The 144,179-nt window shown below is 44.6% G+C and overlaps 1 protein-coding gene across 1 annotated transcript; it reads right to left on the reverse strand.

The window, feature by feature from the left end:
• Nucleotides 1-44,676: 44,676 nt before the first annotated feature.
• LOC119462064 (relaxin receptor 1) lies at nucleotides 44,677-117,711 on the reverse strand. Its single transcript, XM_049672411.1, has 20 exons — nucleotides 117,609-117,711; nucleotides 91,551-91,700; nucleotides 82,819-82,902; nucleotides 72,435-72,537; nucleotides 64,422-64,493; nucleotides 62,183-62,254; nucleotides 61,722-61,793; nucleotides 61,046-61,117; nucleotides 60,414-60,485; nucleotides 59,580-59,651; nucleotides 59,425-59,496; nucleotides 57,238-57,306; nucleotides 56,018-56,089; nucleotides 54,595-54,666; nucleotides 54,006-54,204; nucleotides 52,300-52,711; nucleotides 50,251-50,478; nucleotides 49,296-49,537; nucleotides 48,152-48,322; nucleotides 44,677-45,625 (listed from the first exon to the last, which is right to left on the reverse strand). Exons 1-19 carry the CDS (start codon nucleotides 117,709-117,711, stop codon nucleotides 48,188-48,190), a joined length of 2,373 nt encoding a protein of 790 aa, XP_049528368.1. The 3' UTR covers nucleotides 44,677-45,625; nucleotides 48,152-48,187.
• Between the last annotated feature and the right edge of the window lie 26,468 nt (nucleotides 117,712-144,179).

Genomic DNA, 144,179 nt, shown 5'->3' on the forward strand with positions numbered 1-144,179 from the left:
TTGCGTCCGTATCGGCAACAGGAATGGAGACGATTGTGCACGTGGCCTGCGCTTCTGTGGTTATAACGTCGCGTGCGTCGAAGGCGCCGGCACTGCTAGAATGGAGACGGGTAGGGGAGAGAGGGAAAGAGTGTGGTGACAGCGCTGCAGCAATGGAGACGGGTAGGGGAGAGAGGCAAGAGTGTGGTGACAGCACTGCAGCAGTGGAGAGGGGTAGGGTAAGAGGTGGAAAGAGTGTGGTGATGGCACCTGTGCACGTGGCATGCGCTTTTGTCGTTATAGCGTCATGCACGTCGGAAGTGCTAGCGCGGCTACAGCTACAGTTGCGGCAGATGCATGGGGGATACGATGACCTCTGTGACGCTTGTGACGCCGAAGCGTAGTGCAGTATGAAAAAAATGTACGATTTCATAATGTATGCAGCCCATGTATGCAGCCTAAAACGCTTCGCTGTTAATCCGTACCCATATGAATGCTCCGGTCCCGCGAATTCTTTTATTGCAATAGCAATTATATGGACACTTTAACCGGATTTCTGCCGTTGGCGTCGTCGTCGCCGTGAGGTTCTGTATAAAATCCAAGGGCGATAAAATCGTCGCCGCGCGCCGTATGCGCGAGTGAATGAGCGCGGAGGACGCGCGCTATCACGGAGAGCGAACGCACGGCGGAAAGCAAACGCCGCGCGAAAGGCCGTGGGGGTGTGGGAGGGAGGGAGGCGGGGCGACGCTGTGCTGCTTAACCAAATGCTTATCTTGCAACCGGGCGCAAGGGGAACTGGCCACTCAATCTCCCACGCGAAAGCAAACAAGCGGTAAGGCAGCGTGGGAGGGAGTGGGAGGACAGCTTCTCTGCCAACAACTTCTCCTCTGCACAACTCGTCTGCACTTTGCCCGGCTGTGGCAGTCGCCCACACCGTCTCTTATCTCCACACGGCTCTGACCTTTGTATGCGCTCTGTATTCGCCGCTCAGTTTCCGTTGAAGCGATAGACCGCGCGAACCTTCGCCCGCTGCGCCGGCTGCGCTTGCTGACAGCGTTTTGACAGTCGTTGTCTGCGGTCATTCAGTGTGATGTATTCATGTTTGCTTGTGCGCGCTGACACCTCGCTTGTTAATTCAGTTAGTAAGCGAATGTGTCCAAGTTTATGCAGCCGATAAAGCTAGTATCCCTACTCCGAATAGCTCTCTACTAATTTTCTATCGCAATTGCTGCTTCGCCTTTTGGGCGAAGCTGCGACATTTTGGCACAAGGCCATGGGTTCGATTACCGGTCACGATGAGCGCATTTGGATAGGGGCAGAATGCTCATGTACTTGGATTTATGTGTACGTTATAGTTATTCCAGAACCCCAAGTGGTGAAAATTAGTCCGGGACTGTCCACCACGAGGTCCCTCATAATTCAGTGCACTGTTTCGAGATTCTAACCCCCCCCCCCTCACACCCTAAATTAATTGTTAAGTTAGTTTGACTTTCAATTCGATTACAAATTGTGAAAATAATACAAATAAAGCCTACTTTATTTCTGTAGCTCTGCAGAGGTTTACGTGTGTGTGCGGGTGAAAGAAACACAATATAGTGGGGTACTTTTAGTGACCGAACTTTTATACTTCCATCTGGTTTGTATTTCTCACTTTTTGTAATTTTCCTAAAATATTCCATTAATTTCTTTTTTTTCTCATTTTACCACAAAATATTATTACGTAGCTCCCTGCTTTATGAGAGTAACTTTCACCGACCTCCTGATTACAGCATTCGGGAGGTACGAAATACTGAAATGATGCGATGTGGTTCTCACAGAAGATAATGTCTTCCACATGTAACTGTGAATCGAGTAAATAAGGAAAAATATGATGAAAATTGTGAAAGACACCACAGTGTTAGGCGCGGTATAATGTGAGTGAGCAATTTATTGGGATGACATGGAAATGCTAGCCACTGTTGTGTCGCCGGTTTCTCGATAAACAGTAGAGCAAAACAATTATGCAAGTCTGTAACGCAAGTATATCGATACGACGCCAATATTATGAGCAGTCTTCTGTCTAGCGTTGACCCTTATCTGCAGTTTCTGATCTCTGCTGGTGCTGGCCGTGACAGGGGCTCTCTCATTGTATCAAGTTAGAAGTGGCGCATACCGGTAGCTATTTGTGTCGTATGCGTTGTTAAGCTATGTCTTGGTGTACGTGAGCCGATGTGATAGAGTACAACCTGTAGTTCATCTGATAACATCTGTGTAGTGCACTCAAAGGTTGGTTGTACAAGAAAAAATCCTCACACACTGCAAGAGCTACACAGAATGGTAATTTGGAAGCGCATAAAAACATGTACACGAGAAGAAACAAAGACGAGGACAAGCGCTTGTCTTTGTCTTTGTTTCTTCTCGTGTCCATGTTTTTATGCGCTTCCAAATTACCATTCCATGATGACAGACCTACAAGCCCGCATCGGCACTCTCGTCGCTACACAGACAGCCATTACCCGGAACATTGCACAGATAACTTCGGCAATCCTCCATCGAGTGTTTTACTACATGCAGCGTCGAGTGCATACATGTCTCGATCCAAGCCGGTGGTGCACATTTTCAGCATTTCCTGTAGTGATCAGACGCACTTTCTGTAAGCAAAACTTCACATTTTAGGACCACCACTTCTACTGCATGGTCGCTTCTCGGACACCCGGTATAAGTATCAGTAGCCAGGACATGCAAGGCGTTGTGAGCTAACTCTTGACGAGCCTTAAATATTCGCGCGTGTGCTGCAAGAATAAAACCAACTTAGCATCTCGTGAAGCATCGATCATTTATTTGCGACTCTTTTGAGGGCAGAAACGTCGCCAACGCAAGCGCCTAACCACGTTGTACTTTTACAGCGCAGCTGTTTAAGCTAGCCGTAAAAAGTGCGGTGTTTCACAGAAAGCCAGCCGCACCGTAGCCATGGCAACCAGCGACGCCGCAGCTGCTAGAACACCTGACGTAACCTACCGCCTGTGTACTGCGCATGCGCCGACAGCGAACGCGTTTCCCGCGTTCGCGCCGGGGAAACGAGGGCGGCGTCGGCACCAGCTCGGCCGCAGCTCGTAGACACTGCGCGCAACCGGTTTCCGCCGCCGCGCCGAGATCTGCGCATGCACCGTGATAACGACTGGATCTGCGCATGCGCTGACCCTGAGATAATAGCTATGTAAGCGTGTGCGCGGCGGCGCTCGATCAGTAGAAGCCATGCATGGGACGCCCAAAGATAGTTCGTACTCCAGAAGAAGAGGCCACGCTTCGCGATAAATTCCGGAAAATGCTGGGGATGACTTGGTAGTGCTTAGCCTAGCCCAAAAGCCAGGACTAGCTAGGTGCCCATCAGCTCCGCCATCTCTTTAGCATTAGGCCTCCAGTGCAAGCTGTGCAATTTTTTTTTCAAAGCTCCTGCGCTTTCTTTGAAGTGCGGAAGCATTACCACAGCAGCTGTGTTCACGGAAAGAAATTATTTTGGATATTTGTCAACAGGCTTTACATCTTCTCCATAGAAGATATTCCGTTTAAAGCAATACTTTAAACGTTGGCTACTTCTTGTTAATTGGTAATCCAAGCTCATAGTAAAAAAACCCTTTGAGTGGTTCAAGAGGAGAGTGAACGACATTAAGTTGGTGGCGTTCCCGTAGCGCAGCCATGGATATTTTAAGGCTTATTGGCATGAGTTAGCCGAACCACCTGAATAGATTACACGAGAAGCGACGAGACACACCCATTACCAGCTAGACATCCATTCATCAACTGTATCAGTACATGTCATATGGTCATCTCTGAGTGGCATGACTATCCGGTGAACAGCTCTACCTTTCTTTTTCAGGAATGAAGACGGATTGGCTGACGAATATGAAATTTGTCTGCCTCCATATTCTTGGGTGGTGAAGCTGCTCACAAATAAACGTTAGGTAGTCCAGGTTAGTACGGAAACAAACAGAACTTATTTTGGTCACAGTGTACATCACAAAAGTGTTTCCCTCTATAGGACCAAGTTACATTAAAGTAAAAAAAGAAAGTTTTCCGGCTTAATAAGAAAATTAGGGAAAGATTCTCTAGTTAACAGATCGTATTCTCAGAGTGAGGCCACCAAGTGGCGTTGCGTGATAAAAAGTCAAGTACTATACTATTGAGATAGAGGTTCTAAAGAATAGATAGAAGATCAAAGGATAGGCAAGATGTTAGATTGCTATAGATGTAGTAAAACCTGATTATCTTAAACAGGCTAGGTGACTCTTCTTCGCGACCCCGTTTCAAAGGGGATGCCAATAGAAATCATCATCCTTATCATCAACACCTTCTTTTATTAATCTTCGTACGTCAATCACCGTCGTCCACTTTTTAAACGTAGCTGCCCTCAAGCAGTCACACTTTGTCGTTGTTTACGTCCGACTTTTGCAGTACGTATAAGAACGAAGTATTACCGTAACTTCAGCTGGCTATTTTCTTTGACCTAAAACGTTTAAAGGTCATTATAAGGCCCGACAAAACTTAATTGAAACATGCTGTATGTGAGAAATGATAATATGTGATGTTTTACTTACCGAAGATGCACTTACCTTTTTCAATGTTTCCGACTGAAGAGCTCCGAGTCAAATTTCTGTTTTTAGTGCGTCACAGATCGTTCTTTATTGCACACTTTAATATACCTATATTGGCTTTAAATATTTAACATGTTACCGCCGCAGCCATTTATCCTTCCTACGACCGCCATTGTGAACAGTATAAAATAAAAGACGCTAATCCACGGCAGTGCGTTGCGAATTAAAAGCAATAGTAACTAGGAATTCTAATACACAATTTTTGAAGATGACAGCCGCACGCGTAATGCTCGAACGTGATATTAAAGAAGACGCGAAAAAAAAAAGAAAACAAGGTAACCGAAAGGAAGAGCACGCATAAAGCTTTATTTTTTAGTTTGAAATACCACTCATAGTATAACAAAAAGTTATTTCCAAACAATGAGCGACAAGCAATTCGTGCAGCCTGGTCATCAAATTTCTTCTATATTATAGGTCTTATGCACAACCAACGTACCTGATTAGTGGTTCTGATTATTACAGTTCACGATAAATGTAATGACTACTAAACACACTTGTTAACATGCATCATACACTTGGCAGATATTCTGGGGAGACGTCTAAGTCACGTAGAAATTAAATTCCCTCGATTACCGAGCGAACCGGGCGATTGCGACATCTGATGCACATGTAGGCATCGCGGACGTGGTTGTAATGAAGTCCTTTGTTAATTACTGTGTAGTCAGGTTGTTCGGTACTCTGGCTCTGGTTTCGGGCGTCCAGGTGCTGAGAACTTCTAATCTGAATTGCGCCAGCAGTATAAGCCGATTAGCCATCCGAATGAGAAAATAATAAAACGTTTTAGCGCCTAAATCATTGCAGCGGCTCTAAGCCGATTAGCTGGCCGAATTAGGGAAAGAGAATAAATTTACCGAACAGTGACGAAACTTTGTTCTGCAGGGGCGGGGCTGAAGCAGGTCAAATCATTTAAGTCTCGCATGCAAAGCTTCGTAGTGTGAGCAAACGATGTCTCTCTTTTTCCCGCATTTCTGGATAGCTCTAAACGTTATATGTGGCCACTTCTACTGGCCAGTGCTATTTTATTTCATTTTTTCCGACTTTTGCCTGTCTCTCACTGTTCCACATACCCGTATGATGTCGCACTGGCTGCACTAATGAAGCCGTCAACCAAATGATTAAAAAAAGACGGAAAGAAACAAAGAAACTTGGAGGGCGCCTAAACTTTGCCTTTAAGAGTGGAACGCGATAGCATTCACAGATCTCTGACTGCTTCTCAGGCTTCATGGCAACTGCAGCTTATGTAACCGTAATGTTTACCGAGAAACGCTTGCGCCGAACCCTGTGCACAAAGGCGAGCTTTCTGGTAGAAACGCGGCCTCTTGCGAGGCCCGATCCCGGAGGTATTCAGTCTGAGAAGATTTAACATAAAAGGCATGCGCTGTCGGTGTTATGTTTCATGACGTTTGTTTGCGGGCTTTCATTCTCAAAATTCTGAGGAATAACTTTGTCAAGAATATAAACCAAGGTATGGGCAACTTTAGCGATACAATGGTGTGCCCGAAAAAATTTGGGCCACTCGGTTCCCTTTCTTCTCGTTTATTACATAACGAGGGTGTCAAACCCGGCAACATTGATGCCGTCAGGTAGCATATGTGGATTTATTGACCAGTTGCTTTCACCCAAGAAGATCACGTACTCATGACGCATGCGGCAGAAAGGATTTTCCACATCCGCCGCGAAGGATTCCGAGAGGTGGCGCTGGCTAACACTCCCAGGGTTAGCTCTAGTAGTAAAACATAAATGCCCCAGCAAGTGAATGGTAAAATGGCGCCGCGATAAGTAAATGGTAAGAGCATCGCACGCGTAATGCGATGGCTTGGGATCGTTCGTCACCTGCGGCCACTTGTTTTTTAATTCATTTTCATTTGCATTGATTTATCATTTCTATATGTCAATTCGTACAAGTAATTTCCCCTATGTTGTCCTTGGTGTCTTCGTTTGTTGGCTTCTTCTAATTTGTCAAGAATGGAAGACAAGGTATGAACAACTTTAGTGAAATAATGGTGTGGCAATATAACCCGCATATACCTCATGCCATTATAGCAAGGTGTGGAATATGCATATACCTAAATATATATACGGAAATTTTCGCTCCAATATCACAGGTCATATATGCGTCGTTGACGTTTGATATGGTTATATGGAGTAATGTGTATACGAAACTCTCAAGGTCCTGGCATGTTTTTGGACGCTTGTATACTTATTTACGAAATATTGTTTGTTTCTCTGAATGTCCTTTCACTATCTTCTGTGCCTCCCTTTTCTCGCTTGTGAAACTTCGCAAATCCTCGTGATATTTGAATCTCCTCAGCGTTCTTCCTGCCTGCCTGTGCCTGCCTGTGCCTGCCTTGAACCAATGACCGAAGTAGCAAATTCACCATTCGTAAGATTGTGCGTCAGTGGCCAGCTGCTTTCTCAATTATGCTCGCTGTCGGAACCGTCCGGTGGGTATCGTTGACAACCGCTTAGAACCTTCGGACTTCTCCAGGAATTTCGAATGTTTAATTGTAATTGCCACTTGTCAGAATAAAGTGAAAATAATTGCAAACGTTTCGTGTTTTGACGAAGCGTTGACGATACTCTGGGTTTGATGATATATGGGATTTATTGACGCAAGGGCCAGGGATCGCCAAAGAGTGCCACTATGGGTTTGGACTACTTTACTTTAGAATGTTTTCGCATTGACTTGCAGCGTCGACGCGTCAAAATACTGCAGTCATACGTCCTCTAGCGCTAGTAGCGCTCCGACGGGAGTGCTTGGTGGAACATCGTGCCTATTGACGGGAGGCTTCACGCAAGAAACGTAAACGTTTTTAGCACATGTGCGGACGGGGGAAGCGAGCTGTTCCAGCTTTAATGTGCTTCCTTTTATCATGCCGTCGGATTTTGCCTTTCTCAAATTTTCAACATACTTTGTTTCGTGTTCCTACATAAGCGACGTGGTCTAATAGAAAATAAAAAAAGGGGTCAGTTCGCGCACCACCTTGTCTCTTGGTCACCTTGTCAGTAACTTGCCTCGTTTTTTTTTTTTTTTTGCTGTGAAGCAGGGTGTCTAGCCGTGATGGTACTCTGGCGGCCGAGAGATCTCGCTCAAACGAACACATTTCTTTCCTGTTTCTTCAGATGTTGTATAAACGCAGCCCTCAATGACTTCTTCATCGAAGTAATAGAGACAGATCTCGAAGGCGATGCTTTTTGCGGGTTGTATGCACCAGAAGGAATTGCACAGCCGGAAACACGTCACAGCAGCAGCCACGTTTTGGACACCGCTTATGGCTGTCTTTTCTTCGGCAATCTATTATAGGGGTGTCGTATTTTCCGAGGGGAAATTCGCAATCAAAAATTGAAATTCTCACAGTAGCATTTGCAATAGTATTACGCTCAATTACGAACAGAGATATATGGGAAGCCGCATGTTACGGCTCAAAATTGTTGTTATATGAGGTTTTGTTGAAAATGAAAGCAAAGTTGGCAAATGGCAGTCCTAATGGAAAGCATACAAAAAAAAAAAAAAAACAGCAGGCATGCCACGAGCGAAATCGCCTGCCTCAAACAGAATGCAAGTTCTATGGAGAAGTACCGCCAGCTTCACCATTGGTGCTGCAGTAAGGAGTCAGAATACGGAAGCAAGTAAACTTCAGTCATTCCACGCATTCTGACAACAGCAGCAATGTTGCGCCACGCTCAGGATTTGCGCTTCTGTTGAACCCAACACTTACGTCGTGGCACTTCATGAGAATTTCGGGTGGGCGGAATTCAGGCAGGCGTTGTGTTTCATCGGTCAGATAAAGGTGCCGCATGCAATTCGAGAACGAACAAAAGATTGAGCCCAAATCTTTTTTTCCTGCTCTGACGTAAATGCTTTTGTTGGACTGGGGACTACATTAGCCTTTAGACTATCAGCTCTTGGATGATATGCGATTCTTAGAGCTGAGGAAAGCAGTAATCTGAGGCTACAGAATTTTGCTAGTAGAACCACTAGAGTGGGGGTTTGTGGAAACGCAGTTATAAAAGTTGGCTTTCCCTTCGGTATGTAGTCGTGGGCGTCGAAGCAAGCGCATTAAATTCCATGGGAACGCAGATGAGCCGGTTTGATTTATTCTCCGTCTCATTCAGCTGGCACGCCATGGTAAAGGAACATCGTCTCCGGCGTGCCATTGGAGATCTGATGATCCACCCACACTGTGCTTTCTATGCCGTGTCTTCCCATTTGTAAAACGAAACTGTTCGCGCCCAAACTTTGACGAAGAAAAATTTCATGCAGGCGGTATTGTGTAAAACCCTACAGCATGGGGCAATTGTAATCCTCCCTAGACTGTTTAACCACAACCGGACTAAGGGCTGAGTGGTTCAGGACGAACTGCCGAACTAAGGTGTCCACCGGGATTCTATAATTACCCTGTCGCACATTAATGAATCCAACGCTACGCCTGCATAGGTAGATTTTCCCTTCGCATCATACTAAGCCCCCGTGATCCATAGTACAGTGCCCCGATCGAAAACCTGACAAGCTTTGAGGTAGTGAATTTTGTGTCTCATTCCACCACTGTGTTTGATCACTGATCATCTTTTACAATACGTTACTGGTGCAGTTTGTTAAGTTTGCGGGCCTGAATGAGTCTATTTTGCATATAATTTAAATGGAGTACCCGGAGGTGTACTGCTTTCAACCTCTCCAGTTAAACCTCATTTAAATCTACGTACTGAACCCCCGGGGTAGCTACAGTGGCTGTTGCATTGCGCTACTTAGCGGCTTGGATGGCAAGTTTGCGGGTTTGATCCAGGCCGCGACGGCCGCGTTTCAATGCTGGCAACATGTAAAAGCGTTCGCGTACTTGGATTTAGCTCCTCGTTAAAAGAACCCCGGGTGGTCAGAATTAATCCGGAGTCCTCCACGGAATACGGCGTGGTTCCTAATCAGATCGTGGATTCGGCACGTGAAACCGGAGAATTGAATGTTTGAGGTGAAAGCCTTATATGTCTCATCGTTCAGTCGACCTTCAAACTCCTTGAACAAAGTGCGTCGACTACACGAAAGGTACAAAAAAAGAATCGAACCTCCGACCTGCGATGACAGTCGATCCCACGACGTTTGGTGTTAAGGTGAAGTTAATTAAGCCACAGTTAATTAATATAGAGGTGATTAGGACACTCGAATCCACGACTTTGTTGTTAATTAGGGTGAAGGTAATTAAGATAGTAAATTCAGGCATTCGAACCCACGCACTTCGGTGGCAGTCAAACCCTCGACCTTTAGTGGGAGTCGCACCCTGAACTTTTGGCGTTAATTAGCGCGAAGTTAATTAGGGCACAGTTAATTAAGGTCGCGTCAATTAAGGCATATCTCGCGCACTTACAACGCGCCGGTTACAAAGATGGCTACAATAGCTACGATGGAATACTCGGTACATTTTAAATCGTAATTTGTTGGTACACGGTTGATTGTAAGTACGGCGCGTTATTTTTGCGTTGATGCATGCAATTCTCGTATGCTTTATGCTGCCATTGTGAGAGTTTTCCCGGACGTAGTCAAGCTGCCTCGAGCAGCTTTCCGGAAGTCCGGTTACATTTCACTGAAATAATAACGCTCGAACTTTGAGATGAACTAATGGTCGCTCCCAAGCCTGTGAGTGGAAAACAACCTCGGAAACTGAAACATTGACATCAAATCTGCGATATTCAGAAATGTGCTTTTCTTATCACCGTTATGATTTCCGCTAACTTACGCCAGCCCCACAGCGCCGATGCGAACACTGATATTGCGTAGCTGCCGGAGGAGAATTGCTTAAAAAAGTTGTCGCAGTTTCACCTGAAAGGCAAAGCATCAATTGCGATAGCAAATTTGTAGAGAGCTATACGGAGTAATGATATTAGCTTTATCAGCTGTATAAACTTGGACATGCAGCAGCACCGGCAACACGCAGAACTGTTGTCGACGCCGTCGGCGTTTTGCCCGCGTTCGCTCAAAATGCGTGCGGCGTTGGTGACTGTTGCCGGAGCCTCTGATATAAATAGGCACTTGGTGCCGCAGCTAAACATCGCCTCCCTTCCCTCCCCCCCTCCCCCACGGCCTCTCGCGCGTCGGAAGAAGGCGCGTTTGCTCTACATATATGGTGATTGTAGAGGAGGAAAGAGACGCCTACTTCTGCAGCCCTTAAGGGAGCACGGCGCAGAACGCGCGTTTGTTCTCCGCCGTGCGTTCACTCCCCGTGAAAGCGCGCGTCCCTCGCGCCCTTTCACTCGCACATACAGCGTTCGGCGGCGCGCGGCGATGATTTCATCTCCATTGACGTCATACGGAACCTCACGGCGACGGCGACGGCGACGGCAGAAATCTGATTTTGAGTGTCCATATAATTGCTATCGCAATAAAAAAATTTTGTTCTGATGGTGACGATGACGATCAGTCGAGGATGACACGTATACACACAATGGGGGGGGGGTTAACAAATGTGACATTTGTAAGAGCCTGAAAATGGTAACACTGGGTACAAAAGAATAGCGAGGGAGACCGAGAGAGAATGACAGATTCATATATAAGTATTGAATTCCTAGTGATTACAGCATCCACTCCTGATTGACGTCACTCACGTACCGAAGGGTAGGGGTCGGGCTACACATTCAGGTGACGCCCTGGGCTGCGATTTTGTAGCGATGCCTTATGACTTAGTCTTATCATCCACCGCTCACGGCCGGCTGATCCCGTTGATAACGAGAGTGGACCGTCACTCTGACCACTGACAAAGCGCGATAACCGCGAAAAGGCATTATTACCGGAAAGGCATCGCTACAAAATACCGGCCCTGGAGTCTGTCCCGTAGTCGATAAAGGCCAGTGTGATAGTGTCACGTAGTAGTGATGGTGAAGAAAACAGTCGCAAAACTGTGAATGACGAAATGGAATTTTTATTTGGCGAACCTGTGCCCACAAAAGCAAGTTGCACTCAGAGCACAATGATAGCAGCGAACACAGTCGGCAATCGTCGAAATCTAATCAGCGGCGAAACGCGTCGGCTTTTATACATGAGTCATCGAAGGTTCCAGATTATTCCCTGGTACCCGCGTGTCTTCCAGTAAGTTCTAGACAATTCGTGCCGCTGACACAATCAGATTAGATGAGCGTCGCTGACAGGAGACAACGAATAGAAGCATCGATAACGTTCGAGAAACTTGCGATACATGAAGGCACGTCCTATGCCTAGCGATAACGTTTAGCAGCCGTTGAAAAGTGGTCACCAATGAAAGCATAAACATGTATACGTGTCAATAGGACAGGCTCCGCTTCGTCCGGTGGTCGCTTGGCGTGGCAGAACTGGCTGTCAGGTCAAGGTCGCAAAGACATTGGGCCTCTTCGATTATCCGTTCCTGACAGTCCCGGACTGCCCGAGACGGTGCTTTCAGCCAATGAGCGTTGCGTATGCAGTCTTTCGGACAGTCCTGGACTGTCAGAGACGGATAATCGAAGACGCCCAGTGACTCGATGACCTTAGCTGAGTGGTGGCCGCACACTACAACACAATGTGATGGGTGCTTGCTGGTGCATGCATTTTACATTTCAGAGACCTGTCGCAGCCATTCCGAGTGTCTTGTACAGGGAAATGCAGCTTAAAGCTGGTGCGCAGGCCGTCCTGGTCCATCGCCGCCGCAGTAGGGCTGCTTGGCGGCGGCCGAGTCCTTTTGGGACAGGGTGTTCTTCAGTTGGAAGGTTTCCCAAGGCATATTTCTATTCTTGCGAATAGAAATTTTGCTGCTTTAGTGCGTTGTCTGTAACTCGGTACGTCCTACACGCGTCCCTTCTTGCGCAGAACTGAATGCGCTACTAGTCCGCCGTACCACTGTGGCCGTGTTGAAGAAGTTGTGCACCGCCTAATTCTCGAGTGCACACGACGAGAGCTTGGTGTGCGAACACTGAGAACAGAGTTAACGTTAGTAAAACCGGTGATCACTCAACCTAAAAAAAAAATCACTAGCCAACGGCTTTCTGGACTGGGAAAGCCGCCCACCTAGGGCGAAGAAAGAACACTTTCTCGCTGTTTATAACACTAACCGTTCATTCCTCCTCCTCCTCTTGGCCCATGGCCAACAGTGGGACTCCAGAAAAGGACACTTGCAGCCTAAACATCCCTTTGAGGATACAAGAATCTTAGATTCGTATTGATCCGTCGTCTCTGAGTACGCGATTACAATTATCCTAACAGGCCATATCTGTGACATAAAAAAAATGATGGGGTTTTACGTGCCAGAACCACAAACTGATTATGAGGCACCGCGTAGTGGGGGACTCCGGAAAATTTCGACCACCTGGGGTTCTTTAACGTGCACATAAACATAAGTACACGGGTGCTTTCGCATTTCGTCCCCATTGAAATGCAGCCGCCGTGGCCGGGATTTGAGTTACGTGTAAGTCATTGCAGTTGTGGTCGTGTTATGTAGTGATACTTGGTTACGTTAGGCGTCTAGACTGCTAGCAATCAACTTTCATGCTTGTTCTTGGGATTTTCGTGTACTGTCACTTATTATTGGAACAGCACATGTCTCTGAGTGTCCTTGCACACTCTTCTGTGCCTTCATTTACTGATGTGGGAAACTTCGCAAACGTTCATGCTCTTTAGGACTCCCCTTAGTGTTTGTCGTTACCTTTTGTGTTTTTATTATTCAATTGCCCCACCCCGAGGAGTATCCGGCGCTACTTAAGGTGTAAACCTTTACTTTATATTCATATCAATAATAAAATGACTTGTAATTGAGTAGTCCAACCTGAGGGCCGTCAATGTCAAAATCTTACCCAATAGAAACGACTACAAGAATAAAAAAGAAAACTGAAAGTGAAAAAAAAGTTAAAATACACTATCGGGGAGGAAACCAGTCCACAGAAAGCGCCCGTATAGATCGACAAGAGATGTCCGATGAGTGGCCGAAGTTTTCCTGCGTGCGGTAGTGTAACCCATTAAACATGCATTCATTTACTCCCTAATAGAGACGTCAGTCTCGCCAGACAAAAAGTACAGAAAGTGCACGAGCATGAATAGAATTCGCGCTGCCTCTGCCGCTGCATTTTCCATGTAATCAATCTCAATACTCGAAAATCCAGCAGTGCTATGGTATGACGGTTCGCATTGCTATTCTTCAGCATGAGTATTCATGCAAGCTATGCAATGAAAAATGTTGATCTTAGCAGTTTGACAAAGTAAACTAAAAACTATGCTCACTTTGAGCGGGCGTTGAAAGAGTCCCGCAGACATGCTATTTCAATCCATTTTCATACTACTCTTGGTATTGCGATAAAAAAGTAACGACAGTGCGGAAGCACGAATGGAATTCACCCTGCCGCTGCCGCTGCATTTTTCCTGTCATAAATCTCTATACTCGAGAATCCAGCAGTTGTATGATGGTTCACTGTACTATTTTCAAGCATGAGAATTTATGCTGGCCATCTATTGGAAAATGTTGACCTTGGCAGTCTAACAAAATTAACTAAAACGTATGCTCACTTTGAGCTGGCATTGAAAGAGTCTCGCAGATATACTATTTCGATCCACTTTCTTACTTCTCATGTTAATGCGAGAAATCATTAAATATATATATATATATATATATATATATATATATATTGTTAGAGATCTGTAATGCATTTATTTACAGTGAAAAAGGGTAAAGAAGACATGGGACAGTCCGAAACAGCCGATCACCAAAACCTCGCACCGCTTCTTCTTCCTCTTCTACGCTTCTTCGGTGGGGCGTTAAATTTTCCTCCGGGGCCGACGAAACTCACCGAGTGAGTTGAGTGCGCATTGATGGTAGCGCTTCAATCATGCGACGTACACAACTTGCGTCAATGGTGGTTATCAGCCGTCACTTTAGCGATGACATTGGTCACTTCACTCAAGCATTTGAGAATGACGAACGGACTCGAATACTTGGAAAGAAGCTTTTAGCGAAGTCTAGTTTTGCGAACCGGTGTCCACAGTCACACAAAGCCAACTGTGGCGAATCTGACGGGCAAACTTAGTGCGTCGTAGCGAGCCTTAGCATGATCATGCGGCGATAGTGTTCGGAAACGGGCTACTCGACAGGCTTCTTCGGCACGACACAATTTCTTCGCGACAGAAGCAACTTCGTTAGGCGAAAAAGGAACTAAGGTGTCGAGAAAGCTTTGAGGTTGGCGAGCGTAGAGGAGAAAGAAAGGTATGTATCCTGTGACTACATGTTTGACTGTGTTGAAGGCATACGGGATGAACGGTAATGCGGCATCCCAGTTCTTATGGTCCGCTGAGACATACAACATAAAAGAATGTTGATGAGGGTACGATTCGTGCGCTCGGTTAGGTCGTTGGTTTGTGGTTGGTAAGGCTTCTAATGGCGATATTGTCTCACAAAGGCGTAGTAACTCTTCCACAATGTCAGCGATGAACTGCCAGCCACGATCAGTTATCACCACACGAGGAACTCTGTGACGGAGGATAATTTAATGCAGAAGAAACCACGAAACATCAGACGATTTAGCCGAAACAAGTGTCATTTTCCGCATAACGTGTCAAATAGTCAATGCATATGACTTTCTCGAAAGGTGAAGTTGGCTGTCTAAATGGTTGCAGAGTTCTTGCAGGAGCCATGGTCGCTTATTTGTGGTGTTGGCAGACATCACAGCTGGTGACGTATTCCTTGGCTGTCTTCCACAATTGAGGCCAATAGAAACGTTGTTGGAGGCGGCGGAGTGCTCGTGCGAATCCAAGGTGCCCGAATGTAAGGTCGCCGTGCATCACCCGAATTACCGTAAAGCGCAGGCATTCTGTAACGACGAGGAGCAGTGCAGAGCACTGTTATAATAATTCTTGTGGTACAGCAGACCATCACCATATCACAATTGGCGTAGACCGTTCAGATATGTGGGTCACATCAATATTCTGCTTTAGTGAAAGGTCGCGCTGTTCGTTCTTGAAGGCGATGAAGCCACGAATGTCCGATGAGATTGCATTTAAATAGTCGTCGAAATCGCCATCCTCAGTGCCCTTTCTCTGAGAGGGAAGACGAGATAAGCCGTCGGCATCTGCGTGGCACCAACCGCTCTTGTATAAGCAACGGAAAAGTCGCATTCTTGAAGCCGCAAGGCCCACTGGGTGAACAGGCCAGCTGGGTCACGCAGTCAAACAAGCCAGCAGACATAATGATGGTCGGTAACAATCTTGCAATGGTGGCCGTACAAATATGGTCTGAACTTGTGGATGGAGAAAATAACAGTAAGACATTCCAGTTCCGTGACTGTATAATTGCTATCTGCTTTCGTCAGAATGCGACTTGCGCAGGCAACGACGTGTTGGCGTCCGTCGTGAAACTGGACGGGCCCAGAACCAACGCCCACACCACTTGCATCAGTATGCAATTCTGTGAACGCCTCCAGACCGAAATGGCGCAGAAGTGGTCCAGATGTGAGCAAGAACTTCAGCTGCCCGAAAGCAGTCGAGCACTGAGCGGATCATATGTAGGGAGTGTCCTTGCAAAGCATATCTGTCAGTGGATAAGCAAGCTGGGCGAAGTATTTAATAAACGTGCGAAAATAAGAACAAAGGCCCGGCATACTTCTGAGGTCTTTTACTATCTTCGGTTGCTTTAAGTTGCGAACAGCAACAATATTTTAGGGCGTGTGGTCATGTGCCGTCCATGTCGGCGAGGTATCTCTGCACAAGCGCTTTACACTCACCGAAATAAAACTTCTAAGGTTTTAAAATGAGGCCAGCCTATTGGATGCAGCTCAAAACGACACCGAGCTTCTGGTTACGCTTTGAGATTGCGGAGGATGGAGTCCATAAATCACTGGATAGTTGCTGGGGCATTAAATAAGCTAAGCTAAGCTCGTTAAACTAAAAAAAAATCGCCTCGCATAACAAAAGCGGTCTTTGTCAGACGGGTGCATCGGTATCTGCCAGTACCCGGATCGCAGGTCAACCGATCAAAAGAACGATGCGGAGTGAAGGCAGTCAATCGCTTCGCCAATGTGTGGTTTTCTTTGTGATGACATTCAGGTGGCGGTAGTCCACACAAGATCTCCATGGGTTTTCTTTCTTTTCACTAATATAACAGGAGCTGCCCAAGGACTGCGAGACTCCTGAATAACACCTTTATATGGCATGTCGTCGACCTGTTCGGCGATCACGTTTCTTTCCATGAGAGTTACGCCTTAAGGTTTCTCACGTATTGGAGTCGCTTGCCTTGTGCTGATGCGGCGGTGCACGTGGGGTTCGACAACATCCGAGAACGCTCGCTTTTAGCAAAATCAAAGACTGACGTGTAGCAGACAAGCACTTGTAGGAGTACATCTTGCTCGGAAGACGACAGCGACTTGTTTATCATACGTCGCAAGTCAGCCGAATAGTTGGGCTAGAGCACTGCATGGGCCGATTTTTACAGCTCGGGCCCGGCCCGTGCCCGTTTTTACTTTGGGCTGCCCGCCCGAGCCCGATCAAAACTTTTATGGTGAAACCCGGGCCCGGCCCGGGCCCGAAAATAATCTACGTTACCCGCCCGGCCCGGCCCGCCACCCTTTTACCTTAGGCCCGAGCCCGACCCGAGCCCGGCTCGAAACCGGCCCGAACCCGGCCGGAGACAAAAAAAAATTCATGTTTTTCATAGTTGAGACGCCCGAGAATATCTCGCTGCACGTTACATGCACACCACCAGAAAGCCCGAGCCCGGCCCGGGCCCTGCGTCAAAAACCCTGAGCCTGGCCCGGGCCCGAGTCAAAAAGCACACGCCGTGCCCGAGCCCGGCCCGAGCCCGTGAAAAAACTGTTCTACCCGGCCTGGCCCGGCCCACGGGCCAAGCCGGGCCCGGGCTTTCGGGTAAGCCCGAGCCCGTGCAGTGCTCTAAGTTGTTCAATTGTTGACTGATGTCTCAGACGCTGCAAATGTTCGCACATCGGCTGTGGCTTGCTCCTCATATGTTCCCAATTTAAGTGTTGCAGGCAGGACAACAGACTCCGTGGAAGCGTTGACTGTCCACAAGAAGGCACGCCCGTCGGCGGCTTGAACAACAGATCGAGGGATCCACTCATTCTTTGTAATCGTGCAATTATGGTCTGGCTCTACAAGAGCGCTGCATGATCGCATCCGGGCACGTGAAGAACACATGGTAACACACATGGTTGTCCGACCACGCAGAAACACATCGTGTGACAGCGAAAACACGTCGACTTGATCGGTCGGCAAATCATCAGGTAGGGCGATTGACAACGTGCTCTGTAGTAGAATCTCTCCAGTCCCACAGTCAAGAGTAGCACTGCATTCACGTAGGAAATCCGTGCCTAAAATAAGATCATGAGTTGTGTGAACCAGTACAGTGAACATGGCTCTAAAACACTGTCCAATCGCAACTATACAACCTAATAAACACCAACGGGGCCCAACGTTTGACCTCCAACTCCAACTTCTTTTCAATCCCACGCAAACATAATATTCTGTCCTAAGCGATCTTTGAAGCAAAGGCTCATAACCAAAATAGCGGCGCCAGTATCGACAAGAACAGTTGTATTTACGCCGCTTGTACACAAGAACACCTTGAGCCGTACACACGCACTACAAGATACGGGGGAATTCTCGAATCTGACCGTCCCGCGACCGCACCTCCATCGGCTGCACCAGCTATAGTTTCCCAGCTGCGGCGGTAAGGCGACCGACGACGACGCGGGGATGGCGAACGGCGGAGGCTGGTCGCTGGCGGTGTAAGGCTGCGCTCGGAGACAGGGGACTCGTGGCGCTGTTGGTACTACCTCTGTTGCCGCAGAGGGTTGACTCCAAGTGGCGCGTCTTCGTGCTCACGAGCTGTCTACACCGAAAAACGTGGTGCTCGCTGCGGGTGGAGACGAGAATAGCGCGCAATGTGTCCTCGGGAACCGCAGGCGTCACAGACAAGTAGGTCACGGTTGAGACTAGAGGTAGCAGGTACGCGTGGCTCCGAGTGTAATTCTGCAGGAGCATGTCGTGGCATTGGGTATTCCGCAGGAACACGTCGTGGTGTTAGTACTCTGTAGTATCACGTCGGACTGGTGAGGACTGACAGGCGACTGCGATTCATCGGGAGGGACGGAAAGCTCGTATTGTTTAAGTGTGGCTCTTCAGATGGCGGTCGGCGCTTGATGTAACGTTATCGCGACCAGGGGGCGGTGGTTAGGGAATGCACTCATGAAACGCGCCCTGATAACCAGAGTCTACTCCATGAATTCCTGCTAGCTCATCTTGAAACACTCGACGCACGATCGAGGCGATGTCATCGCATGCAGCGCCGTCCATACTTGCAACTGTGGTGACGTTCTCCAAGGGCCCGAACTTCGGTAAGATCCTGATCGGGTCTTTGGAGGCTCGAACGCGCAACATTATCGCCTGAATTCGGAAAGAGTGTTCAGGTTTCCGTTCGTTTTCAGAAAATTGTAGACGTCATCAGCGATGCCTTTTAGCGGATGTGCTACTTTGTCTTCACCACGCATATTCTCGTATACAAATCCGCAAAGTTTCAATATTTCTTCAATATACGTTGCACACGCTTCGTCAGGCAATTGGGCTCAGCGCGAGTGTGTGTGTCCCGCTGTCTTCTTTTTGGAATTCTAGTCTCTAAAGCAGGCTTTAAATTGCCTGGACAAAGTTTTACCATGTGGTCAGCACGCGTTCATGATTGTCTAATCAATGTAGAGTGGTACCATGCAGAGCGAATGCAACCTTCATAAGTTGCGCTGACGTACTCCACTCGTTATGGCGGCTTACTCTTTCGTAGTTCCTCAGCCAATCATCCACGTCCTCATATGTTTTGCCTGAGAATATGCGTGGTTCCGGCGTCCAGTTTCTATAGGTTGCCTTAGCCTCTGGAGGACTTGATCGATGCCCTCTTCGGCGGTGTACGTTGACCGGTCACGCTTGGGCATCCGCTATGCTCCTTGGTTCTGGTGGTTGTCCGGCCAGACGTCTACTTGTTCGAAGAGCTTGTAGTACTTTGTTGACCACGGCGTCCAGTACCCAGCACCTCCACCACAGTTGTTATGGATGTAGAATGAATTTATTTAGAGTGAAAAGGGTAGGGAAGACATGGGACGGTCCGAAACAGCCTCTCACCAAAACTTCGCGCCACTTCACGAGTGGCCGCTCGAGGCAATTAGCGTGTATTCGCGGGCTTCTTTCACGATATGAAAAACCCATTGAGCAACAGAAAGCTGTATCGGGAGTTTTTCATGTTGCACTACACTATCCTCATTGCCACTTTTCATTTAAATATATTTTAGAAGTTCATTAATAAATAATTAGGACTAATTGTGTAATTAGGCGGAATTAAAAAACCATCTGAGATTCTCCCAGCGATGGCAAACATTACCTTGGTTCTGTACAGCTACGTGGCATTTGCATATTTTAAAATCTTCGTGCATGATAGTTAGGAAAACCTGTATTTATACAGATTATTCCGCCAGCTTTAAACAAACTTGCGCACTTGCGTAAGCTCTCTTAGCGCTTGCATGTGCTTAGGAAATTAAATAAACGCTTCGATGAAAATAGGGAAAATATTCTTTATACATGGAACCAGTTTAACGGGTACTACAGCCAGTTCCATGCCACAATCTGCGGGTCATAATGCGCGACGATATAGGGCGGCGCGCGTATCGCGTTATTTCAGCTCCGCACAGTCCATTTACCGTAGCTCTATATACAAAGTCGTATGCTGCGTTCGATTTAGTAAGGCGGTATTGTACGGGCGTCTTCTCGGGTGCTGCAGCAATCACCGATGCTCTTGGGTGCCTGCGTTCTGGAGATACTGCAATTTTTGTGTCCACGAGCTTCCGTACATTTGTCTCTTCTTGGGCAGCGCGCGGTAATGCTCGTCGTGGCTTCTTTCATCATCCGCGGCCATAAAACTGCCTGCATCGCCGGTTGTGATTTATTATGCCGAAGGCCTCGGCCGGACTGCCTTCATTCGTCATAAGGAAGCCGTGTTTATGCTCTTTCCAAACATAGAAGTGAGCAGGCGGTCTTCTAGACACGTCCGACCGAGGAAGAGGGATGAATGCGTGAAGGCTTTCCTATGGCGCATGGAGCGAAGAAAAGTTGTCGATACCGCATGTGTCGCGAGAGAGATAACTCGTCTCGAATTCACGATGCAGTTGACACGACAGAGCAGTTGCCCGCTCCTAATTTCACGTACCACGCGACGCCTATGTAGCCGCGCCTGAAACGATGTTCCACATCCGCCGCCATGGCCCCGTATGGCGCTGGTTATCACTCCCAAAGCGAATTTTCTGTTCATTCGTAAACATTCAAGAAAATCGGACGGGTGAATAACGCCGCAGTAGTTTAAATCACAAAGCAGTACAGGCGTGATGCGGGAGATATGAGCCAGCGTCCAACCTCCGGCAAGTTGCCTTTTCAAGTTCTCTTTTTTAACTATACTGTTCTTAACGAGCACGTCCTATTCATTAGCACTTGTACTAACGCATGCACAAAACCACGGGAACACTGCCGCACTTATTTATTTATTTATTTATTTATTTATTTATTTATTTATTTATTTATTTATTTATTTATTTATTTATTTATTTATTTATTTTCAATACTGCTGCTTTCAATTGAGAGCATAGCACGTGAGCATAGAGTTATATGAAAGGCAAAAGTATGTCACAGGCTATGTAGCTTAGGCTCCCTTACCCCCCATTCCTCCGATTAATAAAGTTGTTACTCACTCACTCACTGTCTCAAAGAGGTGACATAAAGTAAAGGTAACTCTATTCCATGGCCGCCTGCAATGATGAAGTGTCCGCTCTCTTGGATGTTTGTACACACTAGGCCTTTTTCAATTGCTTATCTTTCTGTGCTTGTTGCTCTTGACTGAGTGTAGTGTGTTGCGTAGCCAACTGGGGATGGAACCTGGTTAGCCTCGTTGCCTTTGCTTCTTAGTTTGTCTCACTCTCTCCGTCTGAGCACAATGTACTCGAGGTTGTTTATTGGCAGAAAGAGTGATCATATGCATTAAAAAAATTGTTAGCTGCTTTTTACGACTGTGTAGAAACAGTGACCTCAAAGGGAAGGTATGTGTGTATCTCTGTACACAAATGATGCGTCGTACGCCATTAAATGCTTCCTTTTCATTGCGGCCTCCAGGCCGCTGACAGATAATCCGAAGGGACTGGATGAGCTGGTTGCGAAAACTGACTGCAAAAAAAAAAAAAAAAAAGAACTCGCAGTTTTACCCGAAAGACGAAGCATCGATTGCGATAGAAAACTAGGGGACAGCTATACGATGTAAGCGCAGTAGTTTTATCCGCTGTATAACCTTGTAAACATAGGCATACTAACTAAATTAACAAGCATGGTGTCACGCGCGCACAAGCAAACAGAAACACATCTCACTCGATGACCGCGGAAACTCGCTGTAAAAACGCTGGAGCGAGGAAGCATGGCAGCAGCAGCGAGCGAATTGACCTTCGTGCTGCGTCTGGCATCAACGCAAACTAAGCCGCACGGCGGACTGTGCTCCCGACGTGGATGGCTTTCAAGATACAGCGACCCGAGAGAGCGCGCCCGGCCCCGGCGCACGGCACCAGCGGCCGCGCGGGCCTGTGCGAACTCGAGAATGCTTCGGCGTGTCTTCTGACGTGGTGGCCAGGAGCTACCAATCGGAGCATCACGCGCTTCTCCCACGATGGTCGCGAGAGACTCCTGATACGTCGGCACTGCCTGGAACGAAGTGGTGTGATATTGTAGATACATTGAAGCTGGCTCCCAAAAAGAAGTTGAACAGCGCAATGTCTTGTGAAGAAGCCCCGCTCGCAGGTGGAGGCGCAGTGGAGGCTCTGTCGGAAAAGGGCCGGTCGGGAGGCCATTGCGTGCTCCTGACCTAAAGTGTTTATCGCATAGACTACCGCACGTTCCTTCAGCGACAAACAAAATATGAAGTATCTGCCGTGTTCATAAACGTGGGTGCGTTACTCTTTTTTTTTTTTTAATAGGCTTCAGCCTCCTAGGAAAACAAGTGGTCACGGAACATCGATGTACCGTTACTGATCCAGCTCTCTCTACTTTGTTGACACTGTCACTCCATAAAATAAATAATGTATAAACAGACGAAGTGGTGAAGCTTTGTTTTCCTCATGCACAGGGCCTTCTAGTTCACACCTTTTCATCCATGGTCTGACTTACGGGAAGCTCTAGCTGAGAAGCGCCTATCTAAATACATGGGAACTGAAATGTCATTTTTTTTCTTGTTTTTTGGGGAGAACCATTGCACTGAAATTAAAGTTTTCTGAAATGAATAGTTCAAATATAGTGAAAGTCAGCAGGGGATATTTTATTTAGGCCGTAAATATTTTAGCGAAAATCGTTGAAAATTGCACAACTGTCAAAACAGAAAGAAAGAAAGAAAGGGAACTCACTTACCAAGTTTCTAACTCTGTAACTCAGCAATAAATAGCGATATCATTATTCTCTGTACTGCGCCTCAGCATATATTTAAAGCGGACCAATTTGATGCCTTATACACCACTCTGAAATAAGCGATTAATTTGTGAGTAGAACTATTGCAAACCCCTTGAAAACAGTGTAACAGTTTTACGTAAACTGTGCATACATATATCAAATTCGTCCGCTTGAGGTGTTTTAACAGACGCAGTTTACACAACTGAAATATTTCTTTGGTGGAGATTTATATGTTTGTAAACATCGCGTTTCACTTGGCACCAGGTGGTTCACCAATTTAAAAAAAAAAGAATTTTTAAAACTTCGTCATAAATGAAAATTTGGTTTGTTACTGTTCTTAGAATTCGACTTTTTCTCTCGCTTGCTACAAATTTGTTAGAATTGGTCTAGCGTTTATCTCATAAAAGGAATTTTCCGTTTTGCATGTGTTTGAAAAGGGACATCGAAGTTGGTCCCAAGCTAAAGCTTCCTGTGAAGGCCACTTTCTTATAAATCTTCGGCTTCCATCTATGGCGGCAACATAAACTGCAGCTATAGCTGGGTAGAATACTCGTGCTTTTGATGACGAAACCCCTCTGCGAGTGGCTGGCGTGCATTATTTATGAGTGCGAGGTGTCTCAAAAGCCGTATTGCAGTCGACTCATGGATCTCCAACAAAGCGATGACCCTGTAACAGTATTGTGATTGACGGCGTCCATATCTTTTCCCATTTTATGGAAAAAGGAAGGCACCCGTAAAACTGCTCGGACTTTGGCTATCAAAAACAACACAGTGAAAAGCATTGAATGCCCTTGAACATTCAGTTTAAGAAAAACGGGCGTATTAAATCTGTAGTATAGGCGCCGCATCGGGCTCTCGAGTTCTGTAAGCGAAACCCACTCATAACTTTTATGTCCGCTTGTATATTATAAACGTCAAACTCGTACTTGTGGGTCTTGTGGGATGCGATTCTGACGATTGTGCCTATGTGCGTGCATTGTGGATTTTTTTTGTATTTTGCTCGTTTGTGCATCTGGTTAACTCGGACTACATTGTGGCTTCGTGTACGTCTTATGAACTCAGTATGCGCGTATATGTGTCGGAACTGAGTATAGCAGTGCGTGGTGCAACATGTTCTCTCCTTTTGTCTCTATGTTCCAGTCTGTCTTGGACTATATGTATATTTAATACATATCACTAGACACACTGGAACATCAATTACTCTTTCTGAATATTATATTGTTGTCCACTTTTTTGCTCTTGTTTCCTCATTCCATTTTTTATTACATAATTCTTAGCCATAGTTCTTTTACATTTTTAACTTTTTCATTTTTGCTTTTCTGTGGACCAGTACCCAGACCTCAGTGTTGCTCCTGAGCACATGAAATAAATGATTTATATATTTATTATTGTTGTTGCTGCTGTTTTGCGCTATGGTACATCAGCAGAAAAGCCAAGAAAGTGTAAAGGGGCGTATGGGTACTAAAATCTAGCTCCCACAAACCACGGGGAAACATTTTTTGCTCTCAGCAAGTGCAATTTTTTATGCATAAACTTGAATTTACGCTGTTACGTAGCTATACTATATTTATCTGAAAACAGTACGCACCATAACAAAAAATTAGCCGGACGCTTAAGCTTCGCCTTTATGAGTAGAACGCGATAACATTCAAAGATCCCTGGCTGCTTCTCATGCTTCCCAGCAGCTGCAGCAGCTTGTGTAACCATAATGTTTTCCTGGAAACGCTGGCAGCGAACGCTACGCACAAAGGCAAGCTTCCTGGTTCTTTTTCTATGGTGTTGCAAGGTCGACAGACCTTTTTTTTAAGTTATACCCTGATCACCAGAAGAAGAAACCAACAACTGATCAACAAGAAGAAAGTAAGGGATATTCGAAATTATAACGTGGGAAAAATTGAGGAAGCCGTAAAATATGGACGCAGCATGAAATCAGTAAGAAGAAAACTAGGCATAGGACAAGGCAAGATGTATGCACTGAAAGATAAGCATGGTAATATCATCAGCAATTTCGATGACATAGTAAAAGCAGCAGAAGAATTCTATACTGACCTGTACAGTAGCCAAAACAGCCAAGCTTCTTCCATTCGAAATAGTGATGAACCGGATACAGAAGCTCTTTCTATAACTAGCGATGAAGTTAGAAGGGCCTTGAAAGATATGACCAGGGGAAAAGCGCCTGGAGAAGATGGAATAACAGTAGATTTAATCAAAGATGGAGGAGATATCATGCTTGAAAAGCTTGCGGCCCTTTATACGCAATGCCTCACAACTTCAAGTGTACCAGAGAGCTGGAAGAACGCCAACATTATACTTATCCATAAGAAGGGAGACGTTAAAGAATTGAAGAATTACAGACCCATTAGCTTGCTTTCAGTATTGTATAAAATATTTACAAAGATAATTTCCAATAGAATCAGGACAACACTTGACTTCAGTCAACCAAGAGAACAGGCTGGCTTCAGGAAGGGGTATTCTACGATGGACCATATCCATGCCATCAATCAGGTAATCGAGAAATCTGCGGAGTACAATCAACCTCTCTATATGGCTTTCATAGATTATGAAAAGGCATTCGATTCAGTAGAGATATCAGCAGTCATAGAGGCATTGCGTAATCAAGGAGTGGAGGAGGCATACGTGAATATCTTGGCAAATATCTACAAGGATTCCACAGCTACCTTGGTTCTCCACAAGAAAAGTAGAAAGATACCTATCAAGAAAGGGGTCAGGCAAGGAGACACAATCCCTCCAATGCTATTCACTGCATGCTTAGAAGAAGTATTCAAGCTCTTAGACTGGGAAGGATTAGGAGTGAGGATCGATGGCGAATATCTCAGCAACCTTCGGTTTGCAGATGACATTGTCCTATTGAGCAACAATGGAGAGGAATTACAACAAATGATTGAGGACCTTCATCGAGAAAGTGCAAGAATTGGGTTGAAGATGAATATGCAGAAGACAAAGATAATGTTCAATAGCCTGGCAATGGAACAAGAATTCAGGATCGCCCGTCAGCCTCTAGAATCTGTAAAGGAATACGTTTATCTAGGTCACTTACTCACAGGGGACCCTGATCATGAGAAAGAAATTTACAGAAGAATAAAATTGGGTTGGAGTGCATACGGCAGGCATTGCCAAATCCTGACTGGGAGCTTACCACTGTCGTTGAAAAGAAAAGTGTACAATCATTGCATTCCACCGGTGCTAACATACGGGGCAGAAACTTGGAGGTTAACAAAGAAGCTCGAGAACAAGTTAAGGACCGCACAAAGAGCAATGGAACGAAAAATCTTAGGAGTAACGTTAAGAGACAGGAAGAGAGCGGTGTGGATCAGAGAACAAACGGGGGTAGACGATATTCTAGTTTACATTAAGCGGAAGAAATGGCGCTGGGCAGGCCATGTAATGCGTAGGATGGATAACCGGTGGACCATTAGGGTTACAAAATGGATACCAAGAGAAGGGAAGCGCAGTCGAGGACGGCAGAAAGTCAGGTGGGATGATGAGGTTAGGAAATTCGCAGGCGCAAGTTGGAATACGCTAGCGCAAGACAGGGGTAATTGGAGATCGCAGGGAGAGGCCTTCGTCCTGCAGTGGACATAAATATAGGCTGATGATGATGATGATGAATCATTATATTCCGGGAAATGCTGGGAATGATGATGATGACCCCCATCGGAATTTCATCTCCGCGATCAGGATGGGACCCGCGACCTCGTGCTCAGCAGCGCAATGCCACAGCCATTGAGCTACCCCGGCGTGTATCACAGTAGAGCTTAAAGGGGCCCTGAACAACTTTTTATCGAACTGGACAAAGGCATTTGAAGTGAAATTATGCTATTTCAGAAATACTTTGCCGCAAAACGTATACTTCAATGCGTTTAGCAGGAGTGGAGTTATTGGCAATCAAACATGGCCTCCGCTGTGCTCCTGTTTCTTCTTCAATGCCTTGCACTGCGAAAGCTGTGGCGGAATGGGGCGAGGCCACAACGCTCCACCTTCTAAATGTCACCGTGGCGCGCAGTTCAAATTTCATTATGGATGTTAACGTAGACTCTACGACTTCCGATTTGGTGCCTACGACGCGCTAAACGTAGGCCAAACGCGGTTGCTGTCAGCGAGCCACAGGGCGCTTAGCCAGTGTACTCGTGGCGGCGCCTCGCGGCGGCCGCGGTATCTACGCCACGTAGCCGACCGCAGCTGACAATAGCAGCCGCGTATGGGAATCCGCTTTATTACGAAATAAAGCATCCAGAAAAGAGTGAGGAACATGCTTTCGTTTGAAACGAGGGCGTTTGAATGAAAGGTGACTTCGCGCTCCGCTTGCGAGCTCCACGTACCGCAGTATGACAGCAAACCTTGGCTGAGATGTTCACAGCAGCGTATGGTATACCCGCGGACCATGTTATTTCACCAAGCCCGAGGGGTGGTTCAGGGCCCTTTGAACGGACGTCGAACTGCGTTAATCTCTTCACTGGATGTTTCGACGTGACGCTGGCACAATTGTCGGCCGGCGGCATTCGACGAGGAAGTGCCGTATTTTCTGAAGTTTAGACCCGACGTTAATCTTAGCCCTGACCTTGTGTTGTCATGATGTGCCGCAATGTGGGGGGAGCGCTTAGGTTTGGACCAGCATAGTGTAACGATTCCCTTCTAAGGCTCTATTTTTCGCGTTGTCGTCCGAGCTGCGCTCTCGCAACGTTATCACTGGTATAGGCTGGCGTGAGCGGTGGATGATAAGATAGGAATATAATTGAGCGGAATGAGTCATTTAATTATACCGGTCTTGATTAGGAGAACAAGTTAAGTGGGCTGCACTCATTGTAGGAAATTAACGCAACCACTCAAAATGAAAGGTGAATCACGTTTGGCCCTATTTTAACGCAGCATTCTTTGCCTTTGTGCATTTTCGTATTCGAAGTTTGTACAAATGTAGTTCCAGAAATTACTTGATCATTTTGTAGTGGCAGGCCTTGTACAGAGGGATGGAGTAGGCGAAAATGCAGGCCACGTCTATGTGAACATATATTTATGCAGCGTTTTGCGAATACAGGCCTAGAACTCATACTGACAAAGCCTTCATCAAGTGTCATTCGCGATTGGCCATTGCTGTCACGATTTCTTTGTTATCGCGCCTTTCATGGAGGGTGCCCGAAAGCTGGCCAATAAGCAATCACTCTTACGCAGAAGTTTTGTTAACTTGGGCCTAGGTGAGCCTGGGTATACAGCTTATAACAAGTAACACATAATTTTATTACAAGATTACGTTCCACACTGTAAAATGGCAAATTATTGGCGGACAACCTGTTGGAGTGGAGTCACGAGATCGCAATCTGCCATTGTATCGGAAGAAAGGTTCATCGGTATACACAACACAAAATACGTGTTTCATTAGATTTGATAAGCCCTCTGGTGAATCATAGTCTACGCGTGGACACGCAGGTCGCTAATCATTGGTTGAATGTACGTTTTTTTTTCTCTTATTTGCTTTGCTTTAAGTTTTCCAAAAATGTGGCTGCTCTGGGTGAGTGAGATGCTGCAAAAGCTACCACGTAATCCACTCCCCTCCCATCCCTCCCTCAATATTCCTATCACCCTTTGTTTATTGTTTTTTTTTCCTTGGGGGAGGAGGTGTCGCTAACTCACAGTCGGGTCCTTAACGTAATAAAATGAAATGAAACGAGAGGTGAGATTCGTGCACTGCCCCTTTCAATAAACTGAGATCAATGCAACGCCTTAGCAGCGCCTCCAAAGCAAGCCCTGTCCTAGTGATCCGCGGTGGTTGGTCATCGGTTAGAGTTCTTGCGCGTGAACACACTCGTCGTACTCCATCGTACCGGAGTGTTTGCGTTCCACAGACTGACCGGGCCAAGGCTTCTCGCCATAAAGAGCCCACTTACATTTGCTGCTGGCTGCGTTGTGCCCGTAAGCCGGTGCCAGGGCAGCCCGCTATATATAAGTAGACGGCAGCTGTCGCTGACGAGCTGAAAAGACATTCGAGAGATCCGAGAATTCCGAGGTGGAAAGAACTGCTTTCAGCCGGACGTACGTTGGCGCGGCAGTGGAAGTCCTCGACTGCATGTGTACCTTCCCCCCTGCCCCCTTTTTTTTAACTTTTTTTTTAGAGTGATTGGGAAATGAGTCAAGTTTGGTCATTTCCTCCTTCTTCGACGTGACTTCCTTTTTTTTCTTTTGCTGCGTTCTTTAGCTTTGTCCTCACAAAATGCTAATACTTGCGTTGCTGTGTCTACCATGTATTCTCATGCAGATAAAGAGAGAGAAGAAATAGTTAAAAAGCCAGAATAACTGTATCGTCAGCTACTATGATCTAGAGGAAAGGGGAAAAGGTAAAAAAAATATTAAGAGAAAAGAACCAAAGATATGAAGAGAAGTTGACCACACAAGTGCGCGAAAGTTAACTGACAGAGTTAACTAACTTGGCCAATAAATGGCAGAAAGATTTATTGGTGAAGGTGCTGGTTTGAAGGGGGGGGGGGGGGACTGAAAAGATGATTAACGAGAGCCGAAGCGTAGGAATGAGCGAAACCCGTCTATTGAACGCTGACACGTCTATTAGTATGATCCACATGAAAGAACGGAAAGTTGATGTGTGTGCATATAATCAATCAGTCTTTCCACAATCAATCAATCAATCAATCAACCAGTCAATCAATCATGCAATTATGTATTTACCTCGCTCAGGAAGAACACTAAGGTCTGAGCGCTGGTTCACAGAGTGAAAAAAAGAAAAACGATAAAGGGTAGGAAAATGAGACGACTACAACCAAAGGTTCTGGGATAAACACAATTAGAACAGAAAACAAATACAAAAGAGAATGACACGTTTTAAAAGATCTCAAGAAGAAGAAAATGACAGCTTTACATATCTGACATTCTGTGGAGCGGCGAGTGCCTGCTAAAAGAGGCAGGAGCGTAGAAAGTTAATGTTCCTTTGTAGACTTCTGCGGAAGTCAAATTGAAATACAAACTATATGTCCGAACATACTGTTACGGTTAATGTTGAACCGGCTTGTTTTAAGATCTTCCCCTCCGAATAAAACACTTGCAACACAAATACCAAGCGGAATAAGGCACTCTCCACTGACACCACGAAACGCCACACCATCATTCCACGGGAACATAACTTTCCGACCCAGCCTCTCTTTGAAAGGTGTGGTGTGGTGTGGTGAAAGGTATGGTGTGTCGTTCAAGTTCTTCGCGGACAATTTGCCTTGTAGTTGCCGCAAAGTCAAATTGAAAACTGCAGTTGTCGTTATCGTCAACGCTTGCCACCATTGTGACATTCGCTAACCTGCCGAACTTTGGCGTGATACGGCGCAGCTTCAAGGCCTCAAATGTGCGGCAATGCTTGATGAGGTCGGCGAACCGAGGCAAGACTCTCCTTTCAGATTAAATAATTGTAAACATCCTCGGCTATGCCTTTGAGACGGTGTCCAACTTTGTCCTCGTCGGACATTTGAGGATTGACCGTTTTGCAAAGTTTCAGAATCGCCTCTATGTACGTAGTGCAGTTCTCACCTGGGACTTGAGCGCGCTGAAGCAATGTCTGCTCCACCCACTTCCTTTTCGTCGTGGAATCGCCAAAGCACTCTGTGAGGTCAGTAACGAAGCTGTCCCACGTTGTGAAGTAATCTTCATGGTTCTCGAACCACACTAGCGCAGTGTCTGTGAGGAACAGAACGACATTGTCGAGCTGAGCCGTGGAGTTCCAGCCGTTGTACTTGCTCACACGCTTGTAGTGGGTGAGCCATTCCTCCACGTCCTCGCCGAATTTTCCCGAGAAAGAGCGGGGTTCGATCTGATGCATCCAGGTGCCGGTTGTTCGCACTGGAGCAGCCAGAGAAGGCTGTTGGTCGCCGCTGTGGGACATCGGGATCTCAAGTGGTGTCGGAGGCAGTCGAGCGAGACGTCGGCTTCGGCGTGGCACTTGCTGCAGCAGCTCCGTCGTCTTGATTGAATTACCCAGCACCTCCACCACAAAACTGTTACGGTTAATGCTGAAACGGCTTTATTTAAAGGACGAGGTTGATGGTGCAGTCTAAATGGCGTCCAATGGCTGCGCCAGCTAACGTCTTCCTCTTCTTCTCCTTGCCCGGCTCATGCCGTATCAATACAATAACCTAATGAATGATTTTGGGTAGAAATATCATGTCGGTACAACTGAGGAGTAGAAGAGAGAGGGAAGAAGGTACACTCAGTATGAACACGTGTGGTTGTCCAACACTTCACAGTCGGTCACTGAGGCCTGTCGAGTTCATGAATCGTAGCAGTGCCTGCGTCGCTTTGTAAGCCTGCGATGCGTGGGGCCACGATCCAAGAATCTTTGCCTCTGAAAATGGTCTGCTGTCCAATCGGCCATACACACTCCGAAGAACGTCGCGCTCGATGTCATAAAGATTACAAAACACAACACATGCTGGATCGTCTCTTCACAGTTGCATTCCAATAGATGTCGCACATTCCAATAAGGAATGAGTTGGTTTTCGTAAAAGCCACCCCTAACCAGAGGCGGCAAAGTAAAGTTGCATCACGGCGCGAGAAGTTCGATAGAATCTGCAGCTTCAGGGTAGGATTCAGTCGGTGGATACGACAGTTCGAGAAAATTGGGTTGTTCTATGAAGTTTCAGTCCTGGTTCGAGCAAGTAAACGAAGACCCCGCGCAGCGTGTGTTCTTGATAAGGGTATAGGAATGGTCAGGGTTTTGTTATGGGCTGACCAGGTAGCATCATCAGCAAGGTCATTACCGACGATGCCACAATGTCCCGGAAGCCATTGGTAGATGATGTCATGTTCGTTTAAGAGGACTTGATGGAGAACCTCTCCAGTCTCAAACACCAGTTGTTCATGTGTCTTGCGTCGTAAGGCTGACTGCAGACTCTGAAGGGGTCACAAAAGATGACCCACTTTCGAGGTTTGGCCTGTTTGATGTAATTGACAGCGGCACGTAGGGCGGCAAGTTCTGTTGCCGTAGAGGTCGTTATGTGGGACACTTTAAACTTCATTGTGATTTGTAAGGCCGGGATGATAACAGCGCCTGTGGAGCTGGTGGCTGAGACAGACCCATCGGTGTAAATGTGTGTTCCTTGTTCATATGCCTCGTTCAGTTATGACAAAGTCAACTGTCGTAGAGCCACTGTGAAAAGACGTGTCTTCTTCATAATTCCCGGAATCGTGAGGTGTACTTGTGGCTGTTGTAGGCACCACAGGGGTAAGAGTGGTCTTGCTGCTGGTGTAAAGCCCAACAGAAAGCAGCCTTGATGTGTCGCAACAAGTTTAGAGAATGTGGCTTGAGGTCTTTGTGCCGGCAAAGGAGCAATGTAGTGACCGGGTACTCGACACAGATGTCGAATGTGTGTTCCGAGGTTGTCAACCGTGATGTGTGTTGTAATCAAATATTCTCTAGCAATCATGATTGTTGCATGAGTCGAGGCGCATCGTGGTAGTCCAAGACATGCCCGTAGAGCCTGGCCTTGGAAAATTTGTAGGCTGCAAATATTCGTTTCGCATGTGTTCGCCAAAAGCCGCAAGCTGTACCGTAAAAAGCCCAGAAACAGAGTTCTGTACAGCTGCAGCATAGACTAGCGCCGTGCCCCAGGTTTTTCCGCACAGGAACTTCATGATAGGTACAAACGAAATTAGTCTCCGCCTCTTGGAAATTGTTAAATGGCTAAGAGGTGGTTACATACCCGGGTGTGTACCCACATGATCGAAGTCAAACATTCGAGACGAACTCACATTGTTATTTTTCTCAAGCTTCGCTTGACGCGAACGCGTTCCATCTAAAAATCAAAGAAGTGAACTTTTTTTTTCTCTTCAATCAGAAATGCGGGATAGGAATTCCTGTTACCGAAGCGTTTTCAAGTACTCTGTTGACAGATATAGTGTACAAAACATGGTAAACTGGGTGCAGTCCAGCTCTTTTCTTCTTGGCCGACTCCGCAAAGTTCGCAAAGTTCGGGAATTAATCTCTCGAAACTGGTGTCATCTTGAGAATTCGTTCCAAGTGGATCCGCCTTGCGAACTCCACGGCTACCATTTGTAAATTGCAATATGGGCCATGAGATAATTAGTTAAAAACTTAATTAGCGAATTTCTGTTAATTATTCGATTATGCTTTTCAATTTCTTGTGCAAGTAATGTCCGCCTCTTCGAGTAGACCAGCTCATGAACTAGAATTGTGCTATCTGCCACAGGCAACCTTTAAGAATTTTTGAAAGTGTTCGCTGAAACACCCTGTATATAAAACATTAGTTCGCATGAGAACCATTAGGAGCATTCCAGATTTAGATAAAGGCTGATTCTTTGTGCAGATTCTAGCACAGCTCATAAACATACAAAAATAACCTTCTCATTTCTAAGACTGGTTTGTAATGGGGCCCTCTGCAGCTTGTTCAATATTATGCATCCTGTCATGACTGGTCGGCTCCTGTTTCTTAAAAACTTGTGCAGCGTGCGATAAGTATTGCATATATCGGTCCTGTCTTTTACATGGTTATTCGTGTTATTGAGAAATGTGTAGTTGTGCGCTATGGCACGCCTGATAGGCATTGCGATGCGAGAACCTTTGCCCTGTGCTGGATGCCAGAAATTCTATTACCTGATGGTAAACTACAGCACATTGAATGTTAAGAGCTGACCATTGTTAAAGCGGCAGCATATACTGTCTATAGAGAGAAAGTTGTTTAAAAAGTTGTTTAACAACATTTCACTATCTCTTCTTTCGAATACAGGCTATAATTTGTATATAGGGGACATCCTGAAGTATACGTCCAAATTTACCCAAGGAAGGTGCATACGACGATATTTTGATTATTCGTACAACGCGCGGGCAATCTCTGTAGTTCCTGAGACGCGACCTTTGCAGAACAGTGCAGAATAGAGCTGCCACTCGAAGGCACTTTATCCCAGCCTACCTATGAACGTCGACGCATTCATTCGTGCCAAGGCCACTTCTATGGCAGCCACACATGCTTCCAGTGTCTTGGTGCTGAAAATTCTGCGATGAAAAGGCGCGTTCTTGCTTTACATTGACTCGTATGAGTTTAAGATTTAACTCATACTCTCACGATATCTGAATACAGCTGCAAAAGGAAAACAAATAGCAGAGAAGACCATAGCAAACGGAAGGAATCTGTTGAATTTACAGTCATAATTTTTCTTTTATTTTTTATTTCATTTTTTAATGATGATCAGAAGTTTTTCGAAACGAGGAAGTTATTACGCACAGGCCAAGTGGAAGCACACGCGAGACGCATTCCTTGACTCATCCCAAGGCTACTAGCAGCCACGCCAGCTAATTAAATTTAGACTAAAGCCGGCGGTAGTCGCATTTTTGCACAACACATAAAAAAAGTACACTATGCCTGCCCTTTTAACATTTGTCGTCTAATTGAAATCTGGTACTGAATTATAGCGACGTTTCATGAAGTTCCGACGCCAAGCTTCTAAGAGACTCTAATAAGACTCAAAATGAAAGGAGCAGTCTACTTGACAACCTCAAAACAAGAAGTTTTGCACACGTGTGTGTAAAACAGATAACATTGAAGAACCGAGGATAATGCGAAAGGAGGTCTCACTACGCTAGACTGAACTCATTCAAATGTGATGAGGGAGCTTCTACAGCCCGGGCCAGAGTCTGCGTAGCGGTCAGGGTAAAATTTATGTAGGGAGAGGAGATTGGGAAATGTGTTTGTTTGGAGTTGGCGGAGTGCCACCTCTTCCTCTCGCGAGAACGACAGTGACGACGGACCCATGGTGTGTCTAGCTCGTGTATAGTATTTTAATACGTCTGTGTATGTGAGTGGGGAGCCCGCCTGATCGGGACTCCAATCCTCGTCATGCCGGGCAGCTCGGAGGGTAATTTCTCGAGCGACCGCGTGTGCGTGGTCATTACCCGGCAGTGATGCATGGCCAGGAGTCTAGATCAAGTGGATGCGCTGTGGGGCAGATGTGTCTGTGTTTGGTTACTGGTGTAGGATGTAGAGAGCCGCCTTGGGGAAGCCGCGTCCCGTCAAAAAGGCGCGGCATGCCTGCTGGGAATCGGTAGGATATACACCTCCCCAGGAATCTGGAGAGCATGTCGCACAGCAAGCGCTACTCCAAGGACTTCTCCGTGTCCAGGTGTAGAATTCCGTTAAGAAGGCGGCCGTAATAAATGTTTCAGCGCCATCCAGCACTACCGCGGAATACCTGTTGTGGCACCGAGCAGCATCCGTGTATAGGGTATTTGTCTCAGGGATGTCACCGAGCATGCGCACCAGGTACCGTACACGGGCGCGCCGGCGTCCCGCGTCATGCTCAGGATGCATGTTTCGTGGTAGTGGGTGCACCTTTAAGGCTGTACGGACCCAAGTCGGAATAGTGATGGCGATGTCCTCGCCTTAATTGTGCAAAACTGGATGTCCCAATCTCGAGAGCAGGTGACGCCCAGTGGGTGTGAACAAAAGACGTTGTCTTTGACTGGCCCACTGATACTTCCAATAACTCACCGAGAGTGTTATGCGTCCCTAGGGCTAGCAGACGTTTCGTGGCGGTGTAGTGTGGGAGGCCGTGGGCGAGCTTGGTCGCCTCTCGCAGCATTGTGTCGATCCGCATCTGCTACGACTGCGTAAGTCGGTGGAAGGGAAGGTGGTAAGTAATGCGACTGATCACACAGGCCTACACCAGGCGCAGTAGGTCCCGTTCCCGTAGACCTGAGCGCCTGTTGGAGACCCGCCGAATCATGGCCAAAGTCTGTTCGGTCTGCAGGGACAAGAGAGATATAGTGTAGTTCGCCTTCCCGTTCGCCTGAACGTGTAGTCCAAGAATGCGAGCACGGTCTACCTGGGGGACAGGAACGCCATCCACATGCACCGTGATTTCGGGTGGAGGGGTATCTCTACCTGAGGTTGGTGGCGCCGATGCTCGGTTCAAGCGCGAGCTTTGCGAGCCCTCAGCTCCGGGTCCGCTTGCCTGCGTTGCCGTACTGTTGCAGCTTTGCGAGCCCTCAGCTCCGGGTCCGCATGCCGGCGTTGCCGTTTTGATGCCGCTTCCCGCGCCCGAGACTCGGGGTCCGCTTGTTGTCTGCGTAGCCATGCTGCAGAAGCTTTGCGAGCCCTCGACTCCGCGTGCAGTTCAGCCGCCACTCTCGCCTTTTCATCCATAGCGGGCGCGCCGTTATCAGAAGCTACCGTTATCATCCATGGCTGAAGAGAGAAAGAGCGCGCGCGTCTGGAACGAATGCCCTCGCAGTGTTGCCAGGTTTGGCTATATATAGCCAAATTGCGCTACAGAAAAAAAAATCACAGCATATCCACGGGGTGAATGATGATGAGTGGCGAAGCTCCGGAGGGAATCATCGGATCTCCCGCTTAAGGGGACGCTAGCACACGCGTTAGAAACGTGCAGTACTCTCTAGTAAGGGGGAGCGGCCACAGCGTCTTACGCAGCCATTTACACATGCCGGAACGTGCACCGCGTTTGCCGATGCCATCACATGACTGCTGAGAGAGTATACCCCCCGTATTCATAAACGCTCCTCGACTTGAACTTGACTTGCCACCGCTTTGGGCAGCGCGTTCGAAACGCGTTGAAGGTAAGGCGGAGAGGCCACAGCGTCTTACACCAGCTTCTTACATGGGCCGTAACGCGCTAGCACAAACGCGTTAGAAACGCGCTAGAAACGCGGCCTTTCGTTAATGTTGGGTATTTATTGCCATCGTGGTGCGTGTGTCCATGTCCGCTTAGTGGCGTAGTGGGCTAACGCCGCGCGCTCGGAAGCGAGGGGTCCCTGGTTCAATTCCGCGCTACGTACACAACTTCGGAATTTTTTTCTCATTTTTCTCAGACTGGTTACACACTACTACTACGACGACGGGGACGGAACGGGTGCCGCTATAAGGAGCTTCGCCCCTAAAATTTTTGGCCTCGACTTGGACGAGTAAGCTATGTGGCTATATTTGGGCTATTGAAAATCTGCGACTTGGCTTTGTTCCGGCTCCAAGTGTCGCCCTAATCCACGCTCCAGAGGTGGCTCTGATCAAGTAGAAAGAAATCTCGAAGGCTATGTTTTAGCTGGCTGAGCCGGCAGCGCGGCTGTTGCTGTGTGCGTGCGCGAAATGCACTCCCCCCCCCCCCCCCCCTTCTCTGCGACGTTGTCTCAGCCGGTGGCTTTGACATTTGATGCACTTAAACTTAACCCACCCTTCATCGTCAGACACCCGATCACCTGGCACCGAGATGAGCCTGGGAGTAGAGGGTTTTTCACAGTACACTGTACTAACATGGCTGTGCTCAGGAAGGGAGAGCAACCAAATAGGGTCGGGCAATCGTGGCGCCGACATAAAAGCAGGGAAGCACGGGTAGAAGACACGCTCCAGTGTGTGAACGTTTCTCCACGTTTCTCTCTGCTCCACGTTTCTCACGCTCAACTTTACTGCCATTATACTTTTCCTGCGATATGAATTTTTGTTCGTGCTTACATTCTAGATTCATTTTGATAGGTTGGACTTAAGATCGGATCCTCCTGGTAGAGGAGAATCGAACTATGAGGAAGTGGGCCAAGTATGCGAGAAAGTATAATAAAGAATGGGAGCAAGACGACGAGCTCAAAGGTTGGTCCTAGTGCTTTTACTTATAGATGGTTTGCCCGTAACGTCACAGATGCAGGTACTCATTGTGCTAATATCGAAACATGTTTGCCACGATGGCATCAGTGCACCGCGTCACGTGAGCATCACCCTACGTGTTAGCTTAGCAGGTGAGGTGTCACGCTGCTGGCTCGAGGACGCGGGTTTAATTCCCGGCCACGGCAGCCGCATTTCGATGGAAGCGGAACGCAGGAACATCCGTGTATTTAGATTAAGGTGCACGTTAAAGAACCCCAGATGGTCAAAATTAATCAGGAGTCCCCCACTGCGTAATGCCTTCCAATCATATCGGGGTTTTGGCACGTAAACACCACCAATTATTATTATTAGCACATCAACATAGTTTGCTTTTTGACAGTAACCGGTTTCGCAGCATTACCACTGTTATCAATTTGTCGTTTACCTTAGCCCTTTGTGCGCCGTCGCGGCTTTTACCATTTCGAGCGAGTTACGTTCGGGACGTGCTCTTCACCGAAAATGACTGCGTGCTTCTTACACTGGTGTGACGTTTTCCGCAGTAATCTTTTAAAGCTTCACTTACGCCGATTCATACAGCGAGTGACATCTGTTGTCTGACATTTGTTTTTAACGCATGTTCTAGGCGTGCTGGAGACCTACAATGGCGGCCAGGTTGGTGTAAATGGGCACTATATAGAGTGTGTATCAGCTAAACCGGGCCAAGCTAACTAAAAAAATAAAATAAAACGAGAAAACAAGATCGGACGATCAGACACATAACGCGAGATATCATATCGCGAAAGACTCGTTTTCGCTCGTAAACAAAGATGCTATATGGGCACGTCGCCGTCGCAGACCGCTGGACAGCTGAACTTTTTCTACGCCTTAGGCAGATGTCACTTGAGAGGTCGATGTTGCTGAACATTATTTTGCGTACACGACGGCTAAACGCAGAATTAATAGTTAATATTACTCTACTTAACTGAAAATATTAACTTTGTACTATCTGTCATAAAAAAGAAGCACTGTGATTTCGCCCTCTACAACAATTCGCTGGAACTTGAGAGCTTCCGGGACCAACCAAAAAGTGTTCTGTGTGCCAGCATGATGTCACTGTTGTAGAGGTCAAGGGTCGACAGCCACGGCGGCACGGACATTTTGTTGCGACGGGTTGTGCAAAAAAAAAAAGGAATGCCGTAGTCGAATGTGAACGCTTTTACATAGATAAAACTGCAAATAAAAATGGCTATATTTGGCTACGAATATTTTTGCTCTTTTTTGTGTTTGGCTACATTTGGGCTACAATATCTCCAGCTTTGGGCTACGCCGCCTCGTCGGAGCTGGCAACGCTGCGCCCTTGTGCACTGCAGCGCCCCTAGCGGACTCCATGCAAAGCAGAGCTACGGACGACGGGCGACGTCGAGGGGGGGACAAGGCTCGGCCCTAAGGTGCTTCGCCCCTAAAACGACCTAGTGTGAAGTTCAAACTTAAAATGCACGCAGGCCGTTAGATGGAAACAGAGTTTCAATCGTTAGCCGGGGCTAAGTCCCCTAGTCTAGTTGGCTGATGTTTCGATAGGAATCCGTGGTGGTGGTTGTGGGGATGCGCGACTCTCACGCATCCCCTGATGTTGTTTTCCCCGCATGGCTCCCGTCTCCTGTAATCTGGCTTCGCTGCCTGGCTTTACGATCGGTGTGGTTGCGGCGCATTGCGAGAGATGGTGCGAGTGTCGCGATGCTAACGCCACCTAACGGCGGGGTTACTTGGGCGCAAAAGGTCGAAGGCGCTTCCTCTTAGCTTGGGGGTCGGCGAGCAGCACGCACGAACTGTTCGTGCGTGCACTGGCCCGCTTCGCGGGACCGTCCCGAGAAGGCTTAGGAGCAGGACACCGGTATGGACGAACACGGATCGTTCGAACGCGCCACCGTTCGCGTGACCGTACACATGAACGACTTGGCGATGGTGTCATAGCATGGGGCGAACATATATTCGCTCGCTATCCGGTAGCGGGGAGTCGGACTTCCTTGATTTGCCGCCCGCCCATGTGAATGTTCTATGCGTAGTAATTCGGCTAGCATGCATTAGTGTATGAAAGGTGCAATAAATGCCCTTTTGACTGTTTCCACTACTGTGTTGTCGTTCCTTTGTCCCAAGAGCCCATGTTAGACCCCACATGGTTTAGTGTCTATGGCGCTGTGGGTGCTGAAGCACTAGGTCGTGGGTGCGACCCACGGCCGCGGCCACCGTATTTGGTGGGGACGGAATGCCAGAACGCTCGTGTACCGTAATTTCGGTGCATGTTAAAAACCACAGGCGGTCGAAATGATAACCCACTGTACCTTTCCGGGACGTAAAACTCCCCAAGTTCATTCATTTGGATATCAGGGCCTATCTGTGTTAAAGTTGGCTTTGCTATTCTTGATGGCTTGGTTTAGTGCATGTAGAGGGCGCTAGGGCCTCCTGCTGTCGCGACTGACAGGCAGTGCCTTCAGGCATGATGTACAGGCACGGCCCCTGCTAGCGGGAACACGGGAGCCCGTCGCACTGCTCCGCGGAGTGCCCCACTACTGGCGCCTAATGAAGTATTGCGGCGCAGGCGCAATTAAAGCGATTGGCTAAAAGCCTGGCAAGTCGTCTGCCAAGACTTCACGAGACACCTGGTGGTGGCGCTCCGCGGAGCGCTGCCACGAGCTCCCGTGTTCCCACTAGCAAGGGCCATGACTGTACAGCGTGTTATTATACACTTACTCGAATGTATAGTTACTCAATCACTCCAGCACACTTACTTGCGTACACTTACCCGAGTATATACTCGATAGACATTTTATGTAGTCGCGAGGATACACTGTTTCTTCACTCAAAAGCGGGCGGCAACAAGATGCGTAAGTCATTGGTCGCAAGGATCTAGCTTCAAGTCAGAGCTGTTTCTTTTTTTGTTTGTTTTTGGCGTTCTTGCGTTTGGCTAACTATTTAGAAGGGTGAAAGCTAATTGTGTCTATGGTGAAGGACACTGAGTCTCAGAAGGGTACACTTCAGCGCTAAGGGCTATGTCATGAAAGCTGTAACGCGCCGCTTAGCACAGCAGTTACATATCTTTAGCGCCTATACATTTTACTCCAACTGATGTAAACCTTAGATCTCAGATTGCTTTACGCCTTATATTAGAATTGCTTAGGGTAATCGATTGTTGATCACCTATAAGATGTCAACATTTGCGCATTTACAAAGGTTGCTGTGTTTATTCGTTTTGTTTTTGCAGCTGCCACATGACTTAAAGAATGCAGGAAATACTTCTGTGCTGCCCACTTTGCCTGTAAACGACCTTTAATTGCTTACGCTAATGAGGATATGGCTCGCGATAGGAAGTGGCAGCCCGTACGTGCTATTGTTTATGGCGCCTCCACCATGTAATAACGAAGGAGTGGCTTGACGCTGCTTCGTGCTTCCTGAACGCAGACAGGCCGGCCGGCCAAGCAGCTCAGAGGTAGAAAATAAAGTTTTGTTATTTTTTCTGGGGATGAAATTCCCGCGTTAATGAGTACGGCGGTTTAATTTAAAGCGTACCTTGTCAAAACTTTAATTACGGCATCTTTGCGAGGTTGCTACGAAATAAAAAAGCAATACTAAAGTAACATGTTCTTTGAGAAACAAAGTCTCATTTCGTTTCGTGTTTTCTGCTCTGATTAATGCGGAACACTCATGATTGGCCTGGCCATTACGTGTAATAAACAGACAAATGTAACTAAAGCATACGTTTCATTAGAGTACCCGAACTTCAGAGACTTTGTGTATATGTGAAGTTTAAGTGTTTCGTGCATGTGTAAGCACATTTTACGATCTTTGAGAGAATACTGCGAATGAATAAATCATTCCTTCATACATAAGCACTAATCTAAGTACTACAACAGCTACTAAGTGGCGTTATGCGGCATATTTTTTCTTTGTGTTCTTAGAGAAAGAGGTGAGTGGTCAACAAGTAACACTAGAAGGCACTTTACTGTGCTGTTAGTCCCAAATTTAGTGTTGTTTCGTCTACTCAAGCAACCATACAATGCTAAAATATGAATAAGCTCATTCACTTCGACGCATAAAATTATTATGATAAAGGACACTTCTCACCAAACAGGTGAAACTAGCACGAAAATACCTACCTCGCATTGCGCGCTTTCAGCTGGTCAAGTAAGACCATGGATCATATTAACAGTGCTTTTCGTTTGTAAATGCTCTTTTCAATTGGCCGGCCACCTCTGCTACTTATCCCGCACCAGAATTGGTTGGGGTGTCATATTACGAAAAATTCTTGCGTAGTTTTTTTTTTTTTTTTTTTTTTTACTACGGCCCATGAATGCGTAATGAAGATTTGCAGCAGCTACGAATATATCGACAACATGGCACAAGTATAAGTTATAGAGAATTTTCTGCGAAAAAAAGTTATAAATTTTGTCATCTAACGTATCAATGAAATTGCTCGATAGATTGAAGTTTTGCCTAAGTGCTTCGTAAAATCAAAAGTGCGTTCTCCAATAACCTAAATGAATAAATGTTTTACCATTACGGTGGCCCAGCACACGTAATTGACGGTATGGAGATTTTGTTTCCTTAGTATATGCAGCCATCTTTTTGCATGTTTCGTGAAGTTTTGCAGACACTTTGGGCACCTTAATAAATGTTCTACAGCCAAAAGTCAGCGGAAATATTTTGTCATTGAGATTAGACAGTGGAATTACTATTTTGTATTTTTTACGGTAGGAAATGTCACAGAAGTAAGTTCAGTGGTTGCCTGATGAGAGCATTTTTGCATTTAATATGCATTTGAAGTGAGGGAAACGTGAGAAGCGGGAAACACTACTGCACGGGCAGTATGCAGAAGGCTCCTAGAGTGCTCGTCTCTTCTCATTATCCGGGTTATTTGGCTCTTAGGTGTCAGCAAGTTCAACCAGCTTGTCAGAGCTTTATTAACACCACACTTGATGTTATTATGACCAACTGGACTACTTGAACAGCCTGTTTTATGTGAATGCAGCCGTTCTTCCCCACACAGACAATCTCTGATCATTGCGTCGCATCTTTGATGCGAGGGCTCTATAGTTAAAAATAGCGGCGCATTTTGCTCCGTGGAGAACCACGGCTTGCCCTATGCGTGCAACGAAAGCACTTCTAGTTTATTTGAGAACTGCGGGCCTAATGAGACTTTATGAAGAGGTTGGGTGCGTGTGCATGCCTGTGAAAGTGTGTGCCGTTTGTGTGTTTGTCTGATCGCTGTGATTACAATATCTTTTACCCAACACCTGTAGTACAGCTCGCATGCCAGCCCCTCAGCCAGGCAAACATCTCCAGCTTTAATAAAGAGAGCTTCTCTCTCACTCGCTTTACCTGAGCGTCGGTCTCGATCAGCCCCGACGTCCGCATTGACAGCGATAATAACGACGACCACCAACACGAACTCCGTTACCTTTTCTCACATGTAGACATTCATGTACTCACCTTTGGGCGCTGTCATGAAGACCTGCCCCGACTGTTCAAGCTGTTTCAATTCTCTTTTTCGGGCGATTGGTTTTAGGTGCGACCTCACTGCCACTTGAAAGTAGCAGTTGTTGGCACGGAAGTCAGACGCTCCGTTTCACAAGAGGCATTGGAATAGATTGCGCGGAACGCGCTCTAGCGCTCGCGTCTGAAGACATAGCAAATGTTCACGCGGCGTTCTGACGGAGCGGTGGCACGCTTGACGGCAAGGACACCGAAATTGACAGAATCACATTTCCGATTGACTAAAGTCAGGTGTGGTTTCCGCCCCTGCGCCCTCTGCGATGTCGTTGTGAAATGGCGCGAAATTCAAAGCAGGAAATTTCGGCTTTCTACAACTCAGTAATAATCAACCTTGTTCTGTAAATTCAACAGAAATAGTTTTAAATCATACTTTACCAGTCCTAATCAATTTAGTGCTGCTCTCTAGTGTTCCTTAATGAATTGCGCTACATATCCGCATGAACTTCTGCAGTTCGGCAGGAATGTGAAGGCTCGTGTCCTGCTACGGTCGCTGGTCAGGCTCAAGCCCCGTCTCCTAAAGTCTGTGGCTTGACGTGTAAAATATGCTCGTATGCGGCAGGTGGAATATATAAAAAGTCTGAATTTAGACAGACAGCGATATGCATATATTTCACGCTTGGTTGCTAATGTTGACGGACGAAACCCTGCAAGCCTTATGGCTGTATAGCCCTGCGCTAGGCCTACCGCTGCTGCTGACCAACAATTCGCGAGAAGCTGGCCATCATTTTTACTCTTGAAGGTAGCACTCATCTCAGCGTTCAACAGTGCAACTTTATTGCGAGACGCATTGTTTCTCATCATGTTCGCGTAGGGACGGTGAAATGCTGCCGAAGTTCAGCAAAGGTGCTATTCGAGGGGAAAAAAATAACTGATTATAAAACGTTGGACCGCGAGAGCATGTTTGGCTGCACTAGCAGCGCGAATCGCTTCAATCGCGACATGCAGTGTCTGCGCAGAATATGTCTTATGTTGGGCAGTGTGAGTGAGAGATTTGTGTTTTCGTAATTCGAGTGAGATATGCACCTACACAGGCAAGTATAAGTGGATGTGCCTTATACAATACCTCGTACATTGAACAATGGTCAGCCGAGAGCGCTTCCAATATGCATTCAAGCTTATCGTCAGCATAGGCATCAGCATTTCAAAGTGAGCATCAGCTTCTCACGTTCAGCATCAAGCATCAGCTTCTCAAAGTGAGCATCAGCTTCTCACGTTCCCCTCACTTCAGTGTGATGTCGCCGCGGCGCAACAAGTTTGTCGCAGCTACCGAGTCCATTTCTATGCAGTTAGGCGCTTTCGCTGTTGTTCAACTGCATGTACTTACAACAATTGCAACCTCCTGTAAGACAAATTGTATAGTAGCGCAGCTATCGTCCGTACTCTCCGCAATATAGGTTGGCACACACTTCTTATTGCCGGAGGTAAACGTTTTCAAAGAGAGAACCGCACTTGCCCATCTATAATAAATCCTGAACATGTAACATTTATTGTGCGCATTCCTTTTACAACCTCCCTGCTTTGCAGGTATTGCCATTCGGTGGTGTACAGTGATGAACAATGAAATATGTATATTTGAAGCACGGCGACATAGAAACCGCATGAACGAAATTGTAGACATTCCACGGCAAATGTAAATGAATCTCGCTTACGTAAAAGTGCAGATTGAGAACGATTGTATGCTTATATAAAAATAACAACGAGTATCGGGAGCACCATTGAATTTGTGTTCCTCTCTCATGATTTGAGCACAGTCATAAAGAGTTTCACTAATGAGAGTCTAAAGCAAAGCGAGGCAGAAGGGCGTGACTGGGAGAGGATCGTTTGCGTAGGACAAAGGGACAACTACTGGAGATGTAACATTGACATTACAAGCATCACCTCGGTGGTCATCGGGGAATGATCTGTACTGCGGGGAGGGCTAAGTGGTTAGGATAACAGGGGACACAGTATTCCTTTCTTCTTCATAAATTTACATTTCACATAAGGTCGCACATCCACCGTCAGATTTTGTCCGGTAACTCGTATGTACATGTCTCTAGTATCGCACTTGTAAAGGACACTGCTTGCTTGTGAAGATTACTTAATTTTTATACAGGTTTTGTATTATAGCATGCCCAATACATACCCTTTCGGTTTTGAACAAGAATAGATGAAGTGATATGCGTCAAGGGGCGCATGTCGCCCCGTGCACTTATTACACTGAAAGCACATAGCCACACACTGCACAGTGAGCGCCACTTCAAAGATTCCAGTGGCGATGGAGCGAGGGTGAGTGTGAGGGCCAGTCTGAGGGAGCTGGTGTCGACGTGAGGCCATCTTCATTGGAGGCAGTGATCGTTATTTCGCACTGAGGGCTCATCGTTCAAATGGTCGTTTTCGTTCGGCGTAGAAGCAAGCACTCGTAGGGCGTAAAACGTACAGTTCTGGAATAAAGCAAACAAATAGTTTATATTAGAACAACGTTGAGTAATCGTGACCAAGCATGCCTTTTCTGGTTTTTTTTTTCATTTTCTTAACGAGTTACGCATTGAATTTCACGTGTTTTTCGTTAACGCCAAAGGAAGTGAAATTAGCCATATCGTGCGAAAGTTGCAGCACACAAAGATTACTAACTGCATTTTACAATGATAGTCTGGGTTCCTGCTGTATATAAGGGTACCGTTTCATTTACCGCAGTTGTGTTCTTAGTTACTGTGTCAGCGGAAATCCAACATACATTTAAGTCACGTAAAGACAGTGTGGTGTCACCATAAAACGAACCATTGAGATCATTTTCGTGGTCGACATCCCACAGAATACGTCACCATCACGTCATGATAAAAATAGAAAGAAAAACAAAAAACAACAACAAAAACAAACTAGCACAGGAGAAAAGAAATATTTCAGTGAGCTAAGCGAGTAGTAATGAAAAACAAACTTGAAATTAACAGTCTATTGAAAGCAAGGTTGTCAACATGGTCTATACTCGAGGCACGGAGAGGCAGGGTTACGTATGTTAATAAAAACACACTTAGTAAAGACCTCCTGTGGTATATATTGTAATTATGTAACATCAGCAGGATTACTTGGAAATCCAGACGCCATATTTAGGACAAATTATAGAGCGATAATAGTTCTGTAACAAATTTTATCTAAGTAACTTTGGAATTATTCACTTTAGAACACATACCGCATTTCTGGAACTGAAGCCAAGAAGGAGGGAAGTAATATTCATTCAGCACAAACCCTGTGTTTAGCACCCGTTTCTAGAAATGGCTGTTTAAATCCTATGACCAACTGAATTCATCACAATTCTATTATTCGAAGTGCTACTAGCACTCCATTTTTTACAGTCGTTTTATAGCTAGCTTCTTTCAAAGAGACAAGAATCGACAGATTTTTTACAAGTCACAGTGCGCTGTAACCAGCTGGCTAGTCTAACTGCACTTTTATTGTACGCATGTGTGGTCGACACACTAACGTATGTAAGCAACCACAACAACACCTTCGCACCACACGGGAAACTTGATTCTCAGATAAAACGGAAACGCCAAATGGCGCACTCACACCGACAAGTATTTGTTTGAGCTTAAGGCTCATTGAAGTTTCTCACGAAACAATTTTTTTATATTGGCATTTTTTACAATAAGCTTCTCGCAATATAACGCATAGGAGCTCATTCTTGATAAATGAGAGGGACCGACATACGCCGATCACCACACAGCTGATGAATGTGCACACAGGCCGGATCAGTATATGACAAGGAGCGGCAATTGATCCATCAACAATGAGTCCGACTCATTACTTCTTTGCGATTGTCTTTTTTCATGACATTTTGTTTTAGTGATAACGTTTCTATGTGAGCGACATTTTTATTCGTTCTGCTGTGAACCAACTTATCTCAGCATGAGTAAAGACTACTGATACAGAAGCTAATAGATCGCTCATGCTTGTCACAGGTCGTGCACTGACTCTACATTGCGCGTCATATATGTATGCACGTATTTACAACTTGCTCTCAAATTCTTACTGCGTTGTGTGCGTGTCTAAGCGATCGCCAAGGCTTTAATTATTTCTGGTTCGCGACTATGTTGCTCTCTCTTGTAGCGCTTTTGTTTTGGGATAGCGAACTCTTCCATAGACCAGACTTCCCATGCTGCTGGAGTTATGAAACACCGGTGCGACTGAAGTCATAGTTTCCTACCAAAATCACTAGAGACAAATCTGGTGCTGTAGTTGTTCAGTCATCATGGAAAATGATTAGTAATGCATAGATTTTGCTACAATTTGGCGTGGCGTCATTGAGGAAGCAAACTGCAGCGTAAAACATTATTCTTCCTGCTTCAGGTGCGGTACATTCTAATCACACGGCATTTATTTGGAACAGTGGATTGTTTAAAGTTGACAGCCACTTAATTCTTTTATGTAATTTCGACTGCATAAATAACTCTCAAAACTTCTGAGTATGCCTGTTACCAGACCTGGATGGCTTTGTGCGAGTGACAATCACCGTTTGCGTCTGTTTTAGTTATTTTAAACGGTTCTTTTTAAGGAGAATATTAAACTGGACGAGTCGGCACTGGTTTGTGTTTGAAGAGTAGCGTGCGAAAACGTACACACCACGAAACAAAAGAGAAAGCACGACGGAAGCGCTCAAGCGTCAATACTTTTTATCATTAACGTTGTCCGAACAATACACGGTACAAATTCGAGTGAACTATGTTAGGCACTGCCACACAAATAATTTGAGTCGAATACAAGGTTAAAACAAGAACCGAGAAAGGCTGTTCGAAGCCCTAGGGATGATGCTTAGACAAATTCATGTATTAGCCATCGTTCTTGTGTTAACGAGGCGCTGACCGGAGTCGCGTGTAGACCACAGCGCGACATTGCCCTCTAGCGATTTTGGTATGTGAAACTATTTGACTGAAACAAGCATTGGCCAAATGCTGGCGGCAAACGTTACTCACTGGTCTGCTCTGCGCTGGTGCGTCGGCGTCACTTTCCTACACAAAGTCTTCGCGCCGTTGGAAGGCCTTGCCATGCTGCGCAATCTGTTCGCACAATGCGATGTGTCGCGCCTGAGTGAGCACGCAGTGCGGCCTCAGCGGTGACGATGGCCTCAGGGGTCCGATCGTGAGCTGCGAAACGGTACAAAACGTGCAATCCAGGCTTCAGGCACGGATTGGGAGCCTCTGTGACTCCACACTATAACGCCTATGTCAGGCCCCGAGGTCATGCAAAAGGAGATTAAAACTTTTCACCTGTCGCCTTCTTTCAGTTCTATTGCGTTTTACTTTACAAAAAGCCAATAACATTACACAGAATTCGGCATTGTTAGTAATGCTCCTGCATTTGCAAATGAGATCGAAATTAGAAGACCTAAGGGCGCTTTAACGTAAAGCTATTCCTTTATGATTTTATTCCAATCTCCTGACTTCAATTTAAGCACTACCCGCAACATTGTCTGAGCAGGCTTTCGTCGTCTTTTTTGTCTTCCTCCTCGGGAAAATCTTTATTTTCAGTTACACGCTCAAGTAGCTGATTTACTGCGCCATCGTGCACTATTTTTTTTTTGTGAATATTGTTGTTTATTCCATATATTAATAATTTGCCCTTAATTTAGGTGGACTAACCGGAAGCCAAGTTGCTGAAACCTATCCATCGGGGCCACGCAGTCAAGACCATCTTATCCATCCCCGCTCTGGCTCACGACAAAGTAGGTGCTCAAACTACGAGACCTTGTTATTCGTGAAAACTGAACATGTGAAAACTGAACATGCTCTGACATCACGAAATGTCCCTGCATGTCTAGCTTATTCCCGCTTCACAAAGTCGGTTTTGAAGAACTATGCAACAATTAAGCGCGTGATACGAACCCCTGTTATTCGCTTTAGGGTGCACATCGAACCGCGAAATCCTTGCTGACTATCCGAGACGCAAGCTTTCGATCGGCTCCCTACGCATCCGTGTATCCGTAGGCCTAGCAGCTATCTGCTCGCTTAAAGGCGGGTCCGCTGCCACCAACCTGCTAGAGGACCCAGGATTTCGCAGAACGTCGGTCTCTACTGTGGCGAAAGCGGTGAAACGGGGAAAGCGTAGTGGGAAGCTCACGTCAGAGCTTGTTGAAGGAAAGTGGCGCTTGAAGCTCCGGTCGTAGGGCAGCGAGGACCAGGACTGCGCCGAGTGGCGCTCGGCCGACGCCTGCCGGCACTCGCGCAGCTTGGCCAGGAAGCAGTGCAGCTGCTGCTTGAACAGCCGCGTCGTGAGCGTGTACAGCACGGGGTTCAGGGCAGTGTTCACTGGCAGGAGGAACACGGCGACCCAGGCGTACAGGGTCTCGTCGATGGGAATCCCTGCGTCACGGTAGGCGCAACGGTGTTCTAGCAAATCGGTCTCGTCATTGGAACCGGTCGGTCATTTGAATAATATTTTTAAAAAAATATTGGAAGCCCCCGCTCACTCTCAATTCAGAATAGCTAACGATTTCTTGATCCAACTGAGGGGGAAAGAACGAGACAAAACTTGATTGAATTGGAGTCGAGAAATTTGTAGTCGGCCACGCCATGCTTTCGTTTCATGCAAGAGATTGTTTTACAGACGTCGTATCAATGTTCTTATTGAAAACGATCACCGCACGCATTCGTCATTGTCGCCGTAAATTAAATGCGAATCAGTTACACAACACTTCTTAAAGAATCAGGAAAGCGCGTTTAGCTTCCCGCTTGTTTACCTTTTTGACCTGACTATTTTTGGTCATCACCTTACGGCACATATCGTGTACTCGAAAGGGCAGGTAGAGTTGGATATTAGAAAAATGAATGCTTGCTTTATTAATTTACGAGCGAGTACGCCGTGTTGATGCGCTGTTTGGTATGCAGTAATTATATGGTGTATATATAAATAGGTGGCTTGGTTTAAGCCTGGCTACTTGTAATTGTCGACTACAAATGTTGGCGGAATTCATCCGATGGTGAATACAGGATGAATACTACGCGCGACACATCGCAAAGCGCGCGCACACAGTTTGCTGTTGTATTTCAAAGGAGACGAAGTCAACTACACACACCTGCGATGGCGATGATCTTGATGATGACTATGGGCATCCAGCACATGAAGTCAGTGCCCACGATGAATGCGAAGCGTTTGGCGATAGCGCGGTCGTGTAGCTGCTGAGTTGAGCGCAGGCCAACTTTCGAGTGTTTGATGGTGACGAACATGCTCAGGTAGGCATAAGCGATGAAGCTGAACGCGATGGTGTTCACCGTGCAGAACACAAACGCCGAGTATTCCCAACCTGTGTGAAAAAAACAAAAAAAAAAAAAACAAATTGCGAACGTTCCTGCCATTGCAGGCAAATCCCGTGGCCGATTTACTAAGGAGAAAGTGACAGAAGCCCATATACCCTTTAGCAATGCACGCTTATGGAAAGACCGTCGGTCCATCATTTACTTGTTTTGCTTGTTAGCAGACTCACTTGGTGGGTGATACAGTAGCGTATGACCTACGAGTTAGGCTGCGTTTAGAAAGTTTATTTTTATTCGGCCAAATCACGTGCATTAGAGCTCACTAAATCTGGTTCCCACCCACAAGTACTGCGTGCTTAGGTGTGGCAGTGAATGTGGTTAACCTTCGAAAACCAATAAACATATATTATTATTATTTTAAAATGGAAACAAATCAATGCAAATTTGGACTCGAGAAGTTGTACGCGTTTGAGCGTTTCAGAGCGCAGCTCTTAGGCGCCCGTTCCTGCGGCGAGCGTCGGCGTTGTCCTTCGTAGCCGAGCGAACGAGCACAGCGAAGGATGAAAGCGAACGCGGAGTGCAGCGGGAGATGAAAGACGGCGATAGCGAAGACAGCGCGAGGCGGAAAGCGGAGGAGGAGGGTATGGCGAAAGCGTGAGAAGAAAAGCGTAGTGCCACGCAAGACGGACTTTGTGGCGACGATGGCTACGAGATGGCGCCAGAGTAACGCGCATCGTCTGTATGGAAACAAAGCGCTGCATCGCGCCCACGCACTACCTCTCGCGATCTCCCGATTTGCGAGGCAGTCGCGCCACACTTCGCTCCGTTTGCAACGTGCCGAGCGAGACAAGGGGTGGGGGTAATCAAAATATGCAAAAAAGTTGCGGCTTGCTGCATACTTAGTACTGCGAGCACTAAAGGGCTGGCATTCTCAGAGAGGTGTGGGGGAGGGGGGGGTCAGCCTTTTCCTCTAGATCCGTCAGTGTACCTGACAAGAGAAATTGGCAGCGATAGCAACTAAAGTGTATTCCATGCACTTTTTCTTTATTCCGTTGCAGCTATGATATTTACCTCGCAAAAATCCCCCCCCCCCCCCCCCCCCACAAAAAGAAAGATTGTTCACACAAGCTATTCAGTATCACCCCAAAATGGATACTAAAACCAAAAATGACTTGAGCCGTGTTAGTAAATGAAAAAAAAATGTTAGCAAAAGTGACAGATGGCTTGAAGTTCCCGCATCAGCTAGTTGTTACGACATGAATTTTGTCACCGTCTGCTCGGACTTAAATTTTTATCGGCAAAAATGAGTTGCATCGTATTCTGGAAGAACATATGGCTGAACTTATGAGGCTTCAAGAACTTTCGCTGAACCACAACGGCCAAAATGCGAACAAATACTTTGTTATCCGCGACGTCACAGTGACGTGCCGACACCGGGGTGTCGGAGCGAATTTCGAAAACAACTTTCAGCGTCATTTTTTTCTTCTAATGAACAACGTATGACCGCGATATCAACGAAACTAGAGTTCTTGAAGAATACTTTCTCAGTCTAAACTAATTCAATGTTACTCTTCAGTGTTTCTTTAAGGTCGATTGTGTTGGCCGGGGTACAAACAAGCACCCTTTATACACCCATAAAGACACTAGAATGTTTATCACTTGTAGCGTGTACCTTTTAACAACATTTTTTTTTCTTTTTTTAGCCTACAAAGAACACTGGGCTGGAAAGAATGAGGCAGACACAGCGCTATAATGCTGTGTCCAAGTCTTTTCTTTCAGTCCTGGGTTCTTCTTTGCGCGCTCAAAAGAAAAAAAACAAGGTGTTACTATGGATTATCAACATGCTCAAGCATATTCTTTTTGAAGTGTACCTTTTGTTCCTGGGTCGTGAATGTGCAATGGCAAGCAGACGCCGTTGCTCCCGTAGAAGTCTGATCCGTAGTAGTCCGGCCACAACATGGGAACGGCAGCCATGAGCAGCGTCGTGAGCCAGACGCAGATCATGCAGCAGGTGGCCGACCGCAGCGTGCGCTTCTTGATGGACAGCGGGTACAGGATGGAGACGAACCTGTCCACCGTGATGACGGTCAGCGTGAATACGGACGCCTCGCTGCTCACCGTCGACAGCAGGCCGGACGCACTGCAGCCCCACGAGTGGCGCCACCGGTAGTCGTGTCGGATGTACTCGCCTCGAAACTTGACGTCGTGCGTCGCTATTACCAGCAGGTACACTCCCATGAGGAGGTCGGCGAGCGCGAGGTTCTTGATGTAGAAGGAGTGCACCTGCGATTTGCACAGAGTGACACGCTGCTTTTAGAGAGGTTTGTGTTCCGCCTAATACTGAGCCCTCTGTCGTGCGGAATTGTGTTAACGCGAAGCCTTCTTTGCGAACCTTCCCCGAATTTCCTGATTGTGGCTGCTGGGTGCTGCCTGCTGTTTTGCCGAGCAGCTCATATTTAAACCAACAGAAATACGTGCAAGATGGTGGGTCTATAGTCTCAGTCCTCTAGCAGAGCCGTCCGATGCTCTAACCATTAGGCCACAACGCACTCGCGTACCTTTGTCGCCCCAACGCTAACTATAACTCTTTGCGATGAACGCCACGTGTGTCACATTGCGTAGCGCGGGTGCGCTAGAGCACACGTGCGCGCGACAGCTTCCTTTACGCCAAAGATGCAGCAAAGAAATGGGCAGACATAACATTTCACTAAATGCTTTGCGAGAGCCTAACTCCACGTAGATTCCAAGATGTGCTTTGGATCTGCATAATTACTTTTTGTTTTGCATTTTCTGTATGTGCATCGTTCGTTTATTTTAATTTTTATTGTGTGTGTGCTGTATCCAAAATATATTACACGTCACTTCGCAGTCCGTGCTTTTTTTTTTTCCTTGACACCTGATTAGGAAGAGTTTGTTGTTACTTCTCCTATCAGCACGCGGCACCTTGCACCCAAGCGCAGCATTGATCATAATGGGAAATAAAGTGCTCTGCTGCATAGTAGGAACGAATTAAGGAGCAGAAACGATGGTAAAGCAGCCAAGGAACGATAGAGAATGCTCATGAACAGGTGATGTAAGAGTGTTTATCTATTTTTGAAAATCAAGTTAGGGTAGCGACCGTGCCGCGCAAATGACGGGGGTCTCTATTCACAAAGCACAATGCACGCTATACTAGTTTGGAAAAAGGGGAGCCACCTAATCGTTGTATCCATCTTATTGGCATTGTCGAATATAAAATCAAAGCTCTTAGAAACAAAACGCTTCATGAATTTGGCCCAGGGGTATAATTAACAAAACTTCTGGTTTTCGCGAACGCCACCAGTGATAACTACATATTGGTTATCACAATTTTGATTGACGCCTGTCCTTACGAACCATTACTTCGGTAGAACTGCTTTATGATTACGGGATAAAAAGACTCAGGAGATAGAAGAAAAGTGAAGACTAAACAGGGTGCAAGGCATTAAATGATAGAAGAAGGTGCACACTTCATGCGTTAGATCGTAAAATAAATCAAAGTGATAAAAGAAAACAGGTTTAGCGAATCGGAAGCCCCAGCGAGTGCGTTTGTGGTTACCTCGTTGTGTTCTCTGAACATGACCCTTCCGACGAGGACCAGTAAGTTCCCGCCGCAGGCAATGATGGCCACAATCCAAACAGCTATGCGTAGAACGACGTTGTCCAGCAGATGCGCCAGGCTGCTGATGCCATCCCCACGGGGCTCACAGACTCGAACGTGCAGAGCCATCGAACACATGCTGAACTCGCTGAAGTAACTGCACATAGAGAGACAACGCTTAGCTGCGTATAGACACCGACGCCAATAGATGACAGTAGAGTGACACAGCCAATACCAATGTTTATATGCGCATTTGACCAGAGAAGGCTCCTTTCTTGCTCACAAATAACACAGCTTGAGGAATAGAAAGTATAATTCCAAGAATAATCTTAGAAAGGATGAAACTACGTGGTATAGTGATGGTTTGAACTAAGTTATTTCCGAAGAGAATGCTCTAATTTGTAATTTAGAAGCATTTTTAATATTCTTAGTTTATGAGGTGTTCCTTCGCAGCAACACACTTGCACTTATTGCCTTTATTTGATTATAACTGGACCATGCCCAAAATAAAGAAAAGTGGAATGCCTTTAACAGCATCGATGCTTACATGTGCGTCAGATTCTGCAGGTGCGCGAAGACTTGTGGTGAGCAGCTGCGAAGCGTGTTCTTCTTTATGTTTCTGGAAGAAAACCGAAAGTTATATTACTTATTCTGTGTGTGCTTATTATTCAGCATTTCTGAGTGGCTACAAAGCTAGAAGAACATCCCGACAGTTTCACACCACTGGTTATCACGCGCTCTCTCTCTCTCGTTGTGTAGGCTAAAGCGTGTTTCTACAATGTCTTGGCAAACAATAATTTAAATATTCTAAAAATGACGAATAAGCGCGCGTTATCATTGCCTTGAGAAGACGTACTAAGGAAAGTAGCGTGTGGTCGCATTTTGTAAAACGGTTGTTAAATTTTTTTCTTGTCTCTCTTATCTTCACTGGCTCGCACAAAGCCGTGCCCCAGCTATCATTGTAATCAGCACTCGCTGCGACGAGTAATAAGAAAGTTTGGCAGTGCGTCCATCCTTTAGAGATGATTGGTGAATTTGATGCTATTAGCAATCTAAGTGATGATAAAAAGTGCTGAGTCACGGTCATAGTTTGGTGAATGAAGGATGACTTGCAAAAATTACTGCATAATATCGGTTCAGAGTGATGATGACTCGGCAAAAAAGTGGTCGTCGTGTCATTGAGTAAGCGGCGCTCGCGCTTACGCGTTCAAGTCATCTTAGTTGTAGCATAAGGGACCCCTAGTAATTTTTGTCTCATTAGTGCATCTTAAACAAACTTGTGTATCCCAGACAACCACGGACTTTATTTCAACCAAAACGTTTTGATACATGTTCACCTGTTTTCTTTAGGTATTACCTACGCATAAATTTACGCTTAAAAAGTTATGATATATAATAAACCAAGTGAAAAAGGCGTAGGCGCCGCCATCAAATGGTGCCCGCAACTCCTCCATTTATTTTCATCTCAAGAAAAAAAAACAGGAAATGATTGATACAAAATACATTTGCAAAATGAGGTTTAAAGCGCCAAGAATAATTTTATTGATGACAAACGAATGAAGAAACAAACAATCGAGCGAACGAATGAACAAGAATAAAATGCGCAATCCCTTTAGGCGGGTGAAAAGGTGCTGCCGTTGTTTCGCAAAATGAAGTGAACAATATGTGGACGAGATCAATTTGATCGCCTCTTCGTACACTATGCTCAGTAAATTATAAATGTAATTAAAGAAAGAAAAAGAAAAGTACGCGATTTGTTAAACTACGTGCTGAGAAGCGTGCTTCTCCACACAAAGAAACTTATGACGGAGAAGCCAAATCAACAGTCGTATTTAGCTATCAGCGCGCACACGCTCCTAGGCCGGCATGTAGTAGAGCTTTGTAGGTGTTTTCGAAGCGCCACATTCATGATGGAGCCTTCAAAAAATAAACAGCTTAAATGTCGAAAACTTAAACCTTCCAATGCTTACAGTGATTGCAGCCGCTTCAGCGGTTGAAAGGTTTCAGGAGGAACGAAGTCCAGCAGGTTGCCTTCCAGATCTCTGTAATATCACAAGAACATCTTGTTTACCAGGCAGCTTATAATGTGACATTGGTAACTGCAAATATCAGCTACCTAGATAACTTAGCAGTTCGTGTGCTGCTCTGTCAGGACTGAAAATCAACTCGCGTTGCTTACAGTTCTTCATAAAACATCTCAACCAGAGTGCATCGTTTCATAAAATAACGTTGCCTAAACGTTGTAGAGGAATTGAGCGGACTAGGGACAGCAGTGAGTATAAAAAAAAAGTACATTATGCTATTGGCAGCTGCATAAGTCGAAAACGAGCTTGTTTTAACTTTTGTGCAGTCGTGCTAGTAAACTGTTCGTAACTATGATGTCGGTGGTTCATTTGTTATTTCTTTGATGGGGAGAAAATCATTGCCCGCATACATGGCAGCCCTTCAATGCTTTCATGAATGCATGAAAGTCAGGCCCGCAACATGTACGCTTGCTTTATTCCTTACCATTGTTGGGTGCTCTTGCAGTGTTGGCGGTCAGTACAGAATAGCAGCGAGTGTTGGTTATTCAGCAATGAACGAATGCAATATTTCGCAGAAGAACGGCAATTTTGCAGCGTATGCAAATCGCCAGGAGCCACGTGTAACTTAAAAGCTAATTCAACGTCTTGACAGCACCAAGTCATTTCGATCTTCCACCTGCAGTACACCTTTCGTGAGAAGCTATTCCCAGTGTTACTGAAGCACTGAAATTCATTTCTACAGGGGACGTGGGCCACAGATTCTTCTACTTCCTATCGCCAATGGGGAAGACACCTGAAAACAATTTCGCGGATTCTTTTAGGCATTCACCATCGATCTTCTTTTATTTCCAAGGCAAAATGTGAGATGAGGTGAGGTGAAGTGAGGTCGGTGTTGGCCGGAGGTCGACCAAGCCTTTAGAATGTTTGCCGGTAATTTCTCCGCCGGGGCGTCCTATTTTGAAACTAGTAGTTAAGAGTAGTAGTTGAAAAATTAGGCTGCGCCTCACGAATTAGGGGGTTATCGGGGGCACAACAAAAGTCTAAGAATTATAGCACAATAATTTTTTACAGGAGCGCAAAGGGGAAACTGTATCATGCGTCATCAACGCCACCTGCCTACACCGACACCAGGAGAATCTGTCATAGGATTTACGTCATTTGCTTACATGTTGAGCAGTTCTTCCAACCCGAGGAATGGTGTTTCGAGGACGCGAATCTTGTTGTACGCCAGGTTTCTGAAAGGAGACGTACAAATTACCATGATGCACGTAATCAGGAGAGGCTGACCTCAGCAGTTAGTGATAAGGGACGCACTTCTCAAGCTTACATTCAATTTTCTAACAGCATGCGGTTCATAATTAACTGGCCCTACTCGCAGTGGTCGCTTAGTGCCCATGACAGGGTTCGACGTCACGGGCTCCTTCACATGCCATTTCACCGCGTATGCCGATGGAAGCAGAACACAAAAACCTTTACAATTGAATTTACACACACATTAATTCCTCAGGTAAGCAAATCGAGAGAGCCCTTGGCTACAGGAGCTGCTCATAATCAAGCGGTTTCTTCAAGACGTTCAAAAATAAATATTTATTCGTCTTCCCACATCTTCATCCTCCTCCTCCTATTATTATTATTATTATTATTATTATTATTATTATTATTATTATTATTATTATTATTATTATTATTATTATTATTATTATTATTATTATTATTATTATTTCACTAGCACTGTTCTCCACACTTTATTGAATTTTCTTATTTTATAAACTGCCTCTCGTGTGTATTCCCTTTAATTCCCTTTGTTTGCTGCTGCGTCATAAAGCTATTTTTTCTCCAAAGTGGGCATTCATCATAATACGGTCGACAATGCCACCACTACAGTTTTTCTAATGAACCACAGCACTGTTTATCAGAAGCCAAAAGGGTAAGAAAGAAAGAATGACACAGTATTTCTTGTGTGTACCGAGAGAAGAGTCACCTCGTACTAAAATAGAAACCAGTAAGGCTGCGAGCTTCGAGTCGTCGCGAACGCTGGGAGACCGGAGAAGTGCGGCTCGGTTTGCTCAGAGGACTCCTCGCTCGTATGTCACGTCAGGCTTTGTGCCGTTCTCAAAAATAGGCGCGGCCCGGTACCCGAACGTGACGTGGATCGCGCAGGGAGTCTCACTTAATGAGTCTCGCTTAACGTCCCTTTCTATCACGTTCAGTCGACACTTGATGGGAGCAGCCTCCGCGTTGGCTGCGTGGCTTTGGCGTTCTGCTGCTGAGGGTGCGGGTTCAATTCGCTATCGCGGCGGCCACATTTGCATGGGGGTTCAATGCATAAACACTTCTCCATTTAGATTTTGGTGAAACCTGCAGGAAAATCTATCTATCTATCTATCTATCTATCTATCTATCTATCTATCTATCTATCTATCTATCTATCTATCTATCTATCTATCTATCTATCTATCTATCTATCTATCTCTCTCTCTCTTTCTATATATATATATATATATATATATATATATATATATATATATCTAATCATAAATTACTGCGACATCAATGACTAGAGATCCGTAGAATTTCCCCTAAACCATTTTCATACAAGGCACGCCATTGCAGTTTTTCAGAAATGAGCTGAATGACATTTCACTGTGACGGAAATGACAGCACAGCATAAGGCGCAACATTGCTTCCTCGCAACGGTATAAAGCTGCATGGCTCCTTTCCCTTGTGTTTCAGCAGCGATTGGAGAAGGACTGGAGACCCGTTTCAACGAGTGATATGGTCCCTCGTCAGGACACCAACTCCTTTCCTTGTCGGCAGCTGTTGCCCGAGATGAAGACGAGCTTGCTTGTCGAAACGTTGTCTCCAGCCTTTCTTTGGCAACTGTTGGTCACTTCCCGCCTCCGTTCTCCCGGGAAACTTTGTCTCGTTAGGATTCCTTTTCATTCGACTAATGACCGTAGCCGAAAACGGCTCTTTTGAGCCGTTTTCATGGTTGGTCGGTGGTCAGACTCGTACGAAAGAACGAACGACCTCGTTCGTTCATTCGTTCGTTCATTCGTTCGTTCGTTCGCTCTCTCATTCTATCTCTCGATCACTCGTTCTGTCATGCTTTTTCTCGCTCGCTCTCTCTCGCTCATCTCTCTCTCTCTCGTTCTTGTTCATTCGCTTGCACTGACAATCATCGTAGATGGTTTCTGCTCGAAATATTTTTTTTTTCGTTTTGCCTCCCTATCTTTCTTTTTAATTTCTTTTCCCTTTTCTTTCTTTTTCTTTCTCTCTTTTTTCTTGCTAGGGGGGAAGGGTGACTTCTCGGGACCTTCAAAATTAGTACTGTCAAGGAAATGTTCACTTACAAGGTAAGGAGCATCGAGAGGCCACTGAAGCATGTTGATGAAAGCCGAGACAGCTTGTTCTTCGTTAGCGATCTGAAAGCAAATATTTCTGTGTTGACATCATGAGCAGGCTTCGCTAAATTCATCAGAATCTTTTTTTTTTCGCCATGACTTACAGTATTTCGAGGTTCTTCAATGGAGCGAAGGTGTCCGGGGGCAAAGTTTCGATAGAATTTTCGTCAAGCCACCTGCAAAAACAACAAGAACAATATTAATAAAGTAAATGACTGAATCTTCCGTATTCAAATGATTACGGGGTCTTGCTAGTAAATCCTAGGAATTATTAGTTAAATTTTGGTGAGAACCATGCTGTAAACTTAATGGCAATTGTTGGATTATTGCCGTCTACAAGAAACTTATCTTGCCCTTAGGTGTGGCTAAGTGCGAATGGCCTTCTTCTGCTGAGCACGTGGTCACGGATTCGATTCTCTGCCCCAGCCGCACTTGAATGGAGGTAGATTGTAAAAAGGTTCGTGTACCATTTTCTGAGTGCATGTTAACGAACTCTAGCTGGTGAAAATACCACACAGATCCCTCCACTACTGTCCATTATAAACCATGACCGGTTCCTGAATGCTAATCCTCAAATGTAATTTTGAATAAGAACATAATGTTTACGAACTCATCGCAAAAAGACTTGGCAGTTCTACACACACACACACGCACACGCACACGCACACGCAGACGCACGCACGCACGCACGCACACGGGTATTGTCACCATCAAACATGACATTAATAAAGCAGCACAGGCAGCAGAACACATTGTAAAGGTAGCTAATGTATTGACGAAGAACTGGTTTTTGCGCCTGAAGGCGCCTACAAAAATAGGGCGGTGCAGAATACGGTACCACCCTTTCGTTTTTCGGCGTCTTCTAGTGCAAAAACCAGCTCGCGATGCAAAACCAACTCGCCCAAATCACCACTTTGATTTACGAAGAAGCTACTCACAGGCTTGTGAGGCTTTCGAGGTGCCGAAAAAGCTTGTGGTGGATCCTTCTCAGGGCGCAACTTCTAAGATCTCTGTAGAGTTTTTGAAACAAAGTAAGATACTTGTATTATCTTTTTTGTTCATTTTATAAAAAAGAAAACGACAAACACATAGATAATGTAGTTTCAAAGCAAAGGCCTATGATGCTTTTCACAAAAAGCAGGCGCAGAGCTAACCGATAATAGTGACATAAAATCCGAATATCTAATCAGGGTTACGTCCCCATACAATTAAATAACGTGTGAACTTGAACTTTGAGCCACTATATAAAGGTGATTCTGAAAAAGTTATTAATACCATTTGATGCAACTGATGCCGACTGAGGAATACATAGCCGTTTAATATTTATTTCTATATTTTTTTCTGGCGATGGCACAATGCGTAGGGTAGCTAATGCGTTTGATTTATTCCACTGCAAAACGCTGTTCAAGCTTCACTTTCATTATTTTGTGCCTTGGTTTTGAACTTGAACTTGTTAAATTTGTATCGGATTTTTCTGGAGGACACTTTGTCAAAATTCTTGACAAAACATACGGTGACCTGGCAGTACACTGGATTCGCTGATGTAAAGAAATAAAAAAAAAGCACTTACAGAACGCTGAGGTTCTCAAGACCACTGAATGCTTCGGTCGATATGTCTCGGATAGCGTTGTGCGATAATACACTGAAATAAAAAAAGAAAAACACACAGCAACAACTTCTTTAAAGCAAAGCATAAATCTCTTGACCAACGCGCGGGAAACCGCAGCCGCTGTATTGTTCAAATTTTACTTGAAAATTTCACTAATTCTTGCAACGTTGACTAAATGATCTCGTCTATGAATAAAATCGGACTTTAAACGGCCGAGAGGGAAATAGAAGGCTGCGGTCGCGAGTTGAGGCTTGCCTGTGGCATGTGAAATCGGAACCCAAACTCCACTAAAGGTCGCCAAAGTAGAGACATTTAGTTTTGAGTACCCTGAAACGTTTACCGGTCAGGAACAATGGAGGGATTGTAATTTACATAAATTGAGCAAGTGGCCTTGTTTAACACAATTGGTATTGTGAGTCGTTTTTGGTGTGGCCCTGAATAGATCATCGCTTTATGTGATGATTTACTTAATTTCTCCTTTCAGCTTCCGTTATATAGCTCACAGCAACAATTTGCACTGTATTATATTTACACATTCTGCTACTTGTCGCTTTGTGCGTCGTACTTATGTAAGTTTGCATTTGAGCTTTACCCTTATCTTGAAAGAAATAATTTGATGTGCGTCGAGTATACTTACAGATTTTCCAGTTCTTTGCTTCCTTGGAAAGTGTAGTCACGAAGCCAAACGATGTCGTTTCCCATGAGGTACCTGGCACAGGAAAACATTTATTGAGCGTCTCAGTAAGCAATATTGAAGCCTGGCTTAAATGTATGATAAGAAAATCAAGCTTTTCAGCGAACAGTTTTCACGAGCAAGTGAGATATATTTCTTTTTTTTTCGTTTTGTTTTCTTTAACCATGCATTCAACAAGCAATAATTTGAAATTAAACTATTGTGGGATTTGAGTGCGTGTGGGCAGGTTTCTTCATCATACCGAATGACCCGATTTCTCACGATCAACAAAATTTCTTCTTCCTCATGCGATGTACGGTGCTTCGCCACGAATAAGCATCATCTTCTTTTGCTTGTCACCCAAAAGACCGGTGCTCCGAAAAGAAGCGCATGCTTATTTTCCCAATGTCGGACTGCGTACTTACACTTCTTTCAAGCTCGGAAGATTCTCAAACACTTTTTCAGAGAGCTCTTCGACTTTCGATGAGGACAATGACCTGAGATGAAGGTAGAGAGTGCAGTTGTCAGTAACTTCTGCTGCACAACGTTGTGCTCACCTGTCTAAGAACAGCATTAAAAAACGACTCAGTTCAAACACTGTGCTGTCACTAAACTTGTAAATAATATTTTAAAGCCCTTTTCGCGCTTTTTCGCAAGAAAAAAAATTGTGATTACAGTAAATATTTCAATGAAAGTCCTTATCGCAGCGGCTATGACATCAGCGTATGACGTGAGACATTTGATGATGATATATGGATTTTATTCGCACAAGGGCCAGGCATCGCTAGACATTTCCCCTGCTTTCACGGAACAGTCGTTTTCTTCGGATATAGCACAAACAAATACGGGTCTTTTATTTTATTTGGTTATCATATTGGTAGAAACTTACTGTTTTTTTATAATCAAGATTTCACTATTATTGGTGAATAATGCCAACAATTTGTGACGTCAGCGAAAGCTAACACAGGAATTTGAATGCGGTGTCACCACCAGGTCTTGCGCTTTATACGATGTGGTCTCGCGTACCAAATCTGCGCTGTCGTTAAAACTTTGCAAGTTTTTTTTTAATATTACCGCGCGGCCCTTCAAATAATTTCCTCCACGAGTAGGCCTGTTGGCATAACAAGCTTATTTTCGAGCGCTAAATTTAGAATATTTCGCCAGACACGAGCTATACCATTACGAATAGTCCCTGCGAACTGCCGCGGGCAATTTTTTTTGTCATCTGCGGTCCATTAGTGGTGTCTAGACATATTGACAGATAACGCACGTGCCTATGACCGCATTAAGCAAAATTAATCACGAGCTCGAGCGCGTTAACAACAATTTCCCGGGCATTGATTTTTCTTCTGATGACTATCACTGATGTTTTTTTTTTCGCTGCTTTATTGCTTCGGATTATTGCTTTACCGCCTCCAGATATGGACAGGAAATGAATGTGGCAGCCCCGTAAAGCCGACAAAAAGCTGTTCCTACAGAAAAAAATGCTATGTTGCCATTGGCGCGTCGAAAGCAGCTACTTGCACAAGCGTGTCTTCTGTTGCCGCAAATTAGTATGCGCATAAACCGAACTTTTCTCTTTTTTTCTTTTCTTGTACGTCAAAGTGGGCTTTCTCTTCACATCAAGGTACGCGGCGTAAAGGAAAAATAAAGGCTTCGATAAGTGCCATCAACGGCTGATTTATTACTCGCGGTCCCCGAGAGAGGTTGTTGCGAGGACGAGATTGACAAAATGGAACTCCGGATGGAGGTCGCGAATGCGTCTACCACGATGGCAAAATAAGGTTTGCGCTAACGCTGGCGAAAACAAACGCGAGATGCCGGGAGCACTCCGAGTGCTCTCACGAGAACGCACGAAATGCGGCTGTAACGGTTGACCTCCGTGAAGAAATAAGTAAAGATAAGCCAAAGAACACTCCTGCAGGCGTGGCACGTGGCGTTGACGGAAGGACTGTACGAGTGGGAGATGTGTGAGAGGGATGCAAGAAAAGCAAGGTTCGATATTCACGTCGTTTCCGACTGCTTGGCACTTCTTTCTCTTGCACATATAAAACTTATCTTAATTTCCCTTCTCTATGCCTTTCGCGCGTAATCTGCATGAAAGCCTTGAAGAGGCACGCCAGAAATGCAAGCTTCAAAACAATATTTTCCAGCAGGAAGCAGTGTAAAAAAAATTGCGGACGAAGAAGGTTATTGCGCAACCTTTATTAAAGAAGTTTAGTACCCGAACCTTGAGCTCGAGCTATCCAAACTTCATGCCTGAGTACTTTGGGGCGTCTCAGGATTCTTTTTAGGTTCATTGTGTTTCAGCTTATAGTAGCGCGTTGGAGATGCACATTCTTTGTCATATTTTCTGTCTATACATTGCCATTATATTCAGACTTCGTTTAATTTTCTTCTTTGTGGTAAAAGAAGAACTCATTTAAGAACGCGCATATTTTGGAATATCTAATTAAGTTTTGGTGTTTCGCAAAGTTACGTCTTAACTGTCGCAGTTGATAACGTTTATCTTCATATTTATATGCAGACTGAATAAGAAGTCAAAATTCAAGCCTTCTACAGCGGTGTTCAACCGATCTGTCGATGACGAAGTAGCAGTTTAAAACTATCGCGATTGAGAGCTTCGTAAGTCTGTTGAACTGCGCCAATATTCACAACACTTACAGTGTCTCAAGGTACGGCATTGCAGGGAAGTCGTTCGTATGCAGCGTTGTGAAGACGTTTCCGGATAAATCCCTGCAAGAGATAGAAACTTATGCAGATTCCGCGGAAATATTGTAATATATGTGAAGCAAACCTTTCGTGAGGCAGTTAAATGCCATAAAACGAAATGCCATGCTTAAAATCTGCTTTATTTTCAACCTGTGCAACATTTGATCACGTGAAATAAGACCTGCTTATAAAGCCTTGTTCGCTTTTTGTGACACTGTGTTTTGTATTTACATCTAAATATGTGTAAAATATGTGCATGTATATCCCCCCTCCCGCTATAATGCTCTTGGAGCGAATGCGGGTTTACCTAATAGATAGATAGATAGATAGATAGATAGATAGATAGATAGATAGATAGATAGATAGATAGATAGATAGATAGATAGATAGATAGATAGATAGATAGATAGATAGATAGATAGATAGATAGATAGATAGATAGATAGATAGATAGATAGATAGATAGATAGATAGATAGATAGATAGATAGATAGATAGATAGATAGATAGATAGATAGATAGATAGATAGATAGATAGATAGATAGATAGATAGATAGATAGATAGATAGATAGATAGATAGATAAAATGTGCACCACTTGAATCTCAACTTCAATGTCAGGCAAATGTTTATGTTTATCGACTAAAGCGTGCACAAGGTATGTCGAAATGATAACACCAGTCGTCGAGAATTCGACACTGGAATGTCACTAATACGAATACCAATTACTGAAATTTCACAACTTGAATCACAATGCCCAATAATGAAAATTGAGAAAGGTGGCAAATTTCGTGCGTGCGCCTAAATGTTTCACTGAATGTAGTGTTCCTTTTCGTTACCACCTTATCTTTACAAATACCTTGCAGTAATCGAAGCATTGGCGACAGAAATGGGCTTTTCAGGAACAGGGCATAGGTAAAAATATTTGAAGCACACCGAACTACCTCCTTACAATCAGTGTGTCCTTACTATCAGCAAGCGGGCGTTTTATAATGTAGACAGGTTCGCGTTCACTTCAGAAAGCGTACTCGGTAACAAATCAATGATTGTGACCGTATTCAACACATCGGTGCTGTCTAATAGAAACAGCTGTGGACATTTCGTGGCGCCTTGTTTTCTAGTATATTTGTATACTATTTTTTTACACAATATCGTTCGTCCGCTCAGGTAACAAGTAACTTGTGATACAAATCGTGATATACAGCTTGGTATATGAGTGTAGCTAGCATTCTATCTCTATATTCCGTCTCTTCTTTCTCTTAGTCACTTATTGACGTCATCATCATCATAATTATTATCGTCATCAGCCTATTTCTATGTCCACTACAGGACGAAGGCCTCTCCCAGCGATCTGCGATTGCCCTTGTCTTGCGCTAGCTGATTCCAACTTGCGCCTACGAATTTCCTGATTTCGTAACCCTACGTAATTTTCTACCGTCCTCGGCTACACTTCCTTTGCCTTGGCACCCATTCTGTAACTCTAATGGTCCACCGGTTATCTGCCCTACGCATTATGTGGCATGCCCAGCTCCATTTTTTTCTCGCTTCTGGCGGATCAATGGCTTCAGTGGACGTAATTTATCGCGTAATATCATTTGACGCTGATCTTACACGACCTCAGTCTGGTCCTAACGCTATCACTAATGCATATCACTATCACGAGCGTAAGCAGCAGCAGATGTATTGGTCACAAAACCTGAAGGCTTCGTCGTTATCTTCTTAGCGTACGTGAGTGTCATATGCTTGCCAATGCGATTTTTTTTTTCATTTTTTTAAGAAAGCTCTTATTTCTGAAATCCACAGAGGTACATCTGAAGAACGCACCGTGACCTTGCCATAGCAAGTGCCAGAGACCAGTTTTAGACCACACATTTACCTTTCAACACCTGGTCAACAATAATTTTGACCTACTGTATCTCGCTTAGTGTTTAGAGAAACCATTTAATATTTAAATTTCTATGTACTTGAGCAAAGTAAAGAAGAACTAAAGCAATAAAACCATTCTAGGTCAAGTCTTTCTTATCTTGGTAGTTAAAGGGTTAAACTCGCTGTATACATACGGGGTCAAATTCAGAAAGATTCTCTAATTTTTCATTGAATGTACCTGCCAAGTATCACGTCATCCAATTTCAGGCAAAATCATTCTAGAGTTCCCTTTTGCAGGACGAGCTACGGTACAAAACGACTAACATACTTAATTTCAACCTTCATAAATGCACATCCAAACCCGATTACCATTGCGCAAAACTTCAGATAATTGAATGGCTTTAAACGTGTTATGAAAGCGCATTAGCTTTATTTTTATCATTAAGATTATTTTGCCGAGAAGTTCTGCTATTTCACATCTGTTATTTCACATCTTTCATATTTCTATACATTGCAATAATTATATTTCTTGTTAAATCAGATTCATTTATTGCTTGTTTATTTTTGTGCATATTTCTTGCATAAGCTACTATGCTGGACTTAGACTGTCTTGTTCTGGCTCAGAAAATGTATAATGATGTGCACATTTATTGCGTGTATGTTTCTAATGTATGCTATTCACTGCTTAGCAATATACGGGTGACATGCCTACGTCTGGCAGATTACTCTTTGCCTTTAGCATTGCCATCCGAGATCTCCTCTGCGTCCAAAACAATGCTAAATAAGTAAATAAATAAATAAATCCATGCGAAGCGAATAATCCAGAGAAAACGGAAGGCGTGTTCCGAAAATTCGAGCTCTGAAATGATGGGCTACGTACGAGGACCCTACGTCAAATGAGGACAGAACTTAATAGCATCGTTAGGGATTCAAAGAATGTGTTCGTTATCATGAGGCTGAAAATTTTCCTCTCGGAACCGCCAGCAAAATTCTAGTGGTATACAAATCCACCGATCAAGATCAATTATCCGCGTCTTTAAAAACTTGCGCAGGAGCGCAGGAAAGATTTTATTACGTCTTTTTTTTTATGCCTTCACTCGGGATGATGGAACATTACCTGACTAGCCAGTTTCATCAGACCGTCCTTCTGCTAATGACATCGTAATTAAGGAAGAAGGCGTTCTGGATCTGCTTCTTTGGATTAACACTAAGGAAAGTGTTGGTCCTGATTGCATGCCTAATGAGTTTTAACATCAGTACGCCCGTCGGTTGCTAAATACCTAACTATGATTTTCCAATCTTCCCTCGGCCAATTTACTTTCCCTAGAGCTTATAAACAGGCCAAAATAATACCCATTCACAAAGCTGGTGGCGCATCGCGTACTAGTAATTACGAGCCAATCTGTCTTACAAGTGCCTGCTTCGGGTTACTATATCATATTAGTTAAGCGCCTCACAAACTACCTTAACACACGTAAGGTATTTTCATCAACTCAGTGTAGTTTTTTTTTTTGTGAGGGATATCTACTACAACGCAGCTTGTTCGAATAGTTCATAACGTTTCGGAGATAATCAATAATAATGGACAGATGGACCTCTTTTTCTTTTCTTTTTGAGTTCGCCAAGGTATTTTAGAAAATTTCCTACACAAGCTCTTGCTCAGAAATTAACGCTGCCTTTAAAATGGCAATAGAACTAAATGGTTTACTTCATATATTCGGTATTGTGACATAAATGGTTCTACTTCTAAACTTTTGGCTGAGGAATCTGTAATGTCCCAGGGCAGTGTATTGGAGCCTCTCCTATTCCTCACATTCATTAATGACCTACTAAGCTGTATTATTGTTCCGCTGGGATTATCCGCGGATGATTGCGGAGTAGAGAGTAAGATAGAATCTTTCAATATTCGGGTCAGAGTTAGAAGCTAATTTGCAAAAAAAAAAAAGAAAATCATACACTGGTGTTACCGATTGCAAATGACGCTCAGCGCATCAAAATCAGTTTTTATGAGGATATCTAGAAAAATTGGTAATTTATTACTTCAATCACAGTAACGATGCGTGGTACTGAACTTAAAAAGGTATCATATTTATTATTTATTTACAATACTGCCAGTCTCATATCGAGACCATAGCAGGTGGGCATATGATTGCACATACAATGCATGTGTTATATAAAGAACGGCAAAAACATCGAAACATGCAAATGGAAATACATGAAACAGGTTCACTGCGTAATTTTACAACAATAATAATATTAATAAAAAGAGCAACTGTTACAAAAACGAAGAAAGAAATAAAGGAGGTAAATTTTTAGCTATAGTTCAAAAAGTGGGAGTTTTGATGATTATATGTGCATAAGAACTGTTTTTTCCTAACTACTTATTTCATCTTCCAATAACTTAACAAAATCGGACTGCGATACTGTGTTAGTTATAGATGCATCTAGCTTATTCCACTCGCGAACAACACGGGGGAAAAAGGAAAACTGAAAAGTATCGTTATTACAAAGGAACTCGTTTAGTGTATACGGATAATTGTGACGAAGTATGCGGGATTTGGAAAAGGTAACGTATGCAGAAGCATCTATTTTTAGTCGTTTATGAAGTATTTGACGCAGAAATTTTAGACGAGCTCGTTTTGCTCGAACTGCCAAAGTTGCAAGCCCTGACTGTGTTAGGAGAAGAGTAGGTGAATCACTGCGCCGGTATTTTCGGTGGACAAACCTAATTGCCTTTCTTTGGATACTTTCCAATTTAGGCATATTAGATTTAGTGGACGGGAAGCATACGACATTAGCATACTCAAGGACAGGTCTCACAAATGTAGTGTAAGTTAAAAGTTTGGCGTTAGTTAGTGCCATCCGCAGGCACCTTTTGAGAAAAAAGAGTTTTCGTAATGTACAAGAAGTAATGTTGTTAATATGTGACGTCCAGTTAAGGTCGGACATTATTGTTAAACCAAGATACTTACGCTGTCCAACTCTAATTACTAGGCTGCCGTTAAGGGTGTAGGGGGAAAGCGATGGGTGCTTTCTTTTTTCTCGTTAGTGTCATACAAACCGTTTTGTTTTTATTAATGGTCATTTGCCATATTATAAATATTTAAATTTAGTTTTTACTCGTGACCTTAAGTGAAACGCGCATGTAGATTATATAATCAAGAACTCAAACAGAGAACGCGCCGTGCAACCCCTAAAATAATATGCCTAGCATGTAAGACTCCATGAAGTCCTACCATGGAGTGAGCTAAGATAGTTTTGGACGCCTAAACGATCAACAAATCGCCAAAAATTGGATAGAGTTCAGCGAGTAGCTGCTATTTTACCTTTAGTAAATATCACAGATGTAATTCCGCTACTGACCTACGTGCCGACTCACAGACCTTCCTGATTGAGAATTAAGGACAATGTTTGACCGATTAACTTACTATTCCTCGTTATTCATAATGAAGTTAAAGATAACAGGTCTGATTTCTTCCAGCTTTTTCCGAATTAGCGATTCGGTATCAGCGCAGCATGTATATTGCAGCGCCACTGAGACGAAATGACGCTTTTAGATATAGCCTTTTCCCAAGAGATCGAATAAAACAATTTCTCCATTCCCATCTATTCATGAAGAAGCTCCAGAGATAAAGTTATTTTTGAACTGTAATTCTCAAGAATATAACCGATATAACAATGAAGGAATCAGTAGGACGAAATGCCACTTCTAGCGCAAAGACAAATCAAACGAGCAGCAATCTGTTTTCTTTTGCTTTTCCTTTGTCTCCCGTTTGCGCCAAAAGTAGCACTAGAAATAACTTTCTTTTACCTTTTACGATGTCACCTTCTTTAGGCATGTTGCCGAAAGCTCTGTGGGCGTCAAAATTGTAAACCAGGAAGCACCCCGTAAGAGAAGTAGGTACCTCCCACCTCCTGAAAGCTGCGTCATGCATTCAGTTTAATCTTGGCGTTGGACTTTAACCGCAGCCGCTTGCACTGCTAGCTTTTTGCCCTAAACTGCAGGCTAATCACGCGGAGCTGTTTTTCCGGCCACCCGCTTTGAAGCAGAGCAAGAACAAATCGTAGCGCTTTCGTAATTTTTCATCTCCGACCTCGAAGCTATGCGCTTAACTTGGTCGACGGCAAATTGTGCGGTGGAGCGGCCTTTAACTGAGTGCCGGTATTGCTAAAGGTTCCTTCACCATTGTGTATTTTACCTGGAACCGTAGGAGTAATAAAGAATTATCTTTTTTACAAATGTGCTACTACGAGTCACTTGAAAAAGCACTTATTGCTCGCGCTATAACTGCCTGAGGTTGCCACTCATATAATGCAAAGAGGCTCGTAGATTTTAACCGAGCTCATTCTTTGCCGTATATATAGTACACCCCCCCCCCCCCCCCCTGCTTTCTTCCTTTTCCCCGCCACCCACACACGTGCGAAACTAGAAAGTTCGCGTGTGGGAAGATCCTAATGAAATTGTGGTAGGCCAGGGTAGGGTACACTATTACTTGCTCGACAATCTATTTCTATTTCTGCTTCTGATGTGCTGTTCTCAATTAAAACAGCAGCCACGTGTCTGCGAACGGGGGCATTGCGAAACCGACCCAGGCACGCATTTTTCCGCACTGCTGCGCGGCCGCCTTCATTGCCATAATCGACCGCCTACATGTGATATTATTAATACCCGCTTTACACGTGAACCAGATCCGACTGTTTATTTTCCCTCTTTGGATATATCGGCTCTTCACGAGGGACGCTGAAGCAGGTAGGATTAAACAGGAATAAGAGAGAAAGAAAAGAAAAACAGTGAGAAGACAAGATGTACGTAAAGGAAAAACGAGAATAAAGAAATTAATGAGAAAAAAAAACAAAGAAAGAAAGGAAGAAAAGAACCATAAAAGGAGGATAAGAAGGAATGAAGAGAAAAATAGCGGCAACGAAAAGAAATAAATGAAAAAAAAAACGGGATAGAGTTAAAGAAAAGCAAATGAAGATGTAAAGTAAAAAGAAAAAGGGAAATAACGAAAATTTAAGAAATATAACGAAGACAGACAAAAAAGAAAGTCAGAAATAAAGAAAGGGAAAAAAACTCTTGGGGCGCTTTTTATTACCTAAGATAGTACGACCTCCGATGTATTGATGTTGAGTAGTTTCCACGCTACGCACTGTTGAGAGTCCTCGGCATGGTGTTCATCGTGCCTTTATATTGGCGTTTAGTGATCGCTTGGCGTCTACGCCTTAAATCACGGGTCTTCAGCGAAAGATACATCTAGCATCGCCACCATTAGGCACATACTTCTCAACGTAACCGTGGTGATTATCTGTTAATGACGCGTACGACCTACGTAACGGCACACGATTCACTAACATGCAAAGAGCAGCCGCCGCAGTCCTCGTGCGCTATCATCTCATTTTCAAAATCTCAATAAAAAAGCGCAAAGAAACAGGCACGGGCAAAAGACAGCACAAGCGCACAGTCGACTTTTCCCGCTTTTTTGTTTTGTTTTGCTCTTCGCCTCCTTAAGTGAAACGAGCTCCCGGAACCAGACATTTTGTTAAGAAACTATATGGTATATTAGACGTATGTAAAAGTGCCAATTTATTTCTATTAAATTATCTGCGCGCACTTTTTTATTGAAATAATTAATAGGAGAGGATGCATGCTCCTTTATGGCGGCTCCGGCTACTCCTTGTAACTTAGCGAAGAGAACATATATGCGTGCACTTACTACGGCAATGCCTGGCGGAATCGGTGTGTTTTGACGTGTTACAACATACGGAGTTGCAGACGCCGACAAAAATTTAACTCTAGGGCATTTTAACACAAGTTGAGCAAAATAGTATGCACTTTTCTACAACTGTGTCTTTTCCGACAACCAATACCAAATCGCTACACAGTACTTGCCAAAAGACCAATTTTTATTTATTTATATACACATTTATTTGTTTGTTCATTCATTTATTCATTCATTCCATTATTTATTTATTTATTTATTTATTTATTTATTTATTTATTTATTTATTTATTTATTTATTTATTTGCTTACTCGTCGGTACCCGTTGGAGCAGTATCACTGCAGCCAATACGTCAGCTTTTACGAAAGAAGTACTCACAGGTCCATAGCATCTCTCGGCACCGTCGCTGGCAGCTCAGTGAGGCCCGTATTTTCGCAATAAAAGCTCCGTTCCACGCAGCGACAGCCCGGATACACCCAGTCTGAAACGAGCGAAATAGCAAGTGAAATGACTGCACCACACTTTCTTGTCTTAGTTTTCTTTTTTTGGGTGTTCCTACAGAAGGAAATGTAGGAGGACCGACACGTGATGCAAAAGAAGAAAATAAAAAAAAACGGAGAAGAAAAACAAAAGCAAGAAAAGCCCATCAGTGCGAGCAGCCTTAACTGTGACGCTATTATGTGCATATTGCTTTGCGCGCTGTCACTTGCACTAAGCACTGGAATGCTTCGAAGCGTCGTGCTCGATTGTGCGAGCGGTGTTGTCTAAATTGAATGCTGGTGCGAACAAAGTGTCTTTCACTGCTGAGTTCTTTAGATTGTGTTTTCAGCCTACGTGGGCGTGCCTTTATTGAACGCGATTTACACAAGCAGCGCCGTGGCGCGGTTTTTAACGGTCGGTCGTTTTCCACAGCGCGAGCATCAAACTAGTGGTCACGTGATGAGCGAATTGCGTGATTTATGTAGCCATAGTTTGAGATCAGCGTAAAAAAATTAAATTAATTATGGGGTTTTAGGAGCCAAGACCCCGATCTGATTATGAGGCACGCCCTATAGTGGGGACTCCGGAATAATTAGGACCACCTGGGGTTCTTTAACGTGCCCCTATATCTAAGTACACCGGTGTTTCAGCATTTCGCCCCCCATCGAAATCAGACCGCCGTGGCCGGGATTCGATCCGGCGACCTCGTGCTTAGCAGCCCAACACCAAAGCGACTAAGCAACCACGGCGGGTTGAGATCAGCGTATAGTGAAGCCTAGATATTGAGGCACAAACCTTTCTTCAAAACATACTGAAGGGAACTCTAGCTCTGCATAGGTTCTGTTCCCAAGAGAATGCTGAGTATAGACCATAAAGTAGTCTATTAGTTCGTGCTTGTGGGCTTCGGGTGCTCTTGTGGCTATTTATTGCGCTCTGTCGTCACAAATTTCCGAGCAAATATATTTTTTCCTAACCAAAGCAAGGCAATAATTCTCTTCGCACGTGCATATTTATGGCGAAATGTTGCATTTGAAATGCCATAAGTTGTTAAAAAAGGATCAAATTTGGTAATTTATAAAACCTTTGAAGCCAGAAGGGCCAAGTTTCGGCAAATCTGCACATTACCCACCATTTCCACGCTGGCTAAAAGCTCCATACTTGCATCTCTCATGTAGATAATAACACCGTAGTTCCCTCTAGTGAATGTTCGTAGGAGCATATACGACACACCCCAATAAACTACTTCTTATATGCCATCTTTATTACTAAAATGATCACTTTCTTTGGCTCTTCTCCTCATTTTGCGGTTTGTATGCTTCTCGTATCTTGAATCCATCAGGATAAACTGGTCACTATTTGCCGCTAAAAATAAATCCTGGGTCCCCACCACGGAAGCCCAATTATTAACGCTGTAGCCATTAGACCACGGACGCACGCCTGTATAAAGGCTGTGTTTGCGACGCTTGGCGCATTAGGTGCGTCGCAGAGCAATAATTTATTTTTTTAAAGCCCGCATCTTCTTCGTAACGACGTTATCAGACGCGTTCGTACCTCAGAGTGAGGGACAGATAAACTTTTATTATCGAGTTGAGTGGAGTTTTTTTTTTTTCCCAGCGGAGTGGGATAGCGTGGCGTCTGCGTCACCGCGACGCTATCAGCCCATTCCGCCAACCGTATCTGGTTTTCCGGGTAGCATTGTGAGTAAAAAACAGGGACAAAAGGAGCAACACAGTTTACACACACGCAGCGCAAACTATCAACACGGAAAACCGTCTATCAACAACCATCTATCAAAAACCAACTATCACCACCACCATCTATCTATCTATCTATCTATCTATCTATCTATCTATCTATCTATCTATCTATCTATCTATCTATCTATCTATCTATCTATCTATCTATCTATCTATCTATCTATATATATATACAGCTATCTACGTATCTATCTATCTATCACAACCATTTATCAACAGCTATCTATTCATCTATCTATCTATCTATCTATATATATATATATACCTATCTACGTATCTATCTATCTATCACAACCATTTATCAACAGCTATCTATCCATCTATCTATCTATCTATCTATCTATCACAATCATTTATCAACAGCTATCTATCTATCTATCTATCTATCACAGCCATTTATCAACAGCTATCTATCTATCTACCACAACCATTTATCAACAGCTATCTATCTATCCATCTATCTATCTATCTATCTATCTATCTATCTATTTATCACAACCATTTATCAACAGCTATCTATCAGCAAAACTATCAACCGAAACTGTTGATAGTTCGTGCTTTGTGTGTGTGAAACGTGTTCCTTCTCTTGTGTATGTTTTTGTCCACACGAAGCGCAAACTATGAACAGTTTCCTGTTGATATATAGTTTGCAGTTTGCGCTTCGTGTCTGCAAACTGTGTTCCTTCTTTTGTCGATGTTTTTTTTACGCGCGATGCTACACGTCCATAATGGAAAACCAACAAGCCCAAGTGGAAATCCTACTGATGGTCTTCCGGGTTGTCAGTTTTAACACAAAATCGGTAAGGGCCCCGTGTCGCAGAAAATCTGGCGTCGGCGTCCGCCGCCGGCGGCGTTGTCCGTCAGAAAAATTCATCCCGAACCATGACCACGCAGGCTCTCCGCGTGGCACACAGGCGTTTACTGAACTAATTTAATTTCTCAAAGTGTAAATACAAGAGTAAAGTAATACACGAGAAAATAATTTGAATATAAGAGAAAATATAATTCTGTTACGCAGAAACTCAAACACAAACCCCTTTTTCGTTGCTTACGGGGGTATGAACCATTTATGAGTCATTGCTTGTAGTCGTACGAGGGTATGAGCCATTGCTCACCCCTGTACTGCCACCACCGGTCATTGCAGCTAGTCTTTTTGGACTAAGTAAATACTTAGTCTATACTCTCCGTAGGTTAGTGACCTGTATTCTTGTGTCTCGAGTGGGGGTGAATATATTAGCCTCGATTCAGGGTAATAGATGGTCAATTCGTTAAAGGTGCGTGTACCTTCATGTCAGTCGTGCCCGAAATTCGCGGTGCCTCTCTCGTCAGTACGGTGGCCCTGTGGCGCACTTCTACAAGGTCAAGCGTGTCGTGTCTTGTGATTGCACACGTTTTAGTGCTGAATAAAAAACCACTACTTTCTCTGCTAGGTTCACCATGGTTGCTGAGAGACTCGTTCGAAGCTATCGCTTACAAAGATATCAGCGCAAGTTTGGTTCGGTCGGAATATTTTAACGTGGTAGCTTTAAGGGCTCCGTGTCGCAGAAAATCTGGTGTCGGGAGTGGCGGAGTTGTTCGTGAAAGTTCCCGTGTGTATATATATATATATATATATATATATATAATATATATATATATATGTGTGTGTGTGTGTGTGTGTGTGTGTGTGTGTGTGTGTGTGTGTGTGTGTGTGTGTGTGTGTGTGTGTGTGTGTGTGTGTGTGCCACGCCTTGCTTATGACATGCGGTATATTGCCACACCATGAATTTCTATCACTAAAGTTGCTCATACCTTGTCTTACATTCTTGACAAAGTTATTCCTCGGAATTTTGAAAATGACAGCCCGCAACAAATGTCATGAAACAAGACAGTGACAGCGCATGCCTTTTATGTTAAATCTTCTGAGAGTGGAATATTAAAAGTGCGAAATAATACCAGAAACCTGCAAATGATGTGATTTTTTTTTCTTTTTTACCCCGGCTGTGCACTATCTCCGGTATCGGCAAACGCAAGAGGACGCGTTTCTACCAGAAAGCTAGCCTTTGTGCATAGCGTTCGCCGCAAGTGTTCCTCGGTAAACATCATGGTTACATTAGCTGCAGTTGCCGGGAAGCGTGAAAGGCAGTCAGGGATCTTTGAATACCATGGCGTTCTATTCCTAAAGGCGCAGCTTAAGCGTCCTCCAAGTATTTTAGTTCTACTACTCCAGGTACAAACGCATAAAACGCCTGGTTACGTAAATCTGACCTTCAAGCTCAGCCAAGGTCAAACTAGGACTTAGCCCGCCTAATGCGTTTTGGACATGCGCGCGCCTCGGGGCAACAGCAAACTTTAATTAAAATAATAAAGAAAGCTCCTAAGGGCCTTCATATTTTGATATATGACGGCTTATATTGCCCCTTGAAAAATGTCTTCCCAGCAATGCGTTTGGGTTTAAAGGTGCAGCCAACTTTAGGGAGATTGGTGTAAGCTTGGTCTTGCTAAGCTGGCTTTTCCATATTGTGTGCTGCAGTGAAGGCTACTCAAAGAAAAATGCGATGCGAACGGGGACCGATAACGCTATCGCATTCTACTCTTAAAGGCGAACCTTAAGCTTCTCATTTTTTTTTATGTGGAGACTCCAAGCGAATTTTCGCCGTCAGTGTCGACGTCGCCTTGGGGTACAGCATATATTTAGGTATATGTAGACTATATGCTTATCCACGCCGTATATGTGGGTTATATCGCTACACTATTCAATCACTAAATTTGTTCATACCAGGTGTTACATTCTTGAAAAAATATTCATCAGAATTTTGAGAATAGCAACCCCCAAACAAATGCCATTATATATAACACTCACAGCGTTTGTATCTTAAATCTTCTCAGACTATAAAATATTAAAAATTGCTAAATAATATGAGTGCTCAAACCTGAAAGTAATGCAGTTTTACGGCCGCGGCTCTTTACAGGCAGCGTAGTGGAGCCTGTGCGATGTCATGACACGTCCTGCAAGACATGCTTAAAGCATTTAAGGGCGCCGCAAATTTTGGCGCACCTGCGTATGTTGCGTCCGCGTTAGTCGGACCCGCGTATAGTTAGGACACCGTCCAAGAAGTTAAAGCGCAATGCTAAACTTTGCTATCGGAGTGAGTGCTTTGCCCTTCGGACAAAACTGGCAATTTTCTGTAAAACTGAGGTTTTGCGAGGGCAAAACAACGATTTCAGTATGTGGTGCACCATACACAGAAGCTCCTGAATAATTCTTTGCAACGGAAGTTCTCGAACGTGCACCCAATGCACGGTATACACTAGTATTTTAGGAATTCGCCCCCATCGGAATGCGGCCTACGCTGCCTGAATTGAACCCGCGTCCTCTTGCTAAGAAGTGCAATGCCACAACGACTGAGCTAACGCATCATGTTATTTTATTTTCTACAATCGCTGTTTCTCACGTTGTTTTAGGCGGGTTCATTGTCGGACAACGTGTTCAGCGAAAGTGAAAAAAAAAAGCGAAGGATTTGTTGCAGCAAGGCATCTTCGTTTCCGCGTGTGCCACTGAGCGTATACTTCGGTCAGTTCCAATAGCTGGAACAACTGCAATAGATGCCGAACCAATAGATGCCGATACGTACCAAGCCGCCTTCGACATAGAGATTCTCATATTGCGCTCTCGCCGCTGGGATGCCTGAGCACAATCGATATTGGGCGGAATTACACCAAGTCGCTTACTGTGCGTAAAATTGCGCTAGCAATCACTGTCACTTCTTGGCGCTATTGAGTTCGATGTTTTAGCCCAGAGGCGGACCAAAGTAAAACGCGAAAGAGGAAATGCTTCCGTCATTACTCTGACTTCTGCGCAGCTCCCGGCTTCTTCCTGAGGAATTAGCGCTGAAAAGAGAAATTGGTAGACTCCCGCGCTTCTTGCAGCTATGAACTCATTTACTGCAACAACGGCGTGGGTTTCAGAGCAGAGACTCCCCAACTTCTCTAGGACAGCTCGGTGACACCCACACCGTCTTCCTCGACCGCTACAGCATGGCCTGGTATGGCCTCCGAAGTTCGTGCACAGACGCCACTACCTCTCGGAGTCTGAGTCGCACACAGAACCTCGCAAGAATTAACATGCACCTATGAAGCGCATGGCAGTGCTTAATTTCTCTGGTTTCTAACTGAACATTGCCGGTGGGACGTAAGTTTGATCCCTGACGGCGGGCAAACTCTTTATAGCGAATCCTTATTTGCCTCTTCGCCGGGTTTTGGCGTTTCTCGTCGTTTCCTCGGCGGATTTATTTGTGATTATAAAAGTAGACAACTAGAGTCACTGGGTATGCGCTGGCTGCTGTCTTCGCCAAAAAAAAAAACTAATTGGGCCACTGTTAATGCCAGTTAGTTATTGGAATAACCAATTGCGCCTAAATAGACAACTTACTGCTGCCTGCTGACTAGTACACAACTTGGCTCACTGGGTGATTGCCACTGTGTATATGTGCCCGAACAGACAACTTCAGCACTTGAAAATGTGCCACAGGTGTACCGCTTGTACTGAGGAACAACAACAACAAAAGTGTGCCGCTGGGTATATGCCTATTCTTGGCCGGTTCCCCAGAACGGATGCACCACTACGATGTAAGATTTATGAAGCCTTAATTGCATTTAATTGTGTCCAGTACTTCACTGTGACTTCTTCTTATTTCTAGGGTTTTACGTGCCAAAACCAGTTCTGATTATGAGGCACGCCGTAGTGGAGGACTCCGGATTAATTTTGACCACCTGGGGTTCTTTAACGTGCACTACAACGCAAGCACACGGGCGTTTTTGCATTTCGCCTCCATCGAAATGCGGCCGCCGGGGCCGGGATTCGATCCCGCGACCTCGTGCTCAGCAGCGCAACGCCTTAGCTGACTGAGCCACCCCGGCGGGTACTTCACGGTGACACACACTTCTCATCAACGTTCTTCCCTAAAAAAATTGTGGCAGAAACCACCGAAAATTATTCCCAAAGTCAGCGATAACGTTCTTGTGTGACCTGTTCCATATACCCGTGCCATCAGTGAATCACTAAACCTTACAGGCACATAAAGCGGACACACGAAGTGGCGATCTAGCTGCCAACCACAACGCCGCATGATCCACGACACAGTATATCATGTAACCACTGAACCCGAGTTGAAAACCCTGTAGCAACACCTACTATTCATAGTACCCGGGCTACAACTTCGTTGCAATGGCTATCCATTAGCCGGCTGCGCTCGACAATGATGTGTCCGTCGCGGTTGGAGCTCTGTCGCTTTAATATATTTAGGGCTACATGACTCTTGTGTCACCTTGACACAACCACTCAGGTGGATTAGCCAAGAATAGGTACGCAATGCCAAAGTTGTCGGTTCTCGCATTTACCCAGCGACACCACGCCCAGTGGCCGAAGCCGTTTCCTAAGCCAGACAACAGCCACGAAGTTGTCTATTTGTCTATTCGGGCACATATGGAGACACCCACTGGCATATGTTGTCTGCTCGGCAAGACAGTAGCTATCACCTTACCTAGTGGCCCAAGCTAACGGACAACTTGGGTCAGTGGGAACGTGCCACTGTTTGTTGCTCGAGATCGTCCCGCCATCCAATGTGGCCGACACAGCTAAGGAAAACTGTAGATTTAAAATCGTGCGTCAACTTCGACCTCGTGACTGCGACAGCTAACAGCTACAGCTTAGGCTACTAGGCTGCGCTCGTCTCATCCGCTATACTACTCCTACCTCGCTAACTAAAGAGGCTTCACGTCATTTAGATTACAACATTGCTTTAGATATGCGTATGTGTTTTTTTTTGTTTCACCACAAGATGAGTGTATATCTGGCGATATGGAAGTGGTCTGACAATGACTATTTATAAAACTAAAACGTGAAAAGCACAAGCACAGAGAGCTGAGCCCCACCGTCCTAAAAACACTGTGGTGTTCAGTTCCCTTTTAACAGTGCTGAAATCATTTAAATGTTCAAGCAACGTGGGTGCCACTTGTTTATTTGTTAATATCAGAGCAATAAACATTGCGCGTAATAGAGAGGCATGTAGTTGAAATTAAAGGCACACCAGTAGTATGAATACATTCCCAAGATCGTTGTGGTGTTCAGTTCCCTTCAAACATGCTGAAATGATTGAATTGTTCAATCGACGTGGATGTCTCTTGTTTATTTGTTAACATCAGAGCAATAAGGATTGAGCATGATAAAGGGGAATGTCGTTAAAATCAAACGCATTTCAGTAAAATGAATACATTAGTATTTTCACTGGGAAAATATATAGTAGAAAGACACCCTTTAAAAGCTCTATAGATAGTTCCTATAACGCCCACCTGAATATTAGCGGCAAATTACCATACCTTCTAGCCTCTACGATTTACATATCGATCCTCCAAGCTTCAAGCGTCAGCGTGCACGGGAGAGATTGCCACTTGGAGCGCCATGCCAGCTAAGCGCTTATTTTCCTCGTTTTCGCTAGCTGCGCGAGTGTAATAGATTGTGTTAATACGCAATCTTTTGTGTTTATTGTTCTTTAGCATCTGTGCCAAGAAATTTTAGCATATTGCGTCTGCAGAGAATAGTAGCATCTGTGAGAGGGCGATGTGGAAGCCAGACACCGATATTAATCAGATGAGTTGCATATGAATAACTTGCAATAATTTCCACACAGCCCAAAATTTGCTTCATCAACGCTCCCGGTTGCAGCATTTGGAAGTACACATCAAGGCTTTGTTTGCACACAGTATGGAAACTTTTTGTTGGCAATTGCCGAAGAAAGCACAGTAGCCGATTTGAAATCTATAGACAGTCTGTGTATATAGACGTTTTCACGAGGGCGCTTCCGACGGTCTGGCGCCGAGAGTATGTGTCAGTGTTGCCTGTTTGGCCTGGACTGTGAGCATGCCTTGCGCTTGCGTTCAGGAGTGGTAGCTTTCCTTCGATATCTCCGTTTATTTTGGTCACGAATGACTTACGCTCGTAAATAATGGCATATACTCATCAAAAGGCTACAGGCCAGCACTTTGCAGTTTATGGGTGCCCAAACCACCAGCGGGAAATAACGATTTTGGGGACTATAGTGTGTCCACAACACAGTACTCCGCGAGACCACTACCGATGTGGTATGTTCACGCTTCACCGGTTTCCTGCATCACCTGAGGACTTAGCGTTTCAGTCTAATATGAACCAATGCACACATAAGTTAAATATGCATTTTGGTAAGCCCTTTTCGGAACATTTCCCAGTAGGTTGCGAGAATTTTTAGCTCTTCGATGCAATATTTTCTCGTATGTATAGTGGCAGAGGCTACATTTGTTAATATTTCAAACACGACTTCATTCCAGTGCCTAATACGGGGATCACGCGGCGCACTTTTGATCGTGATCGAGCCCGATCTGGATCAAATTTCTCGGTCGCGATTGACTTCTTTGCTCAATCTGTGGAAGGGAGCCAATCGCGGTCGAACATTCTGATCCAGATCGGGCTCGATTGCTATCAAAAGTGGCCGTGTGACACCGGTATGAGACAAATTGAAGCATTCTGCAAGAGAACTAGTCGGTAAATACACTTCGCAACGATCTGAAAAAATTGTGTCCTATGGAAGATGTATGCAGCCCCTGTGTCTACCAAAACATTGTGTCTGCGTTCACACGCACCCTGCGCGGCCCTGCACATAAAGGTAATTTCGAAATCTAGCACCTAGGCTGTATCAGTTGCGCTGGCATCTGTGTTCACTGTCGAGCGTCGGTTCGCTGCAGGTACCGCGTTGCTCGAGCGCTACGCTTCTGCTTTGACCTTTGGTTATAAGCACCCTGCGCTGCATCAGATCCAATAAATTTGCATGATTGAGCTGTCGAGTTGCGTCGGAAGCGTATGGTGTAACCACCGCATATTTACCAACCGCTGACACGCGTCGGCGGGCCGCCGGCGCCTGGTTGTAAGCATTGCCCGACAGCTACGTACGCACCTGCTTTCGCTAAATGAGGCAACCCTCAACCACGAAACGTAATGGTGATCACATTCAATCGACGACTACAGTCACATGTGCCCAGCAATAACACTGAAAAATACCGCTGATTAGCACGCCAAGTCTCGACGAAACAGACGCGTCTGCCGCCGCTACCGACGACAAAACGCCACATCCACTGGCTAGGCACGCTGTTGCCATTACACTTCACACTGAGTGCTCAAGCGAGCACGTGAAACATGTAACAAGTCAAGCGGCACAAGAAAAGAGAATCGGAAGAGAACAATCGAAATAATGCTCGGCGAAGATCACATAACCGAAGTGCGGCCGGCCTGCTCCCGCAAGGCTCACAGTCCAAAATGGCGGCATAACATGTTCTGACGCTAGGCGTCGCCCGTGTCGGGCAACGGCGCTACTCAAACGCCGGTTTGTGAAAAGGTCTATATGTGCATCTCAATAATGTACTTTCTTGACATGATATTCGCAAATCGCTCTTACACGCAGGCATTGGCCTGTTTGACAACGTCTTTGCACAGATGTCGGTTCTCGGATTTCGCTTACCGCATTTCTCAGTCTTATTCTCCCGGTCTTCATCCAGTCTCTTTTGGAAATAGTTCTCGAAGAACTCTCGAATGTGCTCGTCTCCTGCGCAAGAACATGAGACACAGATTCATGATCAGCACTTGAACAGAAAATATTAAAAACATTATAAACGACACGCGGAAACTGAAAAACACACACTCACTAGGTTTTCCTTTCTTTTTTTTTTTGTAGTCAAGCACTAGTACTGGCCACGACTCTTTTAGTTACAGTCTCTAACATTTTATTGAGGCTTCGCTTGTCGCCTCAAACTAGAGCCGTTAGCGCAAAGTAAATTTTAAGAAGCGATTGTTTGACGCTGCTTTATTTCGCCATCCTCAGTATCTTGTGCGGGAAAAGCTATAACTAAAAGGTTGATGCAATTATTGTAAATTCATTATATGAATATTGAACTGCTTACTTGATTGATTGACTGATTGATTGATTGATTGATTATATTTCACAGGTCTTACTTTTCGACTTAGATTGGCATAATAAATATCGTACCCTTGCTTTAAAAAGTTTTTTTTTTTCTTTTCTTTACAGCGGAACCTCGCTATAGTGATCATGCCGTCGTTCACAGCTTCGTCGAGATGGGGGAGAGAGCTGAGAGAGATTGAAAGCAGAGTATAAAACTATAGCATCGCGTAGCATAGCGGATGCGAGGTGCAGAGGCGGAGTGAGGCAGGAGGTAGTGGAACGGACGCCTACAGCTGCTGCCGACGTCGACCGCGTTTCCTCGAGTTTGCGCCGAACGCGCGCCATGTCCGTGACTGCAGCCGATGCCTCTGGCGGCGGCTCGGCAGGTTTCGACTAGAGCACTAGGCACTCGTCGCTTCCGAAAGACTGAACCGAGGGCTAGGGACGCTGAAACGAAACGCCGCAGAAGAGAACATCCCGAGTTTAGATTGAAGGAAGCCGAGAGTTCGCGCAGGCGAAGAAATGAAGATCCGGAGGCTCGCAAACGTGGACGGTTGAATTCGTCGCGATACTTCGCAAAACATCGCGAGGAAAACCTGAGCGCCAGGAAACAGAGCAGACTGGAAGATCCTGGGTTGCGGGTGCTCAGGAACTTTCGCAATATGCAACCAGGTGGTTTGCCACTACTTTACTAGGCTTTCCCCAGCTCCGCTGGTCTCTGGTCTTTGCAATAGCAGAGCCACGCATAATTTATTTATTTTTTTATAAAAGCCTCCTCTTTTTTTTTTGTAATTAAGAGCACATCTTTCATGTGAGCCGTATCCTGTAACTCTTCGGTTTTTGAAGAATTCGCTTTGCGAGCAGCGATTGGTCGCCGCCTGGGTGACGCCATCGCCTCGGGGCGCGCACGCATTTTATGGTGACCGTCATGCACATGTCAATCATGCGGAAACCGAATAGTCGTCTGCTACGAAGCGAAAAGGCGCGAGATGCTTCGGTGTGATTTGAAGGCACCGTGTGCCGTGTGCAGAGCCTGTGCGTGCTGTGTGCACGGGCGAGATCGGCGTTCCTATTTATAGCAAAATGACGGCGATGGTGATCCCTGTGGCACCTGCGTTAGTGCTTTTAGCGAGCATCCGTGTGAGAAAACGACGACCTCGACATCGAAAAGACGCAGTTTGAGATGACAGACGAAGAATTCAGGACGCAATTATTTTAAAGCGAAGCTTTATATGGCTAGGCGAAACGAAAAGCGTCTGTTAGTCGCCTGTCCACAGGGAACTATCATCCTCAGCATTGGCGCGAACGTCGTCGTCTTCTTCCGCCGCTGGCTCGTTGGCGCCTCTCGGGTTGCGCTCGTGCTCGTGCTCGGCCCACACTCGTGCCACTGCTTCGGCGTTCGTCGTCGTCGTTTTCTTCTATAGCTGACTGCCTTGCCGGTCGTAATTCCAGTGTAGAATTTCACTTCTCTTCTGTCGTCGTAATGGAGTTGGAATGCTACCGTTGCTCCACCGAGTCATTCCCTCGCAAAGTTCAGACTAACACTCTCCTCACCCCACTCGTGCTGTGCAACTTCGGATGGCGTAGCAAAGCTCACTGCCCCAACTTTCCGGAGATAAGGGCAGATACAGAACACGTCCTGTACTCAAGTAACACTGCCATTACCTCTCCTTATTTTCCTTGCCCTCCCCCCTCCTTCACTCGGACTCGGCGGATCATCAGCGGGCCTCAGCGGAGCAAGCGCCCTTCTTTACTGATCTTGGTGCTGACCTAACCTAAAGTTTCTTCCTCCTCCTCCTCGTAATGGGGAGGCCGCGTACACGGGGGTATGAGGCATTGATTGATTGATTGATTGATTGATTGATTGATTGATTGATTGATTGATTGATTGATTGATTGCAAACTTTATTATTCCGCCGAGCTGGGGTGCCCACCTCTTAACCTACACGTCGGTATGGGGGGGGGGGGGGGGGTTGGAGGACGAAGCAGTCCCCGCCCATTGAGGACGGTGAGTCTTCACGGCCTCAACGGCCAGGCGAATTGCTCGACTCTGGTCGTCTTCAGCCCCGCTCTGGAGCAAGGCCTCCCAGTCTTCTCTACTGTCAATGTTTTCCGTGGCTCCTGGGGAACCAGCACACTCCCATAGTACATGGTCTCACGTACCTTTCTCCTCACAAATTTTGCAGAGGGCGTCATGAATGTCCCTCGTCTGAGTTAAGTAGATCCAATATGGTGATGTACAATTGTTTCCCTGGAGGCGCCGCCAAATGCGAACCTCCTCCAGACAGAATGACCGATGCGAAGGCGGAAAGATTCTTCTTTCGGCTTTGTAATGGTGTACAATTTCCCTGTACGTGATGATGTTATCTTTGATCCCTGGAACTGGCTGCTCTAGAGTTGCTCGGTGGTAGAGTGCTCGGGCGAGCTGATTAGTGGCTTGCGATTCACTGCCGCTTGCGATTCCTCGAAATTAAAATGCTTCAAAGTTAAATCTCTCCGTTACGTAAGACAACGAATGGCTCATACCCTAAAAACTCATTAAGATTTTATGAGCCATTGCTTAAGAGCGTATGAGCCATTTGTTGTCTTACGTAACGGACAGATTTAATTTTGAAGCATTTTAATTTCGAAGAATCGCAAGCGGCAGTGGCGTTAACCACGCCGCCGAGCTAACTCGAGACATAGAACACAAGCGACAACGGCGGACTGCGGGCATACCGTCACCGAGGTGGTTCTCTCCGTCGCAGCCGAACGTGTGTGTAACCTCATAATTTAGAAATAATTTAATGAAACCGAAATTCCTGGTTAACCATCTTCACAGAGTGAAAGGAGATTTTTATATTTACCAAGAAGCGTTCCTAATTTGCTGTATTTTTCCTTGGTTTGTGACGTTCACTTCCAAAAATAAAAACAACAGAAAAAAAAAAGACCCGCGCACCGATTGGCCTCTGTCCTTTCTCACGTTCTAATTCCGTCAGCGGACCGCCCAAAGGTGACGCCACCGCGAAACTGAATTGTGATACTGAAAAGTGATAGCTGTACACACAGTGGTTTGTTACAGACATGGTGAAACATCCAAACCTAGTTCACCGCGATTATTTGTAATAGCTATTATTATCTTCGTTAAAAATTTTCTTTTCATTTAGGCTTTTTGGTGCGAAAGCGTCAAACTGCAAATTGAGCGAAAAAGCCGGCGGAGTCTCCAGCAGCAAAATTTTCCCTTGGCTGCGACGCCACTTATCGAGCGCGCCTCAAGTGCTCGTGATGCTGGCTCGCGCTTGCTGGCTCGGGCCTCGATGGAGCAGAGTGGGCGAATGGGAATACCTGCTGCCGTAGTGAGGGGTGAATGCATCGCTGCGACGCCACGCCACCCTCGCTCTCACTCTCGGAAGCCTGTGTTATCCGCGCGTTCGTTGCCCACGCAAGCTCTCGCCTGCGTTCTAACTGCGCCTTGGTAAGGCCAAAGGAAAACTCGCCAAGCGTATCAACGATCTCGCTTGCCCGCGATGAGTTCTCGAAGGACCGCGCAGCGCCGTTCAATTGGACATTAATGTTTTCGCATTCACAACTCATAAGGTGTCCTGGGATTTTAAGCGCCGCGTTCTTGAACTCGTACCAAAGTTGGGGGTAGGCTCTAAAAGGACAAATGCTGGGCTTCTATCTGTTGCGCGGAGCGCCCGTGTGTCCGTGTGTCTCCTTTTTTTTTTTGTCTTCGTCTTTACTAAGCGCTCAACTACTGCCATTCAGTATGAACCAACAAGCCCATCTCGCCACACTCAAGGCTAAAGCCTTAGATTTCAATGTTTCAAGGTTAAATTGTGAGGTGCTGAAAGTCACGCGACCCAAGGAAGGCCTGAAGCAAACCAAACCGTGTCCAGCCGTGTATCTAAGAGATGATTAACGATCAGGAAAGTTAATTATTGAATTATTAGTGATGGAATTAAGGTGGATTAAGGTGCATAAGTGTGAATTAAGGTGGATTCAGGTCGATTTAGGTGTATTAGGGTATATTAAAAAGGAGTAGGGTGGACTAACTTGTAATAAGCTGGATTAAGGTGGATTAGGTGGATGAAAGATAATTAAGGTGGATTAGGGGGTAGGTAGATTACCGTGTATTAAGGAGGAATAGGGTGGGTTAAGGTGGACGAAGGAGGACTAAGATGCATTTGGGTGGATAAGGACGATTAAAGTGGATTAAGATGAAGTAAAGTAGGCTTTACAAGGCTTTCACCTTTGCGTCTCTGAGGCGATAGCTAAGGACACCTGCGATTTTTAAAGACGATAGTCTTTCTTGGGGAACTTAAACGCTGAAAATTTGGTCTGTCTGTCTGTCTGTCTGTTTGTCTGTCTGTCACCCGATTCAGCCACCCGGCCAAAGTTGGACCACTTGCTTACCGCCCACACTACTTAAACTGGTACGGCTGTTCATACTTGTGAACGTTGCCGATCACAAAGTAAATATTACGCATATCTGAGGCGCAACATCACTAGGTAAGTATTAGGAAGTGTGTTCCTTTAATAGAAAATACATAGATACGTAACTCTAAAGACCCTAGTTTCTTAAGCTGCACTGAAAATGCCATGCTATGCGCGCAGACGAACGACGTTCCCCGACTGCGCGCCGACGAGCGCCCTCTGCCATGGAGGAAGGAAACCCTCTGCACAAGCTCATGTTTCCCGATGTATTGCCAGATGGCGTCCATGTCTCACGCAGCGCCTCCTCAATTTTATCAATGCCAGCCAGATGCGGCCGAATCAACATAAAGGAAGCGCTGTCTGAGGCAGGGCAAAACATAAATGGCCGCTTGATGAAATAATGCGGTAAAATGAAATCTGTTCAAACAAACCTTCATGCCAGGACAGAAATGGTACGAGAACAGCATCACATGTGGCCGCGGATCAGACCAGCACTCATGTAGTACGGCCGGCAGAAGACTATCGTCTTTCGACGACATTTGCAGTGAAGCACGCAGATACGCGGCAATTTTTTTTTTTTTTTTTGGTTTCAGGAAACGAACAGGCACATAAGGAATTTTATACTGGCTTAACCAAAAATGCTTTAAGACAACAGTTTCTAGCAGCAAAGAATTGAAATCAGCTAGGTAAAGACAAAGTTTTGAACACCTAAGATTTGGGGGAGACATCATATGCAACATTCTTCAGAATACCACGAAGGACGGAATTGACCCGGTTTACCAAATGTTGAGTGCCATGACCATATGTTGATATTCCATACCGGATTACACTGTAGCATAAGGCATGTATTACAAGCTTTCGGACAGACAATGGCATGTAAAATTTAATATTATACAAAACACATGACACTACGCGAAATTTATGACAAATATGTGCGAAATGATAATTTCAGGATAAATCACTGTAAAAAAAAAGCATTTGTAATATTTGATGTCATATTTTGACATTCTCGCGTCAAACCAGCACTCATGTAGTACGTGCTATGACAGCTTATCTCCACACAAAGTTACCTCATCCATGCGGATATCCTTCTTTTATTTTCATTATTTTATGTTTATTTTCTTGCTGTACAACAGAGAGAAATGAAGTAAACGAGGTAGTTTTTGCGTAATTTTTTCCATAGCAACCAATTGATAACTGAACAGTTACATAGCGCAATATTATGAACAATGTGGGAAGAGCCAACGACGGAACGTCCCGCTATGTTTTTTTGCAAGCAAGCAAGAAAATACTCGCACAGTTCAATCACAGGGTCAAATTATATGAGCGTTAAACTCACATGTCCTGTGAAAGTGTTTAGAATATTTTGTAGTAATCCGAAAGAGAAGGGCGGTTCACATGTTAACCTATGTAGACGTAAATAGCGTTGAAGGTTTTCACACGCACACGCACGGACGGAGGAGGACCAAGCGATGAAATCATTCTGGCGTTGAAATGCATACTCAACACAAGATTGCAAAAAAATAATTGAGTTGTTAGTATTTGGCTAAGCTGGGGAACAGCATAACAAGGTTTAAGAGAACTAAGAAAAGAGAAAAGGAAATATATGCTTGGGCACTTCGAAAGCTTTCGCTTAGCTACACGGCCTGAAACTGCATCAACGAGCTACACTGCAGGCATTTCGTTTTCATAAAAAATTTCGAAGCACTGAGTGAGACTGTAAAGCAGACAGTTGCAAAAGTTACAGAAGTGGTTCGAGTCCCGTCAAGTGAGTGTCGACAAACTTATCAGCCGGACACTTTCAGTGGGTGTAATTTTTGTACCATGCATCGTCGATGCATGGAAGACCACAGTGCAATCAATCAAGGAAATACGTGAAAATTTATTTTAAAGTGTGCCGTGAAATAAAGCATTCTCTAGCATGCCCACAGATAGGCCACGTAAATGGCACGTGGGCTGGATTTTAATGCGCCTCTTCGTGTCTGCTTTAGGCTACGAGACGTTTATCTCGGCGCCGGCGGCTTGCGTCGCATTGCAAGATGCGACCTTTCAGATGTCCCTTGCGAAATTAAGACTCCTTGTCATAGACGAGGTGTATTTCGTAGAAACCAAGCAACAGCACGCAACCGCTTTCTTCACACCTTCCATCATTAGCGCAAGCCACCCACGCACTGTTGTTTTTTGCGAGATCTCAAGCAGCGGATAGATGAGAAGGAGGTGAACTGTGGTTACGACGTGCAGGAGCGCAGTTTTCGAAAGCTGTGGTGGCGCAAACGTGTGGGCTTTTTTTTTTTACACGAATATTTGAAAGATATTAAGATCAATGACTTCGGCTCATGAAGACCTACTGTGCAGTGTCTCAAGACGTCGCCCTTACCGATTCGCTGCCATGCTGTCATCGTTAACGAAGTTCACCGACCCTACACGTCGGTTGATGTCTCTAAATGTCAGGGTTGAACTTTTTCATATCAAGAAGATCAAGGGCGCCACAGATAGAAAGTACGCCAACTTTATATTCGTCAAGCGCTAAAATGTGTTCTTTAAGATCTTTGGAGTAGTTAGTGGTGTTGAGAAATTTAGTGTCTGACGGAGGTTTAGCAGTCACGGCGTCTGCGAAAATGCTTGTCCCGTGAAAACACGCCTGTTGAATCATGTCGCGTTTTGTTCTGGAAAATCAGGTTTCATAATTAAACACGTCCCTAGTGCTTGAAATAGCGCCTATAGGGAACGCAGAGCGCTTGGGGTTTCGTTAATGAAGCTTATACGGGTCAGTGCCTTTCGTGACACTCGCACTGGGGTTCCGCACCTCTCAGCTCAAATTCAACAACACCTGTGGCGTCAGCAGAAGGACAGGCGTATGCGCTCTCGTCTCGTTCATGTAGAGTGGACGATGAAATGCAAGTAATTGTGGGGAGCTGCGATAACCTACCCGACGGACATAACAAAATTGCGATACGTGCTTCTATTGCGGAGTTACCGTTGTATACTTTCAGCTAGCTCAAAGTTTCTTTCTATTTACCAATTTTCCTCAGCTGTTATGAAACATTTAGAAGTGAAAATCATAAATTGCTCCCAAGAGCCCCTATAATTTCACTTTTTCATTTGACTTAATTAAAGCAAATTCATTCAAAATTGCACCAGCGCTTACCTAATGAGATACACTAAAACTGCAATTAGGGCTTTCTGGTTAATTGCACTAAAGCAAAGAACAAAATGCGCTACGAAAAGATCGTGCCGTTGATTGAGAAAGCTTTTCTTTGCCTATGGGGAGCATTTTGGAGTTTGATGTGTATGCCGACGAGGAGAGACTCAGCTTAAGCTTCTTGTAACGATTCGCAAAATAGTAAGCGTCACTTTGTGTTTTCTAACCTCGAGCTCTCGTTCACAGACTGCGTTTCTTCCTCTAAATGCACCCCCCCCCTTCTACTGGGAAAGCGCGAGCACAAAGGCTTCTAACCGTAGAGAGAGAGAAAGGATGCATAGCGCAAGGCAGGGAGGTAAACCAGAGGTAGTTCCGGTTGGCTACCCAGCACGGGGGGGAAGGAGTCGGGTGATAAAAAGAGAAAGAGACTGGAAGGGGAGAGAGAGAGAAAGAGATACGAGCACAAACAAACCTAGTAGACTATATAGCGGTAGGGAGAGGCGTTCTTAAAGTCTTTCGTGAAAGCCCCTAGACCACAGGAACCTTAGTAACGCGAGTAAGGCCTTCAGCGTGGATGTTCTTTCGGAGCACTCGCCTAAAGCGTTTAGTTCCGTTAGTGGACGATTGTCCAATTGGTCCAGCACTCTGCACAACACTTGTCTTTCGGCATGATAGCTATGGCAGACCTTTTTTCCAATATGGTCAATTGTTCGACACGTTGTTCGAGTGCACTTACCGCAGCTGAGCTCGTCAGAGCTGTCGGGACAGTCAGCCCTGCCGTCGCAAATGAACTGCCGTCGCACGCAGTCCTTGCCTGTCTTGCAGGGAAAGTGACCCTCGGGACAAACAGCCTCTGTCGCACCGGCTGACGCCCACCAGCCGAGCCCTGCGTATCGTAAGCGGGAAGAACCAGAGATAATGAGAGATGCACATTTTAACAGAAATTTGGCAGAGACACTTAATACTGATTACGTGTGGGAATGCGAAAGATTATACCGTTTGTAGACTCATGACGTGGCGCCACCTTCTCCTCGTTGGCTGCGCCGTCACGTGCCCAATGATTCACGCACTAGGCCTCACCTATAGTCAGCCAGATGGATGTGCCGTGACATATACAATGACGCACATACTAGTCACACCTTTAGTAAGCCAGAACGGTGGAACCGCCGTGGCGTCTGGGAAGCGTGCTCGTCTCGCAGCCCGGTGGCGCAGGTTCCATTCCCACCCAGACCAAAATGTACAAATTTTCTTTTCAATGTCACTGATTTACTTCGCTTACAGGAACCTCCCTGAAAAATTTGGCGTCAATCAGAGCATTTTGTGAAGTGTTTTTACTCTTTGCGCCCTCGAACACTTCCAGTAGGATCTTTCAGTTAGGCCCACGCCCATGAATTTTCGCGTAATGGGGCATATAATGCTTTCGCATTAATAACCTGTAGTATGTAGTCTGGCTGATGGCCTGCTATTCTACTCCACGTGTCTGGTGTAGGCAGCTATACTCGCGGACAACTTTCTGTGGCAATGAAGGGAAAGCTACGCGCGCGTGGATGCTGCACTTGTGTTACCGCGCCAAGTAGTCCGGCAGCGCTTGAGAGTGCTTTTGGTTGCTCCGACAGACGCTGAATCGACGCAGCTTTCACGTGCGACGGTTTCGCGTTTGCCCAGACGCGGAAGGGAAATGCCGCAAAATAAGTAAACTTTTACACTCAGTGGTGTGTTCTCTCTTATTTAAATGTTGCTAATAAGCTGTTTATGTTTTCTCTTCCCCAGCCTAAACGCACCTGGATTAAAACGCGGGACTCTTTTCAGTAGCGCTCTCACTTGTGCGCGCTTTGCCACCGTAGCTTTCCTTTCATTGCCACAGAAAGTTGTCCGCGAGTGTAGCGATCATCATAAACGCGCGAACAACACATACACAAAAAAAACATTGGCAGACGCTTCGCTGTTAAGAGTAGAACGCGATAGCATTAGAGGGTTCCTGACTGCTTCTCACGCTTCCCGGCCACTGCAGCTTATGCAGCTGTAGTCTTTACCATAAACGCTTGCGGCGAACTCTATGCACGAAGGCGAGCTTTCTGCTTCTTTTTTGTTTCTTTCCCCCGCAAGGCCGGCGCCGACGCTACCGCGGATGGTAGAAACGCGGCGCGGCGCGCTATGATTGGTAGAAAGCAGGGGGCGCGCACCGCTCTGTTATTGGTAGAAACGCGGCGCGCGCCGCGCTGTGTTTAGTAGGCGCGTTTCGCTCACGGTCAACTCACTTTTCAACACCGCCGACGCCGTGCTCACTGCACTAGTGGCCCTTAACGGTATCGCTTTAACATTGGCAGTTTCGCGCGAAGGTGAAGCATTGAAATCAATAGCACGGTTTAGTGTTGCGAAAGCTGGCGTGATTCCGCCAACGGCGTTGCAAGCGTCGGATCTCGGTGGTGCTCGAGATGATACCGAAAGAAAACGATCAGCATTCCTCAGCGCCCGAATATGCGGCAACTTGGCGACATCGGTTTTGAAGCCAAACGCACTACGTGTCTAACTTTATTCTAGTCCGTGTCGCGATTTGCCCTTTTACTTAAGATTAAGCTACATCACTCACCCAAGTGTCAGCTTTGTCAAACTTACCCAGACATGAATAACTAGATCAGATTCGCTCAGCTGACTGGCATATTTTTTTTTTCAGTTCTTATAGTGCGCAGTAGATGCACTAGAGAAAAAGTGATATGCAGTTAGTTGAACACGTTTGCATATCTTTCTTCGCTTTGTTACCTCTGTCATAGCTGTGCGATATTCGGCGAATCTCTCGCTCTCCGATATTTCTTTTTTTTTCACACGATTGGTACTGTCTGACTTGAAACGACGTGCTTAGATGCGGCATGACATGATGTTGGTTCCTTCTATTTTTACTGCTGTATTGAACAGAGTTTCTACCCTTTAGATAAGTAATAAATACTTTGACCAAATCAGGAGTTTACTACTGCTCGACGTGGAAACAAGACAAGCTCCGCAAAATTATGCATGTCACAAACTGCATTATAAGGAAAACGAAGGGAGTGAGCGAAAATTTTCATTATCTGGCGTAAATTGCGGCGTCGTGAAATTCTTCTGGGCAGAATTGCAGCTGCGAAAATTTCCCACAAGATGGGTTTGAATGCGCTTTTTTTTAGTGTACCGTACGCTGCGTTTTTTTTTTGTGAACAGAATTTTCTACCAGATATCATAATTGAAAATATATATTGAAATATTGTCACTGGTTGTTTGTTGTCCTGTGTGTGCCCGCCAATAACAGCTGTTAATGACATTCCAAATGTCGTCCTAATTCAGCACAATAATATTAGAATAAGAATGATTCAAGATGACTTTTTGATTATCTGGCCAAATTAACTTCAGCATTGTCATCCTCATTAACGTCACTTATGTACGCCATAGAAGCTCACTGCTATAAGAACTTTTTATACGACAGACTAAAAAAATTAAATTATGGGGTTTTACGTGCCAAAACCACGATCTGATTATGAGGCACGCCGTAGTGGGGGACTCCGGAAATTTGGACCACCTGGGGTTGTTTAACGTGCACCTAAATCTAAGTACACGGGTGTTTTCGCATTTTAGTTAACAATTGGGACATATGCTGCCATTCACATGAGTACGTACCTTCCATTTTTTTAGCATGCAGAAATTATTTCGGAATGTCTCCAATTATCTTATGAGATGCACAACCTTCGAGGTCACGTAACTTTGTTTTGAAGTGCAATTGCGATATATATTTCCGTATTTAAGTTCCCAATTGCAGCAGCTCTATGCTGTTGAATGTCAATGAACCGACGAGGCAAAGCGAAGATTGAGAGGATAACACCAATGACGGCTTGCAGACGACGCATGACTTCTCGTATCGCCTATTTTTGGCGGATGCAAAAGTTACTCTATAACAGTAACCCTTGGGTGAATGAAATACGAGAATAGCTCCGTGACGGTGAAGCTGTTCTGGCAGCTTTGGACAGTGCATTATGCAACTTGAAAAGTGCTCCTAATGCCAACCTCATTATTCCAGCTGCTGCCTTTTAAGGCACATCCTTATTTCCGTTGTGCTACAGGGGATTTCCGAATGCACTTTCTTTTGGCTGTTCTTCTCTTGTGACACTGTGTCTTCCGGGAAAAAGATAAGCTCGCCATACGATGCGACCATTCTCGTTTCGATGCTCGAACAACGTCCCAGTCACTAAGCCAAGGATAAAAGGATTTCCATGCAATCGGAAAAAGATTTGCTGAGAGTAATTTGTGTGCAAATAACTGCACATCCGGCATTTCGCCCTATGTTAGACCAGCAGCTCAAGCTATCCTCGCTGCATCCCTCCTCGCCCTTTATTCTTTCGGGAAGCCGTAGAGGACACATGTTTCATGGACCTCTTGTTGGCAAAGAAATATTCGCCACTGACCGGCACCTGTGTTTTTAGCTATTCGGGTACCACGGCTCCCAGGTTCCCATTGTTACTAACCTCCTGTCTCTTCGAAAGGCTGAGTAAGCCTTGTCTGTTTGGGATGAAATGCACCCATTGCAAGCGGCTAAAAGAACAATTGCTGTACCTGCACAAAGGCATATATATATATATATATATATATATATATATATATATATATATATATATATATCCGCATGGGATGCTCATCTTGGTTAGGGCGAAAGAGAGACTGCTTTCGATGCCACTGTTGGCCATACAAATGGGATTTTTTGTTCTTCTGCTGTGTCTTAAGCTGACACATATTAGTACAGGTAGCTTGTAATCTTTCTTCCTATGTATAACTACAACACCAATATGCTGGACTTGGAACCAGAGGCCGAAAACAACGCAATAAAAGGCTCCTTCCGTCATAGTGTTGTCTCTTGCTTTCGCACTATAGCATTTAATTTGATTTTTTTGCTCGTATAAACGTCGTTTCACAGACTGATGTAGAAGCAACACCGTAGTAGCCTCGGTGCCTGCATGTGCTAACGAATCATATATATGAAAGAAGGAATGCAAGCGCGGAATCTACTATCCTGTCATTGGTCAACGAGATGAAGATAACTGTGACAGGCACGTCAGGAAGCTCCAAGAACATGGAATAAAACGCAGAAGAAGACTAAGCCCCATGTACAATGTCCGACGATGCACATATGGGGAAAAGATGTCCGCATTGACGTCAATGATTCTAGGCTCTCGGGTTCAGGCAAGAAATTAAAGGTCTCATAGCCACCTCTGCCAGCCTAAGGGAAAGTTATGTAAGCAGGACTCCGAGGAGGAGAACAGGTGCTCATAAGAAGTAGCGGGAACGTGAAGCTGTGGTAGGGGGTGCTCGTGTGGAACAATTTTTTTTATTGCGAAGCTATATACCTCTACCAGCCAACGGTTCTTTCGTGCGCCCAGCAAAAAACTTCCGCCAAAGTGGGCCGATCCTGGCGATAGATGCAGAAAGGGTCCAAGCTCATTGGCACATACCAGGGACGAAAAAGAGAGGAAGAAAGACCGAGAGAAATAGAGAGAGAGAGAAAGAAAAATAGAAAATCACCACGAAGGTCAGAGAAAAAAGAGAGAAAGAGAAAGAAAGCGAGAGAGAGAGAAAAAAAAGAGACAAAGAAAGAAACAGAGAGAACGAAGGAAAATCAGCACGAAAGTCACAGAAACAGAGAAAGAGAGAGAGAGAGAGAAAGGAAGAAAGAGATATAGAAAAATAGAAAGAGAAAAGGAAATAAAGAGGGACAGAGAAAGAGAGAGAGAGTGAAAAAAAAAAGAAAATCACCACGAAGGTCAGATACACACAAGACAAGCTTCGCTTACCCCCATTTTCTCGTCAGGGGAAGGGCTGGTGATTTTTTCTTTCTTTTTTATCCACGCCACGTAGGCACACAACTGGAGAAAGCATGGTACGTGTTTGCTAGGACGTCGTGGTCCATGTTGACATTCGCAAAAGACCACCTGCCAACGCGGACCAACGTAATTGCTGGTAATCTGAGAAGACTGCAGCTGTTTGGCCTTGTTAGCCTTCATGGCTTCAAGCATGATGTAAGAGAAGGTCGCGGGCCGGCCGATGGGTTGTCTTAGTTTATGGATCGCGCTTGCGTCTTTCTTGCAAGATTGTTGAGGTACAATGCTTATTAGATGTACAACCTTGGCGAGTGGGCTAAATTAAAGATACGCTGTAGGGATTGAAGAACAAATAACTTAGTGCATCTGCTCATAGTGTCCGCAATACAAGGGGCAGTGGGAAACTCTGTGCAGCCGCTTGAACAGGCTGGATAAGCCTCTTCTCTCAGTATACAAGAGCCTTGGTCCCTGGTCATGCCCTGACATGACACGCTGTCACACAGCCCTTTATGACATTATAATAGGCAGAGACCTTATGCAGTCTCATTAAAAGAGGATCGATCGTGAAATGTGCTCATTGTCAGACTTCGTGCGCGCTCATGTGAACTTGCACCACCCTTTTCTGCTTTTTTGATGCTATGTGCTACTGTCAACGTGTTACATGAAGTATCTGTAGTAGTCATGTTCTTTATTCTTCGCTGTGTGCTAGCTGCTTCTTTTGTGTGTGTGTGTATGTGTGTGTGTGTGTGTGTGTGTGTGTGTGTGTGTGTGTGTGTGTGTGTGTGTGTGTGTGTGTGTGTGTGTGTGTGTGTGTGTGTGTGTGTGTGTGTGTGTGTGTGTGTGTGTGTGTGTGTGTGTGTGTGTGTTTGCAGTGACCGTACGGACAGTGACCGCTATGCTAATGCCCACTGCGACTAGACGTCCGCATGTTGCCGATACAGCGCGCTCCGGCTATGCATATTCTATAGCAGGCCTTGCCTGAGTTTAGTCATGTTCTATTCCTTTGCTATATTTATTTTCTGCCTTTCACACTTTATTCTTTTGTTTCTATTTTTTGGTACATTTTGTATATTTAGCTGCATTATGAGTTTATTTTTAGTTATTGGTATATCTGCGTACTTTCCACGACCTCATTCATTTATTGAATAGCAGCAGCAACAACAAAAACAACAACAAACGTACATGGAGATGTCTCAACCAACCATAAACAATAATGTACAATCATTTCCCAGTACACCCTCAACTCTGATAAAAGAAAAAGAATTAAGTCATGTCAGCTACGGAAAGCAGACATTGCATTTTGACAATAATATGACAGGTAACTTCGTTCGTACTATTTTATGCTGTTTAATATTAGCTGTTAACGCGATCACATGTTCAACGAGCATTCGATTTCTAATGAGACATGTCTTGCATATATTGTTTCTGTTGTTCTTCTCCGTGTGGACCACTGAGTTAGTCCTTCCTTGAACCTCTAACAAACTCAGACGAAAAAAAAAATCAAACAATCAACTCTGCGAATGCATCTTAATTTTTTATTATATGCCGAAAAGAAAACTTTGCTCTACCATACGCACAAGCTGCAGCTTCCTTGGTCATTTTCATATATTTGGCAATTTTTATGAGCTACCGTACATGAATATCAAATAGTAAAAAAATTTGAATTCCAGCTTCATGATTTAGCGAAGGACTGAACAAAGAACAAAGCAAGGATAGGAACAGCAGGGGGGGTCAACCAGACGCGCGTCCGCTTTGTAACGCTACATTTGGAGTAAGAGAAAAGGGGTAGAACACGAGTAAGGAATGTGGTGGCTGCGTCATCCAGACTACGCAGCCCAATTAGTTGGCATTTGTGGACGACTGAGAGTCACAATATCTCTGTGCAAAGCCCCGAAGAAACGCTGCGATGATTTAGACTGTCTTTCACATTGATCTTGTACTCATCTAACGAGGAAAGACAATCATAGTTACGCATAAAATTATCTATAAATCTAGTTTACAGACCCTCCAGGCCGTACTTGATCATTTTATCTATCTTATATATATATATATATATATATATATATATATATATATATATATGTATTACATTCTGGACTCTAAGGTATAAGTAAACTTGTCCGTTATACGATTTGCCCCTTCCCGCTTTCGTCATCGTCAGCCATCGTGTTCATCATCATCTTCCTCTTCATCTTCGTCCAACACAGAGAAGTTGATGAATGTACCTCAGGCCTACCTCCTTGCCTTTCTTCTCATTAGCTTTCTGTCTCTCTCTCTAATGAATAAAAGCAGCGTTTAGAGCACTTTACAACATTGTTAAAGCTCTTCTTGGCATCAACGTAAGTGATGCCAACATTAAATTAACTAGGATCCGCTAACAGCTTGAGAAACTGAGAAAAGTAAAGGAAGAAAAAAATGAGTGATTTACATTTTTAGTGCATTGTATTATGTGAATTCAGTAATTTCGCTAATATGTGGGTTATTACGACACCTCACAAATACGTAAGGCGTGCCTTAATGGTTACAACAATGGTTACATTGTGATAGTTCGATCTGAATCATCTTGAATGCTCTCCTTAGCAGTGTCTGTTATCTGCTACTTCCTGTAGAGGCAGTGTTTCAGGTACTGGCTCTAAACGTCTAGTTACGTTATATTTATGGCTAGCAATAAGAGAGCTGTAACATTTACCTCGGCTTAAAGAAAATGGCGGCATTTACAAAGCATGCATCAGAGACCAAGCAGTAAGTATCCTTGCCTCTTAAAGCGATTTTTGGCCCAATACAAGATACTGTGATGGTGGTAGCGTTGGAGCAGGCGGGGTTAGCCTGGGGTGCTTGGTCGGCAGTAACTCCGCTTGAGGCTCCATATGCTATTAGAGCAGGGGCTAAACACGGTGTCTCGGAGGAAGACGATCAACAGGCCTAGAGCTCTGTTCCTAATTGCATCCGGCCATTTGAGGGAACACTATACGTACTGAAAGCCAGTCACACAAAGCCATTAGTGTTCTTGTTACAAAATCATCTGCATTCGTTAGGTTCGATGTAGTTAGTGGCGCCGGAGTGTAGGCAGTGCAATCTGGAGGAGACGTAACATTTGCCGAATTAGTGTCTTGCTCATTACCGCGGCCAATAATTGCACTGTGGCACTTCATGCGCACTTGTGTCGATCGACTCAATGTGCGCGAAGGTCCATCCCGCTCTATATACGGGACGGGAAATGGGCACTCATTTGATTTATTCTTATTTGATTACTCCAATGCGCCGTTGTGGCTCCATGGCTATGGCATTAAGCTCCTGAGCACGAGGTCAGATGTTTTATTTAAGGCTGTCGCGGCCACATTTAGCTAGGGGCGAAATGCAACAACGCTTGCGTACTTAGGTTTAGGTGTACGTTAAAGAACCACATGTGGTTCAAATTAACCTGGAACAGGCCACTACGGCGTTCCTACTATACTGAGTGTGCAGTTTTGGAACATTAAGCCCTGGAATTTTATTTTTGATTTCTTTGATTACTTGTTCGTCTTTTTGTGTGTGTTTGTGTTTGTACACGTAGTTCTTCACCGTGTTCGAGGTGAGATAGGTAATGGTGACAGAAAGCTGCACAAGTTTATTCCCTGGATAAACGCTATCTTTACCTTCGGTATCTCTCAAGCTATGACTGCAGTCCGTTTGTGTTATGGAAAGCTCCTATTACAAGGAAGTATTACCGGACGATCTTGGTGGGAGTGAGAGGCATTTCAGGGCCACTTTTAGACAGTTTTTTGTTACATTGGATTCGCGAGCAAACTGTAAAACTGCGGCATGTATTTAAAGGGATGTCCACCAGGCTGTGCGAATGTGGCATCTGCGAGCTCCAGCTACTTGCCAAATAGGACAAACAGTGCACCTTTCTCCCTTGCTTCGTTATTTATAGCTTTGTTTATAATTCGATGGGAAGCCTGTTTTGTTTCGCTCAGTCGTAACGCCGGTGCAATCCATTAAAAGCAGCTGCTTTAACAATCTGACGGGTTTGTTACTTTCAAGTTCAGTGCTCTCGTTCCTTTTAGCGTTCACCTGCTTTCCCGCGTGGAATTCTTCTTGAGGTCTATCTGCTGCTGTACGGGGTCGCGCCAGTTGCCTGAAGACGCTTAGTCTTCGGAGACAGAAGACGTACGTGAATCACTGCAACGCCGCCAGGCGAAGCCACATTTTCTCCTTCTCGGCCACATTGTCTCTGCAGTGGGATTACGTGACGTAACACACTACTTGGAATGATTCTCTTTGCGCCTATTTCTCCGTCCGGCTGTATTTATATTCGCCTTTCACCGCTAAGCCAAGTATCACTGTTTGGCTTACTAGTTGCGCTTAAAGAAAGAAAGAAAGAAAGAAAGAAAGAAAGAAAGAAAGAAAGAAAGAAAGAAAGAAAGAAAGAAAGAAAGAAAGAAAGAAAGAAAGGGTTGCTTTGATGCGTATAGAAAAACACGATTGCTTAGAAATGGAAGCGAATAAAGGTGGATAAAGCGTAATAAATAAAGCCATAAAACATCTTAAGCCACAAGCACTAATAGAATGCTCATGCGCTACGCATCATTCTCATGGCCACTGAATGATCGGCGCGCCAGTGCCCACTCTAGTAATTTTAGTTCCGGTAAGTAAGCCTAGTAATCTTAGTACGCTCGCAGCAGCTTTATATGCATTTCTACGGCGGGACAAAGCTGCTAACGCCTGCAGTAATGCCTTTGTAGGGTGTCCACTTATAGAAATCCTTTATACGCCCGCCCACACCCAGTGCTTCAGCCTGTGCGTGTGTGAGTGTGAAGTTTCACTGTGTGTACTAAGCCAAAGCAACCAGGCTTGTTTAACGTATGGTGGTTGTTTTCCAACGTACGTTGAATATAACCCCCCCACCCCCGAGTGAATATTAAGATGGGCATGACCGGGAATACGGCAAACAGAAAGCAAGCCAGATGTATTAATGCTTGGGTGTCTAGACATGGATGCGTGGGCACCACTCGTGTACGGACGGGCCAAGGAACCCGCCATCACTTGACTCGTATACAATGATATACGTGTTTATTTCTGGGTACAGAATTTTGGTCTGCGAAAGACGTCAGCAGGATTAATTTCGGTGGAAGCGTTCGTAGAGGGTAAAGAGGTTCATGTTCCCTATCTAGTTTTTTTTTTTTTCATGAGACTATTTAAGTACACACGATGAAACAAGCACCATGTACGACGAAGTATCTATATAGATGGCGATATTTTGTGCTTCTTTTGTGCGGCTGAAAAGCACTGTGTTTGTTCCACCGCTATTCATTTTATGGTTCGGAAAATCTGAATATAAAAAAAAAGAACGCTGTCATCATCCGAGAAGTGTATACCAAATTCTCTGAGAACTCGTTCCCTATCACACGACGTTTGTGCTTCCTCCGGTTCATCGAACTTCAACGTGTCGTTTTGTACGATTTTAAGCCTGATTGCACGCTTCCTAGAGAATTGTCCAAGCAAGAATCTGTCGCAGCCACAATATCTGGAAACTTAGGACACGTTCCTTGGACATATGTTGTCAAGTACTAGTTTAACCCCACAAAGCCTAACACACAATTTTTGCTACGCTGAGTACTACACTTCAATATTTTAATTTAAGCGCAAGAAACGTAACGCGAAATCCATGGTAGCGTTTTTTATTACGCTCGAGCGAATTTTCAGTTTTAAATAGTTCAGCGAACTAGTTATTAATTGATTAAATACTTCACGAAGTGTTACATAAGAAATATTTCGCTTGTTTTCTTTCTTTTTTGTGCGAACATACTACAGCTGCATTGCCAGAAATCAATATGAGCAAGTTGTTCTAATTTTCCTTCATGTGGAATGATGCTTGATTTTTGTGGGGTAAAAGAGACGTTAAAGAGAGATCTGATGGCTTATATAGATAGAGGCAGGCTATTAATGCAGCGGGAAATGCCCCTAAATCGAAGCAAGTAAATATGCGCCAGCGAATAACTTCGTCTGATTGTCCCTCTGCTACGTTCTTTTCCCTATTAACGGCTCTATGTTCGCCATGGTGTAGTGAAACCCTGCACGAACTGTCCACGAGATACAAAAAAAAAGAAGAAACGAGAAACTAAGTGTGGACAATCCACATATAGGGTCTAACTTCTCTGTTGTTCCCGAGGACGTTCTCTTGATGGTAAGCGAGGTCCCATGCACTTAATTCCTTTCAAAGACCTCCATGCTAATGTGCGTACCCTTAAGGTGTGATCTATGTTCTTCGTCCCCACACTTGCCAGTCTTCTCAATTGCTTATTGTGGGCAATTACAACGTGTTAGTCGCCCACAATGTTAGTTGTTCTTGAACGTGTGTGTGGGGGGGGGGGGGGGGGGGGGGGCACCTCTTCCCTTGTTGCTATAAGAAGTCCAAGGGAATTTGTAGGGACCTTGTTGGGGAATTCAGAGGGAGAGACCTCCAAGGAAACCTATTTTCTTGAAGTATAGCAGCACATAGGTCAGGTGCAGCACGCATTTTAATGCATTAGCATTCTTAGGGTACTTCACCCGTTTTCCGAGGCGGCTATCACTGGGTAGTCCATGGTCGAATGGGTAGCGCATCGTGCTGCTGTGCTGAGGGAACAGGATTCAAAACCAACCATCGGCCCAACTTGGGTCACTGAGTGTGTGGCAATGTGTGCATACGCGCCTCTCTTCAACAAGATCTCTTTCATGCCGACATGGGAAACTGTAGATGCGGGACTGGGTAGGTATTGCTGTTTGAAGAAATTCTTTGACGCCGACTTCGATAACTGGGTTTGTGCCACTCAGTCTGTGCTGGTTTTCAATGAACCTCTTTGATTTGAACTTGGTATGTGCCAGTTGGTGTGTACCGCTCTTCAATGAACGTCTTTGACGCCAACTTGGGTAACTAGGTAGGCACTGAGTGCCACCGGAAATGTACCTTAAATTTATCCCATACTGAGAGGAATCTAACCCACGTCACAAATGTTCGTCAAGGACAGATACCCGATGCTCTAGTAGGCTGCGCCACAAATACACTGGGTATGCGCCGTTTTTCCCTGAAGGCCTTTCACTCCAACGCTTTAGTGAGCTGCGCCATGAAGGCGACGATATAGATGACGCCGAGTGTTCTTAGGAAAGCACGAAAGAGGAATCCTGCGGCACTACACACCTCATACATAACTCGTTTCGACGGTGACAGTACGTTTTATCGATATATTGATTCATTGCTAAACGCATTACCGTCGACTGTCAGCGTGAGACGGGTTCCGCCGAACTTCAGTTTTTAATTGGTATTGTTTGCTAAATTAAGTGTGCAAGGAGAATGACAAGCCAGAGCAGTTTCCAATGCTGTCTCATCGAAGCACTCGAGGCAATGGTTACACGATGCGATGGAGGCTTGCATGCATAGACGGCAAGCAACTTAGAGTTCTATTTCCAATTTATTGATCGTCAACGTGTGCCACGTTTAATACATTTAAAGTCAGAGGTATGTATAATTTCATGGATTTGCACAGAGAACGACAGCATGAGTGTGCCGCTGAACAGAGCATGAGCTGTGGCTACAGCGATAATCTTGAAGGCTAGAGGGACACCAGTTGCACGGCGTGCATGCGTGAATAAATAAACGCATTATGAAAACAATAGCGTTCGCTCTTTCGGTACTAAAGAATAATAAGAATTACGCATCGCCGGAGAATTTTGACCGAGATGGCCCACCCCCATTCATAGAGCCCCACCTTGTCACGTTCGTGAAAAAATTTAGAAAGAAAGAAAGTGTCGCCTTTACAGGAGTGTATGTGGTATTTCTTTACCACCAGGATTAGAACTCATTTTAACATGACATCTTCTTGTAATAATATTTAATGTGTTGCCCAAACTGTCGGCATAGTCCCAGAAAACTATAAACAACTAGCTAAGTTCTAAAGTAGCTCCCTAATGTAGCTGCAACGTACAGGCTTTGTCACAAGTATGCCTGCAACTCAGCGCCTACACCATATACTTATTTCGGGCGTATGGTACGATTTCCACGGCGTTTTTGACCTTACAGACCACCGGGTGGTTTATGAGAGAGTGCTTTTCATTCCATAGGGCGTTGGACCTAACCGCATACCCCAGTCATTACGTTAACCAGCTTGTAGTCTGCCTTGCGGTCGTAGCTAGCGCATTCTGTATAGTTTCGACAAATAGTAGTGCACATGCTTCCGTAATCATCTACACAGTATATACTTAGAAGTATGGTTGCAGTGACAAATTGGCATTGCGTCATTGCGCATCTACTCACATTCACGAAAAGCCACGAACAGCAGGAGGAATTGCAAGTGATGCATTCAACGGTCACTGTGTCTTCACTGTTGGGGTCCTTCAGGCTGCCTCTTAGACTTGACCTAGAGCAAAATCAAAAGAAAAAAAAAAGGAAATGGAAAGAAATTTGTTTCTAGAGCCATCAAAGAAGAACATACGTGAAATCATTGCTTAGTACATCATCAGAGCACCCGACTCTAATAGGTCAGAGTATTATGCCTTAAGCTAATAATGCACGTACTTGGTCCAAGGACTTGCACCGCCTGTGCGCACCACGCACCGAAAGTCCTTCTAACCTTTCTGAGAGACACGAAATAAAGAAAGACACATAGAAAGCTTCTCTTTCAAAATCCAATTCACCCAAATTTCAATCCAGGAATCGTTCTCGAGTTTCTCGCTGTGTGCGCCTTCGTGCCGTTATCCTCACAATCACTCTTGTCGATCTTGTTGATCGTTGTCTCGTCGTCTCTATCTTTTATTGTGGTCGTCAAACCAGGTGCTGACGTCCATGGTTCCATTTCAAACTTCAATCTATGCTCCTGTTTACCAGATTTCTTTATCATTTGTTATGCTCACTGTGCGTTTCGTTCGAAACTGCGCATTCTATGACGATGATGAATAGGTGCACGCATTGCTTTTCCAGAAACGACCGTTTTTCTGTCTGGCGGCAGCTGTGAACATGATGCGTAAACAACTAACAAAAACAAAATTGCGACGTCAAGCGACGTCTGCACCAGTGATCATCTCACGCCGCACAGGTCGCGAGCAACGACAAAAGAAGCTTGCTCCTCACTCTTTTCTGGACGCTTTATTTCGTCACATAGCTGATTCTCATACGCGGCTGCTATTACTCATTAGCTGACATCAATCAAGATGGCTCTCTGGATCAGTGCGCTTCTTCCTACTGTTACTTTGTATATTTATTCACTCAATTTAATAAAAAGGCTGAAGTAAGCGAGAATCTGCTTTAGAATTTCGATAATAATATTCGCTCTTCCGGAAGAAGCTCGTCTGCTCACGCTCAGCCGCGGCCACCCGCGTAGGAATTCAACTCTGGCCAACCTGCTTGTCGTGTCGTAGCCGTCGGGTCTCGCTAATTTCAACTTGTTTTGACCGCTCAGCTAGCCTCGAACAATGCGAAACGTAAGGTGATAACATAGGCACGCTTGCCAGCGCGCGCTCACTCCTGGCCACTCCTGCTTAAATGCCTTGGCATACTTCGTTTCGTATTTGAGCTATTGACACAGCTTCAAAATTCGCAAGTTGGGTGTCGCTACTACCCGCCCGACGGTCACGCTGGTGTAAGACAAAGCCGGTCCGCGCCACGTAGCACACCAGAGCTTATCAGCTCGAGCGCGCACTCACGCCCTGTCGTGCACAAGGCAAACGCTGCGCATACAATTAGGCCAAAACGCGAACACTTTCAATATGCTTTGAACCTGTTAAAAGTCCTCGGAGACTCGGGCCCCGTTGCATAATGAACGCCTAGCAGCTCCCGCAATCAGTACGAACCCAAAATAATAGAATGAGAAGAGTGTAGCCCCATTTCGTCGAACGATGAGCGCTGCAGATGGTTCATTCACTTCGCGCGCGACGACAGGGCTAATGAGAGTCCTGACTCCGAGGAAACCACATGCATTCATTAGACTCATTCATAACGATTCTGATTGCTTTCCCAAGGACGACATTGTTGCCTGTACTCTCTAATCACCTTCACTCCCATCCCCACCCCTTACTCACCCGCTTCACTATTCTTTCACCGTGTAATAGGTCAAGCGACCGCGAGGCATTGGGGAAGTTAGGGTGCCCGCGGCCAGGCGCTATCCTTTTCTGAACGTCTACTAGCTTCTCGTTCGTAAGCTTTATTTAATGTTTGCCGGTCGCACTCGCCAATATAATATCCAACGTCGGGATTGGCTAACAGCTGCTTTTACGGACAACTCTAGCGGAAAAAACAATTATGGAGAATGTCAGCCCCGGGAATCATTTAAAAAAAGTAAGAACAAAGTGGAGTTTGTATTTTGCACATTTTCAAGCAAAGACAATAACGTAGCGAAAACTTCGGGTGTAGCTTTACATGCTTTGCCAGGTTGCCACTGTCCTTGATTAAACATACACTCTAAGTTTCGTTCTGCATAAGTTGTAATAAATATGTGGAACATATTTGCAAAAATGTTTTCTGTTCATGCTGATGAAGTGGAAAAACCTATGTCAACGAATGTCATTCCTTCTCATTCATTCATTCATTCATTCATTCATTCATTCATTCATTCCGTCAACGAATGTCATTCCGTCACGATAACGTTCCGTTATCGTGACGGAATGACACTGCGCGTCACGATAACGTTCCGTTATCGTGACGCGCAGTGTAGATTTGATTTTGGATGTTCCCGTAGACTCCACTATTTCCGATTTTGGTGCCTATACGACGCTCCAAACGTAAAGTTCCTTGGCTATAAGGCTTTAGCCAAACGCGGTAGTCCTCGGCGAGGTGCAGTGCGCACACCAGCGGACTCGCAGCGGACTCGAATATTATCGAAATTCGAAAGCAGATTTTTGATTATTTTATTATTCAACTGCGTCAATAAATATACACAGTAACAGTAGGAAGAAGCGCAATGATTCAAACACCTTTCTTTATTGATTCAAACACATTTCTTTCTCTATTGGCCAATAGCAACCGCGTATGAGAATGTCCTATATTACGAAATAAAGCGTCCAGAAAAGACTGAGGAGTAGGCTTCAGTTAAAAAGAGATCGTTTGAAAGAAACGTGACTTCGCACTCCCCTTACGAGCGCTACGCGCTGCGCACGACTACAATGTTTCGCTGAGATGTGCACAACTGCGCATGCTATCTGCGGACTGTCTTTTCAGCAAGCCCGTAGGCCTATTTAAAGCGTAAACCATGGTTTATCTATAGTTGATTCAAGCACCTTCGGTGAACCATCTATCGCAACCGAAAATCTTGTTTCTTTTACGCCACATGTGCGGAACATGCAGCAAGTCTTCCACGAAATTGCACCAACCTCCGTGCAATGTGTTTGTATTGAAAAAATACAACAAAGGCGAAGTTGTCGTTTTCATTGCATCAGCAGCAATTATGAAGAAAACTAGCGTGAGTCCTGGTCGAAGAGGCTTACTTCTTACAGCGAAGCTGTAAGCTTCTAGTGGTTCGGAATTTTTCGTCGGCTAGTGCTCATCTAAACATAGTACCGCGATCTAGTGGCTGCGTCCACTGAGGCAAACTTCAAACGGCAGCTGGAAAAATGGCTTTGTCTTTGAGTTTCCGCGTAACAGAATTATGTTTTCTCGTATATTCGATTTACAATCCGAAGCTATCATGTCTGCAGCTTGTGTCTATAAGTCGTACTTTGGGAATCTTCTGACACAATTTACTTTGAAAATTCAATTAGTTCAAACAGGGCACTTGTGGTTGGCGGAGGGCTCAGAAGAATGAGGGTGCAAGCTGCACTTCCGCACGCGTGCGTGCGCGCGTGACGTTCGTGTGCACACAATATACAGTCGGCGTCACCTTTGTGTAGAGCACGGGGACGACTGCCTCCGGGCCGTTTCAGAGGCAGCCCGATACGTCTAACGCTAGCTGGTGGGTCCGACGTCAAGCAGTAGGTGCTGGGTACGTTTGGGCCCAGCAACTACCGTTAGACGTCGCTGGCTGGCTCCGGAGCGCCTAAGCAGCCGCCGTTCCCGCGCACCACACAAGGGTGACGCCGACTCTATCGATGACGCCGACGCTATCTATCTTCGATTCTTGGGCGCTCTGCCCATTTCATGTGTCGCACAGCGTGTGCTGCTACCTTAATCGACATGATGGCAAACGCTGTCCAAATAAAAGTATTACGCCAGTAGCTTGTGGTTGTCTAACGTCGCTTGTGGTGGTGGTGCTTGTCCAACGCATCGGCAACAGCTTCGCTGTACATTCACTTTCACGGGTTGGAATGGAGGTGAATTTTTAGAGCGCAGCTCTTCGGCGCCCGTTACTGCGGTGAGCGTCGGCGTATGAGGCAGAAAGCGGAGGAGGAGGGTATGGCGAAAGCGTGAGAAAAAAAAGCGCAGTGCCGCGCAAGACGGGCTTTACGGCGACAATGGCTACGAGATGGCGCCAGAGTAGAGCGCATCGTCTGTATGTGCGCCCGATCTGGTGGTGATGATGATGGAATGAACATGTAAAACACGCGTGGTAATATATATTGTACTAATGATAATTACTCTAATCACTCCGAACGACGCATGTGCTGCTGGACACGTTAATTAAATAAACCCTAATTATTTAATTGATTTACTGATCGATTCATTGATTGATTCATTCATTCATTGATGCTTCTTCACTTTGTTAGGCGTCTGCTCCGCTTTCTTCAGAGAGCGTTAATACGTCAAATATGAAGTGAGTAGTGAACGAGGACGAGGACCAGAATAAAGGCGTTTCCTGTGAAAGTTAAGCTTCGATTTGTCCAAATTTTTAAAATTATTTTATCCCTTCTATCACTCGATTCTTGGTACCCCAAAGCTGGTTGCGCAACTTCACTAAGGACAAACAAATCAAATAGCGAAACTAAAGTTCCATGAGCCGAGGCAGCTACACGATCGGCCAGCACTCGCTCAAGAACCTTTTCGTTGCAAAACCCTGTAACATGATGCTTACATAACCTGACAGCTTCCAAAATTTTGCTTCAGAGCTATTAGAGGTTAGGTAGAACCAGCAAAATTATCAACGCCTTATTTTTAAGCGTCAGTTTGTTTTTTTAATCAGGTAAAGTGACGTCTAGTAAGGTCGACAAAAGTGGAAAATGAGTATTACGTAATCTTTAAACAGCGAAAGCATGGGCTTTGAAATACTCGTTTGTATAACCAAACACCCGATGCGCCATAATTATTCAAAAATGCGTTTCGATTTCTCCCAGCGTCGTCCTTGTATTCATTTTGCGAAGCTCATTAGTAATAAGATGTAATTGTGATGTTATTCGGTTTTAAAACATATTTGCAGTAGAAAGAGATAAAAAATGAAGGAGGAAGCAGGCTAGAAACTGTCACCAAAAGCGGCACAACGTCTTCCTATATTTTAGTAACGAGGGCATGCAAGCATAGACCTTGAGAAGGGAAGAAGAAAGAAATAACAACATGCGGGATCACAACAACTGAAATGAAACAATGACAAAGCAAAGTACGGCCGTTGGAACAAAAAGAAAAAAGGCTGAGATTGCTGTAATCATAAAAGAATGGCAAAGCAAAATTACGAAAATGTTAGTAATGAAAAAGTTCACCGACGATTACGATACTCCCTAGTGAGAAATTAGAGTGCAGCTTCATCATCATCAGCAGCAGCAGCAGCAGCAGCAGAAGCAGCAGCAGCAGCAGCAGCAGCCGCCGCCGCCGCCGCCTATATCTATGTCCACTGCAGGACGAAGGCCTCTCCCTGCGATCTCCAATTACCCCTGTCTTGCGCTAACGTTTCTCTTGGTATCCATTCTCTAACCCTAATGGTCCACCGGTTATCCATCCTACGCTATAAATGGCCTGCCCAGCTCCATTTCTTCAACTTAATGTCAACTAGAATATCGGCTACCCCGTTTGTTCTCTGATCCACCCCGCTTTTTTCCTGTCTCTTAACGTTAGTCCTAAGATTTTTCGTTCCATCACGCTTTGTGCGGTCCTTAACTTGATCTCAAGCTTTTTTTTGTTAGCCTCCATGTTTCTGCCTCATATGTCAGAACCGGTAGAATGCAATAATTGTACACTTTTCTTTTCAACGACAGTGGTAAGCTCCCAGTCAGGATTTGGCAATGCCTGCCGTGTGCACTCCAACCCAATTTTATTCTTCTGTAAATTTCTTTCTCATGATTAGGGTCCCCTGTGAGTAATTGACCTAGATAAACGTACTCCTTTACAGACTCTAGAGGCTGACTGGCGATCCTAAATTCTTGTTCCCTTGCCAGGCTATTGAACATTATTTTTGTCTTTTGGATATTCATTTTCAACCCAATTCTTACACTTTCTCGATTAAGGTCCTCAACCATTTGCTGTAATTCGTTTCTATTGTTGCTGAATAGGACAATGTCATCTGCAAACTGAAGGTTGCTGAGATATTCGTCGGTGATCCTCACTCGTAAGCGCTCCCAGTCTAAGAGCTTGAATACTTCTTCTAAGCATGCAGTGAATAGCATTGGAGAGATTGTCTCCTTGCCTCACCCCTTTCTTGATAGGTAACTTTCTACTTTTCTTGTGGAGAACCCAAGGTAGCTGTGGAATCCTTGTAGATATTTGCTAAGATATTCACGTATGCCTCCTGTACTCCTTGATTACGCAATGCCTCTATGACTGCTGGTATCTCTACTGAATCAAATGCCTTTTCATATTCTACGAAAGCCATATAGAGAGGTTGATTGTACTCTGCAGATTTCTCGATTACCTGATTGATGACATGGATATGATCCATCGTAGAATATCCCTTCCTGAAGCCAGTCTGTTCTAGCTCTTGGTTGGCTGAAGTGAAGTGTTGCCGTGATTCTATAGTAAATTATCTTGGTAATTATTTTATACAATACTGAAAGCAAGCTAATGGGTATGTAATTCTTCAATTCTTTAACGTCTCCCTTCTTATGGATAAGTATAATGTTGGCATTCTTCCAGCTCTCTGGTACACTTGGAGTCGTGAGGAATTGCGTATAAAGGGCCGCAAGCTTTTCAAGCATATCTCCTGCATCTTTGATCAAATCTACTGTTATTCCAACTGCTCCAGCAGCTTTTCCTCTAGTCATGTCTTTCAAGGCCCCTCTAACTTCATCGCTAGTTATAGAAGGAGCCTCTGTATCTGTATCATCTGCAGCTCTATACTTGTTTTCATTTGGCAATATATTGTCTTGTGCAAATGATCTGTCTCGTGCGGCACGTTGCAAACGGAGTCAAGTGTGGTGCGACTGCCTCGATAATCGGCAGATCGCGAGAAGCAGCGCGTGGATGGCGCGTGGGCGCGATTCACAGCAGCAGCCGCCGACAGACCTTCTAGACGACGCGCGCTACTCTACCGCCATCTCGTAGCCATCGCTGCCGCAGTGCGCATCTTTCGCGACACTACGCTTTTTCTTTTTACGCTTTCGCCGTAATCTTATCCTCCGTTATCCTCCTCAGGCTGTCCTTGCTCTCGCCGCTTTTTTCATCCCCCGCTGCGCTCCGCGTTCGCCCTTTCATCCGCTGCGCTCGCTCGCTTGGCTAAAAGATAGCGCTCTAAAGGATAGCGTGCAATGCTGAAGCGTTTAGTTTCAATACAAAACATATGCTTCCAGTTTTATCGTTGGATAGTGAAAGTTTACGAATACAATTCTACAAAAGAAGTTTTATAGACAAGAATGAAAGCGGTATGGGATCTTTCCTTTTCCGTAAAGAAATCACAAGAAAAATGAAGAACGTGAAAACATTTGATAAACCCAACAGCAACTGCGTGTACCAATAGTTGCAGTTTGTTATTCTCTCCGTGGTCGTGTTCATTCCTGAGCGCTGAAGCATTCATGCAGGTGGGACTTCGAAGAAAATCTCAGCAATCAGTCCTACTCATTCAACACAGATGCATTGGTATAAACATTGATACCGGTGCAAATCTTACAAAAAAGGGATAATAAATGTCGGGTCCCGTTCTTTGACGATCAAATATTTTCTCTGAGTGCTTTCCGTAGGCGATTGGTCAACTGAATATTCACGAAACAGGGAATACTGGAACACTGAATTGAAACGTCGACACAACATCTCTAATGTAGTTCCGCTTCATTTCCAATAATTAACTGGCCATTTTTTTAGCTATGTTTCACTTGGTTGATGAAACATATGAAACAATAATGATAATGATATACCGTAACTGTTTCATGAAGCTCGACCCTAGGAAGAGCCGACGCTCACGGGCATTTGGTCAACATAGGCACCATTTAGTAAGAGGTGCATTTTTTCCCCAAATATATTCCACTTAGTTGATGGAACATGTGAAACGACAGTGAGAGGGGTATACGGTAACTGTGGTAAGAAGCTCGACCGTAGGAAGGGTCGAGGCTCACGGACATTTGTTCAACATAGGTGCCACTTAGTAAGCGGTACGTGTTTGCACATTTGTTCCACTTTACCTATGTGGAACAAGATTAAGAGTGAAGGGAAAACTTTACTAGAAGCCCTGCTGCAGTTTTTAAAGATGGCTGGACTGTTCTAATGCCTTTGAACATACAGTAAATTCTGTCATGTGTGCGCGCGGATTACACCTTGTCTCTTTCTGTTTTCTATCATGATTTATTTCCCTCTCCCGGTGTAGGACAGCAAACCAGGAGCACCTTAACTTTACCTTCTTTCTCTATTTTTACATAGAAGTGGATATATAAAATAATTTTTAAACTATTCATATCTCTGCATGGCACTGACCTCATTTCACACAGCAAGCATACAGCACGATTTGCTCTTTGCTCTATTTGCTCGATTTGTTGATTCGTCAATCTATTGTCTGGTTGGGAGAAGGGGAAATACGTCGTGGCGTAGAAAACTGCCATGCTTATCATATTTTCTGCTGGTGCAGAATAAAGCGCTGTTCGACATGATAGTCGGAGCAATTAATTTACAAAATCAATTTTCACAGCTTGCATTCGGTTGGAAGCAAAGCGTACAATATCCTAATTTATTTTGCCCCCAGGAAACTCGTGAAGAAGAATTAATAAGGCAGGCGTTCGTATCTTTTATTTAGAGCGAGGGGGGTGACAAATCTGAAAATAGGCTTCTACGCTTCTTTCTTTAGGAAATATAAGCATGGCCGAAATGATCGAAATGCATACGCAAACTTGAAATCTACAGGAATTCAGCTCCTTTCCATTTCATTTTACAGTTTTATTTTCTATCACGGATTTTCACCCTTCGTGTTCCTCACTTACACTAAGTTTTTTTCCAGCTGACTGCAATCCCGTTAGCCTTACAAACACCGGACAGCGGTGGAATTCTGAAATTCCGTGTACAATTAGGCGAAAAGGCAAACGATTTCAATATGCTTTGAACTTGTTCAAAGTCCTCGGACACTCGGGTCCCGTTGCATAATGAACGCCGAACAGCTCGAACCCAAAATAATAGAATGAGAAGACTATAGCCTCGTTTCGTCGAACGATGAGCGCTGCAGATGGTGCATTCATTTCGGGCCCGACGACAGGGCTAATGAGAGTCCTAACTCCGAGGAAACCACGTGCATTCATTAGATGCAGTTCGAACAATTCCGCTTGCTTTCTGAAGAACGAAATCCCCGTGGCGTTGTTTCCGGTGCTTTTCCGATTCGGAGCCGCTGTCGCCACCGGGAGCTAGGTGAAATCACGGCATTCTTTCGAATGCCTCTTTGTGTCGCATTAGCACCTCTGTAAAGCTCAACAAAATGTGGCCTCTTAGTGAAACATCGGCAACTACCCTCAGGCGATTTATTCATTCGTTCATTGCTTCTTCGCTCGAGGCGGGGTCGCAATTACTTCCTCTTTGTCCCAAACGGAAGCGTAATTCGAAAGCGTAATTTTCCGGTGCCTGACCGCGCGACTGCGCGAGACTGCCAGAAAAGCGGGGCCACTAGGTGCCCAGAATTACCACTTCCTTTTCCTGTCTGCCTTCTAAGCTCCTCTCTTTCTTTCGTACCTATAATCACGTTCACTTCAAGTACTGTACTATTGCACTGCTTTGAGAGACAGCTATTATGTGTCCCTGTGCATCCCCCCAGGTGCAGTCAGTGCTCACTCTCTTCCTCTTTGTATTCCCCCTTTTCCTTATCCCCAGCGTCGGATAGCAAACCGAACGCTCGTCTGGTTGACCTCCTGCCTTTGCTCTCCTTGCTTTCTCTCTCTCTCTCTAAGCACGTTCACTCCCATCCCCGCCATTTACTCATTCACTTCACTATTCTTTCACCGCGTATTAGGTCAGGTGACCGCGAGGCATTTGAGGCTGTTAGGGTGCCCGCGGCCAGACACCATCTTTTTCTCTACGTCTACTAGCTTCTCGTTCGTAAGCTTTATTTAATATTCGCCGGCCACACTCCCCAATATAATATCCAACGTCGTGATTGGCACAACTGCTTTTACGGACAACTCTAGCGGAAAAACAATTATATTTTCCGGGGCGGATAATGTCCGCCCCGGAAATCAGTTAAAAAAAGAAGAAAAAAAAAGTGGAGTTTGTATTTTGCACATTTTCAAGCAAAGGAAATAACGTAGCGAAAACTTCGGGTGTAGCTTTACATACTTTGCCAGGTTGCCACTGTCGTTGACTAAACATACACTCTAAGTTTCGTTCTGCATATGTTCCAATAAATACGTGGAACATATTCGCAAAAATGTTTTGCGTTCGTGCTGATGAAGTGGAAAAACCTATGTCAACGAACGTCCTTCCTTCTGCTTTTCTTTTGGTCGAGCTTTTTTCACAGTTTCTCTATAACACTCCCAATTTCGTTCCACGTGGTTCTCTAAGTGGAACAAAAATGTGGGGCATAGGTGAAAGTATGTTCCGCTTACTCATTGGAAATCTATGCTGAACGCGATAGAGAGTGTAGTGACGTGCTGTATTTCTCATCTGCGTTAAGAAGACACCATTGTGCAGCAGAAAAGTGTGCGTATTGAATTCTCTGTGCTTGTCCTACAATGACAGTAGCTTAGTAGCCTAACACCATATACTAAGAAGCTTGAGCGCTTTACAACCGCGATTTTCTTTGCTCATTTATCAATATTTGTTGCTCACTGCAATTTAATTAGCGAGCATTGCATGGCCTACGCCTGACAGATGGCGCCATGATGATTGTGAAGCGTAATTTTCAGGTTGGGAGGCAAACAAGAAAACGATATTGTTAGTAACCGCTGATGGAGGCCGAAAGGGCAATTTAAGCCTGCCTTTTATCTCGCACGTGGAATAGTGGACACATGCTTCGACGCTCACTTGCGATAAAGAAACTGTCATCGGTAAAAAATATTTTTTTGGAAGCAAAATATTGGCCCTGAGAATTTCGTCGCTGAAGATATAGCCAAAATTCAGTCTTGCTAATATGTGCTCATCGATACATTCTGCTGGCGAAGTACACGTACGACAGGTAAATACAAAAATGTCTTATTATCCGCAGCCGAGTAACTCGATTGACTTACTTATAGTGATGTAGTCTGCGGAACTAATTACGGTTCTTAGGAGCCGTCCTCTATTTAACTATCACCGCCTCCTATATTTATAAAGGTCAGTTGCGTTTTACTAAAGCAGGGGCGAAACACTAAGCTTCGCCATTCTCTTTCTCCTTAAAGGGGCCCTGAACCACTCTTTATCGAAGTCGAAAAATGCATTTGAAGTTAAATTAGACTATTTCAGAAACACTTCACCGCGAAAAAAAGTACTTCAATGCGTTCACCAGAACCGGAGTTGTTGGCAATCAAACATCTCGTTCGCGGGGCTTCCGCTCCGTCTTCAATGACTTGCACAGCGAAGGCTATGACGGAGCAGGGTGTGCCCACAGCGCTCCACCTACGGAACGTCACCGTGGCGCGCAGTTTAAATTTGAATTGTATGTTCGCGTAGGCGCCACTATTTCCAATTTTGGCGCCTACGACGCTCCAAACGTAAAGTCCCTTGGCTTTAGCCATACGCGGTTGCCCTCAGCGAGGTGCAGTGCGCTCAGCCAGCGGACATGTCGCGGCACACCGCGGCAGCTGCGGTATCTACGATACGCAGCAAGACCTCCAGCGGCAGCTGTTAAAGGGCTTTGTATTTGAGTTCCCGCGTAACAGAATTATGTTTTCTCGTGTATTCGAATTACAATACGAAGATATAATGTCTGCAGCTGGTGTGTAAGTTGTACCTTACTAATTTTCCCACGCAGTTTACTTTGAAACATTCAATTAGTTCAATAAGCGAATTTCGCTTGGCGGGGGGCCTAGAAGGATGAGGATGTATGCAGCACTTCGACACACGTGCGCGTGCGCGTGCCGTACGTGTTAACCGTCATTCATGCGTGCGCCCTCTGCCCGTTGCATCTGCCGCGCAGCGTGTGCTCGGACCGTAATCGATATTATGGCAAACACGGTCCAAATAAAAGTATTACATCACATCCGCAGGTTGGTGTTGTCTAACGTCGTCTAGCGTCAGCTGTGGTGATGGTACTTGTCTAACGTTGGTTGCGCTTGTCTAGCGTCGGCAACAGCTTTGTTGTACATCTATATATACTTTCAAAAGGTGTAATGGACGCGGATTTTTTTTTCCCAGTTAGTGTCAACAAATGTGCTCTATTATGGTCTTTGTCGGGCATATTTATCAGCTTTTCTGCAAGCCTATATCATACGTTCTTTTTATTCTTTGCTAGCTAGTCGCAGCTGTATGTGTTAGTGAGGGCGACAGCGGGGTGGTGACGCGTGGACGCGTATCAGGATCGTCTAAACGAGACCTGTTTCAATAACAGCAATACAAAACGGGCACCGCCTTTCGGCGTATATGTCATATCGCAGCTATGCGCTATGTTCTTGTAGATTTATTTGAATATGAATACTGCCACGCGTGTTTTACATGTTCATTCCTTAATTACCATCATCAGATCGGCCGCCCATTTTCGGAATGGTTGGATGTAGAAGATGACGTAAGGTAATGAAGTGAAGTGAAGTGACGTGAACGACGTTGGTGGTGGTTGCCTCACGAAGGAACTGCGCTGTAATAGCAGGAGGATTACGCACGAGGTCAGCAAAGAGTTGCTCTTCGACTCCACGCATCAAGAGCCGCTCCTTCTTCTCCTCGGTCATGGTTACTTCTGTGTTTCAATGCATACAACTGACGTTTTGTTAAGAAAGTAACTGAACATCAATGCATTTCACCGCAAAACTCGGGAATTAATATCTCGAAACTGGTGTCATTCTGAGAATTCTTTGCAAGTTGATCCGCCTTGCGAACGCCGCGGCTAGAATTTGTACATTGCTATATGGGCCATAAGGTAATTAGTTAAAACTTAATTAGTGCATTTTTGATAATTAGTCGAATATGCATTTAATTTTTTGCTAGTAATGTCCGCCTATTCGAGTAGACCAGCTCATGAACTAGAATTGTGCTATCTGCCATAGGCAACCCTTAAAATTTTTTGAGTGTTCGCTGAAATACCCTGCATAGTAGACAAATAATAAATACTTTTCTCACTCCAAATGACGCATGCGACGCTGGCTTACAACCGCTCCACAGAAATACCTGCCCTCATATTTAGCGTGAGACATTAGCGTGTCGCGCAAATACAAATACGATGCACAGGTTGTCTCCTGAAGAGCAGCAATAATCTTAGCTGGTAGTTGTACTCGTGACACTTTGAAGTTGAGTTATAACTAACTAGGGAAACAGCACGGATATATGGCAGACGGACTTTCGTTTCTCTCATCCCTGCGCGGTGCCTCTAATGGTCTGTAATCCTGCACCAGCCAGTCCTAATTAGTGCACATGCTGAGGTATAGAATGGATGGCTAAACGCACCGCTGAACCTAGATGCAAATGATATGATCGTGTTTGCAAAGCTTGAAGGTGTATAGTCTACACCCGCTGTGTTCCCGACGCAGAGAATCTCCTCATTGTTATTACGCCAACTCCGAGAGCACTGATTGCGAATTGCGAGCTTTCTAGAACATAGTGTGGCCTCCTCCGCCACCTGGCGATGCGGGTGGACGACTGACGAAGTTTCGACGTAATTTCCAGCGTATACCGTAAGGGCTGGCAACCAACTGGAATGTATACACTGAGGGTATAGTCACCTAAGCTTTCTCATTATCAATAATTCTGTGCTTGCCAATCAGCCAGCATGCAAGATTGCAATACCGATGAACTGGAAACTCTGATGCTTTCAGCGCACCGAGGCTAGGCAATGACGCTTCCTCTCCGGGTAGGTTAGCAGGTGCGATTAGACCGAGAAAATAACCTACGAGAGTGGAGCCATTTTGGATGTGCCCTTCTGTATACTTAACGAACTTTGGAAACGCGTTTGAGTCACCTGAACTGCGAATTTCTAGAATCTGGAACGAGAAGTTCTGACAGTAATGCCCTGGTGTTCGCAAAGAGCTTCATTGTTTACAACCTGGTGCCACGTATTAAAACCAACGGCGTGGGTTTAAAGAGATCGCCCTTCCTGTTAATATCTTCATTGCTCGGGTCGCATTGCCAGCTCGTTTTACCTAGGGTGCCTCGATAGAAGCGGTACGATCTAGGCACCCTAGTTTTACCGTAGAAGCCGTGTTTGACAGGGTGAAGAATATATATATATATATATATATATATATATATATATATATATATATATATATATATTCTGTGATTTGTAAACACGTTGAAGGCTATGCGAGTATACATAGAGCTGCGCTTTTACTAAACCTCGGCGGCTGATAGTTATGGCAACGCACTTGCTGCTTCGACTCTCATAAGTATCGCAACTAAAGTAGCATATCTCTTACGCCCTAACTACGCGGGCAGCCTAACCACACTTAAGATGAACGCAGGTTATCACATAGAAAACTTGTACTTTGGGCATAAGAAAAATGTCACCACATTCTTTAGGCTAACTGCAGTAACGGCCTACACTAATGTAGTCAAGCCTTTATTGTAATGGAACACAACTGCCGCCCGTCGGAACTGAGGTTCAACGTTACAACTGCTAGTGAGCCCATGCAACCATGGTAGGTTGTCGCAGCAGTATTAAACTGCCTGTGTGAGCGCGACTCTGGATGTGTGTGCGTTTGCGCGCGTGAGTACCAATTATTCAGAATACTTTAAGCAAGAGAAAAATATTGCACCGGTGTTTGAATGTGGCAATGCGCGCAGCCTTTTGATTTAGAAATATATCAATTAGAGAGTTGCGCTATGCTTGCACTACTTCGATTTTTTTTCTGGGCCACTGCCCACACTACCATGGCCAGAGATTTGTCGTGTAGTAGGGTTCATGTGGCACACATGACGCAGAGTCATCTTCGTTTCTGCTGTTGCGTGTTTTTGGAGCTTTAAAAAAAGAAAAAAGAAAACTTGTACGTGCAGTCCTCGCCAAATGTATCGCGCCGCAATTTGAGTACCAAATTCTGCTGGCGAATGTGTAGCAACTCTACACATTTCAAGGCGTGGGGCACCAAAAAAAAAAAAAAAAAACGAAGGCTTGTCATACCAGTATTATAAAAATTATGATGATAGTGATGATAACTATGATCATACAAGTTTACAAATTTTATCGCAATGCACCTCATAACCTCATATAGAGATTGTGGTGGCGCAATAACCTTATGGAACGCTTCTTCGGCAATCCCTTTGTACAATACAACGAACGGAACTATAAAATGAAAGCCAATTTTTCAAAGGGCACTGGTAGGTTATATATCTCAAATTACTTTCCACTCCTTTCAACGCGAGTGGAACAAAAGTTCTCACTCTTTGTGCTATCTTTTGTGTGTTCGGGATTATTGCACGCTCGAAAGAAGTCACCAGTTACGGCAAGTTTGTCATATAAAGTACATTTTCATGTCGAGGTGAATAGAGTCATGCTGAGTAGTTTAAGAGAGACTGAATTAAGCTGCATTTCGGTGTCCACTAAGCTCAGGCACTCTTCGGTTTATTGGCTAGCTGCACTCAGGTCAATGAGTGTGCACCTTCGGAGCTTTCCCGTCGTAAATGTTATTTCGCGCTTTGCAATACGCGAAGTAAGGACACCTGAAAAGCAGCTGTCGTCATACTGCAGAGCGTAGGCCGTAAGAGTACGCATACATTTCAAAGATGTCGTTTCAAAATCTCTATGTTTAGAAAATCGCGAGAAACCTTACGAACCTTTTAAATTTACAGCAGGTGGACCTATGGTCGAAGAACTCTCGTAAGCGGGACCTCCCTGCATTACTCTTACAACACTAGTCAGATGGCCCCAGGATTTCTTCACATTGTAAATTTGCTTTCCCGTATTTCCACACTTCCTTTATGCACCAAGTGCGCAGGGCATTTGGTCTCCGTGCCGCTATGGAAAAGCTCCTGCATTAGCATTTAAAGACTGAGCCCTGTTCAAAGCATGGCCCACGCTGCACGACTACCTACAGAGGCACGTGTAAGGATCTCTGAGAGTCGTCTTGAGGATTTCGCAATAAGGGCAAGCCTAAAGCTCTCGGGAGAATGTCCCGGCCTTTATGACTGATCGAAAAGTCGTGCGCACCAAAAGTATACGCTTGTTTATCAGAATATTCGACTGACACTATTAGTCTCCCTAGTAAAAATGAACAATACTGAGTGCAGTAAAACTATAGAGAAAATGAAGCAGCTTCAGCTTTACACGCAAACAATCCTGTCACTGAAATTATATAACTGCAAAAAAAAGGAACACAAAAGCTCTGAATATCCATGAATCCGTTAACGCTTTCATTACCTCCCTTGTTAAGAGGTGCATTAGTAGCATTAGTAGCATTAGTATTAGTGTAGCCACAATTGCAGTGTTTTGATGCGATAGAAAATATACGGAGGCTTGAGGCGCGTTCGCATCTTTACCGTTGGCAGCGCCGTCGGCGTCGTCGTGCGGTCGCACTATCGACGGAGCATGCGCCGCTTGCGGGCGGAATGTTACAGACGTGGAGTGCGAAGCTAAGGGGACGCTCCAAAGGGTCCGTCGCAAGGAAAACATCCCAGGCTGTAGCGCAAAAGATAACACTGCTACACGCACAAACGACCGGAAACACTAAATGACAGACTACAACAAAAAATTCCAGGTTGTCATGTATGCTTCCGTCGCGAAACCGAAAACAAGGCTGGCATTACCCATTTTGTTTCTGCTTTGCTTCAAAAAAAAATTCTTGTCGTATAGTCTCACTACTGCGATTTGCGATGCTTTGTTTAGCAGACAGAAAACAGTACCCGCACTTTGCCATTCGGTTGTTGCGAAATATTTGGTTCGTTTCCAATATTATAAAATACCAAATGGTGCCTTTTCGACCACAATACGAACAGTTAGTGTGTAGTGTTCGATTCGTATTCAAGACATAGAATATTAGCACACCTTTATTTGTATATATGATGGAATCGCTATAGAAATGGGAAGTATATTGAGCCTAAAACATAGAATTGGTGAACATTTTATTAGGCATTTTCAAGAAAAGAAGCCAGGCAACATAGGTAGACCGGACCTATATACAATTGTCGACAAATCAAATCTAAATGGACCTTCTTATCTGAACGATTTTCTTTTATGTTGTGCGTAATTTAGTTAGTGTTTCATAAATAACTGTTCTTATACTTCTCGTTACTGTCTCAAGCTATGTGATTTAACCGTTCAAATCGTTTTTATTTTCTTGGGCTTTTCAGTGCGATCCGAAGTGACAAGATAGCAACCCCACCTTGGTTCTTTTTTCTAGTAAACGCGATGCGAAGCATGCAAGATTTCATTACAAATACTACCTTCGTTTCAGGGAATCTCAAGTTAGGTATAAAAACGCGCCTACATTGTAATAATCACATTGTGACATAAATGTTTGTTTATTTTTTGTTGGTTATTGGGCCTTCTCACTTAAGCTGCGGTAACTGAACAAAGCCTGCTTTTATTTTGTTGGCATGAACCAAATCCTGCAGAAGCTGCGCTTAGATTTTGCTGTTGCGCAAGCACAAGAAAACACCGGCCTGAAATCAATTTGAAAGCTCTCTATGAATACGAATACTCTACTCGCATAAAAAAAGAAAAGTTGGAATGGTGAACGCAAGCTCGAGCGCGTGGTGATTTAAAAAGAAGTTTCGCTCTTCTTCTGAGACGATGAATTATTCTTGAGTGTGCCAAGCTGACTCGAGGAAGATATCTCTTTACGTCGGTGTGGTCATTGTCAAAATTGCTCACCAACTTGCGCCAGATTGAAAAAAAAATTAAAAAAATTATAATCACTCATTTTCTAGCTCAAGATGAGTTCGCCTTTCATTTGAAGCGTAGTCTTTGAATTACCACAAGGCGAAACTGTCTCTTTCACAAGGCGAAACTGTCTTTTTTTACCTTAATCCGAGTCATTACTTTATATAGTAGCAGATAATTTTTGCATGTTTTTTATTTTATTTTTTTCGCGTGATTTCTCGGGCTTAAGTAATTAGGGCATGTACGGCGGTGGCAGGAAGTCGACAAATGTGGGCGCGATCGGCTTGCCGGCCTGGAACTTGCCACGGGAGAAGAACTAGGACAGAAATCCAATTGTGGCGTTGAACGAACATCTGTAAACGGTGCAGTACGTGGGACAAAAGGATGGCTGCAGTGAAGGGCTCCGGGTTAGTTTTGACCGCCTCGAGTTCTCTGACGTGCATCTAAATCTCACTACCGGATCGCTTTTTTTTTTTTGCGACCCCATCAAAATGCTGTTGCCGCGGGCAGGAATCGAACCCTCGATTTCGTGCTCAACAGCATAACGCGATAACCACTGAGTCGCCGGCCGCAGCTAGTAACACTACGAACGCACGCAACACTGTTCTCGCACTTACAACGCTGCTTGCGATAAATTGCTACGGTCATCATCCTGCCAACTCTAAACAAGATAAGCATAACTTGAAGACAATACTGAAAGTCCACTGGCTCAATCATTGCTTAGAAGATTATAAGTAATGAAGGTTATTACAGGGAACTATTGAACACGTTCTTTGCCGTTGTCCCCGATGTCAGCCCGCACAGGCAGTCACTCGCGACCGCGCTGGCCCATCTTGACGACCGGCCACTTTCGGAGCAGACAGTCCTGGAACGCCGGCCTATACAGTCGTCGCACCACAAGTCGGTCAAGGCACTCTTTTGAAATTTTGGCGTTAGAGTGGCCTATTAGAGAGACTATAGGTCTCACGGATGCTCCTAAACTCCTGTATGTTTTCTTTCGTGCCTTTGCTTTTTCTCTCTGCTATTCTTTGCGTCTATCATTTCCCCTTACCCCCCCCCCCCCCTTGAAGGGTAGCAAACGAGAATCGCTTGCGATTAACCTACCTTCCTTTCTCACCCCGTTTATTGCTCTCACTCTGTCTACAAGATTATATATAGAATATATATATATATATATATATATATATATATATATATATTTGTTTCGGTATTGGGGTTTGGTATAGCATCATTCACCTCTTCTACTCTGTCTCAGCGAACTTTCACTGTATGCACTTGCTGTGCATACGAGCAATTTATACTAACTGCAAAAATTAACGTCTTGTCTGTGTGAAGTATTCCTAGCAGATGTGACAATGATTCCGATAGTCACAACAGCGCCACATACCTTTTCTCGTCGTCATCTCTTAATCAGATTGCGCTGCCTAAAGTTCTGCAAAATAAACACAAAATTTAACTAAATAAGTTAAAATAACAACTTCAGAGATCATATTGTAATAGAAGAATTGGAGTCCGACAGTACTGCCAGCACAGCTTTGGGCTATAGGAAATATGTACCTTTGCTGCAGTTTCAAAAAGTAAGTACTCAAAAGCGCCAGTGATGTGAATTACTGTTCCGGTTAATATGTTTCCGCACTGTGGAAAACTACAGCGTGGAAAACTGTTAAATATAGCAGCAGTGTATTTCCATAGACCAGTTTACGTCCGCATATTATTGTCGATCCTTCGGCTATACGCACAATAAATTTTTAGCAAAATGGTACGTTTAAAGTACTCGCTGAGATCAGTTCTGCATTGTATACAAGATGTCCCAAACGTCAATAGCAGAGAAATCGTGAATTAGCAAAACTTGATAATTAACCGTTCTGTCATCAGTCGTTGCGCAAATTCTCGTGTCGGTTCTTTTGTGAAACTCGGGAAACAAACATTATCATTTTATCCCGAAATTTTATACTCCTGCCCTCTCCGTCCTCACTTATCGGCTAATGAGCCATCTTTTCAAATGAACGGTGCATTCATTGATACATTCATTGATTCAACTCGAACTTTTTATTTTAAGTAATCAGAGGCCATCGTCCATAACACACATTGCACTGTATAGTTCAGCGAAATAAGCGGAAGGAAAAAATAACAGTGGTGTGGAAAGAACTTACAACATGAACAGTGATAGATTGCTGTATGGCCGCTCTCCGCTAAAGTTCTCCAGAGAACAGAAGATCTGGTGGCGAACGCTGCCGGTCAAGGATATTGCGTTCTCCGCAATCTGTTTTCATTCAGCGCCGATAGACGCGGCCTCGTCTTGTCCCTAGTGGTGCTACGATTGGCATTGGCAAAATTTGTGCCCCTCACAAATCTCAAGGCCGCTTCGCGCTCTTCATTCGTACAGATCAAAGATTCTCAGTTTTATTCCTTTATTGCATAAACAATGAACAGCATAAACAGCGATTATACGAAGTCAAGCGATAAGCGTTTCGTCATTTGGTTGCGCAACTTCCAGTCCCTATATTTCCACTGCTTTTCCGTGCTTCTTTATTAGGGGAAGCGTACGGCAAAAGGAACGATGATATGGTGGCAATAGCAAAATGAAGGCTGAAAACATCCGCGTAATGTCCAGTTATATAAGGGACTTCCAATGCTGCCTCCGTCTTTGCAATTCGTTGTAGATGCATTTGTATGTTGTTTCAAATATGTAAGGGTTCGAGTAGAAAAGAAAGAAAGCCGCATAGCCAAGGCTTGACCTTTGCTGCCACCTCCTACTCTTTATACATCCCAGCAGTACATAATTTATCGCAATCAAGTGCCTCAATCAGACCAAAAAAATCCTTCTCCTTATAGAACTTTTATATGTATGCACCAACCCCGCTACATTTGGCGACCATAAAAGATTTTATACTGAACTATAACAACCGTTAATTCCAACTCAAAGACAAAAAAAAAAAAATGTACACTTGTGTACTTCATTACTAATACTGGTTGTGCAAAGAAATAGCCACAGACACATATGGCTAAGGATTTTATGCCAAAAACAAGAAGTTGACTCGTCGGTTATATGGAATTTATTTAGCATAGATGGGGAGGGGGGGGGGGGTATTAATTTAGTGATTGAGAACCATATAGGCGATGCGAGTACCTGGTACATGCCAGTATACGCGGCATCGAGTTATGTAAATAATGGGACTAGTTTGTGAGGTTTCTGTGTCTAATAAAAGTGTTTTCCTATACTTGTTCTTGTTCTGTAGAGTATCTCTGCTTTTTAAAGGCTCGTACGACGTGATCATCGTAGCTGTTATAAACAGAGAACTACACTCTTTTACTGCGTCATGAAAGCAAATGGATAGATTATTTCACTGCGATTGTTACACGTGCTGCATTTTCTTCCTATCGTATCGCTTCTTATACGAGCTAGGAGCGCGTTTATGCCTGCCTCTAGTATTGTTCCTACAAAAAAAAAAAAAAAATAGCACCCTACTGATACCATCGTGGCAGAAACATCCATAGGTTCATCTTGAAATACACGTGAAAGAAGAATGCATCAGCGGAATCTACGTCTATTTCTTTTGAGAAGTACATTATCACGAGGCTGAGGGTCTGCCATAAATGAAGTTTTACGCCTGAACTGTCTGTCTAAATATTCTGCTCTCAAGAAATTCAATAAAATATTCGTAAGAAAGGCCACGAAATCTGCACAAAAACAAACGCGATTCTTTCCACTTGCCTATAGGCACGATCTTCACTGTCAATTTTTGTTCTGCCGTAAATCTTAAGTTTCGGAAAAAGGCTTTTACGAAATTGCACGATCCCGGCGTAGACGTTCCCGTAGCAACCGGGCAGTAAACTTAATTTAATACATTGTTCCAGGCAAACAAAACAACTGCGTTTTCTTTTTCCAGCTCACCTGCAGCTGCTAAAAGTAACACAATAATCGGGGTCATTTATCATCGAAGAATGCGCGAGAATATTTAGTGCGTCTTTCATCCAAATTAAGGAAAGTTGCTTTCTTGTATTCAAAGCAGTGAGAGTTTTTTTCATGGACACTAATAGATAAATTCTCGACCAGTATTTGCTATTTACCCAGCTTATACCTGAAATTAAAAAAAATGCTTTATTACCTTTCCCGTCGTAATGGTCTATAGCAAAATCTACTCCGCGCCGTGCCTTCAATACGGTCTCTTCGCATGACGTAGTATTTAGTATTACCTTGCGACCACAATTTTTTTATTCCCTGTCGAGGCAATTTCTAGATGCTGACAAAATATGAGTGCTTCCTTTTTAAGGCTACGTAGTGAACTATTTCGTATGAAAATATTGACACTGCCTTTCGCGTATGTATATTTTATGAACGCACAGCCATCACCGAGCAACTCCACGTAGCGGATTTCCACTGAACTATTACGTCATCACCGAGCAACGAAATAAACACCACCGCTCAGCATCAAGCTTCAAAGATTGACTAAGACTGTGGGTCAAAACGTCAAGACAGATATTGTACAGCAAGGCGACAAGATAGAATGTTACTTCTGAGAAGAGATGTCCATTCAAGTAGCTTAGAGACCAAACTACTGTCTCTGTAGACGACTGTAGCCTGAGGTACACTGATACCACGCCATCTCTTCGGTGTCGTGTTTTCTCCCCATTCTCCGGCGACCCTGTAAAATCGCCTACACCTGCTGACTTCTCGACGGAGGCTTCATTCATGATTATGCACGGCCCCTTCTTATCTGACGCTTATCTGCGAAATTACGCAATGTTCGTCCTGTTCATCCTTTGTGCCCATGTGTGTGCTTCGGCTGGGATTGAAAAACGTCACTCTTCCTAAAACATGTGGCAAGCCCACCCTTTGGGAGACATATACAGTTACTCTAAACACGAGACAAGTGCCCGTCTCCAAAGCAAACCTGCTTCTCTATATGGTCTTCGTTGCATCATCCTCTTTTTGACTTCCGGCTACCTGCGCTGAGATTCCAGTCGCTTTCCCACGCGAGACACAAAAACGAATCTAATTCAGCGAATGCAATTTTTACTGACGTTGGAGAAGGACACGTTGGCGCACTATTACAGAGCTGGCTAACCTATGTCCCTTGAACAGGTGTTAGTGTTGCACATATACTTTTGCATACTTTTGCACACTTTTGCGCATACTTTTGTAGGGTAAGTAGTAGAAGAACATTAAAATGTGCACACAACGACGCCTTCACGTAGCAGTCGAAACGACAAAGCGACGTCCCGGAGAAGCCCTCGAACCAACAATGCGAGGAACCATGATATCACATATCCTACACAATATATATATATATATATATATATATATATATATATATATATATATATATATACTCCATGTCACCAACTGCGAGCGGTGCAACAAAAGCGAGGTCTTGTATCAGCCAATCAACCAGTAACAAAATCCAGTGGCGCGTTCTGAGAAGCGAAGCGGAGTTTACAATTAAGCGCTTCTAATCCTCCCGTGAAGCCTCCATGCTGGCGGAATCGTGCGGAGCTCGATCAGATGCGCACATAGAAGAAGCCCTTCTCATGGCTCTCTATTGTGGTTGGCTGACGCGAGCTAGCGCTTTCGCCACACTGTACGGAGCTGGTGAGCCCAATCATTAAGCCGGTTAATCACAGCGAATGCTGCAAAAAAAAGCACTGTTTCAACAGATGTGAAAGTAGCTTGAAAACAGTTACTTTAATAATGGTCGGGCGCGACTGCCGAGCTGGAGCAAAGCAAGCTTGTGCAATTGCCCGATGCCAACTTCATTTTTTTTGCACGAATATTTGATCATGATTATCACGCAGCATTTGATTTTGTGTACAGTGTTGACCTCTTCCGTTGCACGTTTACGCTATTTTCCATGTTCACCGTGTATTCCATTAGCACGGCTGTCTTATTAGGCACTTTGGTGGTACAAGCAGTCATTTGCAGCCGAGACTCCTGGCGTCGCGATTTCTCAGGCCATCCTTCATGTTTTGTCTGCTGTTTAGGGTGGGAAGCTGCCTGGCTTATGTCGGCACCCATATTTTGTCATGCGAGAACACGTTGGGACCTGCCGTACACCTTTGTTCTTGGTAACGAGGAAACGTTTTTTTTTTTTTGTGTGTGTGTGTGTGTGTGTGTGTGTGTGTGTGTGTGTGTGTGTGTGTGTGTGTGTGTGTGTGTGTGTGTGTGTGTGTGTGTGTGTGTGTGTGTGTGTGCGTGTGTGTGCTTTGCTTTGCTTCACTTTACTGCCTAACGAGTTAGGTGTCCTGAGTAAATGAAAGGGTTCCAGTGTTGAGGCGTCACTGGAGAGACGTTATCATAAATTAGCCACGCAGCGCTTAACGGGAATAGCCTGCTTCAACGGGGAGCAGTTTGGAGTGAGACAAATGGCGTCTGATAACGCGATTAGCTCTGAGAGCACACTAGTGTCTCGCTGAACAAGTTTCAGCAGACGCAGAAATAAATTGAAGGAAAAGAAAAGTGAACAGATGCCGTTACCCGTGACACCACAGAAGCTTAGGCTTTTGGTGAACTTACAAATTCGTTCATTTCTCTGCTATCGTTTCAGCTCGGCGCATAATTCAAAAGTGTAGTCAACTTGAGCCAGCCATTATAAATAAAGATTTGGTGCCTTCAAAGGTTCAATGGCAAATTGTACCCCGAGGCTGAAAGTAAGTCAGATTGAATCTGTTGCGCGTCTTTTCGAACCATTTAAAGTGAAATTAAGCGCGTTCTTGCGTCAGCAGAAGAATCTTTGGCAACGTGTGTTTTGAGATGCTAATATATTAATGAAGTTCGTACTTCACTTAGTCCTGCAACTCTTACAGTCAATGCAGCCGCATATTTCTTTGCTCTTCCTCTAAATTACCCATTGTGAGCGCTCCGAATCGCGGCCACAGCAGCACCCGCAACCTCTATAATACACGACCAATCAACGCTGTTGTGGTTGACGCGAGGGCCCATGGCGCGTGCACCCACAACGAGGGATTCACCAAGAATCAAGTGGCTACAACGACCCCCCCCCCCCCCCCCCCCCAAAAAAAAAAGGGGGGGGGGGGGAAGAATAACACGCCAAAGAAAGGCTTGCACGTTGTCAGATAGGCGTCGAAGATAATTAGGCACCTCGTGTATCGCTTCTGTAGATATGTATATATACGTTTTCCGCATGTGAATATACACGGACTCTGCTCTTGCCTCCACAACTACCCGCCATTGGTGGTTTCCGCCTTCAGGGACGCGGTAGTCCTAGCGCAAATACGTCCGCAAAGGCGTACTCCTCTGCAGTCAGAGTTCCGACTCAGGTATCTACCGGTCTCAGTTCCACTTGTTCTTTCACCTATTTTTGTTCTTCGTTAGCTAAACACAACACTAAATGCTTCCAGGTTCTATTTAACGTGGAAGCAGATTTCGTATATGTCGTTTCAGCCACGACTATTTCAAACTATTACATGTAGAGGATTTAAGATAACGTTATATTCTTTCTTCAACAATAAAGAGTTTAACTGTAGTGGACACTGAAATTTTCGCGATGATTTTCACGGTAAGCTTTTTAAGCCTAAGCAAGCTTTAAAATTAAGAAAAAGTCAGGGTAATAAGATCGTTCCTCATTATTTTCACTAATCAAGTTTTTAGTTAACTACGCTGTAGTACTTGTGATGCAACTACGAAATTGAACAAGATAAGTGGTCGAATCTCGTCTTCTTAGGAGGCATCATGAGACTATCACTAGTTTCAAAGTATCTGCCACAAATCATAAAAGAAAAACATTTGTGTTTTAAGTAGTTTTTACCCATTGTGTGCAAAGTATAGGCATTTATAAGTTTTTGGCATAATGGTATTGCATTTTGCCGCGAATTTAGGAACGCATATCCAGAAACTGGTGCTAATCTACGGACTCGATCCTTCTTAGCACCTACTTTTACTACCGTCCAGATTCAATTCCTCAATTGCAATATGTGTGGCCACAATACTAAAAAAACTTGAAATTTTAGTGATAATTTCTCAATTAATGATCTCACCTATTATCCCAAATATTTTAAAGCGCACAATCGCTAAACATTTTTGCGAGTAAGATTTATCTGTTACTTGGACAACGAAACGTTTCGCGTATACATATATTTACGCATGTTTACATATTGTACAGTACTTTCAAATGCGTCTGGTCGTCTAAACTTCATCAAGGTGAAGAAGAATGAACGAGAGGTCAAAACTTCATCTCATAATGGCGATCAAAAAAAAATATCGCTATGCAAATTCAGTGTTCCATTGCCAAATGTCTTTCTTGTTCACATCTACTTTTGTTTCTTGAAGAACATACTAAGCTTCGAGGCCGTTTAATTAAGATTAGTTTACTAGTCTATCCCCGAATTTCTAGTTAAGTTTCAATGCAATGACATAAAGAAGATAAAGATGTCGTACCTAGAAGCACCATGGTAGGACATCCGCGAAACGGCACTTTCTTGTTTTCTCATTCATAATTTAAATGGGCGTACTTTATTATTATTGTTATCTTAACAGCTAGAGGAGCTAGGATTGGTTTCTGTTCGCTTTGTGTTCTTGGCTATTACGGCACCGATAAAGGGCCAGTTAATCTAACAATTCTCGCCCAATACAATATATTTCGGACGCAATGAACCTTTGACTGAATAAATTTATAAATGGTTAAATTGTTGTATTTTTTTTCTTCCTTTTTTGCGTGCTTTCGTTTACGATTAAACTCTATTAGGAGCGAAAAGCAGAGCAGCCCCCCTGTTTCTTTTTTTTATTTCCTCCATGACACAGCGAAAATATCGAATATTTCTAAATCTAGTCCGCAACACGACGCACGATCCGACAAGTACTGAGAAAGCGTAAGGTGAAACAACCGCAAAGAAATTCGAAGGCAAACACAGCGACTTACTTTCTCGTCGTTTTCTTCCTTCCAGATCAGACAGTGTTCGAAGTGTTCGGCCACCTTCGAAAGCACAGGTACTGTTGCCACACGTTGGTTGCAAACTGTCAGTCACACAAACACCCAGCCACAGCCAACGAAGCTTTGCGGGAGCGTATATCCACTTCGTTTTCTTTTTTTTTTTTTGCCTTCAGGGACCACCGCCTCAACTTTTCAAAACGACAGCTCGACGAAACTCGGAGAACCGGTAGCTTAGCCGACAAGCTAACCAAACTTTTGTAGCGCAGCAATACAGCCCGAGAAAAGGGAGAGATCGTGCCATCGACACAATCGCTCGCAATAATATAGTGCGGAAAGCAACGATGAGCGACTGAAGTCTTGAGGTTATGCGAGCCTCTTTCGTGAAGGGATCGCGTCCGTGCGCTTTCGCAACCTGGCGCGCTTCCTCGGCGCCGACTGAGTTTCCGCACAGCACGCTCGCGGTGTTTGAGCCTTGCGCGCTAGGGAGCGCAAGGAACGGAGGGAAGGGGTGTTGAGGGAAACGCCGCACGGTAGATGCTAGCGCCTCTAGCGGCGCCCTACTCTTGGCGCCGAGCGCCGGTGTTAAAACACTCTCAGAAGCCGCGCGCCCGTCGGCCGCAGCGTAGCGACTGTTCTGCTCCCCATGAAGCATTGCTTAGGCGCTCAAGTGCAAACACGTTAATAGCGTTACAAGCGCTCGAGAAACGAACGGATGGAAGGAAACGTAATAGTCTTCACGAAAAAAACATTCAGCTGAGCGCTGTTGAGTGGTTTGGTGCTTTTAAACCTGAGACGTACAGGTAGCAATGACACGTGTTGAATGTCGGACATCCTGTGCTGCGGAGCAACTTCCAGCGGATTGATTATTCTCATACTGCGCTCAGTTTCTTTTTTTCTTTTTTTTGAGGGAACTTTCATTCGACACGAGGCTCACAAAGCTGTACAAGAATTCATATGAGCTATGGGAATCGACTCTCGTCTAAAGTGCTCATACTATGTGTGTGATATGATGTGTTGTGGCATGCCTTCTTCTTCTCTTTATCTATTTCATTTATTTCCTCTTTCAATCGTTTTCTCGCCCTTTCAAGTGGGAGGGCGTGGTGTCCCATTCAGAAAACAATTGCTAATCTGCTTATCTTTCAGTCCTTGTATGTGGTGTCTTCATATATATTTAGCAGATTAACAATACTTTGCCGCAACCATAACGGAATGTTCATCTAGCACTTGCGGCTCCATGGTCCTCTTAAACGATTGTATTTAGCACTGTAGAGTGAGTGGGAAGTAAGTAAATAAACCCGTTTTGCGAGGCTGAAGTACTTCCGTCTATGTTAAAATACAATTACGCTTTTTTAAGGATGGCTAATGCAATGAGGTGTACAACCTACGAGACTACACCAATAAAATATTTTATTGAACAAACCTAAACTACTTTTCACATTAAAATTTCTAGCCGCCCATAAGCAATGTCTTCGTCAAATAGAACTTGGTCTTTACTTGGAAAGAGAAATAAATCGGTAAGTGAACCGCGTTGTGAGTAATGATATTAGCTTTAAAATTCGGTTCAGAAAGTTCGCACGACACACGTTCTCGGTAAACTTCTGAGCTTTTTTATTTATTCTGGATGCTTAGAAAACGTAAGTCCCATACTTTTTTTGTTTCAAGGAAGATAATTTATGTGCGACTAAGCGCTTTAAAAGTTTGAGATCCCCAGCTTCATTTTCCTTTTTTCCTGGAATCGGCGAGAATTTAACGTCAGAAGTAAAGGGCTGTAATGTGCTGCGATTAACAGCGCCTTACGAAGTAAGTTAATTCGTGTGTCATGCGTAAATAAAATACCACTGGGAAACCGAAAAACCTTCTAGTGACAATGACGAAAAAAAAGAAAACTACTTACCGCTGCCGTTGCCGAGGGATTGCTTGGATGCAAATGATGTAAACGCTAAGCCGCAGTCTCGCATTCAGCGGTCAACTCAACGGACATTTCAACTCCCACGAAGCTTCCAGCAGCGGCTTTAATTTGATTGTAACGTGGAGGAACACCTTTGCACAATTTTCTTTGAGTTAGCGAGGCATAAGTCAGCGTTTATGCCGTTTACATCGTGTCTTAACTTGCCTCGTTGTTTACCGCTGACGGAAAGTGAAAGCGTTTGCACTCTGTTTATTTTCTTCTCAGCTGCTGCCCGGAAGTAACGGGGATGTCAAAGTGCGGCTTCAAAAAAAAAAAAAAATACTAAAGAAATTCAACTTGAGTACAAAATTGAAACTTTTTTATTGCCATAAATAGATAGAATAAATATAGTTATTCGTGTTGATGTTAAGAACCCTCTCATCCTGATAACGACAGCTGCTTCCATTCCAACAATTTTTCGTCGTGCACCAACGCACTTCAAATGCATGCGACTTGCGCAGACTCATACTGAACCCAACATTTACTTCGAATTGCAGAAGTGTGCAACGCTGGAGTAGTTGGTTAAACAGGATCCATAAAAAGGTACAAACAGCACGAAAACGACGACACGGATTTGTGTAACTGTGGTGTGGTGCGGTTCGACACCGGGGTTTTTCTTTCGTGTTCTGTCTGTCGTCGTTCTGGCTCTGTTTTCGCCTTTTTATAGATCTCTACTTCGAGGCTAAGCTGCCGCAGTCAGCGCAACATGCAGGCAAAAATATAGAATGAGAGGAGGGAGAGGGGGGGAGAGAGAGAGATAGACTTCCGTACTTTTATAGATTGAAATGCTGTGCAGGGCTTCAAAATTTTGCTGCACGCAAGGGTTAAGGGAGATACAACGAGACGGAAATAGATTCGGGGCTTGCTACGCTTTTCTATTTTTTATGCTTTATCCTTGCACTGTAGCTAATAGGCAAACTTTCCTTTCGTACCTTTTATTTCTTTTATTGGCCTTGACTTGCTCGACAGCATTCGTGTCACCTTAGCGATATCTTGTTGCAATTTTTCGCCGTTTCAAGGGCTTTTCATCCTTTCTTTTATTATTCTTTTTTTTTTGCAACGAGCGTTTAACGGTTGGAGGCAAGGTGGAGGAGGTATGCCCGCTATATATGAAAGCTCAATATAATGGCCACATCACTGTGACGTCAACCTCAACTGGTATGTCAATGTCACAGCTGACGCCAGCTTCCCGTTTCCGTTCGTATGTTTGCGGCACCGGAATACGGTTGGCGATTTCTTTCTTCTTCGAATCACGCATGGAAGATTATTTTTTCGTACGCTCGCTTTTTTTTTTTTTTCATTGTTTGTTTGTTGGACTGTTTGTTTGTCTGTCTGTTGGTGCGCTTGTTTCTTGGTTGTTTGCAGAATGTAAAGTTAGTCAACCGCCAACAAACAAGAAAGCAAAACCCGTTACCCGCCAGCATGCGATGGGTGAAGAAGTAGAATATGGCCCATTGAAAGCGCTGGCCTTTTAGAACGTTTGGAATGACAATGGAAAACGGCCCTTAGCAACCGAAATTATTTTTCTGCAACGTATCTCGGAATTCAGGCAGTTGAAATTCAATGAAAATACGACGGTTTCGTTATTGTTTAAAACTTCTTGACGAAACAACTAAACCCTATATATATATATATATATATATATATATATATATATATATATATATATACGCACGAATGGCAGGTGATATCCAATGCAATGGCGATGACGTTGCCTGCAGGTCTGGCACGGCTTGGCGCGTAAGTACACAGCTGCGTTGAATAAAATGGGAGGAATCAGTTTTCGTTATTTGTCGCGTGTTTGTTACTGCGAATAAAGAGGAAGAATTATGAAGCACGCGACAAGAGATAAAAACAATGCAGAAAAGTTCGGCGGCGTGCATTTACTAAAGGGCTGCCGGTGGCTTGTCTAGTTCAAGAAACTTTGCAACAGCATGGGTTAAAAAGTGAATAAAATGTGGGTGCTTAATCTATCTCTAAGCTTACGCTTACTTGTGATGGGCACAAATTGGCACAAAATGTAACGGCGAACGAAAAACGATTACGTTTATTATTATTATTTTTTTTAGTTTTATTCTCCAGCGGCGGAACCGTACTATTCGACTCCTGAAACATGCTGTAAAATCTGGGATATCCGTGGAGCTGGGAGATTTGGTTTCATTTGCGCAGATGACTGCCTTCCGCGCAATCCCGTATATTTATTTCCGAGTTGTTGTATTCAAACCAGAAACGTTTCTTTAAATGAAAAGAAAAACAAAACTGTTTAAACTGCCTTAACCAGTTTAGTCCAAGCGAAATTAATATGCTTCTGGACAATGTTTGTTATGAAAAACCCTAGGATATACAATGCGTTTAAGACTGCACAAAGCCTGTTGTCACGTTTTAACCGAAAACTATGATTGAAACTACTAAAATATGGAATTCTGATAAGCAATGGCTACATGAACAGAGTTTGAACAAACTTGGTGGCAGCCTCTTTGCATGCGGAGCATGCCGAATAAACGTCCACGGTTTTTCATTGTACGTATCGTGAGAGCCGGTCGAAAGGCAGTTTAATGCCATACTGTTTCGCCCGGAAGGCAACGACTACATGTTGGCATTCGGGCTAAGAGCTGACGTGCATTGCATCGAAACAATGCCGGCATCCATAACGAATCCCGCTGGTTTAATGATATATGGGGAAGGAGCGTAGTCCGCAATCCCGATGAACGAATCGCAGGCCGCGCTATGCTGCCCTTTACGAGGCACCATTGTGCACATTGTAACAGGCGTAGGAAACGGGCAAAGCCGTATTAAGAGTATCAGAATATCAACCTGTGCTAAAGGCGAATGCCGATAGTTGGCTGCGTCCTTTGTATATCGCTGACGCAGGAACATTACAATAGTTGTTCTTCATGGAGCAAGCTTAACTGTAAGCGCTAAAACGTTCTCGCTCGTAAGAGCTTATTTCTGCCTCAATGCAGAATGATGCTGCAGCACTTCTGTTACCTACCGGAACTCTCGTTGCAATAGATGTGTGTCATCGAAATTTCGAGCTATCGTTTGTTTTACTTATTGTTTTCCGGCGTGTGTGAACTGTTTCTTCCAGCAATGAGTTTCGCCCACGCTTGTGCTGCTTCTGCTCAGCGCCGTGAGAGTATAGGTCAGGCATGACCAACCTAAAACCTTATACCTGTGCTCGTGTAACATTTTCTGCGTGACAGTGCCCACAGAAACAGTTCTGTTTTGTGTGTGTGTGTGTGTGTGTGTGTGTGTGTGTGTGTGTGTGTGTGTGTGTGTGTGTGTGTGTGTGTGTGTGTGTGTGTGTGTGTGTGTGTGTGTGTGTGTGTGTGTGTGTGTGTGTGTGTGTGTGTGTGTGTGTGTGTGTGTGATTTCCTTTTCTTTCCATTTTTTTTATTCTTTATTTTTACTTACTCTTTCTCTCTCTCTCTCCTGTCGCATCCCTTTACCCCTCCCCCGGTACAGGGTAGCCAACCGGAGATAATCGCTGGTTAACCTCCCTGTCTTTCCTTTACCTTTCTCTCTCTCTCTCTCTCTCTCTGAAAGCATGCTGGCTCATCTTTCTTCTCCTGGCATTATTTCGTTGAGAATGTTTAGTGTGTCCATTTAAAATAATTATTTCCCTTTCGCTGCTTCCTGCTGCCCGATTACTGGCCTATCGTTCCTTAATACATGAGTACGCACTATAGATTAGGTTCATTATATTCATCATCATTTGTTATTGTCACTCAAACAACTAAGTGTGAACGCGGTTAAGTATTCGGATCCAGAGACTGAATGCAACGCTTTTGTTATGTAAGTTTTTCTCTTAGCCCTGAAAGAGCCACGTGTTGGGCGATAGATAGATAGATAGATAGATAGATAGATAGATAGATAGATAGATAGATAGATAGATAGATAGATAGATAGATAGATAGATAGATAGATAGATAGATAGATAGATAGATAGATAGATAGATAGATAGATAGATAGATAGATAGATAGATAGATAGATAGATAGATAGATAGATAGATAGATAGATAGATAGATAGTGTTAGAATCGCATGCCTCCTATAACTTCATTTACCTTATATATGGGCCAAGGCACTATGCATTATCTACATTGGCAGCAAAACGCACATGCATAGCGAATTGGCGAGCAATTTGATTTCCGCAGCTCAACAACCATATTTTGATGCCTTCGACAGCTTCAAGTCAACTATACTGCTAAACGCTGGCTGAGTTTATTCCTGGCGTTATGAAGCATGGTTAAACTGCTACGAAAGACTAAACACGAGTTTATTCCGCATCCTGTATGTAACGTGCAAGTTCATCTATCTTAGCGGTGCAACTATGTTTCATATTAGGAGCCTTCTGGAATTTCACAGAATTACTTAGCCGATGATTCGCGGCTGGCGTTGGAGCAGCGACTGCTGCTATTCCGCTTAATCAATGTCGAGAAGTATGTCAGAACTTTGATTCAGGCCAAGCTCTGAACTTGTCTCTCCTAATTAACGTCTCTCTCTCTCCCGCACTACGCTATTATTGCACAAAACATGTGCGGAGATCGCGAGTATATATATATATATATATATATATATATATATATATATATATATATCATCAGCCTGAAGGCCTCGACTGCGCTTCCCTTTTCTTGGTATCCAGTCTGTAACTCTAATGGTTCACCAGTTATCCATACTACGCATTACATGGCCTGCCCCGATCCGTTCCGTGTCTTTTTTCTCTTAATGTCAATTAGAATATCGGCTACCCCCGTTTGCTCTCTGATACACACCTCTCTCTTCGTGTCTCTTAACGTTAGGCCTAACATTTTCCCCTGCACCACTCTTTGTGTGGTCCGTAACTTGTTCTCGAGCTTCTTTGTTAACCTCCAAGTTTCTGCCCCATATGTTACCACCGGTAGAGGGCAATGATTGTACACCTATCATTTCAGCGACAGTAGTAACCTGCAAGTCAGGATTTTGCAAAATGCCGTGTGCACTCCAACCCAATTTTATTCTTCTGTAAATTTCCTTCTCATGGTCAGGGACCCCTGTGTATATATATATATATATATATATATATATATATATATATATATATATACACACTCCAAAGCAGGAAATGTACCGTTGAGCGAAGGAACCGGCGTTTGCTGCAGCATTGAAACGTCCCCTACATTCCCATTGGCTGCGACGCCAGGGCACGAGCACGCCTCAACGGAGCAGAGCGGGCGAAAGGGTACCCCTGCTGCAATAGCGCGCCGAGTGTTGCGTGAAGTGAGAGCCAGGCATTGCCGCGACGCGTCACCCGATGGTCATCGCTGCGTCGGCGGCATGCGGCGTTGGCACCGCAGGTTGCTGCTGCTGCTTGCTTACTCGGGCGGCGCGTACACCGCTATGGCACATTACTCGCGGCTTGAAACTCGATGGATGGCTGCAGCGGCGTTCAGTTGGACATTAACGCTTTCGCATTCACAACTCACACGTAGGGCTTAGTTGTCCTCAAATTATTGATGGTTGGACCTCGCCTACCCCATCAACAGCCGCTGTCGTCATTCCAACGAGACTTGTCGCAGTGAAAGTCAAGGTCTCGTGCATAATAACATCCACGGTGACAGAACTTGCAGAGCTCTCTACGTGTCGCTGTGAACTATGCCCCGGATATATGAGCATAGAAATGAGCCGTGTTTTGCTATTGAAAAGCAGCTTCAGAGCCTCGAATATGCTTTACGTCACAGTATATACACATAAGCGTAGATTGTATCCGACATAATGAAAAAGAACCGTCGTGTCTAAAAAGTGCGCGATATGATATTCCAGTTGTTTCCCGGTAATTTTGGGTAACGACTTCGCTGACAAGGCTCTCCGATCTCCCCACGAAGGCATCCAGGCGCTTCCGATTCCATTGGCGAGGAAGGATGCTGCGAACGAACTTTGCTTGCTTGCTCGCAAAACAACACAAGCTTCCTGTACTTATTCAGACATATTTGTGTACCGTCTGCGTAAGCCTTCTGGAAGGGCACGACCGCATGCATGTTGTTTGCTATTGAATGGGGCAAATCACGATATTTTTGTATTCTGATTAATTACACAATTATCCAACATTAATTAACCATCTTCGCAAGGGTTAAGTTTAGCGCAACTTCGGAAGTATTAAGCTTAAGGAAAAACTTATAACGAAAAAGTTGTAGAGTGTTTTGGGAAACATCTAATTCAGCACCTTCTATATTCCTACTTGTTTAACGGAATAATTTTTTTCTGCTTTATAAAAAAAAAAGCACGTGACATGTCCGCTTGTGCGCCGCGGTTTCAGTGTCGTCGTACGAGCCGCGTATTGCCGAACATCGCACGCTGCAAATTAAGAAGTGACAGGGCAGCGGCGCAGGCGTTTGGCAGTACGATTTATGCCAGTGAGGTACTTACTTTGCTGCGATTCACGAAAGCGTAAGCATATCAGGCCGCACGCTAAGCTAAATAGGCTGCTCGTTCATACGCGAACACTTTGAGAGCCGTGTAATGGCATTGGGTAAGCGGGAATGTCGCATGCCTCTTTTTATATTTCGCGGGCTTTCTTAAGACAGAGAGAGAGAGAAGAAAAAAAGGTTAGGGAGCAAGCATGAAGATAAAAGCTGCTGAATTATGATATTTACTATCACGCTTTACAACTTTCTCAATGAAAGTTTGGCCTTAACGTCAGTACTTTCAAAGTTGGTTAATTATTCTTGATGGAATATGTGATTAAGCAGAATGCAAAAATTAGTTTGACTTGCCCCGCACAATATCAAACAGCGTGCGTTTGATCATATCCCCATAAAGTGCTTCAACTTATTTAAGCCTTGGCTAAATTTAGCTGAGACGCCCTGTATGTGGTTTTGTTGAAGTAAAAATTACGTCCTTCGTTGGGTGGGAAACAGCACTCGCGACCGCGCGCACTAGGGCCACGGGAACACGTTTATTATGCTCAGTCTATCCAATATTTGTTCTAGCGCAGGCGTAACCACACGGATAAAGCAAGTACATCCAATGCACCGCAAGGCACAGGTCGCGCGCACGAGTGTAGCATACGTTTAGCATTTGGGATCCCTGTTCAGTGCACAGAAATTCGTGCTCAGGTTTAATAGCGTTGTCGCACACCAGACTACGAAGCCCCTATTTGATGTTTGTGCAAAGAATCAGTGGTCAAACTGCGATGGGTACTTCATGGGGGGAGGGGTGGTTGAACACCGATTCCTAACAGAAATACGACAGGGACCAAGAATAAGATACACAGCGCTCTCCTCTTGTCCCTGTCGTTTTGCGCTGCTCCATGTCTATTATGAATCCAAATCAACTAGCCCGGCAACCTGCCCTAGCAAATGGACACCTATGCATTTTTCTTCCATGCCAATGGAAGTCACTCTCGTGCTTTACTCAGGATAAAAGCTGGCATGCGGCGTAAGGGCTAGCATTAGTCGTAAAGAGAAAACAAAACTGTAAATATTCGAAGGTAACTTAACGGGACCCGCCGTGGTGCTGGATTCGGCATTTCGCTGCTGATCCCGAAGGCGCGGGATTGAATCCCGGCCACCACGGCCGCTCTTCGATGGATGCAAAATGCAAGAACGCCCGTGTACTGTGCATTGAGCGCACGTTAAAGAGCCACCAGTTGTCAGACTTATTCTGGAGTCTCCAAGTACGGCGCGCCTCCTAATCATATCGTGGTTTTCCAATTAACGAAAACCCCAGAATGTGACCTTAAATTTAACCGCCTTTTCTACGATGTCATACTTACTAGAATTAAGCTGTATACCGCTTTCCCAACCTGTCTTCCCAAACACCCTTTCTCTTCTATAGGTACCTTTTTTTTATTTTTTTGACCCAGAGCAACTGAAGGTTGCCCTAAACGTGTGCGTGCAAGTCAACCAACCTGTACAGCTGAATTCAATAAAAAATAAACAATGAAAATATTTGTGCCGTAAGTTATTGACATCTGCGCACCGACGCATAAAGTCCGCCTAATCGGATGGCGCGCCTGCCACATAGCATGTCTAGCGTACGGTTTCATTGTCTGCAAAGCATCCTACAAAAAGAAATTTGCCTACACAATGTGCTTTCCTACCTGTGTTGAATAACCAGGAATGCACACACGTAACACGATTTCCTCTACATTTATCGGGTAACCAGGTAAAGAAAATTTTCCCACTTCTAATTTCCTTCGTTTTATAGTTTTTACATAAAGCTGAGACTGAAGCGCACGATGTTCAATACTTGCTATAACCTACGCGTCTCACAAAGCACGCGTAAGCTTTGACGCGTTGGCCGTGTCACGCTCGCCCCAACCACGATGTCGTTCCACCTAAAATAAATACAAACATTGCGTGGTTTGATGGTTTGACACCGACGTACGGCTTTGTTAATCAATGTTACCCCTTCTGTATCACCGCATCGCCGTGTTTACTTCTTTCTACGCTCCCGTGTGCGCTATTGTATAAGTGTCGAAAACTGCCTAGTCCCCATCAACATGCGATGTCCTTGCTTTCGCGGGAACTAGCCTTGTACTAGTGCTTTCAACGCTTTTAGTTGCTAAAGCGAAGGGCCCTAACCCAGAACACAATGTTAGATGCCATTAGGCTTAGCGCATTTTACACAACTGCGAACCGTTTTACGTCTATATTTCTCATCAACTTTCTTGCGTGGCTTGCAATGAAAGTTGCGTCATTGCTTTCTGAAACTATAAATATCGAAGAAAACGAAAATTCAGACTACCGAGAAGGTAGAGGCAAAATGTTGCCATCCGCTGCCCCCATATTGTGATGTCCCACGTCGTTGTCTCGTGACAGCTAGCGTCATTTTTAAAAGCGAAGTCTTTCTTTGCGCACCTCGCCAGGTTTCGTGACCGTGGCTCCGGCCTGGCTGTTCTCAGCGGACCACGCGCGCCGCTCATTCCTTGCACCACCATTAGATGGCACTCCCTTCCACGCATCCGTAACTACCTCAAAAGAAAAAACGAAATCGGGAAAGAAACAATTTATGATAGCTCAAACAGAAGCTCCTTAATTTTCGAAGCGAGATCAGGATGCCTTAGAACACTTAGTTATAAACTGAGGCACACCAAGGACGAAGACGTATATGTGCTTGCTGCGGTAAAGCTATAGGGAAACGATGGGACATGTTTTATCATAATGTGAAGATATCTACCCTGCTGCTGGTTTAGGCTTCTCTGGCCTCCTTGAAGCCCTTAGTTCAGGGTTATCAGGGGGGAAAGTAAACATGTCCGCAAAAGAGATTCGTAGGAGGCGATTGGAGGTTGGGCGGCAGTAAAATCGGCAGACCACAAACAACGGAGGCGTACAAAAAACAGGGTTCCCAGTAATGGTTGAAACGTTTGATGCTGGGAATTTCTTGCATTTGTGTCTTTTCTCAAAAATGTAGGTAGGGCATTAGGGAAAATAAGAACAAGAACTTGGTGGCGCAACCCACCACCCCGTTTCAAAGGGGACGCTCGTAGCATCCATCCATCGATCCATCCGCGGCAGCGGCGGCGCCGGCTGTACGAAGCACGCCGTAGTGGACGACTCCGGATTAATATTCACCACCAGGGGATCTTTTGCGAATAGAATGGATTCAAATTTTCCTATGTACGTATGCGCATACTGTCTCTGAAATCACGATGCGTTCAAATCGCCCGTCGTACTTGCTATTAGTCAGCAACTCCGTTTAACAAAAGGCTCGGTATGATGTGTGTGTGTGTGTGTGTGTGTGTGTGTGTGTGTGTGTGTGTGTGTGTGTGTGTGTGTGTGTGTGTGTGTGTGTGTGTGTGTGTGTGTGTGTGTGTGTGTGTGTGTGTGTGTGTGTGTGTGTGTGTGTGTGTGTGTGTGTGTGTGTGTGTGTGTGTGTGAGTGCACTCATGGTTCAACTCATTATGCACTCACACAATGCTTCGCTGTATATAGATTCCGTCACGTCGGATCTGCTGCATTTTTTGTTCAGTCTGCTTCGCGGTTTCTAATTATCTGCAGGGCATCAATGTAAATATTCGTTCCCATAGAGGCAAGATAATCCTGTGTCGATGTTTTTATTATATATACCTGTGGCTTGAAACAGCGCTGTTCACGCCCAACCTTTGTTTCTATGACAAGGTAATTTACTGCAGTAAACTTCATTATTTTATTTTGAAATAAAGTCTGTACAGTTATTCATTGAATAAATTGTTCTATAGAAAAATATTTGCAGGAGTCTAATAGTATGGCGTACACTATTTTTCCCTTTAATGCGCAGTTCCTCTGAGTTTCTCTTGTCACCACCGTTATTTTTACAGCGGCTGTCATTGATTTAAGTGTGGTGTATAAAAAAAAGTTGTTACTATCCACCATAGTTAAGTGCTGGCATCATATGAAAAAGAACCTAAATGGCTGCTCAAGTTTTTCCATCACACTCCTGGCTGCAAAAAAGACAAACATGCGCCGCTCGTTTCGAGCCGCCTGTTGAAGCATGTTATGTCGTTGTTGGGTTTGGATAAGTTAACAACGAATCAACAAAATAACGACGCTCACCACCTAAATTGGCTGCGTTTACTTTAAGGCACGCCA

Source organism: Dermacentor silvarum, chromosome 8 (assembly GCF_013339745.2).
Source record: "Dermacentor silvarum isolate Dsil-2018 chromosome 8, BIME_Dsil_1.4, whole genome shotgun sequence".
In the NCBI taxonomy this organism is placed as follows: domain Eukaryota; kingdom Metazoa; phylum Arthropoda; class Arachnida; order Ixodida; family Ixodidae; genus Dermacentor; species Dermacentor silvarum.

Coding starts and splice junctions, on each gene's coding strand:
- LOC119462064 (XM_049672411.1), bottom strand. CDS start 117,711: ATGACCGAGGAGAAGAAGGAGCGGCTCTTGATGCGTGGAGTCGAAGAG. Junction 59,652..60,413: donor CTCGAAAGCCTCACAAGCCT/GTGAGTAGCTTC, acceptor TTGTTTTTGCAG/GTGGCTTGACGAAAATTCTA. Junction 59,497..59,579: donor TTGAAGAACCTCGAAATACT/GTAAGTCATGGC, acceptor ATTTGCTTTCAG/ATCGCTAACGAAGAACAAGC.